The 141,593-nt window shown below is 40.9% G+C and overlaps 3 protein-coding genes across 14 annotated transcripts; 1 reads left to right on the plus strand and 2 right to left on the minus strand.

Annotated features, from left to right (window-relative positions):
• Positions 1 to 11,315: 11,315 nt before the first annotated feature.
• NACA (nascent polypeptide associated complex subunit alpha) lies at positions 11,316 to 24,135 on the minus strand. Of its 7 annotated transcripts, none has more exons than XM_070621671.1 (8): positions 23,584 to 24,135; positions 22,706 to 22,777; positions 13,189 to 13,274; positions 12,934 to 13,011; positions 12,501 to 12,647; positions 11,970 to 12,098; positions 11,633 to 11,755; positions 11,316 to 11,440 (listed from the first exon to the last, which is right to left on the minus strand). In XM_070621671.1, the coding sequence occupies exons 2-8, from the start codon at positions 22,773 to 22,775 to the stop codon at positions 11,426 to 11,428; spliced, it is 648 nt and encodes a 215-aa protein (XP_070477772.1). In that variant the 5' UTR covers positions 22,776 to 22,777; positions 23,584 to 24,135; the 3' UTR covers positions 11,316 to 11,425. The 7 variants fall into 7 exon arrangements, with proteins under 7 accessions (XP_070477772.1, XP_070477773.1, XP_070477768.1 ...); XM_070621672.1 differs by having other exon boundaries at positions 23,411 to 23,662; XM_070621667.1 differs by lacking the exons at positions 22,706 to 22,777; positions 23,584 to 24,135 and adding exons at positions 14,470 to 14,686; positions 18,641 to 21,937.
• Positions 24,136 to 26,956: 2,821 nt separating this feature from the next.
• Positions 26,957 to 45,523, minus strand: PRIM1 (DNA primase subunit 1). The gene is made up of 13 exons (XM_070621718.1): positions 45,361 to 45,523; positions 44,548 to 44,705; positions 40,341 to 40,447; positions 40,196 to 40,269; positions 39,033 to 39,169; positions 38,560 to 38,618; positions 37,758 to 37,867; positions 35,648 to 35,739; positions 35,334 to 35,475; positions 33,685 to 33,754; positions 33,162 to 33,253; positions 28,617 to 28,715; positions 26,957 to 27,073 (listed from the first exon to the last, which is right to left on the minus strand). The coding sequence occupies exons 1-13, from the start codon at positions 45,461 to 45,463 to the stop codon at positions 27,054 to 27,056; spliced, it is 1,263 nt and encodes a 420-aa protein (XP_070477819.1). The 5' UTR covers positions 45,464 to 45,523; the 3' UTR covers positions 26,957 to 27,053.
• LOC103545357 (17-beta-hydroxysteroid dehydrogenase type 6-like) lies at positions 44,978 to 79,290 on the plus strand. 6 transcript variants are annotated; one of them, XM_070621746.1, is made up of 7 exons: positions 45,583 to 45,722; positions 60,925 to 61,083; positions 62,114 to 62,203; positions 70,708 to 71,040; positions 74,374 to 74,632; positions 75,899 to 76,062; positions 78,632 to 79,290. In XM_070621746.1, the coding sequence occupies exons 4-7, from the start codon at positions 70,728 to 70,730 to the stop codon at positions 78,847 to 78,849; spliced, it is 954 nt and encodes a 317-aa protein (XP_070477847.1). In that variant the 5' UTR covers positions 45,583 to 45,722; positions 60,925 to 61,083; positions 62,114 to 62,203; positions 70,708 to 70,727; the 3' UTR covers positions 78,850 to 79,290. The 6 variants fall into 6 exon arrangements, with proteins under 6 accessions (XP_070477842.1, XP_070477844.1, XP_070477845.1 ...); XM_070621743.1 differs by lacking the exon at positions 62,114 to 62,203 and having other exon boundaries at positions 45,545 to 45,722; XM_070621745.1 differs by lacking the exons at positions 45,583 to 45,722; positions 62,114 to 62,203 and adding an exon at positions 60,853 to 60,888 and having other exon boundaries at positions 61,000 to 61,083.
• The last annotated feature ends 62,303 nt before the right edge of the window (positions 79,291 to 141,593 follow it).

Below are 141,593 nucleotides of genomic sequence, written 5' to 3' on the forward strand. Positions count from 1 at the left end.
TTTATTTAATTTTATTTATTTACTTATTTGCCTAATTGTCCTGGCTAGTACCTCCAGTACAGTGTTGAATAAGAGTGACAAGAGCAGATATCCTTGTCTTGTATATGATCTGGTATGTGACAAGTTGCTACTCTCTTGCTATTTTCAAAATTTTCTCTTTGTCTTTTGACAGTTTGATTGTAATGTGCCTCTGTGGATGAACATAAAAAAGGATTATACCCATTACCAAGTGAAATTTATCCCGAGTGCAATTTTGGTTTAACACCCAAAATTCAATGTAATATATTTTTACCATATCAATAGAATAAAAGACAAAAAATCACATGATCATCTCAATAGATGCAGAAAAATCATTTGAGAAAATTCAACACTTTTGTGATAAAAACACCCAAACTAGAAATAGGAGAAAACTTCAATCTGATAAAGGTCATCTAAGAAAAACATGCAGCTAACATCATACTAACGGTAAAAGACTTAATACTTTCCTACTAAGATCAGGCAAGAAAAATAAATAAAAGGCATTTTGTGTTTATGGATTGGATGACTTAATGTTGTTAAGGTGGTAATACTCCCAAAATTAATCTACAGATTCAGTGCAATCTCTATCAAAATCCCAGCTGGCTCTTTTGCAGAAATTGCCGAGCTGATCCTACAATTCATATGAAAATGCTAGGCACCCAGCATAGACAAAATAATCGTGAAAAAGATGAACAAAGTTGAAAGACTCATCCTTCCAGGTTTTAAAACATACTACAAAGTTACAGTAATCAAGACAGTGGTATAGGCATAAGGATAGATGTATAGATCAACGGAATAGAATTGAGAGACCAGAAATAAACTCTTCCATTTATGGTCAATTGATTTTTGACAGGGGTGTCAAGACAATTAAATGGGGGAAAGAATAGTCTTTTCAATGATTGATGCTGGGACAACTGGATATCCACATGCAAAAGAATGAATTTGGACCTCTACCTTATACTATGTACAAAAATTAACTCAAAATGAATCAAAGACTTCTATGTAAGAGCTAAAATTATAAAGCCCTTAGAAGAAAACATAGGGGCCGCCTCCGTGGCCAAGTGGTTAAGTTCGCAGGCTCCACTGCAGCAGCCCAGGGTTTGGATCCTGGGCGCGGACATGGCACCACTCGTCAGGCTACGTTGAGGTGGCGTCCCGCATCCCACAACTAGAAGGATCTGCAACTAAGATATACAGCTGTGTACGGGGCGGGGGCGGTGTGTGGTGGTTTGGGAAGATAAAGCAGAAAAAAAAAAAGAAGAAGAAAACATAGATGTAAATCTTCATGACATTGGATTAGGCAATGATTTCTTAGATTGACACCAAACGCATAAGCAACAACAACAAAAATAGATAAATTGGACTTAAGCAAAATTTAAAAATCTTGTGCTTCAAAGGATACTATCCAAAAAGTGAAATGACAACTCACAGAATGGGAGAAAATATTTGCAAATTATTTTTTCTGAGAAGGGTCTAGCATCCAGAATATATAAAGAAATATTACAAGGCAACATTAAAAACAAATAATCTAATTTAAAAATGGGCACAAGATTTGAAGAAACTTTTATCCAAAGGAAACATACAAATGGCCAATAAGCTCCTGAAAAGATGCTCAACATCAGTTGTCAGGGAAATGCAAATCAAAACTGCAATGAGATACCAATTCATATCCCTTAGGGTATGGTAGGCAAATTTATTGAGACAGAAAGCAGGTTCATGGATGACTACTTCCCTAAATGGGGAAGCTTGGGTGGAGATGGGGAGTAACTACTAATGGGTATGAGGTGTCTTTTTGGGCTGATTAAAGTGTTCTAAAATTGATTGTGGTAGTGGTTGCACAATTCTTACTAAAAATCATTGAGTTGTACACATAAATGGGTAAATTGTATGTGAATCATATCTCAATAAAACTGTTAAAAAGCAAATGGGGTAGTTACATGAATATATACATGTGATAAAATTGCATGGAATGCTACACACACACATCTCACAAGTAAGAACTTGTGAAATCTGAATAATGTCTATTGACTGTACCAATGGCAATGTCCTTGTTTTTATATTATACTGTAGCAAAGTAAGATGTTATCATTGGGAGAAGCTACATAAAGTCTATACATGACCTCTCTGTATTATTTTTGCAAAAATAGTGGCTATATTAGTATTAGACGAAGTAGACTTCAGATGAAACATTACTACCAGGGATAAAGAGAGTCATTTAATAATGCTAAATGGATCAGTTCAGCATGAAGACATAATAATCCTCAATGTTTATACTAATAACAAAGCTTCAAAATACATGAATCAAAAGTTGATAGAGGGGCTGGCCTGGTGGCGCAGTGGTTAAGTGCGCATGTTCCGCTTCTCGGTAGCCCGGTGTTCACCGGTTCGTATCCCGGGTGCGGACATGGCACCGCCTGGCAAGCCATGCTGTGGTAGGCGTCTCACATATAAAGTAGAGGAAGATGGGCACAGATGTTAGCTCAGGGCCAGCCTTCCTCAGCAAAAAGAGGAGGATTGGCAGCAGATGTTAGCTCAGGGCTAATCTTCCTCAAAAAAAAAAAAAAAGTTGCTAGAGTTGCAATGAGAAATAGACAAACCCACAATTAAAACAGAATATTTTAGTCAGCCCTGTTGGCCTAGTGGTTAAAGTTCTGTGCACTCCGCTTCAGCAGCCCAGGTTCGGTTCCTGGGCACAGGACACACCACTCACCTGTCAGTAGCCATGCTGTGGCGGTAGCTCACATAGAAGAACTAGAAGGACTTACAACTAGAATATACAACTTTGTCCTGGGGCTTTGGGGAGAGCAAAAAAAAAAGAGAGGAAGATTGGCAACAGATGTTAGCACAGGGTAAATCTTTCCCAGAAAAAAAAAAAAGGATATTTTTAACACCCCTCTCTCTCAATAATTGATAGAATAAATAGACAAAAAATTAGTAAAATTAGTACAGATAAAGAAGACTTGAACCACATTACCAATCAACTTAACCTAATTCATATTTATAGAATGCTCCACCTGACTACACCAGAATACACTCTTTTAAGGTGCACACAGAATTTTTACTGAGATAGACCACATTCTGGGCCATAACACAACTCTCATTAACTTTACAAAGATTCCCAGTCATACAAACGATGTTCTAGGACAACAAAGGAATTAAGTCAGACACCAACAGCAGAAAGGTGTCTAGAAAATCCCCAAATATTTTAAACAAAATAAAACAATTCTGAATAACCCATGAGTCAAAGAAGAAATCAAATCAAAGCAGACAAATCTGAAAATATTTGAACTGAATGAAAATATCAAAATTTGTGGAATTCAGTCAAGCAGTACTTATCAGGAAATTTATTAATCCTAATAACTACTCAGCATTTGAAAGGAACAAACTATTGATTCACACAGCAACATGCATGAATCTTATTTATTCTGAGTGAAAGGAGCCAGATAAAATAGTATATCTTGTATGATTCCAGATCCAATTTTTTAAAATTCTGGAAAATGCAAACTTATCTCTAGTGACAAAATAGATCAATGGTTGCCTGGTACCGAGGTTTGGGGTGGGGAAAGAGGAAGGGATTACAAAGGTGCATTAGAAAACTTTTTGGGGTGATATGTTTATTATTTTGATTTTGGTGATGATTTATAGGTGTATAAATATGTGAAAACATCAAATTGTACACTTTAAATATGGGCTATTTATTGTATGTCAATTATACCTCAATAAGCTATTTAGAAATTAAATTAAAATATAGAGTCCAGAAATCTGAATAGAGATCTTTAGTCTTTGACTGAATAGTAAGCTGTACGTGTGAGGATAAGTTCCCACTTTGTTTCAGCTTTGTGCGAAACTTAGCTGATTTTGCTTCACTAAGCCTCCAGTGTTGATGCAATGCCAAGAAGGTATCCGTTCTTCAAAATATTTGAGCCTTATTATGGAACATGTATTGGGAATGCAAAGAACAATAAACTCCATTTCCATAAAGAGCTCTCACCCAGGAATACAAAACCCAATCTACGGGTGCCATCCATTTATATACATGTGTATAGCTACCAGGCAAGTAAATACAGAGATTAAAGCACACCAGAAAAGCCAAGTGTAAAAGCAATAAAATCCAAATACTGCACTTAAACATCTCCATACTAATTAAACATTTCTGTGGGCTGAAGGTTGCTCACCATTTTGTCACTCCTATTGTGGATAGACAGATAAGGGCAGAAAGGGCAGGTACGAGGTATGCTGATATAGTACGAAGGAACATAAGCAAAGGATTGCAAAATAAAACAGCTCGCTTTAATCGAATAGTTTTATGTATTTGGGAAGGCGGGAACATAAGGTATAATCGAGAGAAGGTCAATACTTACTCCTTTATCATGTATTGAAATTTGCAACTATTTGTGTATTTACCAGCCCTGTCACAGACTGTAGGATGGTAGTGGAGCCTATTCCAATGCCTGGAATAATAACAGACTGAATAAATACTCCTCGTATGAATGGTTCAGAGATATGTAGAGCCATATGTGGAGGCCAAGCAAAGGAATTTAGATTGTCATATTTTCCTTTCTCATTAAACTGATTTCTGTGGGGGCAGACGCCATGTCTTATTCTCCGTTGGATCCTCAGTGCTTAGCAAATAGTAGGAACTGAGGAATTTATTGAATGAATGAATGCTGATTCTCACTTCTTGTCATATTCTATTCTAATGAGAGTGACATGTAATCCTGAGCAGGCAAGGATCCAGACCTAGTTTCTTCAACCAGAGTTTAATGTTAGGATTTTAATTCTTATTTTGAACATAGGATTTCATAGCTAAAGTTTGAAAGTGGGGTGCATTATTCAATAGGGCTTTAAGTGGGAGAGGATTTTAGAACCAACCCACTTTATGGAGGAAGTGTGAAGTGATTCTGAGTGGATGGTAGAACAGCTGGGAGACTATAGCAGAGCCTACCCAGGAGGTTCTCAATTAAGCCTATCGCATTAGGAATGAAGAGTGGGAGATAAACAAACAATCTTTAGAAAGTAAAACTGGTGGGGGAATGGCTAGGAAGTAGGGAGCCTGGCACAGGATTAGGATAACACTCAGGTTTCTTTTTGTTTGCAGGGGAAGATCCGCCCTAAGCTAACATCTGTTGCCAGTCTTCCTCCTTTTTCTCTTCTTTTCCCCCGCAAAGCCCCAGTACATAGTTGTGTATAGTTGTAAATTCTCTTTGTTCTTCTATGTGAGCTGCCGCCACAGCATGGCTACTGACAGATGAGCTGTGTGGTTGTGTGCCAGGAACCGAACCCAGGCTGCTAAAGCAGAGCATGGCCAAACTTTAACTGCTAGGCCATCAGGGCTGGCTCTGAGGTTTCTTTTTGGTCTTTAAAATTAAAAAAAATATATATACTTAACATAAAATTTACCATCCTAACTACTTTTTTTTTTTGAAGAAGAAGATTAGCCCCAAGCTAACATCTGCCACCAATCCTCCTCTTTTTTTTTTCCTGAGGAAGATTGACCCTGAGCTAACATCTATGCCCATCTTCCTCTATTTTATGTGGGGTGCCTGCCACAGCATAGGTTGATAAGTGGTGTGTAAGTCTGCGCCTGGGATCCGAACTGATGAACCCCAGGCTGCCAAAGCAGAAAGTGTAAACTTAACTGCTGCGCCACTGGGCTGGCCCTCATCTTAACCTTTTATTTTTGAGGAAGATTAGCCCTGAGCTAACTGCTGCCAATCCTCTTTTTTTTTTTTTTTTCCTGAGTAAGACTGGCCCTGAGCTATCATCCATGCCCATCTTCCTCTACTTTATATGTGGACGCCTACCACAGCATGGCTGGCCAAGTGGTGCCATGTCCGCACCCGGGATCCAAACTGGCGAACCCTGGGCCGCCAAAGTGGAACGTGCACACTCAACTGCTGCGCCACTGGGCTGGCCCCTTAACCATTTTTTAAGTGTATAGTTCAGTTATCTATTAGTACGTTCACATTGTTGTGCAACCTTCACTACCATCCATCTCCAGAACTTTTTCATTTTCCCCAACTGAAATTCTGTACCCATTAAACAATAATTCTCCCTCCCTTTCTCCCTCAGCAACCACAATTCTATTTTCTGTCTCTATGAATTTGACTAATCTAGGTACCTCATATAGGTGGAATCATACAATATTTGTCTTTTTGTGACTGGCTTATTTCACTTAATGTCAAGCTTCATTAATGTTATAGCATGTGCCAGAATTTCCTTTAAGGCTGAATAATACTCCATTGTGTGTATATATCGCATTTTGTTTATTCATTCATCTGTGAGGGACAATTAGATTGCTTCCACATTTTGGCTATCGTCAATAATGTTGCATGGGTATGTGTCTCTGAGGCTCTGATTTCGATTGGAGTATATACCTAGATGTGGAATTGCTAGATCACAAGGTAATTCTATTTTTAATTTTTTGAGAACTGCCATACTGTTTTCCATAGTGACACCATTTTACCTTCCCATCAACAGTGCACAGGGGTTCTAATTTCTTCACTTTCTCACCAACACACACACATATATATATTTTACTTTTTATTGAGATTATGATAGTTTACAACCTTGTGAAATTTCAGTTGTACATTATTATGTCAGTCATATTGTAGGTGCACCACTTCACCCTTTGTGCCCACCCCCCTTTCCCCTGGTAACCACTAGTCTATTCTCTTTGTCCACGTGTTTTGTTTTTTGAGGAAGATTAGCCCTGAGCTAACATCTGCTGCCAATCCTCCTCTTTTTGCTGAGGAAGACTGGCCCTGAACTAACATCTGTGCCCATCTTCCTCTACTTTTTATATGTGGGACGCCTACCACAGTGGCTTGCCAAGTGGGGCCATGTCCACACCCGGGATCCAAACTGGCAAGCCCCAGGCTGCCGAAGCAGAACGTGCGCACTTAACCGCTGCGCCACCGGGCTGGCCCTGTCCATGTGTTTAACTTCCACATATGAGTGCAGTCATACAGATTGTCTTTCTCTGTCTTGCTTATTTCACTTAACATAATACCCTCAAGGTCCATCCATGTTGTTGTGAATGGGACGATTTTATCCTTTTTTATGGCTGAGTAGTATTCCATTGTTTTTATATATTTATATATATATATATATATATATATACACACACCACATCTCCTTTATCCAATCATCTGTTGATGGGCACTTAGCTTGCTTCCATGTCTTGGCTATTGTGAATAATGCTGCAATGAACATAGAGGTGCATGGGTCTTTTTGAATTGCTGATTTCAAGTTCTTCAGATAGATACCCAGTAGTGGGATGGCTGGGTCATATGGTATTTCTGTTTTCCACAGTGGCTGCACCAGTTTACATTCCCACCAGCAGTGTATGAGTGTTCCTTTTTCTCCACAACCTCTCCAAGATGCGTTATTTTTTGTTTTGGTTACTTTAGCCATTCTAATGGGTGTAAGGTGCTCTTAGTGTAGTTTTGATTTGCATTTCCCTGATGATCAGCCAACACATTCTTTTTTGATAGTAGCTATTTAATGCATGTGGTATTATCTCATTGTAGTTTTGATTTCTATTTCCCTAATCATTAGTGATGTTGAGCATCTTTTCATGTGCTTGTTGACCATTTGTGTAACTTCTGTAGAGAAAAGTCTATTCAAGTCCTTTGCCCATTTTTTAATCTGCTTTTTTTGGTTCTTGTGGTTATTTATATATTCTGAATATTAACCCCTTATCAGATATCATTTGCAAATATTTTCTCCCAATCTGTGGGTTGCCTTTTTACTGTTGATTTGTGTCCTTTAATGCAGGGAAATTTTAAATTTTGGTGAGATCTAATTTACCTATTTTTTTCTTTTGTTGCCTCTGCTTTTGGTGTCATATAAAAGAAATAGTTGCCAAATCTATTAAGGTTTCCTCCTGTTTTCTTCTGAGGGTTTTACGGTTTTAAGTCTTACCTTTAGGCCTTTAATCCATTTGTAATTAATCTTTGTAGTGTAAGATAAGGGTCCAACTTCATTCTTTTGCATTTGGATATCCAGTTTTACCAAAACCATTAGTTGCAAAGATCAGGCTTCTTTATAGGACTAGATGGATAGCTGTGTCAGCAAGAAATACATTTGAGAAGGGCCGGCCTGGTGGCGTAGTGGTTAAGTTCGCGTGCTCCAATTCAGTGGCCCAGGGTTCGTGGATTTGGATCCTGGGCACAGACCTACACACTGCTCATCAAGCCATGCTGTGGCGGCATCCCACATACAAAATAGAGGAAGCTTGGCACAGATGTTAGCTCAGCAACAATCTTCCCCCAACAAAAGAGGAAGATTGACATCAGATGTTACCTCTGGGCCAATCTTCCTCACCAAAAAAAGAAATACATTTGGGACAATTTTTTTTTTTTTGAGGAAGATCAGCCCTGAGCTAACATCTGCTGCCAATCCTCTTCTTTTTGCTGAGAAAGACTGGCCCTGAGCTAACATCCATGCCCATCTTCCTCTACTTTATATGTGGAATGCCTGCCACAGCATGGCTTGCCAAGTGGTGCCATGTCTGCACCCAGGATCCAAACCGGCGAACCCCAGGCCACCGAAGCGGAACATGCGCACTTAACCACTGCAATACCAGGCTGGTCCCCACTTGGGAAAATTTTGACATACAGTACCTAATGGAACTAATTTTGGGTATCTTGAAACTAAAGATGAACCAGACTTAAGAGAAACCAAGGCAATGATATTAAGGGAACTAATTTGAAGACGGAAAGACAAATGCAGCCATGCATGAAGAGTGTCCACTGGAATTACCAACTGGTTGGCCTTCATGAGAGCCATTTGGTGGAGAGGTAGAGGTGAAAGCCAGACTACAGTGGACTGGAAAGGGAATGAATAGGACTACATCTTTACCACAGATAAATCTTAGAAACAAAAGTTGAAGTGGAAAGCAATTTGCAGAAGACAGGTACGTACTACATAATTTAAAGTTTTCGAACCTGCAGAGCACTAACATCTTTGACTACATAAATATGTATTAAGAGCATCAACTCATGTACAGGAATTACAAAATGCCAGTTCACGACAGTGGTACCTTTGAAGGAGGGAAATAGGACTGAGGAAGGGTATACAGGGGTCCCCAGCTGTATGTCTAATGTTTAATTTCTTAAAAAGAACAGCTGCGGGGTAGGTATACACAGACTTTTATCTGCATATTTGAAGTATTTCCCAATTAAATCCATTTTTATTTTTAATAGATTTTGTTTTTCCTTTTTCTCCCCAAGTCCCCTGGTACATAGTTGTGTATTTTTAGTTGTGAGTCCTTCTAGTGGGATGCCACCTCAGCGTGGCCTGATAAGCGGTGCCATGTCCTCGCCCAGGATCCGAACTGACAAAACCCTGGGCTGCCGAAGTACAGTGTGAATGTAACCACTTGGCCACGGGGCCGGCCCCCAAAAATCCGTTTTTAAGTGAAGGGTAGAAGCCTGGTGAGATAGTATAGCTAACTAACTAAACCAGCCCACGAGGTTTTTTCCTTCTTCAGAAATCAGAACCATCATTTAGTAAACCACCCGTGCCAATTTCAGAGTCTTAGCAAATGCTTCTAATAATCTTCTATGTGTTTTGGGAATATTAATTCTAGTTTTACAGATGAAGTCAGAGGTTCCTAAAGATATCACTGTTAAATGGTCTACTGAGTATTTGAACACAGGCATTTAATCAGTTTGAGAACCAGGAAGGAATAATTCCTCTTCAAAAGGTTTGTTCAAACTGTAAACTTGCTAATTTGAGAAACAAATGTGTAATCATTCTGTGACACAAGTTAGTTGCATATACAATTCAAGTGTGGCGGCAGAAAACCAGTTGAGGGAAAGGAATCTGTGAATGGTAGAAGGAAAGAAGGGGTGGCAACAGCAAGGTCCTCAGGGTGGGGAGAAATAACACTACAGCACTGGTGATACGAACAGCCTTGAACAAGCTACGAGTAACCAAGAATTGCAGTTTGTTAATTCTGTTGAGAGGGAAGCGTGAAGAAATCAGGAGTCAACACCCCCAACTTTCTTTCTGAAATAAGAATTACTGGATTTACTCAGATTTGGTAGTCAAGGGGCCCATCTTTAGCCTCCTGAGACTTCTGGTCATCAAATGATCTAATCGGTTCTACCCCAGTGAAACAGAAGCACATCATTCTCAGCCAGATGTCAATGTGTGTCTCCAGGATAGCTGACCCCAACAAAAAGGCCCTGTAGTTTAGTGACTGAATTTGGGGGAGTCCTTTAACCTCTTTGGTCCTCAGCTTTCACTAATATCTACTAAAATAATGCCTCCTCTCTCAAGGGATCAAGACTGAACTCAGGGCCGGCCAATGGCATAGTGGTTAAGTTCGTGCACTCTGCTTCGGTGGCCTGGGGTCTGCGGTTTGGATTGTGGGCACAGACCTACACACCTCTCATCAAGTCATGCTGTGGTAGCATCCCACATCCCCCCCACCCCCCCAAAAAAGGTGGAAGATCAGCAACAGATTTTAGTTCCAAAAGCCTTCCACGATGTTAATCTATTCTCATTCTAACATTCTTTCTAGGTATACCATCACTTACTCACTTTAGGATTCTTGCCTCTACATTTACTTGTAGCTTTCCTATTTCCAAATTTTAGTCTTGCTTTGCCCCAAAACATTTTCTAAGAACTCAAACTAAGAAATTTTATTCTTCTTAAGACTTCTACAGAGCTCTCAATATCATAAACTGACTACTCACATGTATCAGTTTGCTTGGTACAGTTCTGGTTTCCACTAGCATAATTACGGCTACCCTAACATAATTTACTTTGTAGACGAAAATGTCTGTCTAGTGTATGCCTAACAGCAGAATGCACTGTATACAACAGTCAAAATCCTCTCCTTCATGAGGTACCTTTCCATTTTCTACAAAGTGTAGTTTTTTCACTCACATGCATTATGCACCCTCTCCAACCCTGTACCAACCAAGCTCTTACATGTCAAGAGGTAACTAACGTGAACTGCTTCTCACAGAGGGCCGATGTATTCAGAGAGACTGTAGGTCAGAGAAGGGGTTGATTATTAAAGAAAGAAGAATCAGGATTTGCTAACGGTTAATATCTGGGAAAGAAATTGGAAAGAAGAAACTTTACAGTTAAGTTGTATTCTCTGAAGACAAGAAGGTCCTAACAGCCTAGGACAATACCTTCTGACAAGAGGTGAAAAGGCAGAGATTTTAAGTGGGGAGTCTGTGGCACTAAACCTTTTCAACTGAAGCTGAAGCCCTAAGACTAATTAATAAATGTGTTCTCACTTTCTTGGAGGAAGAGACCAAGAACCCACTGAGTTCATCCAACAAGAAGCCATAACTTTATTAATGATAGAAACAGTACAAATTTCAAACCAAGCCGCGGATACTCTTTTGAAACACCAAAAAAGGTCCTCATTTTCAGATGGTTACATTGTTAATTCCTGAAAGAGAGAAGAGATCATCAGAGATAGCCACAGGTAAACTGAGAGAATTTAGGTCATTAAAACCTGAGGCAACTCAGAATAGGCTTTAGAATAAGGCCTCTTAATTAGCTGATTTTAACCACAGAAAATAAAGTCACCCATAATTAGTCAAGGCAGAGGGAGTCAAGGAATAAAGGAGTGGACGCTTACCATAATAGCATTTACAATATCATTACTGTTGTTCTTCAAGGCTCGGACTGCCTTTGCTCTTGACACATTTGCTTGTGACATGACCAATTCTATGTCCTTAACTTCCACACCCGTTTCATCAACCTAACAGAGAGGGAAAAACACTTAATAAACTAAAGGCAAGAACAACTTCAGCAGTTCTTTGGAGTCAGGAGCCTCTTGAATCTGGTTCTTAATATAACTCAGAACTCCTTAACTGAATGGATTCAAGAGCCTAAAACAATACAGAATCTACGCATTAATACAAACACAATACTATGTGGAGAAGATTAAAAATATAAAAGATTTCCTTGTATACCTCTTCTTCTTCACTCTCCTCTTGTACAGTTGGAGTCTGTGTGTTTTCTTGAATGTTTGAAACAGCCTCACCTTGAACTTTGAATTTCTCAGCAGCTGCTAGCTGTGCTTGCTGAGATAAATCCTCGATCTACAGGGCAGAAAATACAGAGATTCATGCGAGTAGATCAGTATGCAGTAAATGAAAAAATAATTTATATCCTTTCCAAACTCTCACTGTAAACACACTTCAGGTTAACTTACTATCTATCTTTACATTGCTTGCCCTCACTGAAATTATCTATTACTAGAAAGAGAAATAATTTAAGCCTAAAGCAGTGGTTCTCAACTAGGGGGGTGATTCTGCCCCCCAAGGGACATCTGTCAAATGTCTGCAGATTTTCTGGTTATCACAATTGGATGTGATGCTGCTAAACAACTATAATGCATAGGACAGCCTTTCCCCAACAAAGAAATGTCTGAGCCAAAATGTCAATAGTGCTGAGGGTGAGAAAGCCTGGTCTAGAGCAACTCCCAAGAAAACTTCCCTTACCTTGGCTTCCCCAAAAACTATGTAGGTATCTGAAGCTGGACTCTTGTAGACGTCTGGTTTTGTGATGACAAAGAGGATATTCTTAGATTTCCGGATAGTGACTCTAGTAACTCCTGTAACCTGTCTAAGACCCAGTTTTGACATAGCCTAAGGAATAGAAAAGAACATCAGGTTTTCAACTTCATTAAAAGTAGCTTTAGGAAGTAAGGAAGATAACAGCACTGCATCCAAAGCAAAGCCTTTTCCCAGGCTAAGAAAAGTTTATATAAGAATACAGAATTGGCTTCCAGGACTCCTGGGTTTTCTGCCATAGTAACTTCTGCTACTTTAAATAAACACGATTCTACCACTACCAAGAGCTCCATTATGGTCCTCCCTCTCTAAAGTTGCTTCATCAGAAACTTTCATCCTTGTTCATAACTTAAAATTTTACCTTCCGTGCCTTCTTTTCACTCCGGCTCTGTTTTGCTTTACTGACTGGTTCTTCATCGATTTCAGCTGCTGCTGCCAGCTAAGAAGATAAAACAACTGTAAATAAACTGGAACCTGGATACCACAATCCCACACGCAGTTTTCCCTTTATGAAGGTTCATAGCTCCAAATACATAAGTTGGCTTCTCTATCAACCTTGGTTCTACCATGTTTCCTTCACTGTACTAATTCTGCCAGTGAGTAAGAGAATACCCACCTGGGCTTGTTGTGTGGTTGCCTGTGTGGAATCCTGTTCCTCGAGCTCTGGTACTGATTCATCACTGTCAGATTCTGTTCCAGACCCTAAGATGACAAGTAACTTTTACTATTTTACAGTAGAGATTATGAGGAGGCGGCACCTCACCATGGCCTGCCTGGACTAAAGGTCACTGTCTTATGCTAGACCTCGCAAAACTAAATGTAAACCAACTGACTTATGTGATGCCAGCTTGACAGCCCCCAACTTAGTCACAAACTAGTGTGTACACATCTATTAAAGAATCAGCCCCAGAAATGTGAGGTAATTACTAGACACAGCCAAGCAGTATATATACTTTAACTGCTTCCTTTGCCTCAACGTCTTCACTCCTCGGCACAGGCAAACATCAGTGACCTATGTAACTCCAAATTCTACCCAATAGCCTGACCATCTCAGAAAGGTTCTGGCAGACAAGGTGTCTCCAGATACACTTAAGTGAAAAAACAATAAGATCACATTGTGGAGGCATGCCAGGGAGGGCCTTATCCCTCATCCTTTAAACTGGGTTGGGGGAGGCCAGAAGCAGTTGTGTACACACCTTTAGCCTTACTTTCAAACCACTTACCCGAGCAATTCGATCTAATCAACACAGCTCGAAGATTCGCAATGATGCCGACCTACAGTTCTAACAGTCACCTCTACTACATACTGTCCTGTGACCTCTCCCATTTCTTCCCAACATAATTCATATATTTTAAGTTTCCCTCAATTGGAAAGCTAAGCATCAGTAAAGACTACTGAGGCAAAAAAGCATACAACTGCACCATTCTCAGGCTAGGAAAAGTAGGTCTTTTAAGAAAAGGGAGTCCCTGGGCGCTGGTCATTACTAAGCCTAACAAGTGAAAAGAAATTCAAATATTTCCAAATTTCCCAATATTTTAGCAAATTCCAGCCCCAGGGACAAGGTTAGTGATGTGGTAGAGATTAGAGCAAATTAAAGGTCTAGTAGGTCTTGGTTTTCAATGTCAGATCAGTTAGGTAAGAAAGATGGCAGACCCAGGGTTAGTCTAGACCACGTTACACAAGATGATACATAATGGACTATCTGAGGTGATGAAAACCAAGATTCTGTTTCACATTCCCAGAGCTCTTGCATTTAAAATTCTCATTCTATGTTCTATGTCCAAACACAAGCAGATACACTGGAGAAAGCGGCGCATCCTAGGGTTAGTATTGGTGGGTAGCCCCCAGGAGGGGTGTGGGCAACACACCATGCACACAGCAAACCAAGGCAAATACCCTTGTTGTTCTTCAGAACAGGCTGCTTGGCAGAGGGGGCTGGGGCAGGGATCCCAGCAGGTTTGGGGGTGGGCATGTTGACGAGGACCGACTGGAAAGGCACTCCCCCCGAGATTGGTTCCGGGGGAATCAGAGGCGGCAGCTCATCCTCATCAGCAGGGGCTGAGGGCTTACGGGGTGATTCCAGCACCAGCCCAGGTGAGGACGGCAGAAATGGCTGTTTAGGAAGCAGAGGGGGAACTGGGGAGGGTGCAAGAGGCAGAGAGACTGATGGAGTGGGTGCTGGGGAGACAGATGCGGATCCAGCTTTAGGAAGGACCTTCTCAGAGGCTGCTGCTGCTAGAGGGGTGGATGTCTCAGACTCAGGAGGAGGAGCTAAGGGGCCCTTTGGGGAATGGACAGAATCTTTGCCTTTTAAGGGAGAAATAGGGAGGGCTTTTGGAGTCTTTGGAGAAGAGCCTTTCTGAGTGGAGACCGTCAGCAGAGGGGCTGGAGCTACTGTAGAAAGGGGTCCTTTAGTACCATTCTTAGCTGAGGGATCTGGGCACACAGTAGGTGAAGTAGCAGAACTCTTCTTGGCTGGTGGATCTTTCTGAGCGGGAGCTGTGATGACTGGTACACTTTCTGGAGCTGGGGCAACATCTGCTTTGAGAGCTGTGGGGCCTTTCTTCTTCGGGGACCCTTTAGATGCCTGAGGGGCAATGGACTCCAAGGGACATGTGACTGAAACTGGGGAATTGGGAGTCTCTTTGGGAGAAGGAGGAATCACAACAGGGGGAGAGGGGCCCCCTTTGGGGGATAGGGTAGCTGGGGCTCTTTTGGTGGGTGAAGTTGCTGAGGTTCCTTTGTGGGTTGGGGACTCTTTGGGGGAGGGAGGGATCACAGCTGAGGGAGTAGGGGCCCCTTTGGAGGATGGAGTCGCTGAGGCCCCTTTGGGAGGTGGGGTAGCTGAGGGCTCTTGGGGGGCTGGGGTTGCTGGGGCCCTTCTGGGCGCTGGAGTTGCTGTGGCTCCTTTGGGACATGGGGTCTCCGAGGGCTCTTTGGGGGCTGAGGTTGCTGGGGCCCCTTTGGGAGGTGGGGTTGCTGAGGGCTCTTTGGGGGCTTGAGTTGCTGAGGCCCCTTTGTGGGCTGGAGTTGCTGGGGCCCCTTTGGGAGGCGGGGTCGCTGAGGGCTCTTTGGGGGCTGGGGTTGCTGAGGCCCCTTTGGGAGGTGGGGTAGCTGAGGGCTCTTTGGGGGTTGGAGTTGCTGGGGCCCCTTTGGGAGGTGGGATAGCTGAGGGCTCTTTGGGGGTTGGAGTTGCTGGGGCCCCTTTGGGAGGTGGGGTAGCTGAGGGCTCTTTGGGGGTTGGAGTTGCTGAGGCCCCTTTGGGGGCCGGAGTTGCTGGGGCCCCTTTGGAAGGTGGGGTAGCTGAGGGCTCTTTGGGGGCCGGAGTTGCTGAGGCCCCTTTGGGAGGTGGGGTAGCTGAGGGCTCTTTGGGGGCTGGGGTTGCTGAGGCCCCTTTGGGAGGTGGGGTAGCTGAGGGCTCTTTGGGGGTTGGAGTTGCTGAGGCCCCTTTGGGGGCCGGAGTTGCTGGGGCCCCTTTGGAAGGTGGGGTAGCTGAGGGCTCTTTGGGGGCCGGAGTTGCTGAGGCCCCTTTGGGAGGTGGGGTAGCTGAGGGCTCTTTGGGGGTTGGAGTTGCTGAGGCCCCTTTGGGAGGTGGGGTAGCTGAGGGCTCTTTGGGGGTTGGAATTGCTGAGGCCCCTTTGGGAGGTGGGATAGCTGAGGGCTCTTTGGGGGCTGGGGTGGCTGGGGCCCCTTTGGGGACTGGGGTGGCTGGGGCCCCTTTGGGAGGTGGGGTCGCTGACTGCTCTTTGGGGGCTGGGGCCCCTTTGGGAGGTGGGGTAGCTGAGGGCTCTTTGGGGGCTGGGGTTGCTGGGGCCCCTTCGGGAGGCAGGGTAGCTGAGGGCTCTTTGGGGGCGGGGGCCCCTTTGGGAGGTGGAGTCACTGAGGGCTCTTTGGGGGCTGGAGTTGCTGAGGCCCCTTTGGGAGGTGGGGTAGCTGAGGGCCCTTTGGGGGCTGGAGTTGCTGAGGCCCCTTTGGGGGCTGGAGTTGCTGGGGCTCCTTTGGGAGGTGGGGTAGCTGAGGTCCCTTTGGGGGCTGGGGTTGTTAGAGCCCGTTTGGGAGATAGGGTAGCTGAGGGCTCTTTGCCAACTGCAGCTGCTGGGCCCCCTGTGAGGGAGGGAGGAGTCAAGGCCTCTTCAGGGGATGGAGAAGCTGGGGCCCCTTTGGGGGAAGAAGGAGTTGCAGTTGAGGGAGGGAGGGTCTCTTTGGGAGATGAAGTTGCTGGGACCCCTTTGGGGGAGGAAGGAGTTACAGCAGGGCGAGTGGAGGCCCCTCTGGGGGGTGGGGTAGCCCGGGACTTTTTAGGGGATGGGGTTCCTGGGGCTTCTTTGGGGGAGGAAGTAGTCATAGCTGGGGGAGTGGAGGTCTCTTTGAAAGATGGAATTGCTGAGGCCCCTTTGGGAGAGGGAGGAATCAGAGCTGAGGGAGTAGGGGCTCCTTTGGGAGATGGGGTAGCTGGGGTCTCTTCAGGGGGTGGGGTTGCTGGGCCCCCTTTTCCAGACGGAGGAGGCAAAACTGTGGAAGTGGGGGCTCTTTTAGGGGATGGGGTGACTGGGGCCTCTTTAGAGGAGGGAGGAGCCACAGCTGGGGGAGTGGGAGTCTCTTTAGGGGATGGAGTTGCTGGGCCCCCTTTGGGGGAGGTAGGAGCCACAGCTGGGGGGGTGGGGGCCCCCTTGGGAGGTGGGGCAGCTGTAGAGTCTTTCCAGGATGGAGTTGCTGGGACTCCTTTGGGTGAAGAAGGAGTTATAGCTAGGGGAGTGGGGGTCTCTTTAGGGGATGGGGTTGCTATCCCCGCTTTGGGGGAAGGAGGAGTAGGGGAATGCTTCTTGGCTAGTGATCCTTTAGGGACTTGAAAAGAAAGATTGGCCTCTGGAAGAAAGGAATCATCAGTTGGAGAAACAGATGATGAGAGATTTCCAGCGGAAGTATCAGGGATAGCAAGTACACATTTAGAAAGAGAAGGATCAAGAGTTAAGGGAGTAGCAGAAGTAGCTGAACCTTCCTTGGTTGGAGGTCTTGTAGTCTGAGGAGACACACTAGTCCCTAAAGGAGATGGGGAGTCAGCTAAGTAAGGTCCTTTGGGAGATGCAGTAACAGAAGCACCAAGGTCCTCAGTTGGGCACCCTTCAGGAGAGGAAGCCACAGGTGCCAAAGCTGAGGTATGAGAGATACCATGAACTTTCTTTGCACCTTGAGGAGGAGCACCAGCTGGGGGAAGAGAGGGACAAGGGTCAGACTTGGGAATTTCAGGGGCCAGTGACAGAGTGGCTGGAGAAGCAGAATCATTCTGGAGGGATAAAGTCACAGGTGGAGCCACAGGGCAACTTTCAGAGGTTGGAGGAACCAAAGGTAAAGTAGTAAGAGCAGAAGTACCCTTCTTGGCTGGGTGGCTTTTAGGAGCTAAAGAGATACCTCCTTCTAGAAAAGGGCTGGCTGTAGTTGTAGGAGTGGAAGTAACTTTGGCAGTTGTAGGAGCCACCTCAGTGGTGGCAGCACTTCCCAAAGGAAATGTAGCTACAGGTGGGGTAGTGAGAGAACTTTTGAGAGGCAGACCAGTGGGGTCTGTGCTTGCATAAGGATCTGTCTTGATTATAGAAGTTAAGGAGCTAACACCCAGAGGAGAGGGAATAGCACTGGCTGGCTTAACCACAGGGACAGGCTCTACAAGGCTTTTCTTTGCTAAGGTGGCTTCAGGAGAAAGAGCCATCTCCAGAGAAGAAGATGTACTTTGGGGAGAGGGGGAACTTTTAGGTGCTGCCAGGGCCAGTGGTAGTAGAGTAGGGTCTTTCTTGGTAGGGAGTCCTGCCTGGGCTGGTGAAACAGGGGCTCCTACAGGAGAGGCAGGTACAGTCTGGAGATCTTGCTGTGTTGGAGACTTTACTAGTACTGAAGCAGAAAGATTTTTGGGGTCCTCAGAGGCTGGCAAAGGAGAGACTGGTATCCCTAGAGTGGTTGTTACTTGAGGAGTAGGAAGCTCTTCGGGAGCCACAGGCGCCATACCCAAGACAGGAGGGGAAGCTGAATCCTTACTTATAGGACCCGATGAAACTGGAGACACACAAGTAGCTACCTCAAAGGTAGTAGATGTTGCAGAAATTGTAGAGAGGTTAGTCATCACAAGTGGGGTGGTTCCAACAGAAGAAACAGGAGCTTCTTTCAAGCCTGGACTCCCTGGAGAAGCAGCAGGAAACTGGGCCACCAAAGGCTGATGATGAGTGGCATTAGGAGAGCCTTTGAGAGTGAGAGGGGCTGTAGGAGATAATGGAGAAGATGGAGCTAAATGTGAGGAGCCAGAAGGGCTGCAGGAAGCTATGCACGTGATGGTAGAGGGGCCTTTGTCAACAGACAGAGCCAGAGGGGGAGCTGGAGCCCCTGTTGGAAAATCAGCCACAGCAGCAGGAACCACCTCACTTCTGGAAGGAAGGGGAGGAATTACAGACCTCTGAGAAGGGTAAGAGACCCCGATAGAAGAATGATCTCCAGAAATGGTATGCACTATAGGATCTGACAGAACATTAGAGCCTGTTTGACTTGAAGGCTGGGCAGGAGAACCAAGAGAACTCTGATGTAAAGGTGCAAGATTAGAGCCCAAAGAAGTGAGGAAAACTGGGGGAACGTTGGGAGTCACAGGAATAGTCTCAGTTGGAAGAGATAAGGCAGCAGGTGGACTAAGTGGTCCCTTTAGGCTGAGGCTTAGAGAGTTTTGTGGAGAAGTCCGAGCTGAGGAAACAGGGATGCCTTTGACCTGAGAGGAAGTGATGGTTAGGGGAGTGGGAGGTAGTGTTTGAGGACACGAGGCTACTCCAGATTGAACAGAGGCCAATGGAGTTATAAAATGGGAAGGAACAGCACTGACTATACCTGTAGGAATGGGAGTACCTTTTGGACCAGGGACTACTTCAGAGGGAGCTTGAATAGGAGAGGTCTGTGGTTCTGGGGAGGCAATGGGAGCTGGCAGAGATCTCACTGACCCTGACTGAGCCTCAGCAACTGAAGGAGGTGCACTAAGAGGATTAGGTGGATAACTCTTCTGCACTGAGTGGGGAGCCAAGGCCACAAGAGCCAAGGGAGCTGAAGAGGAATGCGCACCTTTCAGAGTTGGAGTAATCATGGGAGAGGCCAGAGCTAAGGCAGCTGGGGAGATGGGAGGCCCCATTAGGTTTGGCAGGAAAGCTGGGGTGTCAGGGAGGGAAGGGGCAGATCCCAAAGGCAGGGCTATCCCAGAGGATGACTGGGGAAAAGGAGCTTCAAAAGGGGTGGAGGCAACAGCAGAGGGAGAAAGGAAGGGGGGAGGCTGGTTAGGGGTTGCCAGAGGGCAGTGTTGGGGGGCCAGGGAGGATGGAGGGGGAAGGGCAGGGTCAGGCTGCCCTAAGGCAGCAGTGACACTCAAAGCTGAAGACAGAGAACGCACAGCTAGAGGAGAAAAGCAAAAGGGGATGGAAAAGGAAGGAAAAAAACAAACGTGAGTTATGCAGCCCAACTTGGTACAACATGCCTCACAGGAAACACTGGAATTTTTAATCTGAGAACGAAAGTCACCACACAGGATTAGACAACAGTGACAGGCAACAGCAACCTTCCCCAAACATCCTTCAGGGGTCAAGTAAGAATACATCCTTCTCCTCATCTCCCACATCTCCCGAGTTCTACCAAAATAAGCCAATGATTTTCGGGTGGAGAAAACAGTGTCAAAGCAGCCTATCAGTCTAAAGGGGGAGCACAGGCCCAGGAGTGGGTTGGGAACAGCATGCTTTCCACCCTTTCCCAGCTGTGCCCTCCCCTCCCTCCTCAAATGAACCTCAAGTCCTTCTCACCGGCCAGAGAATCACCATTAGACAAACAGCTGTTCTATCCTGTTCACCCAAGGAGCATGAACTAATGGAAACAGATACTGCAAACTGGAACAAGGAAGGTAGGGGGTGGTGCTAATGATGGGCAATCAGAGCTGAAGGAGAAAAGAAGAGGTGTCACGTGCTCAGGCTGCCACTAGGGCCAGGAAAAATCCAACTCTTAGAATAAAGTTTTAGGAAGGGGTGTCTGGCACAACTCCATTCTTCCTCAAGTCGAAACTCTTCAGAATTTAATACTAAATAGGAAATACTAAGTCACTTAGCCTCCCTATGCCTCAGTTTACCTATTCACCCCAAACAAAAAACCAACCACAAACGGGCTGGACTCAGTGGTCTCTACAGACCTTCCCAGGCATGTTAGCTCTGCAGCCATCCATCTAAGATGACTGAGACTGCCAGGGAGAGAGCGTAGTCACAGGGCTAGGGACTGTGTCATGAAACTGTAACCCAACTTGTTAAACCAGACTGTGGCTCTATTTTGGAAGCAGGAAATTGGAGTGGAGAGAACACATTGGATCCCCACCCCTTAACCTGGACAAGTATGTCATTCTGCCAAAATAGACCAGTATTTGGCACTAGAGTAAAGCTAAGCAATTACGTTCTGAACAATGGAAAAATATCATGCTTACTACTCAGGAGATAACACAGGATTAGACCAACAAATGCTCAACACCTAGGCATATTAAGAAAACAAAACACAAAACCAAAAAACCATAGCATCCGAAGTTCTTCAGAGTATCCTCCTACAGACGAGACAGGTGGCTCAACCAGTTTTTCCTGGAGAGTTGGCAGCTCAAAGTCTTATGGTTACAGTGCAAATGTGCTTTCAAACATATTAAGCAGAACTTGAAACTTAGAATGTTTTCCTCTGACTGGACCTCAAGATGTGATAAGGCCCCAAACCAGTTCCCTGAGCTACTTTTCTCATTCATTCTAGAAATTATTGAATTATAGGAAAAATTTCCAAGTGTTTATCACTGGTACTCCCTTAATATCATGATGAAACCTACTATGCAATGTCAAACTCTTCAGGAATCAGTTTAAAAGCACCATGTAAAGATTGCTTCCAGAGCAAATGGCATTAACTTGGAAGCTTGAAACGAGATTATTTTAAATTCACCTGAATTTCAGTGTCCACATTTGTAAAGTAAGTTTTTCAATGAGAATGTCTAAGGTTTTGTTTAGCACTGAAACCACAGGATCTTTAGAGGCCAGTCTTATTTTTCCCTTTGCTTGAAGTCGCTGGCAGTTCGAGGTTTTCGCAGAGCTCATTCTCCAGCTCAGAGGCCCCCTGCTTTTTCTTTTCTAGCAGCTGTATTAATCCCTTCAGCTGCCACAATCAGACAGGTGGGGAGGGTGAACCTTAACGCTTTCAACGATAAACAACTCTATTTTAATTCCAGAAGAAGACAAAAATTGCCCTTAAGTGACAAGCGGAGTTTAAAAAAATTACTAAATTTACCATAAGAAAAATACGTGAGGGTGGAGGGTACAGCCTGAAGATGCCCTTCGTTTCCTTCTGCACAACTGACTCAGCAAGAAGACCATCATCCAAAATTTTCTCATTACCCCTCTCAAGTCTCATAGAGGAGTAGTTTAACCAGAATTCCAAACTTGCCTTAGCCTACGTTCTACATCCATTAATTTCAAAGCCGAGGAGCAGTCAATGGAAGGCTTCACTTCAGTCCTGGGTTCCAGACAAGCTGCTGATGCAGGCACTATTCCAGCACACAGAAACATCTCGGCACCAATCCAGAAAACAAGTTAACCAACCTCGCAGGGCCCTGGGGCCCAGCAGGACACATCTGCCACCAGCGCACAGCTCACTCTGACGTGTGATGTGGGCACAACGCCGAGCACTGCCATCTAAAACCTGGATGCAACCTGCTGGCGGGAACTCCACAAAAGCTCAGGTCTCCTTGGCCGCCAGTGTGTCATCCAGTTCCAACAGGTGAGCATCACCGGGCCCCTTCCCCGCTCACATTCCCACATGAGGTGAGTGTTCCACAGCAGAGCCCCTGAGAGGCAGCTGCCATACCCACAAAGCAGGCCGGGGAGCTGTCAATGTCAAACATACTGTTTTTACCCCACTCCGTAATGAAGTCCCTCCAGCGCAGCAGTTAATAGTACGGACGCTCCTCCCTCGTAAAGCCACAGCCCGATCTTCTTTAAGGAGCGTCAACTCCGAAGGACACAAGTCTCTTCCCATTGCCCCTTCACCCACCAAGTGATCTTAGGGTCACCTTACGATCTTAACTAAGGGCCAGGGGGCTAGCGGAGCCTACCTGTCTCAGCCTGGGGCTGTGGCAACTCCTGCTCTGTAGCAGGGACGGTTTCTGTGGCTTCACCGGGCATTTCTGGAAGAAGGGAATAAAAGGAGGCCTGAATCGACTGGGATCCGTTCTGCTGCCCAACCTAGAGCCGGGTATTCTTAAAAACTCTGCGGACGACTGTTAAGAAACAAAGTCATAAAGGTGACCGGGGACAACCCTCCCCAAAGCCGCGGGAAGGGACGAGAGTCTGACACGAGCCCCAGGGCTGTCAAGCGAATGCCCTCCTTCCACCTCCTCTTCCCTCCGCAGAGCGGCCTCCACGGGCCCAGGGGCCGGTCTGCCCACAAGGCCGCGCTCGCCCGGTCCTCAGCGCGAGGGCAGCCTCCGCGCCTGGCTCCCGGCCGCTGCCCGGAACCACCTCCCCTCCCGCACCCACGCTGCCGGGGCTGGGGCCTCCAGGACCCCTGTCTGCCGCGTTTCGGGAACCAGGGGTCACAGGGAGGACCTGAGTCCCAACACTCGCTTGTCGCGATAAGGACGGTGTGGGGGTCCCAAGGCTGGGACCCCTTCACCTCCCGTGGGTTCTCGTCAGGCCGTTCCCGACAGCGGACGCACTCCGCTGCCGCCCCCGACACCGCAGCGGCTCCCATCTCCCCACCCCCGGACCCCCGGGCACGGCCCACGGCCCTCCTGCCTTGCTGTTGTCAGGACACCAACCGCAGATCTCACTTTGCCCGGAGGCCCCAAGGCCACACTTCCCGGGGCCAAGCAGGAAGCCGGTGGCCTCGTAAAGCCTCCAACTCTCCTTAGCTCTCAGTCCCCGGGGCGCCTTAGCTCACAAGAAGGGCGGATGGCTGCGGATAGAGAGAAGCGGCGAGGATAGCACTTACTGTGCGGGGAACGCGGAACCAAGATGGCGGCAGAGAGAGAGAGAGAGCGAGAGCGTGACCCACGCCTGTTGCAGAAGGCAGCCTGGCGGAGGGGGCGGGGCCGCGATGCGGTTCCGGGTCAGGAGCCGCCCGCAGCCACTTCCTTTATAGAGCGGGTCGTCCTGCTGTTCCCGGACGGGGCGGTAACGAGGCCTAAATAAGGGTAGGAATTCAGAACGGGATGCGCCGGCCTGGCCGGAAGTCTGCCGGGAGCCAGGCAGTCCTCAGAAAGCCGCCCCTTGCCGTCCCCCTGGTGGAGGCATCTCTGATACTCGAAGGGAAACTGTGACGAGGGGCAACGTCTGCGCACCGGTCAGCCACGTAGCCACAGCGGTATCATTAAGACTTCCTGATTTCCTTTCTCAGATAATGCAGGAAAGTAAGAGGTACTAATGTCGAATACCGGGGGCCCGCCGCGGTGGCCTAGTGGTGAAGGTCGGCGCCCCCGGTTCCGTTCCGGGCGCCCACCAACACCGCTGTGTTAGCGGCCATGCTGTGCCGGCGACGCACATCCTAAAAAAATACAGGAAGATTGGCAAGGATGTGAGCTCAGGGCGAATCTTCCTTGGCAAAAAAACCGAAATACCACAGGGATGGTATGCCCACCATTGGAAGGTAGCAGTGACCTAGGTTAAACCTCAAATATTTTATTTTTGGAATACACAATTTAGACCAATGCTGAAATTATTATAACGGTATAGATTCCCCTCCCTGGGAAAAAGAATATAGGCACATATACAATTTTTTTGCCTGTAACTTTGGACACTTCTTAGATATTCTGAAACGCATACATTCTAGAGGTCTAGGACCCCACGTTAAGAGCCCGTGCTTTATACAGTAAGATTCTTGAAAAGTGGAATGTAAAATCAGTGTTTTGTTAACTAAAGGCTTTGTGTCTGAACTCCTAAATCCTCTCTCAGCCCTACAAAAAGGACTCAACAAATATATTACCTACACCAGCTAACACCATTTGAGCTAATGGCTTTAAGACAGCTCTGCCTGCCTTTTAAGGGAAGCAGTGAACACTTAGAATGCTCTGGAAGCTACTTTAAAATTTCTGAGATCTTCACCATAGTGAAGAGAGGATTAGGATGAGTGAATTAGGATTAAACGAGATAGCAGGGTTTACCAGGAATGAGAAACTGAAATTCTCTTCAGGTAGGAGAGGCAGTTATCAGGGAGTGATAAAGAAAATGGACTCTGAAGCCACCCTCCTTTGTTTGAACCTCAGCTTGGTTGCCTAATAGTGACCTTAGGCAATTTAATCAACCTACTGGTGCCTGTGTTTCCTCATCTATAAAACGGGGATTATAGCAGCTACTTTATAGAACTGTTAGGAAGATTAAATTAGGTAATTTATGTACATTACTTAAAACGTGCTTATTGTTACTGTTAACATTGTAGAGAGAATTTCTACTTAAGTATGTGAGCGATCTGGAAGATTTGTCAATGCAGTCCATTTACCTTCAGAAGGGCCAGCAATCACCAATCATCTCCTTAGACAAATAAAACTACATTTTGACCATTCCCTTTTCTTTTCCAGGAAGCCCCACCAACTTCTAACTCCCTGTTGCTAATGACTAGTTAAGGATGGATGTATTTTCTTTCTTTGGGTTTCTTTATAAACTGGGCGAGTTTGGAGCTGGAAACCAGTTCTGTGCCCTTTCTTTCTAGAATTCTCATATATGGATGAGCTGGCAAATCAGAGAATAGGGAAGCCGATGGTCTTTGAGCATGTTTCTGCTATCTTCAAGAACCCAACGTTTACTCTTTTACATAAGCACAATATGCTGTGTAATTAATTTTATGGGCTAGTATAGCAGCTTTTATCCAATGGCTTTCATATTAAAGCATTAAAATACTTTAATGCCAGACACAGTTGAAGCTTAAAACATCTCTTGCTGAAAGCATAATAGCAATCTTCCCACTCTCATTTTGAGTTTTTAACATGGACTAAGGAGTCTCTAGTAATGTTGTATTCAGGAGTTTTAATTGACCCACTATTTTCTGAACCTGAAGATTGAATACATAGTAAACAAGCTCAAATAAAGAGGAATTTTGCACAAGTCTTTAATATTTCCTCTTAAAAAATTAGAAGAGAGAAAGAAATGCAAGGCATTTCAGTATGTTGACTGCATGACAGAGTCTGTTTTATATAAACCAAAAGATAAAAAAAGACTGTGGCTATAGAGAAAAGATGTTAAAGGAAATGCAAAGGAAGGAAATTTTCTTTTTAAAGATTGGCATCTGAGCTAACATCTGTTGCCAGTCTTCTTTTTCCTTCTTTTTCTCCCCAAATCCTCCCAGTACATAGTTGTATACTCTAGTTCTGAGTGCCCCTGGCTGTGCTATGTGGGATGCTGCCCCAGCATGGCCTGATGAGCAGTGCCATGTCTGTACCCGGGATCCGAACCGGGAAAACCCCTGGGCCACCGAAGCAGAGTGTGCGAACTTAACCACTCGGCCACAGGGCCGGCCCCAGAAGGAAAATTTTCATAAATCACAGAAGCACCAGTCTGATAGCTTGCTTCTCAGAAGACAGAATGTAAACCAGAATGACTGTTTTGCTTAGATTGCTTGTAAAACCAGGCAAAGAAATCTGACACTTCAGAATCTATCAAACAAAAGCAAATATGGAAAAACCAAAACCTTTAAAATTAAATTTAAGTATGCAGATATGTAGAAAGTCCAAGTGTTCTGACAAGTACAAGAGGTTTTATGTTGGTGAAGCTGGTTATTTTTTTCTAAGCTGCTGCTTTACAGGCTAGACTAATCCAGTTGTTCTCTGAGGGAAAAGGTTAGGAGCTACAATTCTAACAGTTGTAAAAAAATACTCTACTAGGTCCTAATATTGTAATCTAGTAACTCATATCTTTTGAATTGAAGGTTTGGTAGGTTTAGAAGGGCAGTTTACAGTGATTTTTAAAAGATGGGCAGTGAGGTGTGGCCTGACCAATAAAAATACCAGTAAGCAAAATTAGGGAGTGACTGAATACATACTCCAGGTATAATTAAGTGTCTAAGACTTAAGGACAAAGCTCTCTTTCACCTAGAGTATTCGCTCCAGAAATATGGAGGCTGTATCCAGTCTTGGGCATATTATTGCTCACTTACCTCTATATATGGCAACTGGTAGAGTGAGTATTTGTATCAGAAATCTTAGAATTATCTTTGTATAATATTAAATTTTACAAATTTATCTGCAATCCACTTATTCCTACCATTATTGCTCCTTCCAGGAACCTAGACACTCTCCTTGGGTGGTCTCAGGAATCTTTTCAACATAATTATTTCTGAAGAAAAGGCAATTTTGCTTTGAGCATTACGACACATACATGGTTCTGCCTTATTTTATTAAACAGCTCTTGAAGTATTTCATTCTTGGTTGAAGGTAGAAGATATCCACATTGGTTTGAGGGGTGTTGTTATCTTCAGAAGTCTTTTTGTAAATCTAAAATAAAATAGATTTTTATCAAAGGATAGTGAAGGAAAACAAAACAAAGCCTGTTTATTTTCACTTTCTGATTTGCTTAATGCTTCCATTAAATTCACATCATGCATAAAGATTTGCTTTCACATTTGCTGAAGCCCACATTGTAGGCTGAGCTAGCACAGAACAAGAATACAAAGGACTTAATATGGCCAGTTGGAATGGCAGCTTCAACAAGGCTTTCCAAGTTCACAGTCATCGTTGTTCATTCAATAGGCACATATTTGAGTGTCTGCTATGACTAGAGCATTATCTTAGTCACTACTCTTTAACCCACACACATTTTATTCAAAATGAAGTGGAAAGGGAGTTTGCATTTCTTTAACGTTGCCACAGTGTTCTGTGGTATCTATCAATCTCTTCAATAATATCCACTGCTGATTTTTTTCCTTTTGGCTTACACACATGCTCAGGACTCTCCTATTTAAAGAACTCTTCCTTTGACACTGCTTATCCTCTTAGCACCTCCATCTAGTTCCTATATCCAAAAGGATTTTATCAGTTCCCTACTGCATTTGACCCTTGATAATCTTCTGAAACTTTCCTTTCCCCTGGCTTCTGTGACTCTTTTACTTCCATCTTTCATCTCTCCACTTCCAAATCATTACCAAGTCTCAAGGATGGCCCCAGTATTTGCACCTTATGGAGCTCTCCAGTGTTGCTGTCCTAATGGTAATAGCCCATTTGGTCTCTTGGGCTCTATTCTATCCCTAGATGTATTGTTGCTAGATTTATCTTTCTAAATAAAACTACATATCATGGCACTCTCTTCCTCTAAAACCTTTAATAGCTTCCCTGTCCCAAACTCCTAAGACTGTATGGAATTCAAGGCCATCTGTACTCTGGCTTCCCATCTGCTTCTTCAGATTTCTATCCCATCACTTCCTGACACATCTCTTTCCAGATTAGCTGTACTACTCAATGGCCTCCAGAGTGACCCAATGCTTTCCTGCCTCTATGCCTTTGCTCCTGCTGTTCCTTCAAGAATGAACCACCTGTCTTCTTTTTCTACTCCTGTACTCTTATCTCATCAAATCTCTGCTTGTAGAAATTTTACTCATGCCTCAAGGCATGGTATTTTGGCATTGGGGATTAGAATTTGTATAGCAGCTCACTGGAAAGAGTTCAGATACCACCCCTTTCATATGAAATCTTCTCTGGTTCTCTCAATGAGATGAGATCTCTTTCTCAGCATTTTCTTGGCATCTTTGTTTTGTACCAGTTAGTACTTCCAATAGGCAGGGAGGCAAGGTAGGGAATTCATCTTTGTATAATTCATCTTTGTCTCCCTCATAGTACCTCAGAAAATAGAAGGAGTTGAATGAATATGTGTTGAATTGAATTAAGGAAGCTCAATTTTCAAAAACCCTAAGGATAGTAATATAATCACTAACTTTTTTTGGGAGAGCAAAGACCAGAGCTCTAGAACTGCTCACTTGCTGGATGCTTTAAACTACCCATGCTAAGATCCAAACAGCTAAAAGGGAAAGGTGTACAGTCTTACCACTCTTCTTGAGAAGTTCTCCTTTTCGGGATTTATCCAGGTTTTCAAGAAACTGTTCAAAAACTTTTACATAAGGAGCTAGGCTGGTCTTCTTATAATCTAATTTATGAAGACATGCATTATAATTAGTGTTTTGGCAGCAGGAATAACAGGAAAGTATAACTTTAAGTTTCTTGTAAGAATTCTCTAGAACAATGCTGTGAGAAATGTGTAATTTTAAACACTTTAGTAGCCACTTTAAAAAGGTGAAATTAAGGGCCAGCCCTGTGGCCAAGGGGTTAAGTTTGTGTGCTAATCGGGAGCCCAGGGTTTCCCCAGTTCAGATCCTGGGCGTGGACCTAGCACCACTTATCAAGCCATGCTGAGGTGGTGTCCCAAATAGCAGAACTAGTAGGACCTACAACTAGGATATACAACTATGTCCTGGGGGGCTTTGGGGAGAAGAAGGGAGAAAATAAGAAAGATTGGCAACAGATGTTAGCTCAGGGCCAATCAAAAAAAAAAAGTGAAGATAATTTTAATATATTTTATTTAACCCAGGATATCTAAATTATCACTTCAACATGTAATAAAAATGGAAATATTGTACTTTCTCTTTCATACTGTCTTTGAAATCTAGCATTTTGTAGTTAAAGTACACCTCAATTTAGATGTATATCATCAGAAATATCTGATTCATATTTACATATAAATTATAAAATATACAGTTGAAAAAGTAGGCTCATATATCCAAGCTTTCCAAATATACTTAAAAGTTTTCCAATGATTGAATTGAGTGTCAGTTTTTAAATTTAAATTAATTAAGATTAAATTAAAAAAAATCAGTTCCTTTGTTATATTAGCTACATTTCAAGTGCTTAATATCCCCATGCGGCTAGTGTATTAGACAATGCTGCTCTAAAACTGCCAAACCACACGCACATATCTACTCTAGTAGTCAGGACCTCTAATATTAGATTAATATAACCTATTGCTATGTGTTAAGTCTCACCCAACATTCTTTTCTTTAAAAATTGTGGCTTCAATAATAAATAGCTTTGCCAACAGAGCAAAACATTAAAAATGTGAAGTCAGGGCCATGCCTTTTGAGACTATTAGAAATTTATAGTCACAGTGCATGAAGAACAGGTATTCTTTGATTTATAGTCTAAACATGTACATAATAAAATTTTGAATACAGAATCTTAATCATCCATTTAATTACATAATCTATAATTAATAGCCAATAAGGGAAGAAAATCTGAGAACAGGATGAGATTTGGATTTTGGTATTTTGTTATGTCTGCATGGAATTAAGAGTCCTCATAATAGTTCACGGAAGAGTAAAAAAAACACTATACTTTAAAATAAAGTTTTAGTAAATGTTATCTGACTTACTTGGGACTGGAATATCTGAACTGTGGCAGTTATGAAGGTACATTATAACTTTGTCCTACATTTTCATATATGAATTTTCTTATAATAAATAAACTCATACCAAAAAAAGGTTAGTTTGGGATCAACCACGTAGTACTTTGAAGCTTTAATGCAAGATTGTAAGCTCCTTAGATGTAGGTCTGTATGTTTGTTTCACCACTGTGGAATATATAATAGGCACTCAATAATTATTTAAACAGATATTTACTAACTGCCTATTATATGTTAAGTACTATGCTAAATTCTAAAAAAGTCTAAGCCATACTACTTGGTCTCAAGAAGTTTTCAAATGAATTGGAAACACAAATTCTTATGTAGTAATAGAAAATAATATATAATTAAAGGCAAAAACGGCATATGGATAATTAGGAGTCCAAAGAATTGCCCAATCAGTGTTGAGGTGGCTATGAACTGGGTCTTAGAAAAAAGATATAATCAGATAGAGAGGAGAGTGGAGAACATTCCAGGATTTGGGAAGTAGAAGGGAAGGAATAAATGGTACTAATGTGAAAAAGGGCAACGGCTTAAAATCACAGAAACTAAAGAGATAATAAGGAACTTACATCTCACCTATTCCAACCTCCCATTTCCTCTATAGCATCCCTGACTGACTGAAGGCAATATATTAGCCTATTTACGAATACTTGAAATGATAGGCACTGCAGTGTATTTTTGAACAGGAATATTTATTAGGAAATTTCTCCTTATAAGGAACCAAAACTTGCTTCCTTTAAATGTCTGAACAAACGAAAAAGATGTCCACAAAGAGACATTACACTCAAAGAATTGTGTTAAAGTAATATAAGTTTTGCACTTTTTAAAAAAAGAGTTAAATGGTACCAACAGGTTTATAATGAATGGAAAAAAGAGCAGTCCTTGCCCTAATTCTAACCTCTCCATCCTCTTGCATAGCAACCACTTTTTCTTCTCTAGCACCTACTTCTAACTATTGAACACTTCCATTGTTATTTAGAAATCTGAGGCCATTCTTCTTAGGTCTGTGGCTTTTTTAGGGGGAGGGGTAGTAGGAAGGGGTCTGAAAGCTCTTCAGATCTTTTCTTAATTCTTACTGTTCTGAAATTTCAAAATGATGTGCCTTGGTGTAGGTCTGTTTTCATATTATGCTGAGTCCTTTCAATCAAGGACTCATTTCTGAGATGTTTTCCTATATAATTTCTCCTCCTTTTTATTTGTTCTTTTTCTAAAACTCCATAGTCAGATATTTGACCTCCTGAAACAGACCTCTAATTTTCTTTATCTTTTTCCTCCTTAAAACAACCACAACAACAAACTTGTCTTTTTTGTACTACTTTCTGGGAAATCTCAACTTTTCTTTTCTGACCCTTCCATTGAATTTTTTTTTCTCCCGAGGAAGATTCACTTGGAGCTAACATTTGTTGCCAGTCTTCCTCTATTTTGTATGTGGGCCACTGTCACAGCATGGCCACCAATGAGTGGTGTAGGTCCATGCCTGGGAACGGAACTTGGGCCTTTGAGTAAAGTGCACCAAACTTAACCACTAGGCCCCAGGGCTGGTCCCTCCATTGAATTTTTTTGTTCTAATGGTTATGTTTTTGATTTTTAAGACCTCTTGCTTGTTGTCTGAGTGTTTCTTTTTCATAGCATTATGATCTTGCTTCCTGGATGCACTATCTTTTTTTTTTATTTTTTAAGATTTTTTTTTTTTTAAATTTTTTTCCTTTTTCTTCCCAAAGCCCCCCAGTACATAGTTGTATATTCTTCGTTGTGGGTCCTTCTAGTTGTGGCATGTGAGATGCTGCCTCAGCGTGGCTTGATGAGCAGTGCCATGTCCGTGCCCAGGATTCGAACCAACGAAACACTGGGCCGTCTGCAGCACGAACTTAACCACTCAGCCGCAGGGCCAGCCCCTGGATGCACTATCTTTTATTCTCTGACGATATTCGTTTTTTAAAAAAAAGCTTTCCTTTGTTTCTTGCATTGTCTGTTTTCCCTGAGTTCCTTTTTCCAGGTTATTCTGATTTTTCATGTTGGAGACTTATTCAGATATTTTAAACAGAATACGTAATCACTCTACAAACATTAATAGTGGAATGTACTATGTTTAGGTATTATGGTAGAGCTGGAATAGATGAAGTGATATTTGAGCTTGGGTTTTGAAAGAAGGGTAGCAACATTTGACCGAAAAGGTCAATCAGAGATCACAGACCTGCACTGTCTATTCCAGTTGTCACTAGCCACATGTGGCTATTTAAATTAAAATTAAATGAAATTAAAAATCTAGTCTCACATTTGAAGTGATCAAAAGCCACATGTGGCTAGTGACTACATGTTGGGGAGCGCATAACATTTCCATCATCACAGAAAGTATTACTGGACTCTGTTGCTATTGAGCGTCTCCTGGGTATTGGTATAAGATTTGACTTCCATTAGCAGGAAGATTTATAAGTCCCTTAGCTCCTTCAAATTCTTGAATATACAATTCAATTATAGTTTTGACATATATTTACCATAACACTCATCTGGATACATCCAAAACAAAGAACAAGGGGGCTAGCCCCGTGGCCAAGTGGTTAAGTTCTCGTGCTCTGCTGCAGCGGCCCAGGGTTTTGCCAGTTCAGATCCTGGGCATGGACATGGCACTGCTCATCAGGCAACGCTGAGGCAGCATCCCACATGCCACAACTAGAAGGACCCACAACTAAAAAAAAATATACAACTTTGTGTCGGGGGGCTTTGGGGAGAAAAAGGAAAAATAAAATGTTTTAAAAAACAAAAACAAAAAACTCCACAAAGAACAGAAGTACTGCATACATAGTAATTGTTAAATAAATAGCTGTGAATCTAAGACTATGAGATTCAAACAACTATTAACACCAAATGACCACTTAATTGTACAATACAGATCCTGGCATATAGATGTTGCTTAGTAAATATCTGCTGAGTCAAATTAGATTCAACAGCACCATTTGGGCAATTGATGAAGACAGGACAGAAGCAATGCTATAACATTATTTGTTACTGAGCTGGTTTCAGGATAAACATTGATCCCCTCTGGGCTGAATCCAAGGAGAATTAATTACTGGAGTGACAGAAGGATGTCTATATAAAAAGCTTATGTTAAAGTGACACTTCCATATATCAACCTACCTCTGGTTCTATGTTTGATGTCAGATTCAGCTTGGTTCTCCTCTTTTTCCGCTTCACTAGTGAAAATGGCATCCAATTCATGGCAGATAGAGCTACAAATAATAGAATAAGAGAATTTTAAAGCTGGTTCTTGGTCAACATTACCCAGTGTATGACAGCGTGTGAATCCTACAAGATTTTCTGTGATAAAATTATGTGGCCAACTAAATTCGGGATATTCTAAAAACCATAATCTCTTCTGGGAGTTTTCCACACACATTAGCCTATTAAAGGCTGGGAAATCTTGCAGTAAAGAACTTTTAATCTGTTTAAGTCAGCAGTTCCCAAACTTATTTGAACTTAAAATCTTTTCCTTGCATAACAGCAGCTGAAAAACTTGTGTTCTGTGGAACTCACTAGCAAATGTTCTCCTAGGGCATCATCAATAGCCTCAGAAGAGCTGGAAGGGATCTAATCCAATCTACTTCACATTCAGAACAACAGTTGCAAACAAGAAAGGAGTCAACAATGATCTGGAACATACCTTATGGTTGGAACAGCAAATGGATCAAACTGATCCACTTTCTGTAAATCAATAGGCACAGAAATGCGACCTGCAAGAACCAAAAGTTATACACTGATGATTGTGGAATACCAATCATTATAGGCTGTCTCCTATGACTTATTTTTGGCTAAAATTTTAATCTAAGACTTATCTGTTAAAAACAATATTTAGAAATATAAATGAAAAATACTTTTACATTAGCCGTGCCCTTTATTTCTCTGAAAAAATGACCAAAAAATAAGCGTGAAAGACTTGAGCTATTACCTAGTTGCTCTTTACTTTTATTTCTATCTCCGTCTTCCTAATATCCTCCTGTATTTAAGTAGAGAACAACCTCAAATTTAGTGAGTCCTGAAAATGGAATAAAATTCTTGGAAATAATTCCTTTAATTATCTTGGTTTGTCTGCTGAGATCAAAACAGACACCTATATGTTCGGCATCTTTACAAAGCATTTTGGAAATAAAATAGGTAACACCATACTACCCTTTTACAGTTCTCCACACTGGGACACCACATAAAATTCATCACATCTCAAAAATGAGATATTGACTCTAAAGAATGTGAGGTGGGTAACAAGTAAAATAATTAAGGGAATTTGGAGTTGCTGTTTGTAGACAAAGCAAAAAGACTACAGCTACTTAAGGGGAAAACGATATAATCAAATGTTTACAGTCACGAATGAACATTATTATTTACCCAAACCTTGAATATTAGAATAAGGGGATACCCACTGAAGCTTTGGAATTAAGCTTAAAATAAATACTAAGAAATATTAAGCTTATTACTAAAAGAAGCTAAAATCACACAGTTGACAGGTTTGAAAAGGGGCTATATAAATCTATGCCCTACAGAGTCACTGTAGATTATTAAAGGAAACTACACAATTCGGGAGAACTGAATATGTGACAGACACTTTTCTAAGCTCTTTACAATTTAGATCTTCACAATAACTCATTGAGGTAGGTACTGTTATCTCCATTTTACAGATGAGAAAACCAAGGCACAGAGAGTAGTTTGCCTCACATCCCACAGCAAGCGGCAGAGCTGGACTGTGGACACTACCAAGGACAACTATATACTTCTGTGTTATGTCCCTTGGTTGGATGGAGCAAAGTTGATGCCAATATAACCACTTTTATATTTATTTTAAAGTCCGTTTCAGTCCATCAAATCTTACCTAAGAGAAATGTGAAAGAGGAAAACTAAAACTACTGAAAAAGAACTGAGGGAGGCAGCAGAGGATTTTGAGTGTTAAGAGCTGAACTCTGTTCCCAGCTCTGACACAACTGGTTTTAAGACTGTGGAGAAGTCACTTGAATCTCCTGGGCCACTGTCTTCTCTTCTGTACAGTGAGCACTGTCGTGTGATTTCTCAGTTCCTCTCCAACTCTGATTCTCACACTGAACCTCAGAAACCCAACTGAGAATTATTTACATGGTGGAAACTCATCTGGTAGCTACTAATCAACAATTAAAAATAAATAAATTTAGGTATTAGCTGATAGAAAAATTCCTCAACTTTTAATATCTCAGCCATCATATGTATTCACACCCAGCGATATGCTGACTAAAACAAAAAATAACTTGCATTTTTCTTTTAGTTTTCTTTCCATTCTTTACACAGTACCTGTTTTCGGATGAACACTGAAAGGGCTCTTCAGTAAATGATTGATTCCTTTGCTAACGTTGATATCCAGCCGTGGAAAACAGTACTGGAGCATAATCTCCCACTCAAGCCAGGGTCCACATTTCTCATTTTTGATGTTACTCTGAAAGCAGATGCAAGTCCGGCATGAGGGGATCAGTAGGAACTTCTAAAGCTTTCTTTAAAAGTGGTTAAAAAATGATCTTCAACCATCTTTAACTTCCTCAGCCAAACAAGTAGAATTTAATTAAGAATTGCAGCATTGTATGTGTGATACAGATTTCAGTGGAACATACCGGACATTGGCTGGCTGCCTTCTTCAAATACTCCCAACGCTGAAGTGAACTGTGATGCTTTTGGAAGTTCTGTTGAAGGTCATTATGCATTGGTGATGGGTCTTAATTAAGGAACACACTCATTTAGGGCACATCAGTGAACAACTTATTTTCAGTATGTATTACCACAAGGATATCTTAAGTTTATATAGAAAGTAATTATTGTTTTCTAAAATGCAAATATTAAATTTAAACACATTTCCTTAAATTCCCCTGTAAAAGTACAGTAGTGCTATGACAGAAAGAATGCCAAAATAACTATATAGTTTAACGTAAAACCTTTCCCTGGTTGGCACATATTTCAAGTAAATGATCCAGCATTCTTTAAATAGCCATTAAGAGAAGTGAGCTGTGAGGACAAGCAGATGGAGGCCAGAAGAGGTCCTAGTGGAGGAGAGACAGCGGCCATGGCTGAACACTTCAAAGAAGCAAGTACGTGTCTTGTCTGCATGACTTATCTTGAAAAACCCGTGTCCTGAAATATGGCGTGTCTGCTGCCTCCAGTGCATCAATTCACTGCAGAAGGAGCCTGATGGGGAGGGTTTATTGTACCCCTTCTGCTCTGTAGTCTCTCAGAAGGTCGTGAGGCTTGGTAGCCCGCTGCGGGTGCTGGTTTCAAAGATCAAGGAGTTAGAGCCCGAGCTGAGAGCTGTTCTCCAGATGAACCCGAGAATGCACAAGTTCCAAGGAAATACAAGAAAAGGCCCAGAATGTAATTGCCTCTTTAACAACAGTAAATGAGGAAGATAATTTCAAAAGAAGGAAAAAGAAACAAAATTTTAATATTTCAGTGTTATTCTGCACGGATCTGACCTTGGATGTTGACACAGCCAACAACCCCCTCATCATCTGTGAGCACCTGAGGAGTGTCTGCTGTGGGCATTTCAAACAGTATTGTATGAATAAACAGACCTGGGGCCATAAACAGCAAGTGTTGTGGACCTTAAACTCATGAGAATGACCAGCCTACAAATCATCTGCTGATGATCACTGTGAACAAACTTTGGAGTGGTTCTGAAAAAGTGAAAGAGCCTGAAGGAAAATGTCCAATGGGAAACATAGTGATGCACCTTGGAGTGTCCTTTCCACCCACGATTACCACTTTCATTCTAAACTTATTCTCCCACAGGAACATAGAAAACTTTCTCTACCTTCTGCTTAGCTGCTCATGTAGACCTGCTGGATAATTGCCAAGAGTTGTCACTAATCACCAGAAGTGGCTGAGGGGGATTTACATGGGGGATAAGATTTTCACTTAATTAGAGATGCCCCAAACTCTCCATGCAGATAGTGTCACCAATACTGCAAATGACAAGAAAATGGCACCTCTGTGGGGAGATCAGGTCCAGGAAGCCTGTGTCTGTAACTGTGGCACATTCTGATTGACACTTCCCTGCACAGAGCTCTGGAGCAAAGATCAGGCAGTTTTCAATGTATCAGGAAGAGAGAAGATAAGGAGGGAACAAACAAAGAGGTATGAATTCATTTTGAGATGAAGGAAGAGAATAAAGTATGGTGAATGAGGATGACTTAAGTGTCCATGAGGAACTGACAGTCAAGTGGAGCTGGAGTTTGAGAAGGAGCAAGCACCCAAGGTGGGAAGAAGATGGGAATTCCGTGAAGAAAGAACATGTATTTCCGCATAAAGTAGAAATATGTTTCTTGTGCTGCCAGTGGAAATAAAGTCAGCCTGGCTCATCTAGTGAGTAAACTGAGAAGATCCCAGTGAGGTGGGAATGCAACTGGGTGCCCGCCTAAGCATTTTATTGTATTCCTCACCTTCATGCCAGTGGTAAATGATAAAAACAAAACATTAACAGTAAAAATAAATAAATAGCCATTAATTCTAGGAGGATCAACTTCCAAAACGTGGAAGTTTACTTACGAAATGGTCTCCTTTCTCATTGTATTGCAGACTGGAAATACAAAAATGCAGAAATACAGGAGATGTTTTGTATAAAAAAGATTAAACTTATAAGAATAAGTATATGAGAAATGTAGGGAGAACACACTTATAATATCATAGATCAATATAAGTACCTCACATAGAAATGGTCTTGAGAAAGGATATTTTCAGGAACAAGGGCTAAAATCTTATCCCAGCTTTCTTTATTTTCAAGAATATCTTGACCCACCAAGGCATATCCTTCAAAGTATTTTTTTATTATGCTTATAGATTTTCTGTAGAAATAACAGTAACAAAGTCCCAACACTATTAGCAACACATACATCAGGTAGCTTTTGTTGCCATTTGGGAGGCTAGGGCTTATTTTCACTGAATTTCTGGAACGTAACTAGGTAAAATGAGAATAATATCCCTTCACAGTGTTATGAGAGTTAAATGAGACCCTCTAAGGGCAGAGAACCTAGCACAGTACCTGGTTAGAACAGATATTCAAGAAATGCTTACTTCTTAAACTCCACAACTTAAAAGGTTAATATCATAAATATGTAACAAGGGTAGAAAGCAACCAAATGAGGACAGCATCTTAATGCATTAGTAGAATGAGGGATACAGCCTACATTTTTTACTCTGAATTGCTTGCTTTAACATCTCAACAATTACATAATGCTTAGCAGTTTGCAAATAGACTTCATATCTACTGTCTCATGTCATCTTTGCCACATTACTTTCCTCATCGGTAAGTGGAGATACCATCATGTCTCTCATGAAGCTGTTGTGAAGACCCAGGAGAACATGTGTAAAGTACCTGTCATGAACACAGCAGCCTAAAATAGACACTCAATTAACTCTAGCTATCATTACTGTAAACTGCTAGCCCAGCAGAGAAAACTGATGACAAGGTAATTCTAAAAGCACGTAAAGGTAAATCAAACACAACTTAAACAGCATGGAGTCTTTCCCAACAGACCTGACAAAAGGGTGGACATTTTCACTTAGGTGAACTTTCTTTTTAACATCTTGACCACCCTGAAAAATAAACCATGGAAAAAGAACTTCATGTATGTTATGGAACATAAATTGAAATAATTAAAGAATTTCTCTAGTGCATTCTAAAGATACTGATTAAATTCTGTCGAAGTAGAGAAGCTCGGATGCTATTTATATAGTCTCAATACCTGTAACTTTCTGGGTTAACTCTACTTGACATAATTGAACTAGAAAACGAAACTAATCTTCCTTTTGCCACAAAGGGGGATACATTCAAAAATATGAAATATCTTAAAAAATGTAACTACTAGGATTTTAACTGATCTACTGGTAACATCATCTACCCTGGGATGTGGATGCTATAAAAGATAGTTTAACTTTGTTACTAAACACACCAGGCTTGCTAACATCTAGCAAACAAAGAAATGTAAATTATCATTAAGAAGATCTTACCTTTACAAGACTCAAATACTCAACTATCCCAGAACGTACTGCGGAGGACAATTTTCTAACTGATTCATCACAGACCCAACAATGAACACCTCTCCTTCCAGAATATACCCAGAGACGATGCTTAAATCCAAAGTCCTCTGAGGAGGGGAGAAATTTAAATAAGTTTTAAAACAAATCTGTAAAATCCTGATTCTTGCTTACTTCTTCAGCTTCATTTTTTTTTTTTTTTTGGTGAGAAAGATTCACCCCGAGCTAACATCCATTGCCAATTTTCCTCTTTTTGCTGAGGAGGATTCGCCCTGAGCTAACATCTGTGCTCATCTTCCTCTGTTTTGTATATGGGATGCCACCACAGCATGGCTTGATGAGCAGTGCATAGTCTGCGCCCAGGATCCGAACCTGTGAACCCCAGGCTGCCAAAGTGGAGTGTGTGAACTTAATCAACACACCACCAGGCCAGCCCCCAAGTCAGCTTCATTTTTTACCTCTTATTCACATGTAGCACCTTAACTATACTAACTCCTTTCAGGTTCCTGTTTATCCTGATCTCCCTGCCAAGAATTTCTTCATGCCTCAGCATTTCCATTTCTCTCCCTGACTAACTACCATTTATTCTTAAAGAATCAGTCTAGGGATCTTTAAAGAGTTAATAAATTTAAAGTGTTTAGAACAGTGCCTTGCACACAATAAGCCCCCTAGGTAAGAATTAGCTATTATTATGATCATTTCCATCCTTCTCATGATCTTTTCTAGGAAGCCTATTCTGACCTAGGCTCTTCCCATTCCTATGTGCACCCTTGCTGTTCTCTATCCCCATAGCACTCTGTGCATATTACTTAACACAATGTAATCCTCGATTTTCTTGTGTCTCCTACTTGAGGTAAGAATTGTTATCGTCCATATTTCTCTCATCTAGGACAGTACCTAGCACACAGAGTTGCTCAATAGATGACTGCATTGGGAAAAAGCTCACTGGTTTGATCAACAGCTTTATTAGAGTTTCAACTACAACATTATTCCAGTCTTTCATTTTCGTATCATATGTTGCAAGGAACCATGTTGGAAATCTATGAGATTTGATTATAAAATGGCATAGACAGACTAATATTCAGAGGAAAACAGATTCTTGCATTTGACCCCACTCAGACACTGCCGATACTTGCCCTTTAATGCTCGGTCGATGATGCGTATGGCCATGGTCATCAGGGTCCAGCACTTAGAACATATGTCTGCAGAACTGGAGCAGAGTCATCATTACTCACTGTCAGTAATACCACCCACCCTACCAGCAAGGCACACGGCGCTCACCTACAACATCTCCTCACATCGTCGTAGTCTGTCATGTCAATGTCAAACACCAGTTCTTTTTCCTGGGCCTGGAAAGCTCCCAGCTTCACTGTATTGTGTTGATTGGGCTACAAGTACAAAGTATCAATCAGTTTCTATAAGAGCTGCCATCGATGCTCATTTTCTACCCACGTGGAAAAATTGACCATAGAGAAGTGAAGAAACCACATAATTAAAGTTCATTATTTGGATCCTTTACATCCACCAGAATTGATGTAACTTTCATCTACTTGAAACAGGGTTTGATAAATACATATTACCATAAATATTTGGTTTTTTTCCAGTTCTGCTGAGATATAATTGACATATAACATTGTATAATTAAATATTTGTTGATCAATGGAAATCATAATAAAGCTTTTTTAAGTTTCTGATACAGAAAAGTACCTACAAATAACTAATGCCCTATTGCAAGGTGTTTTAAGGACCTTTAATTGTTACGGGACATATAAGTAACGGAAATTTATTTTAAATTTTTCAATAATTCAATAAAAATCTCTGCAATTAATCTGAACTGAGCCCATGTCCTCCTGTGAGGCTATGGACTATACCGTAAAGAAAGCTAACTGAATACAGATGCTTATTTTGCTCCCTCCAAACCTGCACAAAAATGATAGCAAAGGTTTTTTTTTTAAGAAAGGCCTAAGCCTTTTAAAAACGAACAAGAGAGGAGACACTACCACCACAGTTTTTATAAGGAGACCCATAAAAGCTGGATCTTAAGCTCTCAGGAAGGAAAGATAAGAAGCAACCCAATTTATACCTCAGAATCCCCAAAAGGCTCAGGAACAAGTGACAACGGATATCTCTGGAGTGAGTGAGTGTGAAGACCGGTTAAAAATCTATTTATCAAGCAGTTAGTTCGCCACATTCCTCCACTTACTCTGCAGAGCCAGGTGACTGCACTTCCATTTCCCTGGCAAAGACACCTGAATTATTGTCTGGAGAACATAAAACAGAGGGTCTCTGGACTGGGGAGTGGGGGGCAACAGGCACAGTTGAAGAAGGTTATACTGTACTGCTATTCAGGGGATTAATTAGACATTTACACGTGGAAGGGTGAGACCCAGGCCTCTCCCCTCACTTCTGTACCTTTCCACTGCCACCCCAGGCAGGAGACGGCAAGATTCATTTCTGAAGAATCTGACCAGCTGTGTCAGACACTGTTACATGCTCTAGGAACAGATCAGTAATCAAAACAAAGATCTCTATGCTAGTGGAGTGTTCCTTCTAGCAAAGATCTAGAGAAACTGACATCAGAGCTTCCCCTCAATAAAATGGCCCAGCCAGATCACCCTGTAGTAAAGACATCTCAGTCATGTGTGCAGAGCTTCCAATAGCTTCTAGTACTCTATTCTTAAATATAAGCGACAGGCAAGAGATTACCAGACATAATATGAAAGAGAGAGGGGAAACAATGGAAAAAAAAAGCAACTTAGAGAAAGCAGATGGTGCAAGAAAAGAAAACAAACTATCATTGACATCCTCAGATATAAGACATATCAATGAAAAAAGCACAGAGTACTCTAAAAACGTTCTTGGAAATTAAAATATAATAGCTGAAATGAAAACCTCTGAGAAAATTCCCCAGAAAGTACAGCAAAAGGACAAAGGAATAGAAAATAGCAGGGAAAAAAAATAGAATGAGAGGACCAATCCAAGACGCTTAACATCTGATTTTAGGATTTCTAGAGAGACCAGAGAAAATAGGTAGGGAAAAATCATATTAAAAAAAAAAAGAAGAAGAGGGGGCTGGCCCCGTGGCCTAGTGGTTAGTTCTGCATGCTCCACTTTGGCCGCCCAGGTTCACAGTTTGGATCCTGGGCACGGACCTAGTCCACTGATGAGCCATGCTGTGGAGGCATCCCACATACAGAATAGAGGAAGAGTGGCACAGATGTTAGTTTAGGACTAATCTTCCTCAGGCAAAAAAAGAGGAAGATGGGTAACAGATGTTAGCTCAGGGTGAATCTTCTTCACCAAAACCAAAACAGAAACAAAAACAAATTCCCAGAATTGAAGGATACAAGTTCATGATCATAAGGACCCATATCTAGCACAACATAGAAAAACAATATGCACCAAGGCACATCATTGTGAAATTTTAAAACATTAGGGACAGAAGGGATAGACAGAAAATCCTAAGAGCTTCCAGTTCCGACACAGCAGAACAAGAATCAGAATGCCATTAGCCTTCTTAACAGCCACACCAGAAACCAGAAGATAATGTAGCAATGTCTTCAAAATTCCGAGAGATTGATTTACAAACTGAACCACCTGTTAAGCATCAAGGTAGCATGAAGACATTTTCCAGACACAGGTGTCAAGCATTGTCTTCCCTTCACCTTTTCTCAGGAAGCTCCTGGAGGATCGGCTCCACCAACACAAGGAATAAACCAAAAAGAGAACATAGGATCTGGGCAACAAGGGATCCAACAAGGAGAAAGGTGAAAGGAAACCACAGTGATTACAAGACCATATTCATCCGTCAGGTCTAGAGAGCAATCAGTCCAGGTTGGAGGTGAGGAGGCTGCAGGAGAAATTTCTTCAGGATGAAACTGGCAAACTGCCTGATGGGTCTGAATACATTGGGAGGTTTAGACAATTTACAGAGTGTGGAGTTGAATTAGTGACCTACTTCTAATTTTTAGTCTAACAAACATATTAGGAGCATGTGGAATGGGAAGCTTGGATGTGTGGGGAGGGTTGGGGTGAGGTAAGGAAAGCTAACTCCTCATCTGCCTGAGTGGAAAGTCAATAGATAATGCTTAAAATGGAAAAATGGAAGAAATATAATCATGTCATTTAGAGACAAGGAGGCAAATGCTTCAAGAATCAGCTAAAAGAAAGTGGTTGCCTCTGGGGAGCAGAAAATAGGAGGAGTAGGAGGAGACCTTATTTTTTAAGGAAGACCTTAAAAAACAAGCTGTACAGATGCCTGTCTTGACCCTATAAAAAAATGAGACTTCTTCCCCTTCAGTGTTAGGGAGGACTACAGTGCCCCTTCTATAGAGACCCCACTTAATCTCCACGTCTAAAGAAGAGGAAACTTCTCCAAAGGACTTTTCCTGCCTGCCTTTTCTTACCTCCTCCCCCTTCCCCTGGGGTTTAGTCAGGAAACCTGGGTTCAGGTCCCAGCTGTATCATTTAGAAGTTATGTGGCCTTCGGCAAATTACTTAAGTCCTCCCTGCCTGTTTTCTCCTTTGTAAGAAGAATAACCAGGATTGATATGAAAACAAGATACACGACATATAAAAAAGCACCATACAAAAGCTATTAGCCCACGGGTCTACTTCCCCCCATGTGTGTATTTGTAAGGAGAGGACGAAGGGCTACTTTGGCATGTTCATTCCTTCAACAAGTATTCATGGTGTACTCTCTCTTCTAGGCGCTTAGAACATATGGGTGGCAGGGGGATGAGGGGAGCAGGTTGCTGTGGGCTTCAGTGAGTGAGGACTTGAAGGAGGCGAGGGAGGGAACCAAGAAGATATCTGGGGGACTGGGTACTCGGCAGTGGAAAGTGCTTGAGCAAGGGCCAGTGTGGCGGAGGTGGAACGAGTGAGGGAGAGAGGGGCCGTTACTCTGAGTGAAAAGGGGAGCCCCTGGAGAATGGTTTTGAGCAGAGGAATCAGAGCATCTGACTTGTTTTAAAAGGATCACTCTGGCTGCTGTGCTGAGAGTAGACTCTGGAGTCTACAGGAGCAAACTCTTAGGAAGTTTCCACAGTAATTCAGACGAGGGATGATGACGGTGGTAGCAGTGGTAGGATTTTAGATACTACTATGGTAGCGCTAAAGCGATGTCCTAATGGAACGGATTCAGGAGTGTGAGAGAAAGAGGAATCGAGCGGAACTCCAACGCTGGGAGAGAATGTAATTCTCTCTTAATTTCCTCCCTTAAATCATGCTGACTTCCTCATTTAATCTTTTGCCAGAAACTCAGCTTTTTTTTGTCCTACTGAGAATACAAGCACTTCCAAATGATTTCCAGTCAGTAATGTAGAGTATCACAGAACAAAAAACATAACAATGTACTTGCAAAAACAATTAAATAAAGTGTGGCTCTTCAACTAGAATAAACCCTAAAAAGTTTTCTCTCAAAACCTTAAGGGGACCAATGCATTTTCGGTTAAAAAACAAAACGAGATATATAAAACCGATTTCTCACTCTGTGGGAATACACCGCGCCTATGTCAATCTTGTAAGGATTCATTTTCTGCATCTCCTTTTCCAGATCACTCTGGTTGTTGAAGGATTGGTAGCGAATGTAAATATCATCTTTCAATGTGAAGGAAAATTCACGGTGTTGAAAGTAATTCTTTACCACTGCAAAATAAATGTATATTTTAAAATTAATTTGGCACTTTACTCAGCTCAGAGCACTGTAACATTAACCAATGAGACGATATTTTTAATGAGCCGCCTGTGGCCAGCACTGTGCTACACGCAAATAAACCCCCCCCAAAACCAAAGACAAGACCTAGTCCCTGACTGCAAGGGGCTTTTCATCCCGCATGTGATAGGGAACAGTAAAAACGAGGAAAAAGATGCAGAAATATTTCAAATACGTCACGCCAGCTCTCCCTCCCCGGCGGACACTCATGAAGCGGGCCGCGCAGAGCTCAGGACCTCTCCTCCTCCGGGAGCCGCCCCTCCGCCCCCGACGCAGATCGCGCTCCCGCCCCACCAACCCGCCCGGCGCCGGCCCCGCGGCAGGTAAACGCGGCGCCGACCGTGAGTCCGGCCGCGCAGTGCCCGGAGCCGCGGCTCCGCTGTTCTCGGCGTGGCCGCGAGCTGGGTGGGCATCATCTCCCCTCTCGGCCCATTTACCCTCCGAGGGGCTGGGGAGGGCTCGACATGACGCCTGAAGGCACCCGGCACAGAGCCTGGCGGCCGTGCTCCACGCTGTCGTTCCCAGGTACCCGTCCGGATCCTCCTCCCCTCCCCTCCGGACCCACTCCCGGCTCCCCGCCTCCATCACCTCCGCCATAGTTGAGCCAGCGATAGTACTGGGCGTAGGGAAAGAGCCTCCGGTAATAAAGCTTAAGCAGCTCGGGCAGCTCGGCGGGGTCAAACGGCTCCATCAACTCAAGCCAAGCAGGACGGCCGCAAGAATTGGCGGGAACCACACAGCCCGAGCCTCCGCCACTGAGCAGGCGCGTCGTGGCCGCGTCCCGCGTCTGCAGGGGCCGCTGGGAATTGTAGTTTCCACTCGGAGGTTGGCCAGGGCGCGGGAGGCGCTCCCCCGGGTCTCCGCCCACCGGCTCTGGGGTACTAGGTCTACAGCTCAGGTGGGCAGGAGGAGGCTGCGCCCATTCCAAGAAGAAGGTATTCTGCGGAAAGGTGAGCCCTTAAGCATATTGACTGAGGTTATCAAGGGGAAGCAAACGATGTTCTCTGCTAACTCTGTGACTGTTTTAGAAATAACACACAAAAAATGTAAACCACTATCTTTTAAAGAGGGTTTGGAAATTAGTCTTTCATGAATTACTAGGTCCAATCTGTGCAAATAAACGAAGACCGACCAAATGAGAAAAGCAAAGGCTATTTATTCGGAGCTTGCTGCATTGTAAGGGAGTCAGCCACTGTCACCTGCGTTTTGGCAGAGACTCAAAAGCAAGCCGAGGAGTGCGAAGGCTTTCTGGGGGGGGGGGGGGGGGCGGAGAGGGGGTGGCGAGGGGGAGAGAAGGTTTCAGGAATTCCCGGATTCAAGGCTATTTACATGGGGAAGCTGCAGGTGGGCTAACTAGGAGCCGGGCATCCTATGTAGTTGGTTAGGGGTGCATATTTGGCTTTGTCTGGTTGGTTCTAAGTTGGGAGTGGGGAGAAAAATTAGGGAAGCTGTTGGGTATTAATCCAGTTCTGGGCATTTTGGACCTATTGTTACAGGGGTTATTGTTTGTCTTCCTGGACTATCACCAGAGACAGCAGTCTGACCTCTACAATTCTGACTTATAGCAGGCTGGCTTCCTGGGCTGTTTGTTATAGTTAAGGGGGTTGGTTTTGAAACTGAGATTGAAGAAGTTAACATCTTCTTAGAGCAAAAACTTTGAGAGAAGCTTTGCTAATTGCAGCTGTTCATACTCAGCATAGTCAACCGTTGTTTAAAACTAGCCATGTCTTTCTGTCCTTCAGTATATAAGTGAGCTGTTTTTCCCAGGAAGTCAAAGTCCAGACATCAAGATTCAGCCTCACAAGGCCAAACACAGGCTGAAGATGAAAACTAACCAGAAAAGTCCAGACAGTCAAGGGGAAAGAAATTCAGTCTTCAAGACCGAATGCAGGCTATTGGGAAGGCGCCAACCAGCAAGGCCACATGCTCCCCCTCCACCACCTAAACCCCGGATAAATCCCCCTCCCTTTTCCCTTCAAGGAGGTGGATCTGAGTTCTAACTCCCATGTCCTTGTGTGGCTGCCTTTCTATAGTAAACCTCTTTCCTCGCCACAAGCCTGGTGTTCCACTTATTGGCCCTCCTGTGTGGCGGGTAAACGAACCTGTGTTTGTGTTCAGTAACAGTTTCCTGGGTAGGCTTCTGCAGATTGTGGGCCAGAGCTCTATTTTTATATTTGATCTGGCGATGGTTTGTTTGTATATTCAGTCTCTCAAATAGAACACCCAGGAATACTAAAATCTGAATTGGAGGGAGCTTGCAGAGTTGTGGAGAGCTTTGCAAATATGAAAGGAGCCTGTGTGCTATTGATATGTAATCTGCCATTCATCTCACTGCAGATGTGGACTGGGGTGGGCCGTCTGGTTATCACATCAGTATCATACGTGTCACTTGAAAACCATCATTTTCATGAATTTTATTTTTACAATAATAGTAGGAGAGCAAGGAGGGAATTGAGTCTCTAGTAAGTTATTTTTAGCCTAATCTTGAATATGATCATGGTCCCTCAGCTCCTGTGGACAAATCAAGCAAAAATGGGCCTTGGGCAGATCATACTTATTTGAATATTCCTAGAAATCTGGCTTCCTGCACGAATCTTAGTTGATTTTCCCAATCCCTATGCATCCTGTTTTGGGTAGGGTGGATTTCATGCCTGGGAAGGTCTTCACTCTAATAATAGTGACAGGAGTGCCCTGGAGAGTGCTGTTTTCTGGAAGCACATCCCCCTGAACTTTTTCATGGAGGTTTCTCAGCTTCTGCATTGGTGTCTTTAGGAAATGACTTCTTTGGGCAATTCAGGAGTACCCTGTTTAAGTTTCAGGGCCACTAAGGAGGGCAACACCTTATGTTGCTAAGACATAAGGGGAGAAAGCAAAGGAAATTATATTTACTGAGTTCCTATTGTATGGTTGATTTATTTAACGTTAATTTCTTATCAGGAAAAAGGGAATAATAATAGCTAACATTTGTATAGCACTTGCTGTGCTGTCAATTACCATTTTAGGAATTTCAGAATTACTTCTCATAAGCAGTCTTCGTGGTAGGTACTAATATTTTCCCTATTTTACAGATCGGGAAATATGCAGGGAATTTAAGTAACTGGTCCAATAACACACAGCTAGTACGTGGGAGAGGCAGACAGCCTGGCTCCAGTCTGTGCGTTTAACCCCGATGCTACATGCTATGTCTCTACAAGGGGTTCTGGTGAGGCTTAGACGAGATAGAGTAAGAGGTGCCTGGCGCAGTTCATGGCACTCCTGAGAAAGCTGTTCTGTAGAAGTGCTCTAGGTAGAGGCTTTTATCCCAAGTGCCGCTGGGAGGCAGTATTGCCTTTCAGTTGGTTTCCTCTCATGATTTTGTCCACATAGGTGCAAAACCCCTTTGTCCATCTTTACACTATCTGCCAGCCTCCTTACGTTTACTATTTACATGTACTGTCATTCTCTTTGGGTAATCTATCAGCCAGCCTAGGTCTCTCTCCCCAAGTTCTTTGCAGGCTTAGACACCTACCTCATGGACTTCCCTTCCACTTCATCTCCTGTTGTCATTCTGGATGTTTTTAGCGTGTAAGAAGATGATATATTCAGTAAAGATACGGTTCATTCAGTCATTCTTTAACTTATTCATTTATTCCACAAATAGTTAGTGACCATTTGTGTTGGGCATTTAGCTAGGCTCTGGGCTTAAAAAATTCATGACGTGGTTTCTGCTGCAGATAAAATTATAGTCTAGTAGGGGCAATAGGCACAAATCAAAAAGTGTAATGAGGGGGCCGGCCCGGTGGCACAGTGGTTAAATTCACACGTTCTGCTTCGGCGTCCCGGGGTTTGCAGGTTCAGATCCCAAGTGCAGACAGGGCACTGCTTGGCAAGCCATGCTGTGGCAGGCATCCCACATATAAAGTAGAGGAAGATGGGCATGGATGTTAGCTCAGGGCCAGTCTTCCCCAGCAAAAAGAGGAGGATTGGCAGCAGATGTTAGCTCAGGGCTAATCCTCCTCCTCCTCAAAAAAAGTGTAATGAAATGTTATAGATGCGTTTATAACCTAACTGTCTATTGGTGTCAGCATTTTTCTTAAGACTTGGATAAGATTGGTACAGGGAGACAGGCACAAGTGTAAATGGCATGACACTTTTAGGACACTGCCAATAGTGCCGTACTGACAGAGCTTGATACCGCCTCAACACAACATTGACATAAGGAAAGCCACATTGAAGAAAAGAAATCATATTGTAACTTTGAGTGACCTCTGATTAACTAACCCAGCCAAGCTCTGTAGATTTTATGGACCCTCCCAGCTGCTATAAGTTGATAACTTTGTTCTTTTGAGTTCCTTAGGAACGTGCTGACCCCTGGGCAGAGAGAGTGTACTCATAGACATCATCAATGACAACTAAAAGATCAGGGTATAGGGCATTGCTCCAGTCTCTGATGCATATCTGGTAAAACAAAATCTGTCAGGAACTAAGACCAGATGTCTGCTCCCACCTGGAGACCAGATGCCTCCCTGACTTGGACACCTGCCCCCTATATAAGAGGCCTGTAGTCTTTGTTCTGAAAGATGGTTCCTTCTGACATTAGTTCACCTCTTCCCCCTTGCTAGCAAGCTGTAATAAAGTCCTTTCTCTCCTACCACCTTGCCTATTGCCGTGTCTTGCAGCAGGCAGATGACCCCTGTAGTGCAGTAACAGATTTGGCACTCCAGATAGGACATTAAATCCTGCTTGCTCTTGGTCAGTAGATCTCAGACAGGGAACCTGTCGGGTAAGTCCTTAGTGGCTACCTAAGCTCTCTTTGTCTCGGGGAACTGCCTTTCCTGCTTTCCCATACTGATAGGGTGGCCTCCTAATGCTGACTGTGGTAGGAAGAGAAACAGCTATGTCTGGCAAGAACACGGGCTCAATCTGGAATAGGGTAAGTCACCTTGTGGATGCCCGTGAACTCCCTTTCCCTCCATCTTGGGTCCTTCCGTTTATCACAGGGCCATCTGGGGTCCAATAGGACCATCTGGATGTGCACTTCAAGTAGGAACAGTTGTAGGACTTGTTAACCTAAATCTGAGAACTAGTTCAATAGTGTCTGGTTTTTCTGTGTCTGTGTCTGTGCCTGCACCTGTATCTGTAAATAGCTTAAAATTGGCTGTTTGGGGACTGAGTTTCTTGGTGATGGGAACAAACTCTCTTTGGAAAATTATCTCATTTCCTGCAGCCACCTTGGGAAAAGCCTCCTAAAATGGGGTTAGCCATAAATATCTGGTAAGATAGCCCGGGATACAGTGGCCACTTTGGGCTCCATTTGAGTTTTGGAACCGAGAAACAAAGAAATCTTTAAAGGACCAAGTGCTCCACCCCTGGGTGCTTTCCTCTGGTTTTTGGGGCACCTGGAGTCATTCCAGTTGACCCCTGGGTTGGTCCTCTGACTGACAATCTGGGACCCTGTTTTGTCTCCTGTCAAGAACTTGTTGAGCATTTTAGGCTCCTAGTGAGTCAGTTACAGGGACAGGAGACCTGTAATTTCTTCTGAAAACTGTCCTGCTGGGGTTGTGTGCCCTGGCATGAGAACTGTTGTTTCTGTGACCCTTATCTTGATAACCCTTGGGAAGAGGCCATGAGGGTGATAGCCTGATCACCTCTTTCCCTTCTTTGTCTATCTTGTTCCTCATCTCCTCTGTTGTCACCAAGTTGAGGTTAAGTTTGGGCTGGACCTGAGCAGAACCTGGAACTTCTGTAAAATTGGAAACCTTTTGCCAGAGACTTAACTCTTAACTCTGGCATTGGAAGCCCTGGCCCCTGGCCTGCTCCAGGCCTTTGCCTGTTACTTCCCTGGCTTGCCTTGTGCTGGCTCAGGGACTAAGTGCCCTGGCTGAGTGGGACTTGACTAAATCTTATAACTATATTGACGCCCAGAGTCGGGCTCTGCACCCTTCTCTGGGCATGCTGATAGTTGGACACTGGTTTTACTGCCATGGGGAACACCCCAAGCATCCCCAGAGACTGGCCACTCAGGTGCATTTTAACTTATTAAAAACACTTTCAATTAGGGACTGGCCTGGTAGCATAGTGGTTAAGTTCACGTGCTCTGCTTTGGCCGCCCGGGGTTTGCGGGTTCAGATCCTGGGTGTGGACCTACACTCCACTCATCAAGCCATGCTGTGGCAGAGTCCTACATACAAAATAGAGGAAATTTGGCACAGATGTTAGCTCAGGGACAATCTTCCTCAAGCAGAAAGAGCAAGATTGGCAACAGATGTTAGCTCAGGGACAGTCTTCCCCACCAAAAAAAAAAAAAAAAAAAAAAGACAAAACACACACACACCCAGAAAACCCCACTTTCAGTTGGATGACTTATGCCCTAGAAACTCCATCTTAGAGAAAACTTGAGTGGTTTCTCTGTGCCGTTGTGATGTTGTCGGACAGGTAGATCAACCTATAATGTCATTTGAGTATACAAGGCAGTTTCTGATAAATCCATAGCAATAGTCCTTACAAAAACCCAAATCCTTGCAAGACTGGAAATTCAGCTCTAGAGGCAGTTCAGGTTCCACCCATTTCCCTTATCTCAAACAGCTTATAAAACCTCTGGAGAATATCTAGTGCATCACTAATTCCTAGGAGTGAGGGAAAAAAAAGAAAAATGGCCTTAAAAGCACACTTACCAAAATGTGGCATCATGAGTGTCTTCACAAACATTAGTAAAAAAGTCTTAAAACAAAACTTAGATTCCTAACTAGGGAGCTTTGTTTTGCTGTACCTGATTCATGGCAGTAATTTTTAAACAATAGGTGCGGAGACTCTGTGTATGTGTACATGTGTGTTATATATGTGTGATATTTTACCTCCGGATGGTATAATTTCTAAAGAGTTCTATTTAACTGGCTTAGAGAAAGGGCTGACATCAATTATTTCTAAATGCAACTATCCCAAATGTCTTCAAGTTAATATGACATAAATTAATCTTTCATAACTGAAAGCTTGTTAAAGATTGCTGGTTTAATTAAAATGGACTTGTCTTCAGAGTTTTCAGCACTGAATATGACGCACCTATGCAGCCTGGGTTTACTAGTCAAATAAGCCTGTGTTATCCCTGTTATAACCTTGTCGGCAAAATAATAGCTTAGAATAACTGCTTTCATCTGATGTCTCAAAGTCTTTATAGGCAGTCTAAGTAATTATTGGAAACAGGAAACCTAAGTAAATGTAAAAAGGGTAAAAGTTTTTGCGGAAACTTTTTAATAATGATTATGTATTATGATATACGTACTTAAAAGAAGTTAAGATGATGGCTAACTGCCTTAGTGTGACAAAGTTTTTGTGAGTAATCTAAATATGATTGTTACAAACAGATGGTCTAGATATAAGTGAGATAGGAATTTTCAGATAAGCTTTTTTGTTTGGTGAGGAAGATTAGCCCTGAGCTAACATCGGTGCCAATCTTCCTCCACTTTATATGTGGGTCACCACCACAGCATGGCTGACAAGTGGTGTAGGTCTGTGCCCAAGATCCAAACCCGTGAACCCAGGCCACTGATCAGAATGTGTGAACTTAACCACTAAGCCACAGGGTTGGCCACTATAGATAAACTTTTAGCAATGATCACGTTTCATGACATGAGTACTTAAAATAGCTTCCAAAAGCTGTTTGGTAACTTGAAACATTGAAGTTTTGCTAAGTTAAGCTGAACGATAAGAATTCATTGAGTGTCTAGATCGTTTGCAAATAAGATAAAATATTAGACATTAATTATTAGATCTGGTTTATCTACTTTTGGCTTCTTATTATAGAGAAACTAAAATATGTTGGGCATGTTAGTAAACATGTCTTGTATTTTATTAAAGATTGTACTATGAAGTAGCATGAAGTGAGCATGTTTCTGGAAGATATGGAAAGAGTTTATAAAATTGCCAAATGACAGAATGCTAATGTAAAAGACAGTTAATAATTGCTTACTTTTAGTTTTCACTAAGGTCTGTAAGGGTTAAAAATTTTGCTTAGTATATGTAATTAAAGCCACCAAGAATTAATGAGGAAAACATCTTTGTATTCAAGGAAAATAAGATATATGTTTTCAGTAAAGAAGCTATAGAAAATGTAAATATTTTTGTTTGTTTTGTTGAGAAAGAAATTTGTTTTAAATTACTAGAAGAGAAGAAAGAAGGCATAGGACAAATTATAAATGTACAAAGAAAGTACAAAGAAAGTTATAGAAGGTTTGTGGAAGAGGAACCCTAGGAAAGAATTTTGCATATGGTCAAGTTGACCAAGGTTAAAATAAATTTGATTGAATGAATATGTTTTAATATCAGAAGTAAAGTGGTACAAAAATTAGAATTAAATTTTGTCTTTCTTAAAAGGATCATTTTTGGAGGCCAGCCCTGTGGCACAGTGGTTAAGTTCTCATGTTCTGCTTTGGCGGCCCAGGGTTCACCAGTTCAGATCCCAGGTGTGGACATGGCACTACTACGCAATCCATGCTGTGGTAGCCATCCCACATATAAAGTAGAGGAAGATGGGCATGGATGTTAGCTCAGGGCCAGTCTCCTCAGCAAAAAGAGGAGGATTGGCAGCAGTTAGCTCAGGGCTAATCTTCCTCAAAAAAAAAAAAAAAAGGATCATTTTCCTGGACTTTTAGTATGCTCTTGATAAAGAGGTTATGAAAGGTTTTTCTTGACTTTTGAGTAAGTCTACCTAAAAAGACAGAAAATCCATGATATGTTAAAATAATTTCCTATGTTCAAAAAACCTGAGATCTCTCTAAGATTTTTTTAAAACTGTTTTAACTCTGTTGGCCCTTGACTGTTTCTGTTGTCCCTTTGATTGAATGGATAACTAAGCATTGTTTCATAGTGAGCATTGTTGCATATTTGACCAAGGGTTTTAAAACCTTTTGGTACTTTTGACAAGCCCCCCCAAATCCATATCCTAAGTGAAGTCTTTCTTTTGACCTGAAGGGAAAAATTTTTCTTTGAGAAGTTTCAGAGGACCCCTGGGACTGCTCAAAGAAAATCGTTCTCTCCTTTCTGTAAAGAAAAAGACAATAAATGAGTTAGGCTTATTTGGTATGTTCAATTACAGGGAAGCACTGTCAAATAAGTCGTGATAAATCTTAGGTGGTATTATGTGGGTAAATGTTATTGATTTGGATATTTAAAAAATTATATAACATTCCTTAAATTCTGATCTTTTCTGGTTGTCAGCCACACTTCTAGTTATTATCTTGAAGTGTTGTATGTCATAGAAATAACCAAGTTTGTTTGTCAATTGCCCTTTTGAGTCTTTTGTCATTTGTAGATAGTTGCTCTTTTACTCTGGTGCCCTTGCAAATATGTTTCATCTTTAGAGAGATTCATGGAAAGGACTGTCACACTTACTCTAGAATATAGGTTTCTGATAAACTTTCAGATCATAAAATTGAACTGAGTAAGAAATTACAGAACTCTAACAGAGAAACTGATGACATCATGAACCTATTAACAGAAGATTAAGATCAAGAATCAATTACACAGGACTGAATGAACAGATGAAAATGATTATAATTTATATGACTTTTTGTTTGAGATATTGCTGACTTTTTGATATTTTGTTTTTTTCCATATTTAAGGAAATCTTTTTTTCTTTTCTCTCCAGCTAACTATGACTTGTACCAATTGGGTAGAATTATACCTTTGTAAGTAAAATGGAAACATTTATCTTTTTTCTCCCTACCTGATCTCTCCAGGACTTGGAAACTCTTAGTGAATGAGTATTGTTTTCAGGGCAATACAGTTATTTGCATAAATTTAATAAGAATCTGTTCTCCTTATAACAGGACACAATTGGGAACATTGGTTATATTACCAAGGCTCTGACTGGAATGTCATATTTGAGAGAAACATGCAGACTCATATATGACAAGAGAGCTTTTGAGGAACAAAGATTGGACTCTATGAAATAAAGCCCCTTGGAAATATCAGCCTGGTACCTTGTTTACAGGGTTCCCAACCACCTTACCAAGTGAGTAAAAAAGGTCAGTTCTCTGGCAGGAGCCTGGAATCTCAGAATATTTGGGGGACCTTGAGAAGAGAGCAATCCACCCAAATCTATTGGCATTGCAGGCGAAATCTGATGACAAGTCCTTGGCTTGGCTCTCCTGGCCTTGAGAGGCCTTCAAAGTCCAGTCTGAGATTCCCTATGAAAAGCTCTACCAAAGCAGATTTAAAGGAGCCTGTATGATCCATTGGTATTCTTGTTGTACTTATGTAAAAATTGGGCCAAGTTTATTGAAACTAGACGTATTTTGCAAACCAGTGAGTCTTAATTGCCTATCTTTGATAAAAATGAGGGTGATTTTAGAAAAATTATGTTTCAATAAAAACCTTAGTACACATTCATGAATATTAGGGTCTAATTCTGATAATTATCCTTGAGGTTTTTGTTTTCTATCTGTATACTGGACCAGATCCTGAAATATCTGACTACAAATCTCCAAACTAATGTTTTCACTTTTTTCCACCATTTACATTTGGAATCATCGAGAACTGAACCTTCACTTTTCCTGAAGCCCTACAGACTGAATCTGGACAACTTGACATACACTTATGAGAAATTTATGTGTATTGCTGTGTAAGCCACTCAGAAAGATATGTACACATCTGATGACATCATAAGAGATATTTCAAACTGCAAAAGATGCTTTGATCTGACATTTGGAAATCTTTTTAACTGGCTGCCCCCTGGGCTCAGACACTGGTTTATAGTTTGCTCCTACCATTAACCTTGTTTTTCTTTTTGTTTCTCTAGAAATGCTTCTTATTAAATACCTGGTTACTTGCTTACACAATATAGGCCTAACTTTGGGAGCCCACCTTCACCACTGTCTTACTAAGGACTGGTTCAATGATATGGAACAACTTATCATCAGCGGGATATCCCTCAAGATTGAGGAATGAGCGTCAAAAGGGGGTAATTGATATTGGCTCAACACAAGGTTGACACAAGGGAAGCCATATTGTAGAAAAGAAACCCTATTGTAACTTTGAATGACCTCTGATTAGCTAACCCAGACATGCTCTGTAGATTTTATGGACCCTCCCAGCTTCCATAAGTTGATAACTTTGCTCTTTTGAGTTCCATAGGAATTTGATGAACCCCAAGCATAGTCTATGCTGATAGCCATCATCAATGACAACTGAAAGATCAGGGTATAGGGTGTTGCTCCAGTCTCTGATGCACATCCAGTAAAACCAAAAACTGTCAGGAACTAAGACCAGATGTCTGCTCCCACCCAGAGACAAGATGCCTCCCCCACCCAGAGACTAGCCCCCTAAATAACTAGCCTGTAGTCTTTGTTCTGAAAGATGGTTCTTTTGGACATTGGTTGACCATGCTTGCCTTTGCTCGCAAGCTGTAATAAAGTCCCTTTTCTCCTACCACTTTGTCTCTTGACTATTGGCATGTCCTGCAGCAGGCAGACAACACTCCTTGGGCAGTAACAAGCTCAGACTTCAAGGGAAGGCATAATGAGAGATGGCCAGAGCATTGCATGCCAAGCTAAGGAGTGCAGAAATAAAAATTATTCATCTTCCATTTTTATTCAGCTTTGGTTAAAATTAAAGAAAAATATTGATCATATTGGGAGTAAATAGCCTTGGGAGTAAATAGTCTTATTGAAACAAGTAAGTTGCAAATTTGAAGTTCTCCTGTGCTAGTTATTTTCCTCCTCAGTAAGATAAGTGTGAGAAGATTAGAAAATATGTTCTGCTGACACAAGAGCAATAATTAAAGGGAGACTATCTAGGTAGGGACAAGGTCATATTTAAGTTTAATTTAAATTGTGTAATTCTGTCTCTTATGATCAAAAACCACTGTAAAATAAATAAAGAGTGCTCTCATATTTGTTTAATGCCAAACTTTTTTTTTTTTTTTTTTAAAGATTTTATTTTTTCCTTTTTCTCCCCAAAGCCCCCCGGCACATAGTTGTGTACTCTTCGTTGTGGGTCCCTCCAGTTGTGGCATGTGGGACGCTGCCCCAGCGTGGTCCGACGAGCAGTGCCATGTCCGCGCCCAGGATTCGAACCAACGAAACACTGGGCCGCCTGCAGCGGAGCGCGCGAACTTAACCACTCGGCCACGGGGCCAGCCCCATTTTTTTTTTTTTTTAAAGATTTTATTCCAAACTTTTAATTTAATCTCACAGGACTGTTTCTTTTAACTACAAAGCAAATGATGACCACAAAGCAGATAAAACATGTGTTCTCTGACATTGCATTTATTCCTTAATTTATATAATGGGCTTAAATATAGGAAATTGAATTTTTCCACTTAAGCTGTAAATTAACCCACCAGATTTTTGATAAGTAACCTGCCAATATAGATATTGTACATGCTCTCTTGTCATAAAACTACATACTCTTTGGATCTAGCTTTCTCCTTGCAGACTGCTTGAAATAAAAGATGGCCGAGTCACATCCAATCACAACATTAAACCTTGTTCCTCCACAGGAATTGGGATTTGTCCGAAGAAATTGGCGAGTCTGGGAAAGCTTTTAAGCAGGGAGAAACATAATCAAAGTTTTTATTTTAGAAATAAACCCTAGAGCCCTGTGGAGGGCAAATAGGAGGGGAGAGAGCAACCAGAGGCAGAGCAATCGCAGGAAACTGTTGCTGGAATCCAGGTGACAAATACTGCTGGCCTCAACTGAGACAGTAAAGTGAAGATGGAGGGGATTGGGTGGCCGTAACAGACTGAGGGAGGTGGAATCAATGTCGATTGGATGTGACAGATGAGGAAGTGGTCTAGGATGATTTCCCAGGGTTTGGGCTCGGGCAACAGTATGGAAGCAGGTTATCTGGCACCTAGTGGGCATCATTGAATTTGTTGGGTATCTGTTGAATACATGTAGAGATAGGAAATAGCATGAAAATAAGGAGAAAGGTTAGATTTCAGTGAATCATCCTTATTTCAGTTTTGAAAAGTTGAGCTTGAGTTACTGCTGTGATACCCCCTAAGCACCCTATGCTTTTCTTTCATAGCCCTCATCACAGTGTGTAATTATATCTTTATTTCTGAGAATATTTATCTAACAGCTATTTTTCCTACTGAGACTGTAAGTTCTGAGATTTCAAATATCATGTCTACTTTACTCACCTCTACTATCCCCAGTAACTAGTATAGGACCTAGCACATAGCAGGGACTCTGTGGAATGAATGGATGAACTCAGGGGGAAGATGTCCAGCTGGCAGTTTGATATGAGAAGCTAGATCTCAGGAGAGGTCTGGACCGAAGGCAGAGGTTTGCAAGTTGTTAGCACTCGGATCAGGGTTGAAGCTGATGATGACTGAGGTCGCCAAACCAGAAGGATGCGTACAGTGAGAAGAGAAGGGCCAGGATAGAACTCTTAAGCATTTCGACTTCAAAAATTGCGTAGAGGAGGCCTGCCAGGTGGTCCAGTGATTAAGTTCGCATCTTCTGCTTCTTGGCGGCCCAGGGGTTCATGGGTTTGTATCCCGGGTGTGGACATGGCACCGCTTGGCAAAAAGCCATGCTGTGGTAGGCATCCCACATATAAAATAGAGGAAGATGGGCATGGAGATTAACTCAGGGCCTGTCCTCCTCAGCAAAAAGAGGAAGATTGGCAGTAGTTAGCTCAGGGTTAATCTTCCTCAACAACAACAAAAATTCGGTAGAGGAAGTGAAGCCAGCAAAAGAAAACGAGAGCAAATAGGAATAGAAGCAGAGGGAGTGCTGGGAGAGAGCGATTTCATAGTCATAGGAGCCAAGAGAGAGAGTTGTGAAAGGATGCGGAAGCGTTCTGATACCAATTCCAACGTGTGTGTGCATGTGGGTGTTTCCCACACATCCAAACCAATACTTCGGACACCAGCTGGATGTCCTACGGTTCAAGTCAGTTCTAACACTATCTACCTGGAGGTAGCATCCGATTCCACAGGTTAAGGGTTAGTCCCACAGGACGGCACCCCACTTCAGATGCCAATGGCAAGCTCAGGTTGTTACCTGTGCTTCTGACCGACTGGCTGTAAATCAGAGGTTCCCATGACCCCCTCCTTGGCTTTGATTAATTTTCTAGACTGGCTTACAGAACTCAGGAAACCCATTTACTCACTAGATTACCTACTTATTAAAAAGGGTATTAAAGGATATGAATCGCCAGTCAGATGAAAAGGTCAGTAGGGCAAGGTATGTGGGCAGGGTGCGGAGCTTCCATGATCCCGCCAAACTCTTCTCAAATCTCCACATGATCACCAACCCGGAAGCTCTCTGAATCTTCTCCTTTCGGGTTTTTATGGAGGCTTCACTACATAGGCACGATTGATTGAATCATTGACCAGTGGTGACTGAACTCAATATCCAGCCCCTCCCTCCTCGTCAGAGGTCTGAGGTAGGACTGGAACTGCCGACCCTCTATTCATGATTAGTCCCCTGACAACCAGCCCTCATCCTTCAGTGCTTTCCCGAAGTCAGCTCATTAACATAACTCAGTTGTGGTGGAAAGGGGCATGTTATGAATAACAAGATGTCCATTTCACCTTTATGGCTCTGCAGTGATTTCAGGAAGTGAGTACGAAAGGCCAAATATTCTATCAAAAAATGCTGCCATTGACCTTATTGCTCAGGACATTCTAAGGGGTTTGAGAGCTGTGAGCCAGGAACTTGGATGAAGACCAAATATATATGAAAGAAATATTTTGGTCATCTGACTGACCAATATATATTTCGTATAAATCATAATATTGCATGCTGTTATATGCTACAATATGGATGAATGTTGAAAACATTATGGTGAATGGAAGAAGCAAGTCACAAAAAGCCACATATGGTGTGATTCCATTTACACGAAATGTCCAGAATAGGCAAATCCACGGACATGGAAAGGAGATTAGTGGTTGCCAGGGGCTAGGGGGAGGGAAGAATGGTAAGTGGCTGCTAAGGATTACAGGGTTTCTTTTTGGGGTGATGAAAGTGATCCAAAACTAGATACTCTGTGAGTATACTAACTGAACCCACTGAAACTGTATACTTAGAAAGGGTGTATTGATGGTATTTGAATTATATCTCAAAGCTGCTATTAAAACACACACACACACTATATATATACATTTATATGTATATACATACTTAACCCTTGCTGCAGGGCCCAAGACACGAAGCAGCTGCGGCTCACTTGGAAAGGTGTCTGACGGCATTTAGGCTGAGAGCCCCAGTTTGCAGCAGCTGATTGCAGGTTGGCAGTCCATGAGTGGGCTCAGCTAAAATTAGCTTGCCTTCCCCACTCCCCAACTACAGTAGAGGCTTTGCATCCTGGTATTCCAACTGAAATCAGAGAATGGGGGCTGAAGGGCACAGGAAAATCTCTGGCTGGTCAGGGCAGCTCTTTTCCTTCTGCTTTTTATTTTGGCTATAACAGATCTGATTTTCTAGCCGAGCAAGGATGATGCCAGTGAGACCTGCTGGCTTGGCAGGAGGGAGTGGAGCAGCCTGGACTCCTACCGCTAGAGGGAGGTGTTGGGAAAGCAGAGCAGAAAGGTGGGGTGGGGGTCGGGGGTGGGGATGGACGGGGGGGGGGGGCGGGGGGGGGCGCCCTGTGCGAAAGGAAGGGATTCTGTCCAGTGGGGGCACTTGAAGTCCTCTTAAGTGTCCAGGACTGGATTCTTCCTGAGCAGATGAGTGTGTGTGTGTGTGTGTGTGTGTGTGTGTGTGTGTGCTGGGTCGGGGAGAGGATAAGCTCTGTTTGGAGAGAGGTCTTGATTATGGTTTTTTATCTTCTTAAAGAAGACTTTGACTCCTGAAAGAAATTTCATCACCTTTGTTTTCTCTGCTTTTTGATCATCACTCCTTTGGGGTTTGGGAAAGTATTGTTCAGAAGTTGGGAGTGATTTTATACTTACAAACAGGACATTTGGGTATACGGTGTAAACTGTGATTCTTTGCACTGGGGAAATTAGCTGTTTCAGGGTTAATGCTGGTGGTTGTGGGGTAATTTTGTGAAATTTTGGGTGAGCAAAATGTGCTTGCTTTAATTAGGCCTGAGAATTGTGTTGCTGAAGCGCTGTAGTCTAGTTTGGGTCCTGTCCTGACCCCACCCTCATCTCCCATTGGAGCCAGCTGTTTGCATTGGGTGTGGTGAGATTCTTTTTCTTTTCTTTTCTTTTTTTTTAGCCCATGTGGCCAGTAAGCAAGGGCTTAATAGTCCCATTATTCCTTCCCACTTGTTACATTTTTTATCCTGTGGAGAAAAGGGAAGAAGCAAAATTCTGAAGGCAGTTAAACAAGAAGTGTTTGAAATTTGACGTATATTCTCAAACAAGAATTCCTCAGGTAACATTTTTCATTTCTCTTTGTGGAATCTTATATACTGATATGAAATGAAGTGTAATACACACACACACATATATATTTGTATATGTATATATATAAGTGCCAGTACAAGGTGTCAGCTGCTGGAGTATTTGCTAATTTTTTCCCACTTGGAGGAGGGATTGATTCAGTTTTTGGAATGAGACTGAGATTGAAGACTCTGTTAAGTTTTATTTATTTATTTATTTTTTAATTATTGAGAATGGTTTATAACATTGTGAAATTTCAGGTGTACATTATTATTTATTAGTTTCTGTGTAGACTGCATTGTGCTCACCACCGATAGTCTAAATTTTATCCATCATTATATGTATCTGCCCCTTTACCCCTTTTGCCCACCCTCCACCCTCCTCCCCTCTGGTAACCACTAATCTGTTCTCTTTGTCCATGTGTTGGTTTATCTTCCACATATGAGTGATATCATGCAGTGTTTGTCTTTCTCTGTCTGGCTTATTTCGCTTAACATAATACCTTCAAGGTCCATCCTGTTAAGTTTTATTCTTGGACAAATGTAGCATCTTCAAAAAGAGTTTGAGGTACCCTGAAGTAAGAGACACGTATACAATGCGGTTATTAAAATGCAAATAGAAGTACAAAAACAAATAGAAAATCAAAATGATAGAAGAGAGAAGAAGAAAAAAATGCTGTCTCCAAGGGCTAATAGCATTAATATGATTCCATGTTAAATTTGATTATATGCAGAACTAGATAATTTCAAAATAATCAATAGTATACTGTTTACTTAGAAAAGACAAAGTCATTCCTAGTACTAAATGCATGATAGGATTTATCCTGTGTGGTCTTGCACAATGTACAGATGCTCAGTGTTCTTGACAACAATTTTGTAGCAAATACAGAAGCGATTTTCCTCATACTGTTCCTTTTTTTTTGGTCAAGGAGGTACTTTTATTTTTCTAATTTGAGTCAAAAACACACAGATCATAAGTGGACAGTTCAGTGAAGTTTTACAAAATTAACCCTTCTGTTACAGCCGCACAGGTGAAGACACAGAACGTTACGAGCACCGCAGACAAGCCCCTAGCACCTCCCTCAATCGTTGACCCCTTTCCCCTCCCCAAAGGTAACCACAAATCTGATTTGTAACAACGTAGATTAGTTTTGCCTATCTAGAGCTTTGTGTAGATGGAGTCCTATAGTGTGTGTTCTTTTGTGTCACAATACCATGTTTGTGCGATTCATTCATGTAGTAATTGTGTGTAGCTGGTTGTTCATTTTTGTCACTGTGTGGCATCCCATTGTATGAACATATCTCAACTTACTTATCCATTCTATTGTTGGGGCACATTTGGGTTGTTTCCAGCTTTTGGCTATGACAAATAATGCTTCTACGAACACATCTTATGGTCCACATATTTTGTTGTTGTTGTTGCTATATACCTGAAAGTGGAATCTATGAGAATGGGGAAGGTGGATCTTTATTTTTGGTAGATAAGGAAAAACCATTTTTCAAATTGATTGAATCAATTTACTCTTTCGATAGCAATGCTTGATTATTCCATATCCTTGCCAACACTTGTCATTGTCAGCCTTTTTCAGTTAAAACATCATGGTGGGTGTGTAGTGGAATCTAACTGTGATAAATAATTATTGGCTTGAGTAACACGTAATCTGTCTGCCCAATGTGAGAACAAAGAACGTCATGGTGGATCAGCCCTTCAATCCATGTGCTGTTAATAGACTCAATCTTAGGATCAGTGACTAGACTGATTGGAGCTTATAGACAAACCCAGGTCTGAAGATTTAAAGGAAGGGAATAAAGGCTCCTCCTTACTTTGCCATGCACTGTATTGCAGAGAAAGGTCCTCTGCTTGAGACTGAAGAAAGTCAGGGTGAACTAGCATGACCCAGTGTTGTGATAAAGAGCTGATAGAAATGGTTAAGGATGTTGCAGTACATGGAGTTACACATAATGTGAAAAAGCGGTGGCTGAATGCATCAGATAGTGCGAATTCCCATGGTGAAATTTCCTTCTGTTAAAGCCTGGAGGAAGAGGCAGGGCTCAGGTAGAAAGGCACAGAATGGCAATAATAAAAGAATAACAACCAAAATAATACTAAAAATATCTAACAATTGTATAGTGCTTTACACGTGTTAACTCACTTAACTCTGTCAACAATTCACTGAGGTGTCCGTTTCCCATTTTGAAGATGGGCACACAGGTACAGAGAGGTTAATTTGCTTACCCAAGGCCATACAACAAGTTAATGGACAAGCCTGAATTTTGAACCCAAGTAATCTGGCCTCAGAATCCATGCTCATGAGTCTATGCTGTCTGTAAAATCAGGATTGCGGGCAGGGGAACTCATGCAGAGAGGTTCTTGGAAAGGAAGAAAAGGAAAAGCAGGCAGGGAATTAGCCAGGTAGTCTCACTGGTATCATAACAGGCTCCAAAAAAATTGTTCTGACAAATGGAATACATTCTGCACTGTTGCTGAAGAGGCAAATCATGGAAGCCTGATACATCTCCAGGTCTGGATGTGAGAGTCTCCAGCACACACCAAGCACCATGGCTGGTAGGGAAGCCCAGTTTACCAGAGAGCCTAACACTGAGGATTGCCAGTCTCTCTAGGACTTTCTCTTGGTTTTCCCTTTCCTTTTCACACCTGTGTTAGGATTTAATGGCTGCTCTCCTGAGGGACAGATGACACAGTATTATAGTTAGTTTCTATTTGGTTTCCAGGTTTTAGAGAAATTAATCAGGAGTCATGGTTGATATCTACATTCTAATATCCATGCCACTGCTAGGGACTCTGTGTTTTCCCCAGATTCCAAAGCATCCGGCCAGGTCAATAAATGGGGCCCCAAACCCTTCAGCTTCCTTCTTGGGGCTCTGTCACTGATTAAGACCTAAGCTGGTGAGGATGGGGTCTGGAGATTGGTAATGGAGAGGGAAGAACAAAGGAGGGACACCCGATGGGTGCTTAGGCAGAGATTAACCCATCTCTACCTCCTCCTGGAGCCTGTAGGGGAGAAAGAAGTTTTTCCTCTACCTTTCTAGGCTCTTCTGGCTGGTCTAAGAATTAAATTGACATACGACAGACTAACAGGAGAAAGTCAAATAAAGTTTAATAACCTGTGTACATGGGAGAAACACAGGAAAAGTGAGTAACTCGCCAAAATGGCCCAAGCCACCACCTTAAATACAACCTTCAGCTAAAGACAAAAGAGGATGTTAGGGGCAGTGGTTTTGGACTTCAAAGGGGAGGAAGGCAATTCACATGGAGATAGGGAAGCAAATGTTTGGTAAATCAATGTTTGCCATGCTTGGCAAAAACAATGGCACACAGAGAGGACTTTGATAAATGTGCCTTGTGAGGTTCCTCCTGTCTACCACAACTAGTTCATATTACAGTATGGTTATCTATGGTGTTAGCTCATTGCTAGGACAGGCCTTCTATCTTAAATTCTTTTAGGCAGTTAGGGGGAAGGTCAAAGTTTCTGCCTGAGTCTTTCAGTCTTAAAAATGATCAAGCTAAAGAGACGCATTTTTGGGCAGTAAATTCTCCTCTATAAGCCACTGGACACCTTCCACTTCCACACACCTTTTTATATCTTTCTTTCCTCTTCCCCCAGCCTCTCCTTTCCCCCTCCATACTTACATTGCCCCATCCACAAAAATAAATAACCTTCCCTTGTAGAAGAACTCACCTCACTAAGTGGGGAGAACAGGAAGGGAATCTCAGGCTGGGGGATGGCCAGATGACCTCTATAGTTCATGTTGATGGTCCCAGGACCGAGTCTCCAAGACAGAATGGGCCAATGACCACAGCGGTGGTAAAGAAAAGGCTCAGGGGAAACACCTACAGAGTTGGGTTTAGACTTGAGCACCTCCCCAGCCCAAGGAGGTGGCTCAGTGAAGACACCTGCCAAGCAGAGCTCCGCCCTCAGCATTGCCCACCTCCCTGAGGCTTCTCCCAGCTTTGCTTGTGCTTCTCCCAACCTCTTTCAGGTTGCTCTAGTTGTTCTGCATGGGGATTGATGGTGCGAGTGCATTTATTCCCCCTGGTTTTTCGATAACAGCCATTCTAACAGGTGTGATGTGATATCAGTCTGTTTTTGATCTGCATTTCCCTGATGATTAGTGATGTTGAGCATTTTTTCATGTGTCTTTTGGCCATTTGTACGTCTTCTTTGGGAAAATGTCTATTCAGGTCCTCTGCCCATCTTTTAATCGGATGGTTTGTTGTTTTGCTATTGAGCTGTTCCTAACATATTTTGGATATTAACTCCTTATCAAATATATGGTTTGTGAATATTTTCTCACATTCTGTAGGTTATCTTTTCATTTTGTGGATTGTTTCTTTTGTTGTGCAGAAGCTTTTTAGTTTGATGTAGTCCCACTTATTTTTGCTTTTGTTGCTGGTGCTTTTGGTGTTGCATCCAAAACATTGTTGCCAATGTCAAGGAGATTTTCCCTACGTTTTCTTATAGGAGTTTTACAGTTTCAGGTCTAACATTTAAGTCTTTAATCTATTCTGAGTTAATTTTTGTGAGTGGTGAACATAGGATCCAGTTTCCTTCTTTTGCATGTGAATAATACAACACCACGTGTAGGAGAGACTAAGCTTTCCCTGTTGGATATTCTGGGCTCTTTTATCGATTGTTAGTTGACTGTATCTGTGTGGGTTTATTTCTGAACTCTTGATTCTATTCCTTTGGTATATGTTTCAGTTTTTATGACAGTACCATATTGCTCTGACTAATATAGCTTTACAGTATAGTCTGAAATCAGTGATGTTTGACCTTGGACAATATGCCTAGTTTTTGCCTTAACCTGTGCCACAGATTCCTCATTTGAAAAATGGGCATAATGATTGCACATAACTCATGAGGTGGTTGTGTGAAGATGTGAGGTGTGTGTGTTGCTTGGAACGTTGCCTGGTACAAGGTAAGTTCTGTGTTACTGTTCACTATTATTATTACGTGCCAAGCTGAGGAGTTGGCTTTATCCTTTGGATGACAGGAAGCCATGGAGAGATTCCAACAAGGGCGTGGCATGATCTGAAAGCAATCTCCTCCTTCACCCAAGACCAGGTTGGAATCTGAGAATCAGATAAAATTGCTAGAAAAAGAAAGTGCTAAATTATCGCCAAGAGGTCTGAGAAGGAGGAGAGTTAAAAGGCCTTGGGAATTGGCTGCTAGGTTGCTGGTCAGCTTTGAGAGAGTTTCCAGAGAGTGATGGGATGGAAGGTGGAGTACATGGGGTTCGGAAAGCGTGGATGGTGAGACAATAGAGGCCTGTGCTTCTGCTCTTTGAATATTTTGGCTGTATGGGGTAAGAGAGAGGATGGTCATTTAACGGGTGGCAGGGTAGCATGGTCTTCAGGAGGAGGAACGACAAAAGAAGCAGCACAGAGGAAAGTATAGAGACACGTAGAGCAGAGGTACCCTTAAAGGACCTGGAACCCCCTGAAATGAGAGGCAAAATGTTGGGTCTGAAGTAGTGTCCAGGCCATTGGTTTGGATGTGAGGAGGATGGAGGTTGAGCTGATCTGGATTTTGGCGGGGAGGCAAGACGTGAGCTCAGCTATGGAAGGAGAGCCAGATGAACATTAGGTTGGGAAGCTGAGAAGGTTAGAAAAGATTTGGAACAGATGTTGTTGGGGAAACATAAGGGAGGGTCAAATAGGGACAAACAGAAGGTGTCCTTGCATCGGTGAAAGTCCAGCTGAGATGGGGTATCATTGATTTGTTGTAGAAATAACTAGTTTGTTTCCTGGCCTTTCTCCTGCGACACTTGGCAGCTGGCAATTAGAGAATGTGGATGGTAAAGGTTTTGGGGTACCAGTAAAGCACCCTTAAAATGACCGGCCATGGGACCCAGGTTGGATAAGGAGATAAATGAGCCATGAGAGGACTGCAATAATAGAGAGAGCCTGAGGAGAGGGGAGGGGCACAGTGGGAGGAAAGAGACAGGGAGAGGCGAGGAAGGAGGGGAAGGGCCCTGAAGATACGAGGGGGCTGTGGTTGGGGAGGGCAGTTTCAGCTTTCAAGATCTTTGTGGGAGAGCAGCTTCAACAATGATGAAGACCACGATGGGAGTCAGGCCTGAAGTAAATAGTAGAAGACCTTAACTTACGCATTGCGATGAGGAAGGTGTTTTCTAGGTTCATCTTCAAAACTCCTTAAAGAAAATTAACCAGGCACTGCCATGTGGATGAGAAGGAAAGAGACTGACAGTGTAGTGTAAGAAAGCCAAATCCTCATTTACCATAGCAGGCAGTCAATCGAGAATGTCTACAATTGATAAATCAAGACATAGCAGTGTGAGTATATAAAGTTCCTGGGTCAAAGGCAGAAACCAAAGTGATTGCACAGCTTTTGCAGATGAATGGTTGTAAAACTGAGCCGGCCACTTTGGGTTTGATATTTGAAATAGTCAAGGCATCTTGAGGTATTAGATTCATGTTCAGGTCTGGCCCATGTTTGGGGTTCTGCCTGGCCTGGCACATCTCTTCTGCACAGGTTGTTTTCTTGCTGCTGCATATGCGATGGGTGGATAGTAATACCCACAGAGGCTGTGGGGTCCGAGCTTCTCCCTAATGGGGGAAATGGATTTTCATCTTTTTTTTTTTTTTTAAGGAAGAGTAGCCCTGAGCTAACTACCGCCAGTCCTCCTCTTTTTGCTGAGGAGGACTGGCCCTGAGCTAACATCCATGCCCATCTTCTCTACTTTATACGTGGGATGCCTACTACAGCATGGCGTCCCAAGCAGTGCCATGTCCCCACTGAGGATGTGAACCAGCGAACCCTGGGTCGCTGAGAAGCGGAATGTGCACACTTAACCGCTGTGCCACCCGACCGGCCCCTGGATTTTCATCTTCGACTGGCATCAGGAAATTACCCTTTTAGTCACTATACAGGCAGGATGAAGGCCTGACTGTTACTCCAGTGCACCAGAGAATGCCTTTTGGGCAGAACAGAGGCAGCTGGCTAGAGGACACAGGGCTCTCAGATTGGAGAGAGGCAGAAAGCTTGGGGGTTGGGAGAGAGAATGGGGAGGTGGAGGGAGAGGGGGAAAATGAGAAAAAGAGAGGAGGAGGGAGGGAGCTTTAAATGTTTCTATCCACTATTTTCTAGCCCTTACTGGCTTTTCCTCTGGTTTTACTCCCCTACACCCTTGGTGGTTCTGGACCCACAGATTGGTGGTGGGTCTCCTCACTAACAGGCAATTCTCCCTGACACCACCTGGGTGTCCTGTAATTCAACTCAATTCTGACACTTCCTCCCAGGAGACGGCATCGGATTAACAGGTTAAGGGTTCAGCCCTACAAGACTACCCCATTCCTCCCTGAGTTCAGATGCCAGTTGCAAACCCACGTTATTATCTGTGCTTCTGACTGACTGGCTATAGATTGGAGTTTCCAATGACCCCTTCCTTGGGTTCGATTAATTTGCTAGAGCAGCTCACAGAACTTAGAGAAACATTTTACTTACTAGATGACTGGTTTATTGTAAAAGGATAAAACTCAGGAACAGTCAGATGGAAGAGATGCACAGGGCAAGGTATGGGGAAAGGGTGCGGAGGTTCTGTGCCCTCTCTGAGCGTGCCCCTCTCCCTGAATCTCTCTGTGTTCACCAACCCGGAAGCTCTCTGAACCCTGTCCTTTTAGGTTTTATGGAGGCTTCATTACATAGGCATGATTGATATAAGTCAGTGGCCATTTGTGATTGACCTCAATCTGCAGCCCCTGTCCCCTCCCCAGAGGTCTGGGAGTGGGACTGAAAGTTCCAACCAGTTCTGCCCAGTGTGGGACTCCACTGGGCAGTCTTTGCTCGAGGACACTCCGTCGGCCTGGCTGAGACTTTCTCAGGCTGTACTGCAGTCTAAGGATCTTTCTCTCAAATCCCCCTTCCTCCTCGTTCTTCTTTCAGAGGTGTCAGGGCTGCATTACCACCTGTTTCTGTACGCTCCCGCTTCGTGCTCTATAGCGTTTCCCCCAGTGAGTCTCTTGCATGTCTGATTCTGTCTTAGCGTCTGAGGTGACACACAGGGACATGACGGGACCTCCCTTATAGGGCTGTGTTGTGAGAATTCAATAAGTAAATATAGGCAAAATGCTTAGAACAGGGCCTGATAAGCAGCAAGTGCTATGCAAGTGTTAGCTGTTATTATTCTTACTTTATTATCCTTTAGATCTCAGCTTACATTTTACTCTCTCTAGGAAACTTCTCAGATCTCCTAAACTGACTTGGAAGCCTCTCCTGAGTGCTCCAACAGCATCCTCCTCTCATTTCCATTATATTGCATCGTTTTCTTGTCAGTCTTCACACTTAGACTGTGAGTTCAGTGAATAACGGAACCTTGTTTTGGTCACTGTTGTTTATCAGTGCCTAACATTGTCTGACTCACAGTCATCTACTCATAGTAGATGATGAGCTGATGTTTGTTGAATGGAAATGGTGATTCAGTGGAGTGGTAACAGATGAGCGTTATTTGGCAAATGAATGAGAACAGGCAAAGAAGGAATTGTAGAGAATTGTGTACCGAGGCATGAAAAGCCTATGCTGTGCGGGGCACGGAAAGGTGCTTGTTATGTCTGAAGAGTGGGTGCAAAAGAGAGAGTGGTAAAAGAGAAGGCTAAGGAAGAAGTCAAGGGCCAGAGCCCCAGAAGGCCTTAACGCCAAGCTAATGCGGGTATCGGAGTGTCGGCTCTATGATGTCCTAGTGGGCCTGCACCCATCTTTGACCTCTACTCGTGCCTTCATGAATCACGTGTTACTTCACCCAGCACCTGTAGATTGCCAGAAAGTGGTGGATGTTCCCCCAGAACTACGTATAGAAATGTAGGCATCTCTAAACACTCATTTCATCGATGCGTCTGATTCGTCTCTATTTACAAACTGCTTTGGCTACAATATCTCACCCAAACTGTTGGGTCTCCTAGCTGATCTCTGCCTTCATCACAGCCCTGTTTAATCTATCCTCCACTCCCACTGTGAGACAGATCTTTCTAAAGCTAAATCTGGCCATCTTACTCTTCAATTTACTACCTTCTATATCGCACACTCTGGTTGCCCACAGGATAACGTCCAGATCCTTAGTGTGGCCCACAAGACCCTTCATGGTCTGGCCCTTCACTACCTCATGTCTCATCTCTTCCTCTGTGTGCTCTGTACTGCAGCATGCTGAACCGCTTGTGGGTATCAGGAATTTTATACTGCTCACCCCTCCATTCACGTAGCCATGGGTGCTTCCTGGAATGTCCTTTCATCCTTGTCCACTTTTTGAACACTTACCTATCCTGTAGGAAGTAGTTCCAAAATCACTGCCTATGTGAAGCCGTTTCTAACTTTGCAGGCAGTGGGTCATCCTCCTTTGCAGCCTCATTAGACTGTGTGTCTACTTCTGTTCTGGCGCCCACCACACTGCATTGCATTTGTTTGGTTACCTCCCTGACTCCCCTCTCCACACTGTGAGAGTCCTTGAGGGGAGGACGATGTGTTAGTTACTACTGAGTCTCCAGCACCTAATGCGATGCCTGGCATGTAGTAAATACTCAATAGATACTGCTTAAGGCAAAAAGGAAGAAATAAAATGAAAGCTGTTCTCTTTCTTTGAAGGGGAAGGTGGTACCCTCACAATGTGGCTGTACCTGGCTGCCCTCGTGGGCCTGTACTACCTCCTGCGCTGGTACCGGGAGAGGCAGGTGGTGAGCAACCTCCGAGACAAGTACGTCTTCATCACGGGCTGTGACTCGGGCTTTGGGAACCAGCTGGCCAGGCAGCTGGACCTGCGAGGCTTGAGGGTGCTGGCCGCGTGTCTGACGGAGAAGGGGGCGGAGCAGCTGAGAGACCGGACGTCAGACAGGCTGGAGACGGTGATCCTGGATGTCACCAAGACGGACAGCATTGCTGCAGCCACCCAGTGGGTGAAGGAGCGTGTGGGGGACAGAGGTATGTTGAAATATTTTCTCCTTTCCTTTACTTAGGCGAGAAGATGTTAAAGTTTATATATAAATATAAGTATATAAATAAATATATATAGCTGAAAAGCAAGACTTAAAAGGCTAGCCTTGTCATTTGAAAGGCAGTCATGATCTTCTTCAATGTATCATTTCCCTAAGGATGTTTACACTGAAAAATGAGCCCACATATTGGAGGCTATCTCACCTTGCAAATGGAGTACCTACAACCAGAACTCTTTATGTTTGAAGAATTTTGAAGGTGTTCTTTAGAAACTGCTGCTTCTTCCCTTGGCTACCATTTAAGATATAGGCATTCCTTGAAGTCAGCCTTTGGTCTGCTTCATTTTTAAAAAATCTTTTCATTTTATTTCAAAATTTTCTGATTAATAGAGGATTTCTTAGAGCAGTTACAGATTTACAGAAAAATTGAGCAGAAAGTACAGAGTTCCCATATCCAACCCCCCTTACAGTTTCTCCTATTATTAATATCTTGTGTTGGTGTGGTTCATTTGTTACAATCAATGAACGAACATTGATATGTCATTACTCACTAAGTCTATAGTTTACGTTAGGGTCCACTTTGTGTTGCATGTTCTATGGGTTTTGCCAAATGTGAAATATCCTGTATCCACCATTATAGTATGATGTAGAATAATTTTACTGCCCTAGAAATCCTTGTGCTCCACTATTCATCATCTCCTCTGTCTCCCCACCCCGAAGCCTGGCAGCCACTGATCTTTTTACTGTCTGCATAGCTTTCTCTTTTGCCGAATGTCATATAGTCGTTGGAATCATATTGTATATTGCCTTTTAGACTGGCTCATTTCATTTAGCAATAGGCATTTAAGATTCCACCGTGTCTTTCTGATAGCTGATTTCTTTTTATTGCTGAATAATGTTCCATTGTATGTATGTTTATCTGTTTATCTATTGAAGGACATCTTGGTTGTTTTCAATTTTTGGCAATTATGGATAAATCTTCTTCTCAGAGTTCCATTTTCTCTGGATATTATTCAAGTCCTCTTTGATCCTCTTCTCCCTTCCTCTTATTTTATGACTTAATAGATCCTGTTAATTGGACCTCCCAAATATCTCTTCACCCCAGGAGTTGCAAACTCGCAATAAAATTGTTTTGTTTGACTTGCAGAATGTTTAGTTTTTTAAAAATTTATTTTAAATTTGAAAATTGATTTAAAAGTTACTTTAAAATATCACTTCCTATCTCAGGATATACCCCAGCCGGAGTCAGGAATTGCGTGTAGTTGTGACCTCTGTGCTGTGCATAGCAGTTTATTTGTGTTGTACTGTTGTTGTTAGTCTTGTTGTTATTATTTTCCATCTGTGAGGGTGTGAGCTCCTTGATGATGTGGGCATTTCCTACTCACTGTTGCATTTCCACTGTCTGACATATTACCCGGTACAGGTTAAGGGCTCAACCAATGCTGAATGGATCCCTCTCCTCATAGTTTTATTCATTACCTTTGTGCCCTTGATTTCTAAATTCTCTCTTGCTCCTCACACCTCAATTTCCAACTGCTTGCTGGATTCCTCATCTGGAAATCCTGCTGGTGCCTCAAACTCCCCAGATCTAAAGGAGGACTCTAGGTTCCTACCTCCTCGTCACCAAATCTGCTTTTCTTTTGGTCCTTCTCTCACTGTGGTCTCTTACTATCCCTTTAGTTACGAAGACTCGCTGCCTCAGAGCCTTTTCCATCCTTGTGCTTTCAACCTTTCCATATCCCCATATTTTATAGACTCTGGTAAATAGCATATCGCTAGATATAAAAAATAACCCATTTCTTTAACCAGAACATTCATTCATCTACACTTATTTAATTATTGATATGTTTAGATGTATTTCTACTCTCTTATTTTGTGCTTTTTATTTTTCCCATTTTTTCTGCTCCTTTTTCCTCTTTTGAATTGATTGAATTTTTTATTCCATCTTCTTCATTACTAAATTGAAAGTAATACACTTTATTTCTATTTCTCTAGTAGTTACTCTAGAAATGTTAACTGCATACTTGATCTATCCAGTGTGAAATTATTATCTTTGCCTTCTCCTGATTAATCCTAGACCCTCAGAACGCTCCAATCACCCTCCTGACATACATGCTATTGCTGTTGCGTATTTTGGGTCTATTTTTTGGCCCCATAATATGTGATATTTGTTTAGATTTTCCCCCTATTTACCATTCTTTTTGCTTATCTTTCCTTCTTGAATCTCCCATCTAAAATTACTTTCCTCTTGACTGAATATATTTTTTAGAATTTAGAATGTGTTGGGGGCAAATTCTCTCTCTCTTTTTACATTTCTTAAAATGTCTTTATTTTTCCCTCATTTGTGAAAGATATTTTTGCCACATAAGCATTTGTAAGTTTTCAGTTATTTTCTCTCAGCACAGTGAAGATGTTGTTCCACTGTCTTCTGGCTCCTGTGGCTTCTGTTGATTAGTGAGTTGTCCGCCTAATTCTTTTACCTTTGACAATAATCTGTCTGTTCTTTCTGACTATTTAAGGATATTCTCTTTCTTTGAAATTACTAAGGATTTATTTCAGTGTGTCTAGATGTGGATTTCTTTATTTATACTGCTTGGTATATTTTTGGCTTCTTGAATCTATGATTAGGGTCCTTCATCAATTCTGGGAAATTCTCAGCTATTGGCCTGACATCAAGATTCCCCACAGAGGATCTACAGTTGCTTCTCTCAGGTGCCAGGGGCACTGAGAAGCCGTGGTCACCTTCAACTTAATTCTTGGCTTGAAGAGTTTTGGAGCACCCAGAGAGTGTGAACCTGGGCTGCGAACCCTCCGGACGGATGACTTGTGGGTCTGATTCCTCGGGGATGATTCTGCCGCCTTCATCCAACATCAGAGTTCAAGACGGACAGTTTTACTTTCAGTCCTTTGGAAGGACTTTCTATTTCACCCTTAAACTGACAGCATAGCCATTTAGGATCCCAGTTTAATGAGGAAACTGTCTTTTATTAGATTCCTCACCTTGGGTGGGGCCTGGACTTCACATCTTCTTATTGTGTACATTTTTGAAGGTACAAGAATTGAAGTTCAAGTTCACGCTGGTTGGCAATGTCCCTCGAATCCAAAGCCTGGTGCTGTTCTATTTACCCTCTCTGGTTTCCTGCCTTCTCTTAGTTTTCAGCCTGACCTTTCTTTACTTTCTTGTTAACTGACAGATGAATTTAAAAAGATTGAAAATTATATTTTGTCTAGCATTTGTAGTTGTTTTCAGCAGGAAGATTGATCTAGGGAAACAGTCTGTCATTTTTGTCGCAAACTGAACTGCTTTGACTTTTTGTTTTAGGGCTCTGGGGCCTGGTCAACAACGCAGGCGTTGTTCACTCACCTGCCTACAGTGAGTGGCTGAACATGGAGGTCTATGTCAACGTCCTCAAAGTCAACCTCCTTGGTGTCATTGAGGTGACCTTGAGCATGCTTCCCTTGGTCAGGAAAGCCCAGGGGAGGATTGTCAACGTCTCCAGCATTCTGGGAAGAATTGCTTTCTTCGGAGGTGTCTACTGCAGCTCCAAGTATGGAGTAGAAGCCTTTTCGGATGTTCTGAGGTAATCCTCTTAAGTCAAACAAAAGCATCTATTGAGCACGTAAGTGTCTTAGGCCTTGTGCTTTTCTCCTTGACGTCAGCTTGGGCTTCGTCTTCTCAGCAAGGCTGCTTGAACGTCTAGATTAGGGAGCACCCCATCACTGTCCCCAGAGCCCTAGAGTACACGTCTCACGTGGTGCACGAGGCCGTCTGACTTCGCTTGCTGAAGGCAGCGCTTAGCACAGTGCCTGGCACTCACTCACCTCCTGATAAGCGGTTTTGGAAATGCTTATTGAATGCACCTGGATATTCTGGAATGACCAATTTCTTCTAATTTTAATTCCCACATCATATTCCATTAATGGTCTCTTGTAGTCTTTGAACACAGTGTAATTTTTCACAGGCCTATGCTTTTGTGTGTGCAGTTCCCACTGCCTGAAAGTCCACTCTTTCTGTTTCTTCGTTCAGAAATTTCCTCTTTATTCTTCAAGTCTCAACTGCATTATTTTCTTCTAACTGAAGCCTTCCCTGACTCTCTAGAAAATCTGTCTGCATCCTCTGCTCTACTCCTCTAGCCCCTTGAACACCTCTCCTTTATAAATCTTATGAGTTGTATTGCAATTTGCTTACTTGTCCGACTCACCCACTGTGAGCTTTTTGAGGCGAAGTCTGAGTCTTGATTTTCTTAGATTGTGCATGTAAAACACTTAGCACAGTACCTGCCACAAAAATGCTAATTTTCTTTATTATTTCTTGTATTTCATACAGTAGGTACTTAATAACTCTGTTAAAAGAGTGGATTAGAGGGCCAGCCCTGTGGCCTATTGGTTAAGTTTGGCACACTCCATTTTGGCGGCCCAGGTTCAGTTTCTGGGTGTGGACCTACACACTCGTTGGCGGCTATGCTGTGACAGTGACCCACATACAACAAACAGAGGAAGACTGGCACAGATGTTAGCTCAGGTGAATCTTCCTAGAGTAAAAAAGAGGTAGATTGGCCACAGGTGATGGCTTAGGGTGAATCTTCCTCACCAAAACAAACAAACAAAAAAGATTAAAAAAAGAATGGATGTAGAATTGAATCGTTATGGTAGTTTGTGTAATCATGTCCCAGTTGTTGGATCTAGGGATGTTTAAAATTTTATTTTTTTCTCTCCATTTCTTTATCCTTTAAAAAATTCAGTGAAAGTATTTTTATAACCTTTTTTGTTTTGTTTCTTTCCTTCCTGAGAGCATTGACATTGTGGTGTCTTTCAATTAAAGGAGTTAACTTGAGCATTTATTTTAGGCGTGAGCTTCAACATTTTGGAGTGAAAATCAGCATGGTTGAACCTGGCTTCTTCAGTACTGGAATGACAAACGTGCAGGAGTCCTTGGAGAAACTGAAGCAAACCTGGGAAGAAGTCCCCACGCATATTAAGGAGAGCTATGGACAGAAGCTTTTTGATGCCTGTAAGCTTTTCTTTTGTTAGAATGATGAGTAACCTTGCGTGAGAAGGAGAAAAGAGGGTTGGTGGACAATGACTGACAGGTCCCCTGAGAACAAAGCTCCTTAAGCAAAGCCTTCCCAGGACAGGAGGGCTTTGGGAAGGTCCCAGTGCCCTCATGGTTGGCGTGGTGATGGCTGTTGGGGCTGAGGAAGAGGCAATTTCCACAGCCTAGGGCCAGAGCCCGCCCAGCTCTGTCACCTGTGGGCCTAGTGAAGTATCCCATGGTTAGAGGCGAGGAGCCTCTGGGTCTTAGAGGGGGGTGCCCCTCCGTAGTTTGGCAGGGCTTGTGTGGGAGGCCTGCTCAACTAAAGTGCAGTCTTCAAGACTGTCTACCCTTTTGGTACAAAGGGCCTGGGCACAAATTGCACATCTTATGTGAGAGGAGGGAGGGTGTAGGTGGGGAGAGGTAAGTGGGTGAGGACCAGATTGGCCATTCCCAGAGAGCGGCCCTCACGTGCAGGCCACAGGAGCCTTGTGGTGTGAGATGGCTCGGTTCCAGGCACGAGTGTCGTTCTGACCTGGAGGAGGAGGCAGTTAGGGGTGCAGGCAAGGCAGTCTTCTTAGTAGAAGTAAGTCGTGCGGGCTGGTGTGGGGCTGCACCTTCCTGGGGGAAGGGATGCTTTTTCTTCACACAAAGAAGCCAGCCGGCCAAGGCCAAAGGGAGCGGCTCTCTGTTCCATTTCACACAAAGGCCCTGTGGCGGGTAGCAGCAGCCCTGTCACTGGCTGTGTGTGACACTGCAGTCCAGAGAAAAGGAGAAGGGGAAGGTGCACACAGAAGACCTGCAGCCCTGTCTTCTGGGTGCATCAGGCCTGAGAGGGTCGCCACCAACAGAGGGGAGGGAAATCGATCAAGGAAAGGCTGACAAGAAACTGCCTGAGCCTCTCAGAACTACAGCAAGCCGGGGAACCACAGCTCTCGACGTGCCACAGGGCCGGCCGTGGTTCTCAGCTCCTCCTCACCCAGAGTTATCAACTGTCTACTAGGGAGTGTTTCTCCCCTTGTGGGCGCATATATTTTGACAATAGAAATCAATAGGAAAATGGAATTTACTAAAAAAGTGACTATACATAAAAGGAGAGATATATGTATTTCATGATTTAAAAAGCATTGAAATTGTTCATATATTTGTCCATGGATCAGAATAATCTAGATCAGTGCTGTCCAATAGAAATATGAGAGCCACACATGTAATCTTAAATTTTCTAGTAGCCACTTTGAAAAAGGGAACAGAGTGGCTGGCCCCGTGGCCGAGTGGTTAAGTTCACACGCTCTGCTTTGGTGGCCCGGGGTGTCGCTGGTTCGGATCCTTGGCGCGGACATGGCCCCACTCATCAGGCCATGTTGAGGCGGCGTCCCACATGCCACAACTAGAAGGACCCACAACTAAGATATACAACTATGTACCGGGGTACTTTGGGGAGATAAAGCAGAAAAGTGGAAAAAAAATCAGATTGGCAACAGTTGTTAGCTCAGGTGCCAAGGAAAAAAAAAGGGAAAAGAAAGGTGAAATTAATTTTAATGATATATTTTATTTAATCCAATATATCCAAAATACTATCATTTTGACATTTATTATCAATTTAAAAGTTATTAAAAAGATATTTTGTTATTTTTCCTATTAATCTTTGAAAATTGGTGTGTATTTTACACTTATAGCACATCTTGACTTGGAGACCAAATTTTCCTAGGAAATACTTCATCTGTATTTAGATCAGTAAAAGTTATAGATGCCAGCAGCATTATTCATAATAGCCCAAAAGTGGGAACAACACTAATGTCCATCAGCTGATGAATGGGCAAACAAAATGGGATACAGCCATACAGTGGAATATTATTCGACAATAAAAAGGAATGATGTACTGATACATGCTACAACATGGATGAAACTTCAGAACAGTTTGCTCAGTGAAAGAAGCCAGTCACAAAAGACCACGATGTATTATTCCATCTATAGGAAATGTCCAGAAAAGGCAATCCATAGAGATAGTAGGAAGAGTAGTGGTTGCCTCGGGGTGCCTTGGAGTGGATGGGTGGGCAGGAAATGGAATGACTGCTAGTGGGTGTGGGATTTCTTTTCGGAATAATGATAATATTCTAAACTTAGATTGTGGCAAATGGTTGCACAACTCTGAATATGCTAAAAATCATTGATTTGTTCACTTCAAATGGCTGAATTTTATGGCATATGATTAGATCTTACTAGAGATGTTGAAAAATTTCCAGTTGAAAAAGTGGATTCACATACCTATTTTATCCCAACATACTTAAACATTTTCCAATAATAGAAGTGAATTTTAAAATGAAAAACAATAAAAAATTTGAAAATTCAGTTTTCAGTCACACTAGCTATATGTTAAGTGCTCAATGGCTAAATGTGACTAGCGGCTGTCATACTGGGAAGCACAGGTCTGATTGGCTAATCCTTGCAGAAATTAAATGTAGTTAGATTTCCGTGATCGTGTGCAACAGGATCTTAAAATAACAATATAAAGAATAAGATTGCTGACCGTTTCTCTTTTTGTATACAGATTACAATCAAATCAAACAAGGGCTGTTGGGTGCCAGCACGAACCTGAACCTGGTCACTGACTGCATGGAGCACGCTCTGACGTCTGTGCACCCCCGCACTCGGTACTCAAGCGGCTGGGATGCTCAGTTTTTCTTCATCCCTCTATCTTACTTACCTACATCTCTGGCAGACTACATCCTGACTAGGTCTTGGCCCAAACCAGCTCAGGCGGTCTGAAGAAAACTGGTCTGCTGGCTCCTGAAACAAAGAAGACAAACGTCTGATATTGATTGTTAGCATCTCAATAATCCTTATTTAGAACTGCACATTTTGTAATAACAAGCTTTCTTGCCTAAACTTATTTATCTGGTGTCATCAGGGAGCCAAGATGGTTATATTCCAGATAGCCAAAGCTTATTCCTTTAGAGATGACTCTTTCCTATTTTAATCATCTTTTGATGATGGTATTTCCAAAATGCATCATTCTTCCTTGCCTTATTAAACAGAACAGACTGAAAACAATTTAACTTGTTTTGATGTTATTTCTTTATGTAAATGAATAGCTCTTCTGTGCTGTGATAAATTATTGCTCAGGGCCTGTTGAGAAATATCCTCACTTGAAATGGATCTGTACTGTGATACTTTTAATAAATATTTTCTTTTGTTTTCTCCTCTCTATTTGGTGGCTATGTTTGAAAATGTTTCTTCTTTATTTAAAAAGAAATGATCTTTAAATCAAAATAATATGCACATACATAGTTAAAAAATCAGTGAATAGAGGAAGATTAGCCCTGAGCTAACATCTGTGCCAATCTTCCTCTATTTTTTGGTATGTGGGATGCCCCACAGCATGGCTGATGAGTGGAGTAGGTCTGCCCCCAGGATCCAAACCTGCAACCCTGGGCTGCTGAAGCAGAGCACGCAGAACTTTAATCATTCGGCCATGGGGCCAGCCCACTTGTTTACTCTTTACTCAAGTATTTTTCCTTAACTTAGGAACTTAGAAATCAAGTTTTTGTTTTGTTTTTCTTAGAGTTAATTATTGCCTTGCTTTGTTACTTGCATTGTTTTTTATTTACTTAAATTTCTTTCACCTCTCTCAGGTGTCAGAACGTGATGAGTAGTATTTTCTAGATAGTTAAATAGATTTTAGAATTACCCATTCTATTTCAATGAATCTGACACAGGGTCATGCTTTGATTTAGTTATCATGTCTGTGTACTCTCATTCAATCTGTAAGAGTTTCTTCACTGAAAAAAAATCTTTTATGATTCTAGTATTTTTGGAGTGTATAGGCCAGTTATTTTGTAAAGTGTCCCCCAATTTGGATTGTATAATCTGTCCCCATGATCAGATTCGGGTTATGTATTTTGGCAGAAATGCCACAGAAGTGATACTGTGTCCGTCTCAGTGCATCACATCAGTAGGCATAGAGTCAATTTATCTCATTATTGGTGATGTTAAATTTGAACCTTTGGTTAAAGCAGAGTCAGCCAAGTGTCTCCACTATAAAGTTAATGTTTTTGCGCCTGGGATCCGAACCAGCGAACCTGGGCCACCAAAGCAGAGCCTGCAAACTTGACTGCTACGCCACTGTGCTGGCCCCCAAACCTGGATTATTTTGAAGAAAACCTCAGACATCATATAGGAACTGTAATTTTCAAACTGTTACCATTTGCAATAGACACAACTAAATATCAGTTACCTAGGAATAAATCTAGCAAAAGAGGTACAGTACCTTCACAAAGAAAATTATAAAATTTTATTGCGAGACGTTAAAAAAGGCCTAAGTGTAAAAACATATACTATTCATGAATAGGGAGTCTCAATATCAGAAAAAGACATATCGATATTCCCCCAAATAACTTTTAAATTCAATGTAATTCCAACCCAATCAAAATCTCAGCAGCATTTTATTCAAATTTAGAAGTTTTCAAATTTAATTGGAAGAGCAAAGGGGCACGCAGAGCCAAAAGAATTCTGAAGAACAAGGGGAGGGAAACGTGGCTCCCTAAGTGGAAACACTTGCTATAAAACTGTGCTGATGTAAACCAATAGATGCAAACCAAAGATAGACAAACAGATGTGAAGAAAGAGTGGAGAGCTGAGATGTGGAAACTTCATACGTAGAGGTATCATAACAAGGTAGAGGGGAAATGATCCAATAACAGTGATAGGACAACCTTTTTATTTCTTTTGGTGAGAAAGGTTGGCCCTGAGCTAACATCTGTTGGCAATCTTCCTCTTTTTGCCTGAGGAAGATTGTCCCTAAGCTAGCATCTGTTCCAATCTTCCTTCATTTTGTGTGTGGGCCCTGCCACAGCATGGCTTAATGAGTAGTGTGTAGGTCTGTGCCTGGGATCCAAACCCGTGAACCCTGGGATGCTGAAGCAGAATGGGTGAACTTAATCACTATGCCACTGGGCTTGGCCCCTGTTTTTTCTTGTGGACATTAATAAAACTAGATACCTACCCCATCCCACACACAAAAATGAATTCCAGAGGAACAAATACTTAAATGTGAAAAGCAAAACTTTAAAACTGTTGAGGGTATTATAGTGAGTGAAATAAGCCAGACAGAGAAAGACGAACTCTGTATGACTCCACTCATAGGTGGATGTTAACATGTAGACAAAGAGAACTGATCGGTGGTTACCAGGGTAAAGAGGGGTTGGGGAGGGCACAAAGGGTGAAGTGGTGCACCTACAACATGACTGACAATAATGTACAACTGAAATTTCACAAGGTGGTCAACTATCATAATCTTAAAAAAAAGACCTCTAAAAATAAAACATTGAGAACATATTTATGTCTTTAGGATAGGGAAGACTCTTTAAAGAAGATACACACAAAAACACGATCATAAAGGGAGAGTATTAAGTCTGACTACAATAAAATTGAGGACTTCTCTGTATCAAACACACCTTACGTAGGTCAAAAGACAAGCCACCAACAGGGAGATATATTTGTGTCACAGACAACCACAGTTTTCTTTTTAAATTTTTAAATTTTCTAATTGTTTTATTGAGAAATAATTGGCACACATCACTGTATAAGTTTAAGTCGTACAACATGATGGTGTGACTTGCGTATATTATGAAATGATTACCACAATAGGTTTAGTTAATGTCTAGCATCTCATGTAGACATAATAAAAAGAAAAGAAAAAAAATTCTTTGGGGCCAGCCCAGTAGCCTAGTGGTTAAGTTCAGTGCGCTCCCTTCAGTGGCCTGGGTTCACTTCCTGGACATGGACCTACACCACTCCTTGGTGGCCACATTGTGGTGGTGACTCACATACAAAATAGAGGAAGATTGGCACAGATGTTAGCTCAGGGCAATCTTCTTCATGAAAAAAAATCTGATGATGATAACTCTTAGGGCCTACTTTCTTAACAACTTTCCCAAATATCCTACAGCTGTGTTACTATAGTCCTTATTGTGTATGTTACATCCCTAGTACTTATTGATATTATAACTGGAGGTTTGTACCTTTTGACTATCTTCCTCTAACTCCTCCTCCCCTAACCCGCACCTCCTCCATCTGGCAACTACAAATCTGATCTCTTTTCCTATGAGTTTGCTGGTTATTTTTTTTAGATTCCACATAAGTGAAATCATATGGTATTTGTCTTTCTGCGTCTGACTGACTTCCCTTAGCATAACGCCCTTCAGGTCCAACCATGTTGTCACAAATGACAGGATTTCCTTGTTTTTTATGGCTGAATAATATTCCTTTGTACATCTATACCGTAACTTCTGTATCCATTCATCCATTGGTGGACACTTAGGTTGTTTTTTCCATGTCTTGGTAATTCAACATAATGCTGCTATGAACATGGGGGTCCAGATATCTTCTCGAGTTAGTGTTTTTGTTTCCTTTGGATATATTCCCAGAAGTAGAATTGCTGGATCATGTGGTAGTTCTCTTTTTAATATTTTGTGGAACCTCCATAATGGCTGTACCAATTTAAAATCCCACCAATGGTGCATAAGGGTTCTCTTCTCTCCACATCCTTGCCAGCAGTTGTTATCTGTTGTCTTTTTGATGATGGCCATTCTAACAGGTGTGGGGTGATATCTCATTATGGTTTTAATTTGCATTTCTATAATGACTAGTGATATTGAGCATCTTTTCACGTACCTGTTGGCCATTCATATATTTTCTTTGGAAAAATGTGTATTCAGGTCCCTTGCCCATTTTTTAATTAGATTAGTTTTTTGCTATTGAGTTACATGAATTATTTATATATTTTGGATATTAACCCCTTATCAGATATATAATTTGAAAATATTTTTTCCCATTCTGTATGTTGTCTTTTCACTTTGTTGGTTGTTTCTTTTGCTGTGCAGAAGCTTTTTCGTTTGATGTAGTCCCACTTGTTTATTTTTCATTTTGTTACTTGTGCTTTGGAAGTGATTTCCAAAAAGTCATTACCAAGACCCATGTCAAGGAGCTGTTTTCCTATTTCTTCTAGGAGTTTCATGGCTTCAGGTCTTACATTTAAGTCTTTAATCCATCTTGACTTAATTTTTGTAGGTGATATTAAGGTAAGGGTTAAGTTTCATTCTTTTACGTACGAATATCCAGTTTTCTCAGCACCCTTTATTGAAGAGAATGTCTTTTCTCCATTGAGTATTTTTGGCTGCTTGTAAACATTAGTTGATGATATATGTTTGGGTTTATTTCTGGGCTCTCGATTCTGTTCCATTGGTCTATTTGTCTGTTTTTATGCCAGTACCATACTGTTTTAATTACTATCATTTATATATGTATTTATATATGTATTTATAGTACATATATATATTTATAGTACAGCTTGAAATCAGGAAGTGGGGTGCCTCCTGCTTTGTTCTTCTTTCTCAGTATTTCTTTGGCTATTTGGGGTATTTTTGGTCCCATATAAATCACAAAGTTTTATTATTAAGAAATAGAAAGAACTCAAAATTTATAAGGAAAAGAAACAATGATAGAAAAAGGGACAGAGGAAAAGAAAATCTGAATGGCCAACAAACACACAAAATACGCTCCTTTTCACCAGAAATCAGAGGAATGCAAAGTAAAACCACAGTGTGATAGAATTTCACATCCATAATTTGTCCAAAATTAAAAAGTCAGCCAATACCAAGACTGAAGCTGTAGATCAATGGGAGATCCTACACTTCTGGTGCAAGAGTAAATTTGTACATCTGCTTTGGTGAGCAATGTGGGAAATATCTGATAAAGTTGAAATGCATTTGCCTTATGACCAAACAATTCCACTCCCAGATACAGATCATGAATATAGTACATGTACACAAGAAGACCTTTTAAAGACTCTTCATTGCTCTATTGTTTGAATCATGATAAAGTGGAAACAACTCATCTGTCCATTCACAGAAGAATAGGTAAATTGTAGTATGTTCGCACAATGGTAGCGTGATCACTCTATCTATCTATCTATCTATCTATCTATCTAATCTATCTATCATCTATCTGTCTATCCATCAATCCATCCATCCGTCTATCTGATTGTTAATATGAATGAAGTTAAACTACATGTATCAACGTGGTTTGATTTTAAGAACATAATGAGTGCAAAAAATAAGTTGCAGAAGATATGAATAGTGGTAGAATATCTTTTGTTTGAAGTGTTAAAACTTGCAGAAAGTGCTATATATTGTTTATGGATATATATGTATATAGTGAAAGTACTGAAGTGTTTATGAGAACGATAAACACCAAATTCCTGATGGTAATTACCTTTGGGGTCTGAGGAAGGGTATATTGGAGATGTCAACTGAAGCAATGTTGCATTTCTTAAGCTGTATGTAGATACATAGGTGTAGGTGTTAATTAATATTCTCTATACTATTTTGTAGGACTCAAATATTTAATAACAAAGATAAAATTGAAAACAGTCATAGTCTGTGCAATCTCAAACTGTAGGAACTATCTCTTCAAGCAACTATTACGTAAGATGTACAACTATTACAAAAAGCATTTATTGAATATAAAAAGTAAACCACGATTTTTTTTCAATAGGAAGTAGTAATTAGAATCTGCTTTTCTATATTCTCATTTTAGTGGATATTTTTGGAAATTTTATTGTGGCCAAACACTGTTTTAAAAAATTTGATCAAGGGGGCCGGCTCCATGGCCAAGTGGTTAAGTTTGCGGGCTCCTTTGCAGCGGCCCAGGGTTCGGATCCTGGGCGCGGACATGGCACCTCTCATCAGGCCACGTTGAGCTGGCGTCCCAGATCTCTCAACTAGAAGGACCTGCAATTAAGATATACAACTATGTACCGGGGCGGGGGGGGGGGGGGGGAGGGTGGGGTTTGGGAAATAAAGCAGAAAAAAAAAAAAAAAAGATTGGCAACAGTTGTTAGCCCAGGTGCCAATCTTTAAAAAAAAATTTGCTCAAGTAGATCATTAACAGGAAAACTGATGTAAAGTGTAGAATGGTTGGCGGGCAAGAGCATTACAAAATATCTTAGTCCTTTGGAAGGAAATCCATAAAAAATGTGCCAATAAAATTTTAATCTCTAGGACCTTGCACCTAGTAGTCATTAAATAAATATTTGCTGAATGAAGCGAATGTAGGAAATATAAAATTATGTCAAGTGTAAAGGCTGTTTTTCTGTTGCTTTGGGAGGGAGGTTTTCTTGAAAAGTTAGCAATTGTAACAAGAATCAGAACTTAAACTGCCAATGAACTCAAAAACAATGAGAGCTCTCTATGCACAAGTAGGATTTTCCCCACAGACCACACTATTTTGTAATGCTGGAGGCCTCTAGACATTCATTTCGATCTGCTGGACAGGATAAACAAAACATTGGTCTTCCTGTTAACGAATTACTTCAGCAAAATCTCTAATCATCAACTTTTTCTCTACATGGAAAGTTGTGTCTAAGATACATTACTGAGTCAAAAACAGAGTAGCATATATAGTATGAAACTTCTGTAAAAATAAATCTATATATGTAGATATACATACATGCGTGTATGAGGTGTGTGTGCGCATGTGCGTGTGTGTGAAATAATTCCAGTTGTCAGTATTTGTCTCAGAGGTGGGACAGGGGGTTGGACCTACACTTTCTGCATTGTTCATTTTTGTAACATTTGACTTTAACTTATATTGTGTTTATGATGGGGGGGGTATTTATATTATTGGCAAGCCAAAAACTAGTCTGCTAATCAGTGTGGTTGGGGTTCTTGTCTTAGGGAGTAGGGAGTACTTGGGGGGCTTTCTCTTTGGGGTAGATGATAGGGTGGGAGTTGGGGAGAGCACTACCCAAAGCCTCTGTAATAATTTAAAGGCTAAGTTGATGCTCTTAACACCTGTCTAGCTTTTTATTGCAAGAGGAGCAAGTAGGCAGCTCTTGACATTGTCATACTTTCACCTCCAGCTGTAGGGAGCCAAGCCCTGGAATGGTTTTCAGGGTTTTTCTTGACCAGGACCCTGCACTGTAGGGCCAGTAGCAACTACAACCCTCTAAATTGGGGTAGCAAGTCTACAAGGAAGCCTGAAGTCCTGCCTTAGGGCACTTTCATCCACTGCCTTTTGGGGCCAGTTTGATAACCCATCTTTAGAAGTTGTAATGTTATGAATATACTTACCTCCAACAATTCAATTAAGACATCATTCTATGGAAATAAAGTGTGGGCCAAGCAAAGACTTAACTGTAAGGAACATTCATGGCTGCACTTAAAAAAATATAATAAAGAACAAATGAGAAATAATTTGAATTTCCAAACATAGAAGAAATAGTATAAGAAAACCTAAGCAGCCACGTCATAGAAGAACATTTAATATATATATTCACAACATATTCAGTAATATTTAAATATTTCACTGATTTAGGAATAATAAATTTATATTTAAATAGTATAAATATAAACATTAACACAAATAAAATTATCAAAACTTTAGTTTAATAGAACAATCTAATAAATATATTCACAGTACACCTCAAAAGTGAAAGGCTACAAGATAGTCTGAATAGCATGATCTAATTTTGATTTTAAAAAAGGACACAAGTGCACACATACACTCACACACATACAGAAAAGTCTGGAAAGATACACATTAAATTGTTAACAAGGGTTATCTTTAGTGGGATTATGGGCAGTTCTTTCTTTATCGTTTGCGTGTCTGCCTCCCTTCCTTCATTCCTTCCTTCCTTGTTTTTCTGTCTGCATATTGGATTTTCTAAATTTTCTACAATGAGGATTGTAATAAGCAAAAAAGAACCAATAATAATAGTTTTGAAAAGTCTCAGTCGGGTTGCACAACAATGTGAATGTGCTTAATGACTCTTTACTGTACACTTTAAAATGATTAAAATGGTAAATTTTATGTTAGGTATGTTTCCTCACAATAAAATGTAACGTCTCAGTCTGGGTATCACTTCTGAGAAGCCCTTCCTGGCTCTTCTCTTCCCCTAAGTCTGATGACTTGCTTTTCCTCGGGTCGGAGCACAGAGCATCGGATGTCTGGCTGTCCCAGCACTTATCACACTGGAATGAATGTGCTGAGTGACTTAGCTATCGCTCCAGTAGCCTGCAAAATTTTGAAGACTTCAGTTTCCCCTGGAGCCAGCCAGCACTTGGCACATAGAGATTTGTTGAGTGAATGAATAAAAAGTAAAAGAACACTGCTGGTTCAGTTATCAACACTGTGACTATTCCTGAGCTGCTTACCGTTTTCTATGCACAGACTTCTCTCCCATGGTGGATTATAACATCTGGAGAGCAGGATGTCCCCCAGGGTACCTGACCCTGGGTCTAACCAGACACAAACACAATAAATATTTATGGATTGAGTGGATATAAACAATTTTCCAGCACCAACATGTCACATTAAAAAGAGCAAATCTGAAGCCTGGCTCCATGGCCTGGTGGTTAAGTTTGGCATGCTCTGCTTTGGTGGCCCACGTTCTCAGGTTTGGATCTTGGGTGTGGATCTACTCCACTCAGGAGCCATGTTATGGTGGCGTCCCACATACAAAGTCGAGGAAGATTGGCACAGATGTTAGCTTCGGGCTAATCTTCCTTAGGGGGAAAAAAGAGCAAATCTTAACATGGCAAAACATATTAAATCATTGACTTTCAAGGTAAAATTGTTTATTTCTTTAAATTTAAAGATAGTTTATTTTAAACTTTTTTGGGGAAAGATGGGCGCAAGTGCAGAGAAGTCGACACACACATCTCAAATACAAAATTCAATGGGATGTTTTGAAGATGGGAAAATAAAGATATGTTAATTGGAAACGGAAGCACATGTAAAATGATATATGGTCCCAAATATAGGGGGCCCAAATAATTTATTGTTGAAACCGGGACACTTTTAGGATTGAAAGGCAGTGCTGAAGTACTTAAAATTATGTGATTTTTGAAATACTTATTAATAGGCAAATTAGTTTTTAATTTATTAGAATGCATATAATTTAGTTCTACTGAAATCTATTTTCAAAAATAAAATTCTTTCTAAAAATAATATCATAGCTCTGTGAGTATTAAAACATAAAATTCTCTTTATATTGATTTTTAAACATTAGCCGAAACCGAATTCTTTCTTTTTCTTTCTTTTTTTCTTTGTGAGGAAGATTGGCCCTGAGCTAACATCTGTTGCCAATCTTCCTGTTTCTGCTTCAGGAAGATTGTTGCTGAGCTAACATTGGTGGCAATCTTCCTCTATTTTATCTGGGATGCTTCCACAGCATGGCTGGACGAGTAGTGCTAGATTTGTGCCCGGCATCCAAAGCTGTGAAACCCTGGGCTGCCAAAGCAGAGTGCATGAACTTCACTATATTCATAGTGCACTATGCCATTGGGCTGGCACGTGGAATTCTTATTTGTGATACTTATTCATGCATGTCCTTGAGTCAGTATATCAGCTGTATCTATCTCTACTGAGTCATTGGAATTTTTTTAGAGTGTATTTTTTCAATATGATCTTATTTTAACTTTCCATAAAATTGCATATAATTGATTAATAACTTAGAAATTGTCAACAAATGTCAATTGACTGTTTCCTGTAGTCCTTAGCTTTTGTTTTTGCTGAGAAAGATTCACCCTGAGCTAACATCTATAGCCAATCTTTCTGTTTTTGCTGAGGAAGATTCACCCTGAGCTAACACCTGTAGCCAATTTTCCTGTTTTTGCTAGAGGAAGATTCACACTGAGGTAACATCCATGCCAATCTTTCTCTAATTTGCATGTGGGTCGCTACCACAGCATGGCCAGCAATGAGCAGTGTAGGTCTGTGCTGGACAAACAAAGCAGACTGGGCCGAACTCAACCACCAGGCCATGGGGCTGGCCCCCACAACATTTTTAATTGAGAAAATACTTTCTCTACAAGTGCTGAGTATCTCGTAACTTCAGAGGAAAGTCTATTAAAGGGAATCTATTTTCAATTGTTTTTTGTGCTGAAAAGCTATGTATTTCAGCCCAAACATTTTCACAAAAACTTCTTTTGGCTATGTTAAAAAAATATTTTTGACAAAAAAACTGGCCACCATGGTTTCACCAAATCTACATGCTGCAGAATCATAGACCTTCTAAATTTTATTCCATTCCAGTGCAGAATATAAGTTTATCTGTTATTAATAGGAGTTGCAAATATAAGTTTATCTATTAAAAATCGGAGTTCAATAAAAGGTTCTTCCCATAAATTCATATAGCCCAAAATGTAATTATGGAATATAGAATTTCAAAATTAAACCTTATACATTATTTGAGTTCTCACTGGTAATTTGTTCTGTTCCTCTCTTGCCTTCGTAGGGATGAATTTAAATGTCTTGCTGTTTACAGTGTTTGTTTTCAATAATAGCAGTTTGCTGAAAGCTTCAAAAATGGTGTTCCATTTGTTGAATATTGAATAAAGATTTCCAGCTGATTGTTTTTTTGAGGAAGATTAGCTCTGAGCTAACATCTGCTGCCAATCTTCCTCTTTCTTTCTTTCTTTTTTTTGCTGAGGAAGACTGGCCCTGAGCTAATATCTGTGCCCATCTTCCTCTACTTTATATGTGGGATGCCTGCCACAGCATGGCTTGACAAGCCGTGCCATGTCTGCACCTGGGATCTGAACCTGTAACCCCAGGCCCCTGAAGCAGAACGTGCGAACTTAACTGCTTTGCCACCGGGCTGGTCTGAATTTCCAGCTGATTGTGAACAAAATGCAATAAAATTTAGAAGACATTTACAAAAAGCTAAGAATCTAGGGCACAGGTTGTACGAGGTAATTCTTCAAAGGCTCACACATTTCTAAAATCTAATTAATGACAGGCAGGAAAGACAAGAACTGTGTCCTGTTGTGTTGAAGTAGTTTTTAAACCACTATATTGACATGTAATTCACATACCATCAAATTCACTCATTAATAGCACACAGTTTAGTGGTATATTCACGGAGCTGTGCAACCATCACGACTGTCTAATTTCAGAACATTCTCATCACCCTAAAAAGACACCTTGTACCCATTCAAAGTTTTTATTTATTTTCTTTACTTTTTAACATTATTTTTAGTATGAAATACAGTGTACACACAAAGAAGTGCTTAAACATATATGTAGAATTTAATAAATAATTATGAAGTGAATATCCTTGTAACGCGCACTTTGGTCAACATATGGAACGCTGCCACCCCAATGTACACCTTCCTCATCTGATGGTCTAGAGTCTAACCACTATCCAGACTTTTGTTAAAATCATTTCTTTGATTTTTCTGTTTAGTGTAACTACCTATGATTTTCTTTCTGTTTTTTTAAAATGGAGCTATAATTGACATCTAACATTATGTTAGTTTCAGGTGTACAAGATGATGATTCGATATTTGTATATATTGTGAAATGATCACTACAATAAGTCTCGTTAACATTTGTCACCATACACAGTTAGAAAATTTCTTTTTCTTGTGATGAGAACTTTTAAGATCTACTCTCCCAGCAACTTCCAAATATACAATACAGTATTAGTAACTATAGTCACCATGCTGTATATGACATCCCCAGGACGTACGTATTTACTTTATAACTGGAAGTTTGTACCTTTTGACGACCTTCATCCATTTTCCACCCCTCTCCCCTGCCTCTAGAAGCCACCAATCTGTTCTCTGTATCCACGAGCTTGTTCTTTTTATAAAAGATTCTCTATATAAATGAGATCATACGGAACTGCCTATAATTGTATTCCTAAAATATATGGTCTTTTTTACCTATTTTGATTCTTATATATCTTGCTTCTTTTGATCAGCATTATGCTGACAAGACTGGCCTGTAGCGTTGTCCACGGAAGTCGTTTGTCAATTTTCATTACTGTCTCTTCAAACCCATGAAGAATTTTCTAGTAACCATTTAGTTACTGATTCGTGGCATATTATCTTTTGGTTAGAGAATTTTATCAGCAGAGGACTTTGATATTTGTTGAGACTTGCTTCGTGGCCAATATGTGGTAAATTTTTATACAAAATATTTATTTTTTAACATCAGTTTTTCCACAACAATTTTGTAGCTCAATTACTCTGAATATAAATTAAAATATTTGTAAATTTTGACAGCTACAACTTCTAATTTGATTGGTAGAGGGTCACAGATAACAGCTGGTTTGGAAGCAATCGTTAATGATATGGGCACCACCACCAAGGCCAAGTATATTTCTCCCCCACAGATTTTTAATTTAGTGAAAACATTGTTCTCTTCATGACAGTGAGCCCTACCAACTTGTGTGTTTGTAATTATTACTGCCAAACTATATAACTTTGTCTTCAATGTTGAACTTTTAAACTGAATTTACAGTTACATTTACAATGTCACATATTTTTCATCTTTGACAGAATTAACTTCCAAAGTTTTCCTTTTGTTTTAATAATTGGATAAAAAAAGAATTATTGGAATTAATTCATTTTCTACTTGAATTACATGATAATACTGACACATAATGGCATTAGTTAGCTGTTTGTGAAGTTCTGCAAATGGAGTCAACACATCAATAGCTCTGGCTTCATTTGTCATACGCGCAGAAGAAAATGTGGAGACAAAACTGTCATTTGGTCAAAGTGAAAACTGATTATTCACAGAGTGATATGTAAATGTATCACGTGCAATTGCAGGTGTTAAGTCGTTGTCTTTGGGTACAGCCCTCCTAAAATAATGACTAACTTCTGAAGTAGATACAGATGCTTCTTCAGCCTTCTTGGGGTTGGTTGGTGGTATTATATGGCCCCCATGTGTCAACAAATATTTGCAAGTTACATTAACCTTATAAAGAAACAGAAATTCGTTACTTAATTTTAAACTACATGTATTAATAATATTTAAATATATAAATAAACACTTTTAAGCTCATTGCTGCCAAATGTTTATTGCAAAATAAAAAAAGCATGATCAAACAATAAAATAAATAAATAGTTGTAAATTTGCACCACACAAAATCACCGTGAGCAAGAGCAATCAGACTCCACCAGGACCACTTAGTCGTTTCCTGTACATATTTCATGTACATGTAACCCATCATCTCTCACCGCCCCCACAGACTTTCAGCTCAGGACGTGGTGCATCTCACAGGCCAGAGGATAGACCACACAGTACAACTGGCTGGTTTGTTGCCCAAGTGACCAGTAGGGGCAGCAGTATGGAATACTTTCCCCCTGATCATCTGAGACCAGGAGTTAGTTGTCCTTATCTGCTCCTGTCCAAGCACACTTTGCATTATATCATTGAACACCCTGCAAAGAGTTGGGACAAAGCCAGATGAATTAATGCTGTTTTGCTGGTAGATTTAACTCTCTGGCAAAGGGAGAATCTCTTCAGTGCTACTAGACCAGCATGGCAGAAGGTGTGAGTAGAGAGTACAAGTCTTCCAGACCCACCCTTGTTTATTTTAATAATTATTAATGAAACTCCATGAAAAAAGGAAAAATCCAGGACAAATGTTAAACCAGATGCAACACGGGGACAGCAGGCGTAAGCTAGGATTGCCCCAGGCAAATCAGGATGTATAGTCATCTTACAATTGTATTAGTTAGGGTTGTCTAGATGTAAGCAACAGAAACCAAGTCTGGTTAATTAAAACCGAAAGACAACTTATGGAATAATTTTTGGGGTGGGATATAGGATTGATGGCTAAAGAGCCAGGCTTGGAGAAAGATTCTCAGTAGCAAGAACTCCTTGTCAGGTTCATCACGGCCCCACCCTGAAATAAATGTGTCCCAACCATCCTTTGCATTTCTACTGTTCTGTACTGCTCAAAGTGGAGAGAGAGGGAGAGAGAGAGAGAGAGAGAGAGAGACAGAGCAGTTGGTCTAGCTGTGGTCCTGTGCCCACTGTGCTAGAGGAGGGCGAGGTGCTGGGATGTACACACCCACCGAGCCTGCAGACTATGAGAGAGGTCATTCCCCAAAAGGAAATCAAGGTGCTATATTAAAGGAGGAAGAAATAGAAGCTGGGCAGTCAAAAGCCAAATGCCCACCATCCCCACTATGTTACTTCACCTGCCTTCTGCTCTTCTTCTCCATCAATCTGGGTGTCTTTAGTGCTCACAAAGATGATTTACTATCCTGGTTTCACATTTTCTTGATTTCCCTGACTTTAGTGGCTTTTTCTGTTTCAGGCAGCCACAGGTCATAACCTCAGTCTGGACTTTTAACACTCAGAGCAGTTCCTTCTCTGAAGTCTTAAGCTCCAGTATCTGCTTTCTCATCACACAGTCCACTCTTTCCAGATCTCTCACTTCTGTTCTCCCAAATTCCTGTTCTTTGGTCTCATGCAGATTGTAGGTCCCTTGACTCTTTCCTTCATTTCCTCCAGCCTATCAACCTGCTCCTACCTTCTCTTTCTTCCCAGGAGAGAACAGGCACAGGACCCATTGTTTCAGTCAATCTCTTGCTACTATAATATTGAGCTTGCAATCAATACTGAGCTTATTAGCAGCACCTTCTATGTTCCCAGCTAGCTATCTCCCATTTCCCTGGGAGTTAATTTAAACGTTCACCAATGTTGTCAATGCTCCGACCCCACAGCCTACTTGTCATATGAGAGAAAACTGAGGGCACCAAATGAGAAGTCCCTCCTTGTCTTGTGCTCCCCACTGACCCACACAAGTTCCTCCCCTGTAGTTTTATGGACTAAATGTCCCTCCTCTTACGTAAGGCCAATTCCTTCTCCTGGGTTCTCCAAGCCCTTCCTGCATCTTAGTCTAACAATTATTCCTTCCCTACCTGTGTCCTGTCCACTGGCTCTTCCTCCAAGCCTAGATACACACCTCCATCTGCCATCTGGAAAAGACTTCCTTTGTACCCTAGTATCTCTTTCTAGATACTGCCCTGTCTTGCTCTTCACTTTGAATCCAAATTCTTCAAAGAGTAGTTTACACTCTCCTTTCTTCACCCTCATGGTCCCCTCAATCTAGCACAACTTGGCTCTTTTCTTTGCCAGAACCACATCAGCTCTAGTTAACCTCCAAATTAAAAATTAATGGATGCTGATCAGCTTTGACCTCCACCGATCTTGCTATTGTATTTGCCTCTTGACGAATCCCTCTTTCTTGAGACGTCTCCTTAACATCACAGTTTCCTGTCTCCTTTGAGGAAGGCTCCTTCTTCTGTGTCTCTCCAGCCTCCCCCCACCTCACGTGAGCCCCGTTCTCTACAAAGAATCAAATGTGTAAACTTCTTTATTGGGTTAGAAACTGAACTTCTATGTCTATGCAATTTAGTTTTATGAGGAAGAGTGATGCATTTTGTTAGAGCAGAAGTGCTTCAGTTCTGCTGGTCTGAGGACACACTTTACTTCTCGCGTATTGTATTCACTTCTCATTAGCCACAGGAGCCAAAACGAGAATTTAGCATGTACAACAAAGTTTTCCTAAAGTTTAATAGCCTTACTTTTAAGAGCTGTTTCTAGATGGCTTGTATCATGCTGAGAGCCCAAGTTATAAAAGTTTAAAAGGCACAGGGAGCTGGGGTGCAAGAAGTACAGGATGTGATGATTTTGAAAGCACGAGTTGCAGAAGTAAAGATGGGTGCATCCTCGTCCATCATTATTCAGCGTCTGGGTGTACACTCATAATAGTGCTTTGTTTATCTCTTTCAGTGGGTTTCAAGGGGACTACAGGGAATGTCAAAAGAGATTGTTCCTTGAACATAATAGTTGCTTAATAAATATTCATTGAGTAAGAAAGCAAAGACAGGCACCTCAGAACTTTGCAGATATGAAGAGTCGGTCACGGAGATGTGCTGTAGGTTTTTGGCGTGGGTAGAAGTGGTAACAAGATGGTGGTTTATGTGGAACACGCAGGGGACAGCAGCAACTGGATGGAAGATAGTGCCATGAAAAACTTCTGCTGTGATTATGTAACAAAGGTGCCCTGAGTTGGGGTCTCTTTAGTCTAGACCCAGGAAATCTCATGTCCCCTAAACTTTTCTTACATTCTTTTCACTTTTATTTTTCAAACTGGGATCCATTGAACACAACTGAGCTTCTCTGAGCCAGGCACTGGGGCCACAGAGGCAAGGAGGCAGTGACGAAGATTATTTTAGGCTGGTTACTTTTAAAAACTGCAGATGAGAAGGAGGTTCTGAGGAGTGGAATTTGCCTGCCCTCTGATGAGAGACATTTGCATTTGTGAAGGAACTCTCCATCTGTGGGGGTGTCTCCCTCTCTGCACCAGGAGGAAGGGGGGATGACCTTATCTCTGGAAACTCTTAATGGGGATGGCAAGGACTTAAGTCTTGTTTATTGTGCTTGTCTGGTAACCTCATGTAGCTGACCCCACCCCCAACATCCTCCTTTGTCTTTAGCTAAAAATAATATTTAAGGTGGTGGCTTCTGCCATTTACTTAATCCAGTTTGATTCTTATTTAAAAGTTACAGGACCACCCAATAACCAGACGCCACCTGCACTGATACCATTTTAACAACCTTTTTTTACATATTCTTTCCTTTCTCTTGTAAAGAGATAACTCACATACCTATGCCTTAAATTTAGCCCTACTCTCAACCCATGTTTGCAGCAGGAGCAGCAGCAGCAGCAGCAGCTCTGACTGCCCACGGGTCCTGTCCCCATGCTATTCCACACTATTCTCTAAATAAAAGAGCACTACTGCCACACCTTGAGAGTCCAAGAAATCTTTCTTTTGACTCTTCGGCTCACCCACCCTGCATCAGCAGGATCCCTGCTTTTGGAGAGTGTGCGTTGTTTAGACCACAGCAAGCAACTACCACCCTATGTGGTGTGACAGTGGCTGGTACTGGGACAGTGGAGCTCAGAGAAGGGAGCCAGTACTTGGAGGGGTGGGAGGAAAGGAAAGAACTTGGGGGAAGGTTTCTCAGGGAATGTAATGGATGAACTAAGCCATGAAAGTGAAGGGGAATTTGCTGCCAGGGAATTGTGTGCATACATGCGTGAGTTTTAAACGGAAAGGTGTTATGAACAGTAACTAATGAGGCATGAATTGAGTGGTGAAGCAAATATGAAGTGGCTGAAGGTGATTTTCAAGGATTTGAAATCAGGCACAAGTTATGCTGAGTCACTCACTCTTCCCTGGGGCTGGAGGCTCTTCAGGCCGGTCTTTATCTGGGGTGATTGAGAGAAAATCAGTGAGAACCAAGTCTCCACATGGAAAGGAGACTAAGGAAGAGAAGTTTCTGCTCTTATCTGAAAGAATAGAAAACGATGAAAAATAGATGATGGAGAGAAGCGAGGAGGTCAAAGTCCACGTCATCCTCTTTCAAGTTAGCCAGTACTTGGTTAACTGTCCCATGTGCCACCTCCTCCCGCCTTTGGGGGTCCCACCCAGACTGCTCCTACCCTCTTCTAAGTTCTTGCAGTCCTTATTCCTGGCTTCACTCCCGAGACACTTTGCACTGTACACCTTCTCGCGTGCACTTGCTGTGTTGCCCGCAAGGGCTAGGCTCTGTGCATTTCTCCGTGTCTCTCCCAGAGCTCCCAAAGGCACTGGGAAGGCAGCCTGGGCACTGATGGTCACTGGCCCCTGAATGGGCCTTCTACCTCAGCTTACTCTACCCTATCCTTCTTTCCAGAATACTTTTTCATGACAGCCTCAATTCTCTTGCTCAAAAACTTCAGACATCCATCATCCATGATAGGCTGAAAAGTAGCCATTAAAAATCAAGTTGTAGAAAGATGATGTGTAATGAATGGGGAAACGTTCATGACATATGGTTAGGAAAAATGTAGATTATGTTCAGTATGATCTGCTTTTTGTTAAAACACACAGGCCAAATGGGCCAGCCCTGCTGGCCTAGTGTTTAGGTTTGGCGGCCCAAGTTTGGTTCCCCAGGTGTGGACCTACACCGCTTGTCTCTTAGTGTTCATGCTGTGGCAGCGGTTCACATTAAAGGAAAAAAAGAGGAAGGTTGGCAACAGATGTTAGCTCAGCCTGAGCCTTCCTCAGCAGAAACAAAAAGAAAAAAGAAATAAACTAACAGGCCAAATGACTGAAAACTTATAAATCAAGATCCTAACAATGATGATACTTCAAATGATGTTTATTTTTGTTTTCTGTATTTTCCACTTACCTAAAATAAATGTACCTTAACTTTTGTATAAAAAAAAATCCCACAATAAATTTTTTAAAAGGCGAAAACGTCCATCACCAGAAGAATGGAGAAATAAATTGTGGTATAGTCATATAATGGAAAACTATTTATCAGTGAAAATGGATGAAGTACGCTATCTAACATTGACAGGGATTGATGTGAGAAATCAGTTAAGTGACAAAAGCAAGTTTAGAAGACTGTAGGATGAAAAGATTTTTATAAAGTTCGAAAGCAAGAAAAACTAAACAATAAATTCTTTAGGGATATATAAATATACACATATATAGTAAATCTATAAAGCAGAGTTGGGAAAAAGACAGAGTTCAGGAGGGTAGTCACCCCTGGGGGAGGTGAGAGCTTGTGATGGGAAGGACTCACCAGGAACATCAACACACGTCAATAGTCTAGAGCTCAGGTTGGTGGAGGGCTCATGGCTGTTCAGTGATTTTGCTTCAAAACTTCCCCATACACACTACACATCTTCTCTTGTGTATGCAGATAATTATAGCTAAAAAGTGGGAGAACACATTGCTGGAGGGATTTTGACTGGCTGCTTCTGCCTGTCTGAGCCTTTCCTCCGCTACCACGTGGCACCAACTACGGTCGGGAGAGGTGAGGGTTAAGAGGGCCGAAGCCAAGCTACAGAGCACGGGACAGGATCCAGGTGAGGTGCGGAGAGTCAAGCTGCCAAGCCAAAGTCAGGAACAGGGCCTGAGAGCCTTAAGGAAATCTCAGGGGTTCTGGAACCTTTGGGAACCGAGGAGCTGAGTCCTGGCCATGAAGGGAGGCACTGCAGCTTTTTGGGGACAGGCTGTAGCAGGTGTTTTTCCCTTCTCTAAGCCTGCTCACTGGAGATCCTGACACCTTTACCCAGCAGCTTCCCTCACATGGCTCCCACTCCTCAGTACTACCCTTTTTCCACAGAGATTTGTCTCCTCACTTCCCCTGTAAATTCCAGCTCCACCTTAAGCCCGACCTTTGCACGTGCTATTCTGTCTGGAACATCTTTCCTTCCCTTTTCTCTCATGGGTCCCTCTGACTCTTCTGACCTAGACTCCTTCCTTCTTACTTTGCTCCCTGTGGTACTCAGAGTCTACGCCACACACTATGGCATTGTTCAAGGCTTGAAGCTCCCTTAAAGATGAATGAAAACGCAAGCACCTAGTGTTTAACATCTAGAACATACTCAAAAAGAGTTACTTTTATTAATTAACCCAGATATAGATCGTCTCCTCTGCTCTAGCTCTGGTAGCCATGTCTGTTTTGGGCCCACATAAACCAAAAACTAGAACTCAGAATCTCTCCAGTTTTCCCCCAAAGAATTCACTTACAAAAGAGTAATGGTGGGCAGCATAGCTTTTACTGAGGATTTTGTCGGGGAGAAGCCAGAAGGTGTTTACATGCCTCAAAGCAAGCAATTTAAAATCCATAGTTGACCAGTTTGAGCCCCCAAACCTCCTCTCTGCTACCTTTATCACAGGACCTTCTCTCCTGATGCCCTTCCACCTGCACCCAGCCTCTTGACTTCTTCCTGTTGCTCTGGGATTTTCCCTGGGAACATCACGCAGGTTGATTTAACTCAGTCCCACTTCCTGTCCTAGGTGTGCAAAGCCATGTCCTTCCTGGTGCTCAGCAAACAAAGGATCCTTCACTTGTCCAGATATGGTCTCCTCATGGGGTCCATATGTCCTGTTTGTCCAGTTTACTCCTATTGCTTTAGGCTAATTATTCATAACCCCCTTCACACTCTCAAAAATGACTTCATTTGGAGGATAAATTACATATTTCAAGCTGTGGGTAACTTTTCTCCCTTAAGTAACTAGTTGTTTAGGGTCCACTTGGTTTCTCGAATGAGACTGACAGCTGTTTCAGGTAAGGGACCCAATCTTCTATATGTTCGTATCATTTGTCTTGGTAGCTGCTCAGTAGGTACCTCTAAAATCGGAACATGAATCTAAGTGTCTGAGCAGGCCTGTGCCGGCGTGTGTGTGGGCAGAAAGGGACCTTCCCTAAAGAGATGTTCATGCTGGAGAACGCTGGTGGGAGATGAGGTTGAATGGAAAAGGTGGAGCCTATAAAGGGCAGGAACTGCATGAAGATCACATGAGGTTTTGTGTGTGTGTGGGTGTGTTTGCACACGCATGTGCACGTATGTAGAGAAATCCTAGTACAGTGTCATACAGGAAGTAGTCAATGAATGTTAGTTTCATCCTCTGATATTTCTTTCTCACTAGACTGTTTTTTTCACCTTTATGAAGGTATAATTGACATATGAAGGTATAAGATATTTAAAGTGTACACTTGTGGTGACTTGATATATCTCACTCACTAGCTTTTTAAGGTGACCTTACATTTGCCTAATCTTGGGAAATTTCCAAATGCTCATAGAAACATTGTCTAATTTTAAGTCTCAACATCCCTGTGAGATGTGTATCATTATTATCCATATTCTACAAAGGCGACAGTAGAGACTAAGGTAAAATAACTTTGTTTCCAAATCATCAATAGCTAGATTCCTCAAAAAAGAACTAAAAATTTTGTGAACAGCATTCATGGAAATGGAAATAAAAGAAAGAGAAGAAGCCAACTGACAAGAAATCGGTCACCCTACAGATCCAACTGATTGGTTTTTCCATATTTTCTTCTAGTTCTTTTCACTATGCAGGCATAATTTTAACATTTTCATTATAGTGTCAAAACAATGCTCTTTTTTCCCTTAATATTATGTCACTGTACATAATCTCTATGCATTTTAGTGATTAGTATTATAATTCATAATTCATGCAACTTCTAGAAATTGGACATTTAGGTGGTTTAAAAAAATATGTGCGGTTGTAACGAATGCTGCAGTGAGCATCGCTGGGACTCTAGGTCTGCCGTCTTTTGTATTATTTTTTGGGGAGGAGGTCAGGGAGCATATGCATTTTCATGCCTCCACAACAGGCACTTTGAAGACAGAAAAATTCCTTTAAATTATAGCAAAGATGCCTAAGCTTTCTGTAGATCCATTTCTTCTCTGTCCCACAGTACATAATTCTGTGCTCTCTCATCTAATGGCGTCTCGATGTTTTGTCTACCAACAGGTGTGGACATTCATATGACATAACTATTAAGTATTTGCTTGTCTTATTTGCTGCAGCTTCTATGTCCCAGAAAGGAGATACACTTGTGAGCAAGATAGTTATAGTCTTTAATGTGAAATTAGTGGGGCTAAGAAAGGGTAAGACTGGAGAAAGGAGACTCAGAGGGTTCCGGGACCTAAAGAGGAGGTGATGACATTGATGGCCTGGGGTAGGAAGACTACAGTAGGAAAAATAATAATATCTTGCAATTGTATAGTGTTTTTGAGTTTATAGAAAACATTAAGAAAACCCATTACCTCATTTTGAAATGGAGAGAAAGGATGGATCCTAGAGGCTCCGCAAAGAAAGAGTGAGTGGGACTTGGTAACTGATTACACAAAGTGGTGAGGAAGGATTCCAGTGATCTAAGGTGGATCAAGTGCAATTATCTTAAGCAATCAGATGTTCACTATAAACTTTTATTTCTTCTCCCCAAAGGCACCCCACCCCCAGTACGTAGTTGTATATTCTAGTTGTAGGTCCTTCAGTTCTGCTATGTGGGACACCGCCTCAGCATGGCTTGATGAGCGGTGCTAGGTCTGAGCCCTGGATCTGAACTGGTGAAACCCTGGGCTGCCAAAGTGGAGGGTGGGAACTTAACCACTTGGCCATGGCAATGGCCCTTACTGTATACCTTGTTGATGGAAAGTTGTTTCTTTTTACCAATGTCATGATCTTCACCCTAGATATAAATTCTGCACTTTTGTAAATTGATTAGTGTATATACATGACAACCAGTTTCTTTGCTTCTATATCTTAAGAGATAAAATAGTGTGGGGCTAGGCTGGAATGTCAACTATCTGACAAAATTCAATAAATCCAGCCAGGAAAACATCTAGCACAATTTATATAACACTCACATAACATTGAAGCCTTTTCACAAACATGATGTATTGACAAATGTATTGAAATAAGTGGTCTTGTCACCGTTAGTCATGGGTCACATTGCTCTGAGCAGAGATGCCACAAGCCATCATTTGAATTAGAGACTTATTTAACATCAAGATATTTATCTTGAGTGGGCTGGTTAATGTTTAGAATTAATGTTTTCACAAAATGTCAGATTAATGTATTTAAGGAACAAAAAAGGGATGTATTTGAGGAAGACATATTCCAAAGCACCAATATGATTAAGAATAACATAACCACAGGCCGTAAACTAAATCCATCCACTAATTTTTCTGACCTCGTCCTGGCCGAGGCCGAGTTCCCTTTAGGGAGACTCTCATGCTTGGGCTCTTTCTCCCTCTCCCCTCTTGGTGAGGCCAAACTCCCATCTTGGATGTTCAGGCGTTTCTGCCTAGGGCTTCTCAAGAGCAAGTCCATTCTCTCTTTAATCCACGTGGCTTTGGATCCATGTGGTAGATGATCTATTTTGTCTGCTAATCTCACATTCTATTTGAGGCTTTGGGACCTAAACTGAAAGGGTCTGAGAAAGAAAATGTCCCCTGGGGAGGTGACTGTCCTGTAGGACAGAACTATTTGCAAACACTCTACCGACTTGCCTGCTCCAAAGTGCAGGCTGCTCTTCCAGGTTAGCCTTGGGTGTGCTTCCATCTGCCTTCCTTTTGGAGCTCAGAGGTCTTGCAGGGCCAACCAGTTCTGCCACCCCTGACCTTCAGTGGAGCCTTGTCTCAGCTCACACCAATTTCCAGAAACTGAACGGCATAAGTTTTCATTAAATACAAAAAAGGATGAGTCAAAGAAGCTTGGGCTGGTTAAACGTTAGGATGACTGGGTAGTCGATAAATTCAAGATAGAAGGATGACTACTTGGGGTGCACTTTTAAGAGAATTGTGATGATGTTTGTTTGACAAAATCAAAACTTGATGGAAACTCAGGGAACATTCTAACGTAGATAATAAAAGCAAAGCCATAATCTTTTTCTTGTTTAAATGAGATGGAAGAGGCTAAGGTGGATGAAAGTGAACCAGGGGAACATGGAGATCTCTATTTGGAACATGGGAAAATGTTCTTGGCAATTAGAAACAACAACATTGATCATCACTATTTTAACTACATCTTGTAGTAAGTTGACTACTTTTTAGGAAAATAGAATTTTGCCTAGACTATTGGATAATGCTTGGAAAAATACATGTCCCCACATAAAGACTTTGGATGATCAGCTTACATTCATGCTTTTGATCAAATGCTATTTGGCTAATATACTGCAGGCGTGGTTAATGGTATTTGCCTTTTGCTATAGTGTCAGTTACAAGGTTGGTTTATAATTAAGCAAATGAGTCAAAACCTTCCCTGAAAATCTGAGGGAGAAATATTGAAGAAGTTCACGCCATCTCGGGATAATCGGCTGCACAATTAACTCTTCTTTTGCAGACGAAGGCATGTGTTTCTGATGATCATAGCAGCTGCCAACATGACCCCACCATCAGAGGATACATTAAACCCTTGAACCCCATTGTTTTGGCAGCAAAATATATAATCACAAAGTCGGGAGGGCACAAAAGATTTAAATTTTTATGTAGTTAGATGTGTCTATTTTTTTCGTTGCCCATGTTTTTCATGTTGTATCTAAGAAATCATTGCCAAATCTAATGTCATGAAAGTTTTCTCTTGTATTTTCTTCTAAGAGTTTTATGGTTTTAGGTTTTTAGGTCTTTGATTCATCTTGAGTTAATTTTTGTATATGGTATAAGGTAAAGGTCTAACTTTATTCTTTCACACATGCATATTCAATTTTCCAAAGACCATTTGTTGAAAAGACTGTCCTTTCTCCATTGGTCCTCGGGAATGGTCTCGGCACCTTCATCAAAAATCATTTGGCCATACATGTGAGGGTTTGTTTCTGGGCTCTCTATTCTATTCCATTCATCTATATGCCTGTCTTTCTGCCAGTACCACATTATTTTGATTACCATAGTTTTGTAGTGTAGGGGGGGAAGAAATTTCCTCTCCTTTCTAGGTTCTTCTGCCTAGTCTAAGAATTACATTGACATGAGACAGAATAACTGGACAAATTCCAATAAAGTTTAATAACATGTATACATGGGAGATACCCAGGAAAACTGAGTAACTCACCAAAATGGCTGAAGTCACCAACTTAAATGGGATCTTCAGCTAAAGACAAAAAAGGATGTTGGGGATTGCGGTTTGGGACTTCAAAGGGGAGGAAGGCAATTTACACTGAGATAGGGAAGCAAATGTTTGGTAAACACATGTTTCCCATGCCTTGCAGAGACAAAAAGACATGGGGAGGACTTTGATCAAAAGGGCCTTGCTAGGTTCCTCCCAGTCTATCACACCTAGTTCATATTACACTATAGTTATCTATGGTGATAGCTACTTCATGGAATAGGCCTTCTATCTTAAATTATTTCAGGCAGTTAGGGGAAGGTCAAAGTTTCTTCCTGAGACTTTTGTTCTTAAAAATAATCAAGCCAGGGGGCTGGCCCTGTGGCCGAGTGGTTAAGTCCTCGCGCTCTGCTGCGGCGGCCCAGGGTTTCGCTGGTTCGAGTCCTGGATGTGGACATGGCACCACTCATCGGGGCATGCTGAGGAGGCATCCCACATGCCACAACTAGAAGGATCCACAACTAAAGATACACAACTATGTACCGGGGGGCTTTCGGAGAAAAAGGAAAAATAAAATCTTTAAAAAAAAAAAAAAACCAAGGCAGAGAGACACATTTTGGGGTAGCAAATTCTGCTTCCCTACAGTAGTAAGTTTTGAAATCAGGAAATGTGAGATCTCTAACTTTGTTCTTCTTTGTTAAGATTGTTTTGGCTATTCAGGGTACCTTGAAATTCCAAATGAATTTTAGGATGGATTTTTTATTTCTTTAATAAGCATCATTGAGATTTTAACAGGGATTGCATTGCCTCTGTAGATTGTTTTTGGGTACCAATAACATCTTGCAATAATAAGTCTTTGAATCCATGAAGCCAGGATGTCTTTCCATTTATTTGTATCTTCTTTAATTTCTTTCAGTAAAGTTTTGTAGCTTTTAGTGTACAAGTGTTTTGCCCCTTTGGTTAAGTTTATTCCTAAGTATTTTATTCTTTTTGATGCTATTGTAAATAGAATTCTTTTCTTAATTTCCTGTTGGGATTATTTATTGTTAGTGTATAGAAACACAACTGATATTTCTGTGTTGATTTTGTATCCTACAACTTTGATGAATTTGTTTATTAGTTTTAACACTTTTTTTACGTGGACTCTTCAGGGTGTTCTATGTATAAAATCATGTCCTCTGTGAACAGGGATAATCTTACATCTTCCTTTCCAATTTGGATGCCTTTAATTTTTTGTTTTTGATTAATTGCTCTGGCTAGAATTTCAAAGACAATGTTTATTTTTTATTTAATTTAATTTTTTTGAGCAAGATTAGCCCTGAGCTAACATATGCTGCCACTCCTCCTCTTTTTGTTGAGGAAGATTGGCCCTGAGCTAACATCCATGCACATCCTCCTCTATTTTATATGTGGGACGTGTACCACAGCATGGCTTGCCAAGCGATGCCATGTCCACACCCAGGATCCGAACTGGTGAACCCCAGGCCGCCAAAGTGGAACATGCCCACTTAACAACAGTGCTACTGGGCCGGCCCCTCGAATACAATGTTTAATAGAAACAGTGAAAGCGGGCATCTGTGTCATGTTCTTGATTTTAGAGAAAAATCTTTCAGTCTTTCACTATTGAGTATGATGTTCAGTGTGGGTTTTTCATATATGGCCCTTATTATGTTGAGGTATTTTCCTTCTATTCCTACTTTGTTGAGTGGAGAATAATTTTTTTTTTGTTTTTTTTTCGTGAGCAAGATTGGCCCTGAGCTAACATCTGTTGTCAATCTTCCTCTTTTTCCTTGAGGAAGATTGTCTGTGAGCTAACATCTGTGCCAGTCTTCCTCTGTTTTGTATGTGGGAAGCTGCCACAGCACGGCTTAATGTTCTGTGTGTAGGTCCGTGCTCAGGAACCAAACCTGCGAACACCGGGCCATGAAGCGGAGCATGCAAACCCAAACACTATGCAACCAGGCTGGCCCTAAGAGAATAGTTTTGCTTTTAAGCTCACTTTTTCCCTGAGCATTTACTGTGCCAGGCACTATACTTTACATGGATCACTTAATTTGATGCTTCCAAGGGTCTTTGGGGTAGGAACTATTATTGTCCCTATTTTACTAATAAAGAAACTGAGGCTCAGGGAAGTGTTATAATTTGTCCGAAGTCACATAGCTACTAAGTGAAAAGGTTGATTAGAATTTGAATCTGGAGACTGTGCTCCCGACTGTGCTCTGTTTATGATGGTGCTTAAAGTTGCCCTCTCTGACATGCTTCCAACACAAGTCTGGGAGCTTGTGAATCCTAATGTGTGGGCTTGGAGGCTGGTAGCGCTTAGGGGAAGAAGACCACTACACTGCAGGAAGGCCTGGATATCATAGGGAGAGTGGCACTTTACGTGGCTGGAACCCACTCTTCCCACGACAGCTCTGAGCTCCCTACTTACCAGCACCTAATCCAAGAGTAGAGAAAGAAGTTCACTTTAAAGCCAACAACACGGATGCATATGATTTAGCTTCCTCACTAGCTTCTTGGAAAGGATAAGTTTTTTGCGAGAGCCAACAAGAAGACTCGTTTAAAACATAACTATTTGTGGAACATCTTTACTTTTTAACTCAAGAAAAGGAACGAATTAACAGCTCTTCCATAGGGATTAGATTTGAGAAATGAACTTGCTAAAACCTTGGTAAGCTGTTACGTAAAGAAAATGCTAGGAGAGATGTATTAGCCCGTGAATATGAAAACAAGTAAGAAAAAACCACAAATGAAACAATAAATGTATCCTGTGGAGCAACGGAGGAAAGGAGGTTCATCTGTGTTCCAGGTCTGATGGCCAGGTGGCGGCTGCTGGAGGAACGTGATGGGAGGGAGCAGCAGGAAGGGTTATGAGCACAGCCTCCACAGCTACTGCCTGGATTCCTTTCCTGCCTTTGCCACAGACTTACTGGGTGATCTGGTACAAGTAATCCAACATTTCTGACCTCAGTTTTCTCATCTACAAGAGGAATAATCGTAGCACCTACATCACTGGGTTGTCTTGAAATGTACTGAGTTATTCTTATAAAGTGGCGGGAACGATGCCTGACAGGTAGCTCAAGTGTATTGAGTCTTGAGACTCAGGAGAAAGAGGGCCTGTCAAAGCAAGAGGGAGGAGCAGCAAGTGAACCCGGAAACTGTGCTGAACAAGGATTGTTTGAACAAATGTGCTTGCCATCCTGCTCTTGGGGAATTGAGGAGGGAACCTGCAGTCTTCAAAAAGGTTGTCTCCTAGCTTTCCTTCACCTTTGGGATGCTTGGGTCCAGCAGCCCAGGAGCATGTCCTGTATTGTCAGGGTTCAGGAGACCTGTTTTGGAGCTGCCTGGTCCTATGATAGCCACACAAACTTCAAAGGACAGAGCTCTCTTATGAAACACAAGCCAAGAGAGTAGGAACCCAGGGAAATCTAGGAATGCCTGTGAGCAATCCTGCCCTGCCCTCCCACAGATGCCCAAGGCAAAGTGCTTTGGTGAGAATATGAAAGAGTAAACCCCATGCAGCTGGGGAAGAGGTCCAGGGTACAACTCAAAGGCACAAGATAAAAATGAGTTTCCTTACCAGTTCTGAAGATGGTTAGTGCTGCCACTTTCCAGCTCGGTCTCACATTTCTCTCAGGGACCCATCCTCTGCGACAGCCATGCTGAGTGCCACCTGGATCCCTGGACTCACGAGCTCTTTTAAACCCTTTTTCCACGTCTTTGCACAGGCTGTTCCCTCTGTCCAGAACACCTTTCTCTCCTTACCTACTTCTTAGTTTACAGCTCTGCTTCTCTGTGAGTCTTTCCTTGACCTGTTGCCCCAAGGGAGATTATCAGTCTTCCTCAATGATTCTCTAAGGACCTGCTATATACACATATTGCTGAATTTCTTCAATAAGCATTTGTTGTACACCCCAATGACAAGCCTTGGGCCAGTTTATAGGAAAAGTCATAGAATAACCCTGAGAGAGATGGTTTAGGTGACCATTAAGTCAGAGGTCACACGGTATGGTTGCCCTCTGAGCCACAGCTTTTGTTTTCTGAGCTCAGGGCCCAGTTGTATTCAGATAGTGAGGGCTTGCTGCATTGTAATTAACCATTGACCTGCCTGCCTCCTCTGCAGGACATGAACTCCTCAAGCATATTGATGTGATTCACTTTCCAAATATTCAGCTAAACACAGTATGCACATGATGGAGCAGCATTGAGCCCTACTGGGAGATGGGGGAGAAGGCAAGAGCCCCTCAGCCGAAACTAAGGAGAGAGCAGGGAGGAGGGAGGAAAACTGGGCAAAGTGTGGTGTCCTGGATCCAGGGAAACAAAGTATATTAAGGAGGGAGTGATCAGCTATGTCAAATGCTATGTCAAGTAAGGTGAGGACTGAGAATGAACTTACTCGATTTATGGATGTTTATTGGTGGCCTTGACAGGAGCACTTACAGGGGAGTGGTGGGGCAAAGCCTGACTGGAATGGGTTTGAAAAAGAATGGGAAGAGAGTAACCAGAGACAGCAAGTATACACCACTTTTTGGAGGAGTGATCAATACAGAGGAGTAAAGAAATGGGGTGGTACCTGCAGGGGGAGTTAGAGTCAAGAGAAGTGTTCTTTTCTTTCTTGCTTGCTTTTTTTTTTTTTTGGTAATTGGGAGAAACAACTGTTTGTGTGCTGGCTTGAGTCAGAGAGAAGGAACTGAGAGTGGTAGAGGGGGCACCTGCTACACAGGTAGAAGGATTGGCTCTTGACACACAGAGAGTCCATCGTTGGGGACAGGTGAGAAGTCTGAATATGTGCTTGAAGACGCTGATGGGTAGGTAATGTGGTGCCAGGAGTGGTAGAAGTTCTTTTCAGAATGTTTCAATTTTCTTAAGTCAAGTAGGAAGCAAGATCATTAACTCAAAGTGGGGTGGGGGAGATATTAGTGGTTTGAGAAGAGAGGAGAAGATGTGAAATAGCTGCCCAAGAGCGTGGGAGAGAATGGACTAGGGAAGTAGGGCGTGATTGCTGGGCAGCAGTCAGGGCCCAGCAGAAGTTTGCCAATTTCAACACACATCAGCTTGGTTGTTCTTCAGCCACGTTCTGCCACGTGGAGCAGACGCAGAGCTGGACTCACCCAGAGCTGTGGTTTGGCTGAGTGAGGACACTTTTCCTGGACGGAGGCAAGTGTGTTGATTAGAAACAAGGAAGTGATGAAGATGACTGCCCATGGAATTTGAACTGGATAAAGATTAGAGTGAATACGTTAAGGTGAGGGACAGTGAAGAGGCAGTAGAACCAATTTTAGTGTAGATCCTGGTGGGATGTTAGGATGCTTACTGCAGGGAGTGAGCTGGCAAGACAGGAAGAGACGGTCAAGGTCTAGGATTCATGGACTGGAGATCGCAGAGGCTTCTATAGCCGATGAGGAAATGGTTCTGCCAAGTGAGGCAGATCTTGTGGGATCTTGCTGAGGTCTGCAAACTGTGGGAATTGATTGCTAGCATGACCCTGTTCCTCATGCGTGCCCCCCCACCCCGCCAAAGCTTTATCAATTCAGAGTAAATTTGCTCTGGACCAAAAGAGAAAAACTGTTAGTTGAAATTTAAACAACTGTAATGCTGGTAGATTATTTTCTTTAAAAATAGACATTGGGGGCAATGCTCCTGTGGCTGTACGTGTCTTAGATCTTAACTCTTCCCTCTCTAAGACATGATGGTCATATGTGCTACCTACATACATGGATGTACAATTCTTAGCTGTGTAACCTTAACCCCTATCCTTTTTTTAAATTAAAAAAACTTGGATTATAAGCAAATGAGACTGATGCTGTTAGCAAGATAAGTCAGCTTCCTCCTGTGGCTTTGTCATTAAATCCTTTGTGAACTCTGATAGTCTCATTATTTATTAACCAACGTCTTGGCACTCCAACAACCGGATGCAGCACATCCTGTGCTTTCAGAGGCCCCTCTTTGAATGTCACTGGTGTAGGCAGAGGGCATAGGTCACTTGTCCAGGGAACAGGGTCAGGGATATTATTAAGTGATAGCTGGGCAGTGACTCTGGGAACCCTTTTTGGGGTAAATGGGTTGTGATTTACAGAGATGTGGAAGGTAAAGAGGAGGAAGAAGAAATAATCACGCAAACCTTTCCAGCCTTTCTAGATCCCCTTCCACATGCGGCAGATCTCCCCTTATTGCCTATAAATAAAGTCTTTAATTTTCTTCATTTCATTTATCACAATTGAAGTTGTACACTTGTTTATGTGATTATTTCTTTTATAAAATAAAAAAATTTTGAAATAATTTCAAGCCCACAGAAAAAACTGCAAGGACAGTACAAAGAACTCTTGTATCCCCTTCATCTAGATTCACCATTCCTTAGTATTTTACCATATTTACTTTATCATTCTCTGTCTTCCTCTCTCTGCCCATTTGAAGGTAAGTTGAGGGTAATGATGCTCCATTACCCTTAAATTCTTTAGTCTACATTTCCTGAGACAAGAAATCCTCCTATGTACCTACAGTAAAAATATTTAAATCAGGAAATTAATATCAATACCATCATCTAGTTTCCCATTCAAATGTTGTCCATTGTTCTAACAAAGTCCTATTATACGTGTGTGTAAATATATAAATATAAACATATCCATATCTATCTCCAGGATCCAAACCAGGATCACATGTTGCATTTTGTTGTCATTTCTCTTTGGTGTCTTTCAATCTGTACTAGGTTCTCAGTCTTTTATCTTTCATGGTTTTGACAGTTATGAAGAGCATAAGCCTTTTATTTTATAGAATGTCACTCAATTTGTATTTGTCTCATGTTTCCTTGATTAGGCTCAGCTTAGGCATTTTTGGCAGAAATGCCACAGAAGTAAGGCTGTCTTCTAAGTGTGTCATATCAGGAGGCACACAATAACAATTTATCCTATGATTGGTGATATTAACTTTGATCACTTGCTATTTTGCCTTTCAGTTTTCTCAACTGTAAAAGTTTACTATTTTTCCCTTTGTAATTAATAAGTATTTTGTGGGAGATACTTTGAGATTATGTAAATACCTTAATTCTCATCAAATTTTCACCCACTGGTTTTAGCATCCATTCACAATTCTGTTATCATGCAAAGGGCATGATCTGCTCTCCTCAAGACAAAAGCCAATGTGTCAAGAGGCAAGATGGTGACAGAGAAAGGACTTTTATTAACCAATGAGCTAGCTGATGAGAAGGTGGTGGACTAGCATCCTAAAGAACCATCTTAAAGGGGTACAGAAACTTGAAGCAGTTATATAGGGCTAGTGGGCTACAGAGGAGGGGGTCAGGGATGTTGACCCCAGGCGTTGCAGAATGGGAGTCGCCACACCAGACCTTTCAAGCTGTCATCAACGATGGATACCAGTATAGAATCTCTGTCTGGGGGATGCTGGATTCCTAAGGAACTCAAAAGAACAAAGTTGTTGTCTTATTGCAGCTGGGAGGTACATACGCAAGCAGGGGCTGTAAAATCTACAGAGCATATATATTTCCTGGAGGGTGCATATCCAGCTGGGTTAATTAATCAGAGTTAACTCAAAGTTACAATATGGCTTCTTTTCTATAATATGGCTTCCCTTATGTCAACCTTGTGTTGAGACAGTATCAATTCTTGCTTAAATTAATTATTTCTATGATGGTAAGTAACAAAATAGCGATTTTCTAATTCCATCATTTCTTTTACATTTATCAGCTGGAACTCTACTGTAAGGAAGAGCTTTCTCTTCTTATTTATTTATTTATATCAGTATGGACTCCTGGATTCCTATTTTATTCAATGGGTGATAATTTATTATCATCATTGTTTATCTTGGTGCGCATATAGTCTAGATTTGGCTAGTGGGAGCCCCGTCAAATGTCACCTGTGTTTTTTCATATATCTTCATCATTCTTTGAATATTTCCTTACTTTCTGGCAAAACAAGACATTTATGCTTATCATGTACTTTTTCTGCCACAGTCCTGGATTTTGCCATTTTTCCAAGGAGCGTGGGCTTCTTTTGGTAGCTTTTATACCAATACTTCCAATTCCAGTCCAACACTACAGGGTTCATTGTAGCCTTCCCCCTTTCCTTAGTTATAAATTCCTTTTTCAACAGTGAGAACCATAGCTCCCATCATCTTCAACACATGTATTTATATAAATACATATCTTTCTCCTGCATCTAACCAATCTCCTGACACGCCAGCCACTTCCTTAGTGACTCTCTCATCCCACTGATTCTGACCACACTGGATGCTTCCTTGTTTGCCAGGTGCCATGACCTCAGCCCTAATCCACTGACGGCCACCTTCTTGATCCTGATTGTGCCCGTTGCTGCCACCTCCCCAGCTCTGATCACACACCGCTCCAGTGGAAGAGGAAGGGCTGATTACTTTAATGTTTTCCTCTATAAGTGACTGGGAGCTTCTTAGAGCAGGGATCATATCTATTTTCTTATATTCTCTCCACCTATTCTCTATACCTACTATAAAGTCTGGCATATATTGGCTCAATAAATAATTGCTGCATAAATCAATGAATGAAGATGATGTTTGAATGGGCTTTTGTTAATTCCTTATTGCTAGTAGAGACAAAAGACCTTGAGGCAGAGGAGGAGCACATTATATCATATTGCTGGGGTTAGGGTAATGCTGGGAAGGGAAGAAAGTGAAGTGGCAGGTTGATAGATTGGGAGATAATGAAGGGCTCAAAAAACTTATCTTCAGGGGCTGGCTGGGTGGCGTAGCGGTTAAGTTTGAGCACTCTGCTTCAGCAGTCTGGGGTTCGCTGGTTCGGATCCCAGCGCAGACCTAGCAATGCTCGTCAAGCTATGCTGTGGTGGCAGATCACATAAAATAGAGGAAGACTGGCAACAGATATTAGCTCAGGGCCAATCTTCCTCACAAAAACAAAACAAAAACTTATCTTTAATTTAGAAAATTCATAAAAGCTCACATATATCACTAAGAAAATAACTGAAACTTCAAGAGTCATGAACAAGAAATAACAAACGAAGGAATGTCCTGCCTCACCAGTGAGCAAAGAAATGTGAATCTAAATACTGAAATATCATTTTTCATCTTTCATAGTAACAAACAAACTTTTTAGAAATGCAAATACTAAATGCTGGTAAGTTTGGGAAAAATGAGTATGTTCCAACACTGCTGAGAGTAAAGAAAACTATGATAGTGATAGAAAATAACTTCCAAATTTATCAAGGGCCTTCAAAAATTTATATCCTTTGAATTAGCCATTCTACTTCTTGGCATTTATACTAAGGAAAAAAAATGTCGAGAAACTCTTTTGCACAAAGACATTTGTGGCAGCAAAATTTATAATATTGAAAAGTTAGAAATTAACTAAATATTTCATAATATCAGGATCTTTAAACAAACTGCTACTGAAAGATGTACTATTACATAACCATCATAATGATGTTGTGAAGAAATTTAATAGCATAAGCGAAATGCTTGAGTAAAGTTAAAACAGCAGGATACAAAGCTGCATTTCACTATAATCTCAACCATGTATATATAAACATTATTTAAAAACTAGAAGGAAACAAATCAACAATTTAATCACAGTTATTTCTTATTGGTATGGTTATAGATTACCTTTTCCATGCTTTCTTTCATTTTCAAGTTCTACATATATAATTTTTGTAATTCATAGAATAAAATCCACACATTTTATTTTATTTTTTTAAAGATTCTGTTTTTCCTTTTTCTCCGCAAGTCCCCTGGTACATAGTTGTGTATTTTTAGTTGTGAGTCCTTCTAGTTGTGGCATGTGGGATGCCGCCTCAGTGTGGCTTGATGAGCAGTCCACGCCCACACCCAGCATTTGAACCGGTGAAACCCCGGGCTGTCAGAGCAAGGCAGGCGAACTTAACCACTTGGCCATGGGGCTAGCCCCACACATTTTATTTTTATTGTGGCAAAATATACATAAAGTTTATCATTTTCACCATGTTCAAGTACACAATTCAGTGGCATTAAGTACATTCACATTGTTATGCAACCATCACCACCATACCTCTCCAGAACCTTTTCATCTTCCCCAACTGAAACTGTTCTCATTAAACATGAACTGCCCATTCCCCCTCCTCTAGCCCCTGGTAACCACTATTCTATTTCCTGTCTCTGTAAAATTTGACTTTTCTAGGTACCTCATATAAGTGGAATCATACAATATTTGTCCTTTTGTGTTTGGCTTATTTCACTTACTACAATGTCTTCAAAGTTTATCCATGTTGTAGCATGTATCAGAATTTCACCCCTTTTAACAGCTGAATGATACTCCATTGTATGTATATGCCATATTTGTTTATCTATTCATCCACTGATGGACATTTGGCTTGTTTCCTCTTTTTGGCTATTGTCAATAACGCTACTATGAACACAGGTGCACAAATAACTCTTTGAATTCCGGACGTAATTTTTTCAGGTATATACCTAGAAGTGGAATTGCTAGATCATACGGTAATTCTGTTTAATTTTTTGAGCCATACTGTTTTCCACTGCAGCTGCCCATTTTGCCACACATTAAAAAGAAAAAAAAAACTCAGAGAAATTTTATTTTTCTCAAGTACCTAAATCTATCCAAGTTAACATATGAATTTAATGTAAAACAATTGGATTCTTGATAAATTGATAATGAAGTACACCTGGAAGAAAAATGCTCGGAAATATCATAAAAATATTTGAAAAAGAATAAGGAGGGGAAATTTGCCTTAACAAGCCTCAAAACTCATTTTGCTACAGTGATAAAACCGTGTGGTTCTAACACAGAGATTTACAGCTGGTTTTGTAGAATACAGAATCCCCAAACAGAACCACGAATATATGAAAATATAAGGATGATGCTTCACATCACTGAGGAACGACTGGATTTTCACTAACTGGTATTGGGACAATTGGCCATCTGTGTCAATTATCAATTGATTGCTTCTCAGCTCCTAATTCATCCTTCAGCATCTGCTCTGTGTTCAAGCAGTTTTCCCTTATGATGTTAAGCTAAGTATTGGCAGTAGAGGGTGCTGGAGGGACACTATAGGAGGAGGGAGCTTCCTCTTCCTGATTTGTGTGTGTGTGTCTGTCCTGTGTGTGTGTGTGTGTGTGTGTCTGTGTATCTTCCATGACCCTTAGTGACCTCACAGCCCTAGTTGAGGCCTGGTGACCGCCTCACCTCAGCCCTCCCAATGCAGACAGCTCTTGTCCCAGGTCTTGAGCCTGCAGCTATAGCACTCTGACTCCCTCCGTCCACTTGAATCAGTCACTGCTTGCCTGCCCTCTGAGGTTTGTTCCCGGTGGCCCTCCTGGAAGTGGATGCCACGTGCTCCTGATTGCCTGGCAACTGTGAACAAATTCCGGCCCTGGCAACCCAGAGAACTTCTCTGCCATCTACTGGACTGCAACCACACCTTCTCCAGCCACACCTGAGTCCCAGCCTTGAGGATGGAGCCCTCCTTCCAAGTGTATCCTTCCTGGGGCACTCTCGCTCAGCTCAGGATATGCTTTAGAGTTCTTTTAACGCACTTATAGTTAGTCTCCTATGACAGCTTAGTGATTCTTTCTATTAGACTCTATTAAACACTAGAGTGTGGCAATTGGATCCAGACTGATATATCACATAATTGGAAAGAAATAAAAGATCCTTATATTAAACCATATACAAGTTCCAGATGAACTAAGTATAAATATTAAACATCAAAAAAATCTTTAAATTGTTAGGGGAAAATATAGAAAGATATTTTTTTGATTGGGAAAGCCTTTTTTAAGCATTATAGAAATCCAGTGTTATAAAGGAAATTAAGAGATTTGACAACATAAAAGTGAAAAAAACCCTAAATTGTAAAATGTACCTTGAGTTAAAAAATGAGGAGATATTTACAACAGATGATAAAGACTTGATATCCATTATTTAGAAAGAGCTCTTACAAATAAGTAATCAATACTCAGAAAAAATGGGCAAAGGATTTAGATAATGTTAATAAATGCATATAATTGGGTTCCTAGACTTACAAAATAACCAAAGCAAAATAAAACAATGAGATATATTATTTTGGACCTCTGATTGGCAAAATTTTAAAATATTAATAACGTCAAGTAAAGGAGGAAATGGCATTATTGTACATTGTTGGTGGCACAACTTGGCAGTAGCTAGCACTAGCAGTTCCAGATCTTGAAATTTATGCTACAGAAATATTGGTAGAAATGTATAAATATCTATGTCCAAAGAATCCATTGTAGTATTATTTGTAATAAACACAAAACGGTCTAAATATACCCTAAAAGTGACTGGTTACATGATATATGTTTCTTTCAATACTCTGTGATACTATGACACTATTCAAAAGAATTCCTCTATTATTACTGTGACAGGAAGATATACGCCATGTATTCTTCTGTAAAATAACTTTTATTGAATTATGACATACATACAGATAAGTGCAAACACCACATGTGTACAACTTCATAAATTATTACAAACGCTACCTATAACCCAGATAAAGAGAAAGAACGTCAATAGCATCCTAGAAGCTTCTCACACTTCCCCATCCAGTCATTTCTCCAACCTCTTCCCTGTAAGTAATCACTATTTTGAGATTTTTTTTTTTAAGATTGGCCCTGAGCTAATAACTGTTGCCAATCTTTCTTTTTCTTCTTGTCCCCAAAGCCCCTCAGTTCATAGTTGTATATTCTAGTTGTAGGTCCATCTAGTTGTGTTATGTGGGACATTGCCTCAGCAGGGCTTGATGAGTAGTGCCATGTCTGTGCACAGGATCTGAATAGGTGAAACCAGGGGCTGCCGAAGGGAGCCCACGAACTTAACCACTTGGCCACGGGGCTGGCCCCATCTAATATGACTTCTAATATCATAGATTAGTTTGCCTATTTTTGAATTTTGCATAACTGGAATCATATAGTATAAAATCCTTTATGTCTGACTACTTTCATGTAAGACTATGTTTATGAGATTCATCCATATTGTTCCTTATAGCAGAATTTCATTTGTTTTCATTACTATATTGAATTGCATTCTATGAATAAACCACAAAATATCCAGCACTCAATAAGGTAAAATTTGCAACATTTTGCAACCTATAAAAAATTACGAGGCATGCAAATAAGTGGGAAAATAGGACCCAAAATGTACAGAAAAATTATTCAATACCGACCCAGATAAATGACACAGATGATAGAATTAGTAAACAAGCATGTTCAAATGGTTATTATTACCATATTCAATTTGCTCAAGAAGCATCAGCATGTTTACAAGAGACAGAGAAGATATAAAATAGGCCAGAAATTGAACTTCCAGAGATAAAACTATACATCTGAGATGGTAAATCACTGATTGTGATTAACAGCAGATTAATCATTGGAGAAGAAAGATTAATGAACTTGAAACAAAGAAATGAAATTCAGAGAGAAAAAGAAGGCAAAAATAAACAGAGCATCACTGAGTTGTGGGACAACATCAAGTAGCCTAATAATACAAGTTTTTGGAAAGAGGAGTGGGACAAAAATTACTTGAAACAAAGCCTACTTGAACAAATCAGGGCTGAAATTTTAAATAAAAATTTAATAAATAAATTTAATACAAACTGTGAACTAGAGATCCAAGAACCTCAATAAACCCCAAGCAGAAGAAACATGAAGAAAATTAGACTAACAATCGCCAGAATCAAACACCTTAAACTGTGATTAAAAAAAAAAAATCTTAAAAGCAATCAAAGAAATAAGACACTTAATAAACAGAGGAACAAAGATAAGGCTGACAGCAGAGTTCTCATGGAAATAATACAAGTCAGAAGATAATGCAGTAATATCTTTAAAGTACTAGAAGGAAAGAGCTGTCTAACTAGAAACCTATACCAAGCAAATATCTTTCAAAGACAAGGGCAAAATGAAGACTTTCTGACATACAAAAGCTGAAGGAATAATCAGCAGCAGACCCGCACTGCAGGGAACACTAAAGGAAGTCCTCTGGGCAGAAGAAAAATGCTATCAGGTGGATATCTGGATCTAAGCAAAGCAATGAAGATTACTGGAAATGATAATTTTTGTTTAAATAAAAAAGACTTTTATTTTTTATTTTTAAAATTATTGAAAAGATATCTGATTGTTTAAGGTAAATATAATAATATTGCAGGGTTTATTTTACATTTATTTGTAGAATCTATGACAATAACAGCACAAAATGGGGAAACAGAAGCATCCTGTACTGAGATTTTAAGCTGTAAGTGAAGGGATCTAGCATTCCTTGAAGGTAGACTGTGACGAGTGAAAGATGTGTGATATGAGTTCTAAAGCAACCACTGAAATGACAAAACAAAGAGGTACAGCTAATAGGACATTAAGGGAGACAAAATTAAATCAGAGGTAAAGGGAAAGAGGAAAACAAGGAAAAGATGGGACAAATAGAAACAAATAGCAAGATGACAGATTTGAATTCAATCATATCAATAACCACATTAAACGTAAATACCTCAATGAAAAGTCAGGGTCTGTCAGACTGGATTAAAAAAACACAACTCAACTATATGCTGACTATAAGAAAGACACTTTGAATATGAAGACATAAGTAGATTGATAGTATAAGCATGGAAAATGATATACCGTGTTTACACTAATCAAAGGAAAGCTGGAGTGACTATGCTAATATCAGAAGAAAGTATATTTCAGGGCAAAGAAAATTATCCTGAATAAAGAAGTTTATTGCATCGTGATAAAGGAGTCAATTTATTAAGAGAAAATAAAAATCCTGATTGTTTATATACCTAATAATTAAGCTTCAAGTACATGAAGAACTGATAGAACTTACAGGCTGGCCCTGTGGCCTAATGGTTAAGGTTGGCATGCTTTGCTTTGGCAGCCCAGGGTCGGTTCCTGGATGCGGGCCTACACCACCTGTTGGTGGCCATGCACATACAAAATGGAGGAAGACTGGCACGGATGTTAGCTCAGGCTGAATCATCTTCAGCAAAGAAAACAAAAGAAAAAAACCCTGATAGGACTGAAGGGAAAAAGAAAAATCCACAATTATAACTGGGAGATTTCAACACCTCTCTTGATAATTGAGAGAGAGAAAATCAATAAGCACATGGAAAACTTAAATAACACTATTAACCAACTTTACCTAATTGATAACCAACAGCAGCACAATATATTTTTTTCAAGTGCACATGGAATATTTACTAAGATAGACCATAGTACGGGCCATAAAACATGCCAAAGTAAATTTAAATAGGATAGTTCCCCCCCTTATCTATGAGGAATATGTTCCAAGGCCCCCAGTGGATGCCTGAAACTGTGGATAGTACTGAATTCTATATATACCATATTTTATCCTATACATACATACCTATAACAAAGTTTAATTTATAAATTAGGCACACCAAAAGACTAATGGTGCTTTGGGTCCATTATTAAGTAAAATAAAGGTTACCTGAATACAAGCGTTGTGATATGGCGATCTGATAACCCAGATGGCTACTAAGTGACTAACGGGTGGGTAGTGTATATAGGGTGGATACAACGGACAGAGAGATGATTCACATCCCAGGTGGGATGCAGAGGGACTGCGAGAGATTTTATCACACATCTCAGAATGGCATGCAATTTAAAACTTATGAATTGTATATTTTTGGAATTTTCTATTTAATATTTTTGGACCCTAGGTAACTGAAACTGTGGAAAGCAAAACCGTCAATAAGGGGGGACTACTGTAACTTAAAACATACAAAGTATGTTCTCTGACCACAATGGCATTCAATTAGAAATTAACAATAGAGAGGTATCTGAAAAATATCCAAGTAATTGGAAAATTCCCAATATTTGGGGACAAAACACCACACTGCTAAATACACATGGATCAGACAAGAAATAAAAAAGAAAACTAGAAAATATTTAAATCAAGTGAAAATAAAAATATGCCATATTCAAGTTTGTGGGGTAGAGCTAAAGCAGTGCTTAGAAAGAAATTTTTAACAGGAAATGCCTACATTAGAAAAGAAGAAAGGTCTCAAATCAATGATCTAAGCTTCCACCTTAAGAAACTAGAAAAAGAAGAGTAAATTAAAACCAAAACAAGCAGAAAGAAGAAAATAATAGAGATAAGAGCAGCAATCAATAAAATTGAAAAATGAACAGAAACTACAGAGAAAAATCAATAAATGCAAAGCTAGTGCTCAGAAAGATCAATAAAATTGATAAACCTCTAGCCAGAGTGACCAAGAAAAAAGAGAAAAAGAAATTACCAATATCTTGAACAAGCAATGAACAAGTGGACATCACTACAAATCTAAGAGACATTATAAGCACAAAATGTTATGAACAACTTCATGCTCACTCATTAATTTGGCAACTAGATAAAATTGACAAATTCTTTGAAAGACACAAATTGCCAAAACTCGCTCAAGAAGAAATAGATAACCAGAATAGTACTATTTCTATTAAAGAAATTGAATTCACAGTTAAAATTCTTCTGTTAAGGGTTGAATTGCATCTTCCTAAAAAGATACGTTGGAATCTTAACCCCCCTGTCTCAGAATGTGACCTTATTTGGAGCTGGCTCTTTACAGAGATAATCCAGTTGAAATGAGGTCATTAGGATGGACTAATAAGGTGTCCTTATAAAAAGGGAAAAAACTGGACACAGAGACACTCACACAGGAGAACACCATATGAATGTGAGACCAGGGTGATGTGTCTACCACCCAAAGAATGACAAAGATTGCCAGCAAACCATCAGAAGCTGGGAGAGAGGCATGGAACAGATGCATCCTCGCAGACTTGAGGAGGAAACTATCCTGCTGACACCTGATCTCAGGTTTCTAACCTCCAGATCTGTGAGACAATAAATTTCTGTTGTTTAAGCTACCTAGTCCGTGGTACTTTGTTAACAGCAGTCCTACCAAACTAAAGACCTTCTGACAAAGAAAATATCTGGCTAGATGGCTTCGTTCGCTATGTTTACCAACATTTATGGAAGAAATGATATTAATTCTACATAAATTCCTCAGGAAAATAGTAGCAGAGGAAGCACTTCCCATCTTATTGTGTGAAGTCATCATTACCCTGATAACCAAACCAGACAAAGACACTATAAAAAAAGAGTACTGGCCGATATGCCTCACGAACGTAGACAAAAATGTTAACAAATCAAATCCAGTAATATATAAAAGGATACTATGTCATCATGACCAAGTGGAATTTACCCCAGGAATGCAAGACTTGTTCAACATTCAAAAATCAATCGATGTAAATTACCGTGTCAACAGAGTGAATAAAAACCGTATCTCTCAATAAGTACAGAAAAAACATTTGACAAAATTCAACACAGATTCACAATTAAACTTTCAGCAAACTGAAAGTAAAAGGGAATTTCCTCAATATGATAAAAGGTGTTTAAAAAAACCTGCCACTAACATGAGAGGCTTTCAGGCTCAGAATTGCTCTTTGAAGTAGACCTGATGCAAAGGAAAGCCTTGGCACAGAGACAGTTGAGGTGGTAAGAAATTGATAAAGAAGTATTCAAGTATTCTTCATTTAGGGAACCTGAACTCTCTTAATAATCCAGTCCACGACCACTGGATCCCTGTGTTTGGGATTTCACACTGGTGACCTCCACCACACCAAAGTAGATGGTCTGTGATTTCAGACAGAAACCCTAGTCCCCGCTCTAACTCTTGCCCCGCCCAGCCTTTTCCCCTAAAGAGTGATGTTCTGTTTTGTCTTCAGAGTTCCCCTTGTGGGCGTTTCTCTGTGTCAAGGTAACTGAGTAGGAAAATGGGAGAGAAACAGGAAAAAATGGGAGAAAAAACAGGTATTCTGGGGACTGGGTCTAGGGATCTCTTACCTGATTGATGCCTCTATTTTCCCCAAATTTGGTAAAACTGATTCCTCTGTGGGTAGTAGAGTAAGAGAAGGGAGAGCCCCAACCCACACAGGGAGTAGAAGATAGAATCCATACCTCAGGGAGTTGAACTTGAGCCCGGCCGTGACACAGTAAGTCTCCTCAGAAAAATGAGGTAACAGTGGTTATCCATCTCAGGCAACTAAGAATGTGTGTTCCACACTAGAGTTCCAGGCCTGCAACACAGTTCTTAGGTGGTGAAAGAGGGGACGAAAAAGGTGAAGCAACAGCCTTTCCCCCCACCATTCGGCCTAGCAAATCTCCCACTCTCCTCTTGTCTTCCTTTTTGCCTCTCCACTCTTTCATCATGTCACAGGAAAATCCTAGCGCGATTTTCTACTTATCCCACCTTTAACCAAGAAATTAGGTGGGTTGTCCTTTACCTTCCGGACCACTCAGCTTGGACTCTACTAAATCCACAGCCTTTGAATGTTTGAAACAACTTTGAGGAATTCTTGTTAATTCTCAGAGATTTATACTCTCAGGGTCTCCTCTGTCTTCAACTGGACCTTCCCTGCATAATGCTTTGTATTAACCCAGACATAAAAGTCAGCCGAAAGGACCCATTTTCACTAAAAGAAGTAATGAGCAATGTAGCCTTTACTAAAGATAGTCAGTCTTTGGGGTCTCATGGTCTCTCAAATCTGCTTGCTCTTCTACACTGATCTCTTTTTATGAGGACTGACTTCCTTATTTCTATACATATGGTGGAAAATGTCCATTTCATCCCTACCTGGTCTCCTAGTCCAGAAACTCAGCAGAGAATTAACTAGAGGCTCTGAATCCTAATTCCAAGTCCCAGGTGACGATCTTATAGGCCTAATCAAGGTCAAGTCTACCCTGGTCCAATTAGCTATGGTCAAAGGTTTGGGACCACATGGTCCACTATCCCCTCAGCAGGCACTATGTGAGCAGATTCACAATAGGGTGGGGAGAAATCTTTCAAGAAGGGGTTACATGACATAAATCTCTAGAACTTGGCATATATTTTCCTAGAATAATATAAAGCATGCATATTCTGAACCAATATCCAATGTTCTAAAAATATATTTTTTTCTGAGTGTAAAAGCTTACACTCTATATTCCTTATAGAAATTATGGAAACTAAAGATAAGCATAAAGAACAAAATAAAAATCAAAGGAAATGCCACACACTGGTGATAACAATTGGTAATATTGGTTGCATATTCTTCTAGTTTTTCTATCCCTTTGTATATGTATTTTTTATAATAAAAAAACAAAAAACGTAAGTGTACTGTTCACATTAACTTTATAACTAGACTTTTTCATTCAGTAATTAATATAATCACTTTGTTTCTCATATATTTCTTAATTTTTGATGATTGCATATTATTCCATTATATGTATGAGCCATAATTTTAATAGAATATCGTGCTTTAATACTTATATTTGACTAATAAATATAATTCTTTTTATCATAATATTGCTTCTACTTTTATAATTTTTTTATTAAGATTATGATAGTTTACAACCTGGTGAAATTTCAGCTGTACATTATTGTTAGTCATGTTGTGGGTACACCACTTCACCCAGGGGTGAAGGGGGTGCCCTCCCCCCAGTCCCCCCTTTCTCCTGGTAACCACCGATCAGTTCTCCTTGTCTATATGTTAACTTCCGCCTATGAGTGGAGTCATATAGAGTTCGTCTTTCTCTGTCTGGCTTATTTCGCCTAACATAGTACCCTCAAGGTCCATCCATGTTGATGCGAATGGGACGATTTTGTCCTTTTTTATGGCTGAGTAGTATCCCATTGTGTATATATACCATATCTTCTTTATCCAATCATCAGTTGTTGGGCACTTAGGTTGGTTCCACGTCTTGGCTATTGTAAATAATGCTGCGATGAACATAGGGGTGCATGGGACTCTTGGAATTGCTGATTTCAGGTTCTTAGGATAGATACCCAGTAGTGGGATGGCTGGGTCATAAGGTATTTCTATTTTTAACTTTTTGAGAAACCTCCATACTGTTTTCCATAGTGGCTGCACCAGTTTGCACTCCCACCATCAGTGGGCTGTTTTTTTGTTTCAATCCTGTTTTCCCTTGCCTTGAAGAAGCTCTTTAGTCTGATGAAGTCCCATTTGTTTATTCTTTCTATTGTTTCCCTCGTCTGAGGAGTTATGGTGTCCGAAAAGATTCTTTTGAAACTGACGTTAAAGAGTGTACTGCCTATATTCTCTTCTAGAAGACTTATTGTTTCAGGCCTAATCTTTAGATCTTTGATCCATTTTGAGTTTATTTTTGTGAATGGTGAAAAAGAATGGTCAATTTTCAATAACAATTTTTAATAACACGAATTTTCAATGTTTTTTACATTGGTTTAGCAACAATTTCTCTTCTTTTTATGAGTTGTACTTGGGCCTGGGATAATTTAATGTGACATCTATTATCTACATTATTAATCCTTTGTCTATTATATACATTGCAAATATTTTCTCCCAATTTTCCCTTTTTTCTTTTTTAATTATTTATTTATTTAACTGCAGTAACACTGGATTATAACATTATATAACTTTCAGGGGTACATCGGACTATATATTGAATTCTGTGTAGATTACATCATGTTCAGCACTCAAAGACTAATTACAATCCATCACCACACATTTGTGCCTAATCACCCCCTTCGCCCTTCTCCCTCCCCCCTTCCCCTGTGGTAACCACCAATGCAATCTCGGTTGTTGTGTATTTGTTTGTTGTTGTTTTTATCTTCTACCTCTGAGTGAGGTCATATGGTATCTGACTTTCTCCGTCTGACTTATTTCACTTAGCATAATACCCTCAAGGTCCATCCATGTTGTCACAAATGGCCGGATTTAATAATTTCTTATGATTGAGTAGTATTCCATTGTGTATATATACCACATCTTCTTTATCCAACCTAGGTTGCTTCCAAGTCTTGGCTATTGTGAATAATGCTGCAATGAACATAGGGGTGCATGTATCTTTATGCATTTGTGTTTTCATGTTCTTTGGATAAATACCCAGCAGTGGAAGAGCTGGATCATATGGTAGATCTATTCTTAATTTTCTGAGGATACTCCATACTGCTTTCCATAGTGGCTGCAGCAGTTTGCTCTCCCACCAGCAGTGTATGAGGGTTCCCTTCTCTCCACATTCTCTCCAACACTTGTTGTTTCCTTTCTTGTTAATTATACCCATTCTGACCAGAGTGAGGTGATATCTCATTGTAGTTTTGATTTGCATTTCCCTGATAGTTAATGATGTTGCACATCGTTTCATGTGCCTGTTGGCCACCCATATATCTTCTCTGGAGAAATCTCAGTTCAAATCGTTTGTCAATTTTTTAATTCGGTTTTTTTTTGTTGTTGTTGTTGAGACATATGAGTTCTTTGTATATTTTGGATATTAACCCCTTATCCAATATATGGTTTACAAATGCCTTCTCCCAGTTGTTAGGTTGTCTTTCCGTTTCGTTGATTACCTTTGCTGTGCAAGAGCTTTTTAGTTTGATGTAGTCCCATTTGTTTATTCTTTCTTTTGTTTCCTGTGCCCAGTCAGACATGGTACTTGAAAATATGCTGCTAAGACTGATGTCGAAGAGGATACTGTCTCTGTTTTCTTCTAGAAGTTTCATGGTTTCAGGTCTTACACTCAAGTCTTTAATCCATTTTGAGTTGATTTTTGTGCATGGTATAAGATAATGGTCTACTTTCATTCTTTTGTATGTGGTTGCCCAGTTTTACCAACACCATTTATTGAAGAGACTCTCCTTTCTCCATTGTATGTTCTTGGCTCCCTTGTCGAAAATGAGCTTTCCATATATGTGTGGTTTTATTTCTCGGCTCTCGATTCTGGTCCATTGATCTGTGTGTCTGTTTTTGTGCCAGTACCATGCTGTTTTGGTTACTATAGCTTTGCAGTATATTTCAAAATCAGGGAGTGTGATATCTCCAGCTTTGTTTTTTTCCCTCAGGATTCCTTTGGCTATTTGGGGTCTTTTGTTGTTCCATACAAATTTTAGGATTCTTTGTTCTATTTCTGTGAAAAATGTTATTGGAAGTTTTATAGGGATTGCACTGAATCTGTAGATTGCTTTAGGATGTATGCACATTTTAGCTATGTTAATTCTTTCAATCCGAGAGCATGGAGTAACTTTCCATTTCCTTGTGTCTTCTTCAATTTCTTTCAACAATGTTTTCTAGGTTTTGGTGTACAGACCTTTCACCTCTTTCGTTAAGTTTATTCCTAGGTATTTTATTCTCTTTGTTGCAATTGTAAATGGGATTGTATTCTTAATTTCTCTTTATGCTACTTTGTTGTTAGTGTATAGAAACACAACTGATTGTTGTATGTTGATTTTGTATCCTGCGACTTGCTGTATTTATTATTTCTAAAAGTTTTTTTAGTGGATTCTTTAGGGCTTTCTATATATAAAATCATGTTGTCTCCAAATAGTGACAGTTTCACTTCCTTTCCAATTTGGATCCCTTTTATTTCTTTTTCTTGGCTGAATGCTCTGGCTAGGACTTCCAATACTACGTTAAATAAGAGTGGCAAAAGTGGGCATCCTTGTCTGGTTCCCATTCTTAAAGGGAAATCATTCAGTTTTTCTCCATTGAGTATGATATTAGCTGTGGGATTGTCATATATGGCCCTTATTATGTTGAGGTGTTTTCCTTCTATATCCATTTTATTTAGAGTTTTTATCATACATGGATGCTGTATCTTGTGAAATGCTTTCTCTGCATCTATTGAGATGATCATGTGATTTTTACTTTTGATTTTGTTAATGTGGTGTATCACATTGATTGATTTGTGGACGTTGAACCATCCCTGAATTCCTGGAATAAAACCCAGTTGATCATGATGACCATCTTTTTAATGTATTGTTGTATTTGAGTTGCTAGTATTTTGTTGGGGATTTTTGCATCCATGTTCATCAGTGATATCGGCCTGTAACTTTACTTTTTTGTGTTGTCCTTGTCTGGTTTGGGTATCAGGATAATGCTGGCTTCATAGAATCAGTTAGAAAGCTTCCACTCCTCTTCAATTCTTTGAAACAGTTTTTAGAAGGATAGATATTAAGTCTTCTTTGAATTTTGGTAGAATTCACCAGGGAAGCTGTCTGGTCCGGGACTTTTATTTTTTTGGGAGGTTTTTAATTACTGTTTCAATCTGCTTACTGGCGATTGGCTGATTCAAATTCTCTACTTCTTCTTTATCCAGTTTTGGAAGGTTGTGTGATTCTAAGAATTTACCCATTTCTTCTAGATTATCCAATTTGTTGGCATATAGCTCTTCATAGTATTCTCTTATAATCTTTTGTATTTCTGAGATGTCTGTTGTAATTTCTCCTTTTTCATTTCTGATTTTATTTATTTGAGGCTTTGCTGTTTTTTTCTTGATGAGTCTAATTAAAGGTTTGTCAATTTTATCTCTTCAAAGAACCAGCTCTTGGTTTCATTAATTTTTGTATAGTTTTTTTAGTCTCTATTTCATTTATTTCTGCTCTGATTTTGGTTATTTCCTTCTTCCCGTTTATTTTGGGCTTTCTTTGTTCTTCTTTTTCCAGTTCCTTTAGGTGCACTGTTAGATTGTTTATTTGGGATTTTTCTGTTTTGTTGACGTAGGCCTGAATTGCTATAAACTGCCCTCTCAGAATCTCTTTTGCTGTCCCACAAATTTTGGCATGTCATATTTTCATTCTCATTTATCTCCAGGTATGTTGTCATTTCTCCTTTGATTTCTTCATTGACCCAATTGTTGTTCAGTAGCATTTTGTTTAATCTCCACATTCGTGTTGTTTTCCTGATTTTCTTCCTGTAGTTGACTTCCAGTTTCATACCTTCGTGGTCAGAAAAGATGCTTGGTATTATTTCTATCTTCTTGAATGTATTGAGACTTATTTTGTGGCCTAATATGTGATCAATCCTGTGGAACGTCCCATGTGTATTTGAAAAGAATGTGTATTCTGCTGTTTTTGGATGGAACATTCTATATATATATATATTATAAATCCATCTGGTGTAATGTGTCATTTAAGGCCAATGTTTCCTTATGGATCTTCTGTTTGGATGATCCATCCATTGGTGTAAGTGGAGTGCTGCAGACCCCTGCACTATCAGGCCAGGGGAAGAACTTCAATGGCGTTTGCCAAGATCTGTGCCAGCACACCTGCACTAGGTCACAACAATGGCTGTCACCAATGTCTCAGTCTCTGGAGAGGTCTCACCTCTCACAGAGATGCACCTGCAGCCTACCAGGTGAGTCTCTTTTCACCAAAGGACTATGCAGCTTTCTCTTTGGTGATTTTAGGTTGCTCTCTGAGACAGGTGAATCTGTAAGTGGGCCCTTTAAGAGCTGGGTTTTTTTGGCCTTTGTCCCATAGCTTTTCTGGTGGTATTCCCCTGTTGCAGTTATTAGCCGGCGAAGCCAGAAAGTAAGACATTTGTCTCAGTTCTGCTGAGTCTGAAGAATGCTTAAAGCAGTAATGTGCCCCTGCTAAGGTGCCCTTTCTCCAGGGAAGGCTGTATACCTTAGGATGGCTCCCACCTGGATGGCTATGAAGCTCTGCCGCTCACAAAGGTGGCTTTACTTTTCTCCAGAAGGAATTTCTGCCTCTCCTCCCTCAGTCAGGACTTCCTCTTCTTGTGGGGATTCTTCTTATCCAGTTTTCATTTTTCTCCTCAGGGTAATTTTTCCAAGAATAGTTGAAAGCTGGTTGTGTTTGTGGGATGAGGTGAGTTCAGAGTCTGCCTATGCTGCCATTTTGATGAGATCTCTGATATAAAATTCACACTTGTAAAGTATAAAATTCTATGACTTTTCGTATACTCAAAAAGTTATGCAACCATCACCACTAATTCCATGATATTTTTATCACCACGAAAAGAAAGCCTTTACCTATTAGCAGTCACATCCCATTCCCCTCCCTCCAATCCCTGGCCACCATTAATCCATTTTCTGTCTCTATGGTTTAGCCTGTTCTGGACATTTCATGTAAATAGAATCATACAATATCTGGCCTTTTCTGTCTGACTTTTTTCACTGAGAATTATCCTGTTAAAGTTCATCCATGTTGTAGCACGTATCAGTACCTCATTCCTTTTATGGTTGTCTTATATTCCATTGTATAGCTATAGCGCATTTTATCTACTCATCAGTTGATGATCATTTAGACTGCTTCCACTTTTTGCCTATTCTGGATAATGCTGTTTTGAACATTCATAAATCATTCTTTGTGTGGACATACATTTTCGTTTCTCTTGGATAGATATCTAGGAGTGGAATTACTAGGTCATATGCTAACTCTGTGTTTAACCTCTTGAGGAACTGCCGAACTGTTTCCAACGTGGCTGCACCATTTCACATCCCCACCGGCAATGTATGAGGGTCCCAGTTTCCTCACATTCTCAGCAACACTTGTTACTGTCTGTTTTATTATTATAGCCATCCTAGTGGGTGTCAGGCTGTATCTCATTGTTGATTTGAGTTGCATTTCCTTAATGGCTAATGATGTTGAGCATTTTTTTCATGTGCTTATTAGCTATTTGTATATTTTCTTTGGAGAATTGTCTTTCCAAGTCCTTTGCTCATTTTTAAATTGGGTTGTCTTTTTATTATTACATATGTCATTTTCGTATTATTTTTGATATTGAGTGTATACGCTGGATACTGGATGCCTACAAGAGATATGATTTGCAATATTTTACCCCATCCTGTGGATTGTCTTCTCGCTTTCTTGCTAGTGTCCTTTGAAGCACAAGAATTTTTAATTTGAATGAAGTCCAATTTATCTATTTTTTTCTCTGGTGGCTTGTGCTTTCAGTGTCGTATCTAAGAAACCATTGCCTAATCCAACATTATTGAGATTTACACCTATGTTTTCTTCAAGAGTTTTATGGTTTTAGCTCTTGCATTTAGGTTGTTGATTTGAGTTAATTTTTATATGTGATGTGAGGGGGTGTCCAACTTCATTTTTTTTCTTGATTGAGGACGACAGTTGTTGAGCTAACATCTGTGCAAATCTTCCTTTATTTTCTATGTGGGACACCAACATGGCATGGCTTAATGAGTGGTGTGTAAGTCCATGTCCAGGATCCGGACCTGCGAACCCTGGGCTGCTGAAGCAGAGCATGCAAACTTAACCACTACATGACCAGGCTAGATTCCAAACTTCATTCTTTTAACATGTGGATATATAGTGGTCCCAGCACCATTTGGTAAAACAAATATTCTTTCCCCATTGAATTGTCTTGGCATGCTTTTGCATCACCTTTTAATTTTTCTTAAAGCATTTTTTGGTAATAAAGAGGTTTTAATTTTTATTTGACTCTATAAATAATTACCTTTATCTCATTTAGGTTTGATGTAATGTTTCAAAAGCATTTCTCTACTTCAAGGATAATAAAAATATTCTCCTATATATGTTCTTTTAATATTCTGAGTTTAAAACAATTATATCAATAAATTACTTCTTTATGATGTGAGATACGAATCTAATTTGTTTTACTCCCAACTGGATAGTGCTAAAAGATAAACTGCAGCATATTAAATATTTTAAGAGTCTACTTGATCAAAGTCTATTCAATCAGGCAGTGTCAAACTGGAAATGGTAAGGAGCACTCCACTGACAGGAGCTCCAGGAGAGACCTTTACAGCGAAGATGCAGAAGCAAAGCAAGGAAATTAATGATTGGCTATAGCTTAAATTCTAGTTGATGTAATTGTTTCTCCTTAGGTTTTGATTTTGCAACCTTGAGGCATTTACAGGCTTAGATTTTGATTTTTTTTTTTTTTACAAAGACCACCGCAGCATTAGAGCCATGTCAATCTAATTGCCTCTTTGTTGAATTAATTTAACAATTGTCAATTATATCAGCACCATTCATTGAAAACCAGATTCATTCTGGGATTCTGTATTTTATTCTCCAGAGCAATTTGGAAATTTCTGTGCCAACACAAAAGAGTTTTAGGCTAATAGTTTTCATATTTGATAAGGCAAGCTCATCTTCTTATTCTTTTTCATAATGTGTCTTCCAGATGAATTTACAAAAAACACTATTGTGTAAAAGTCTCTCCATTTGTTTTATTTCCTTAGTACAAATTCCAGGGAGTAAAATGACTAATTCAAGGGGTAAACATGTTAAGGCTTCTAGAAATTATTGCCAAAATATCTTCTTAAAGACTTATATTAATTTATATCCCTGCAGTCTTCCTCTCATCCATCAGCATGAAGTATTTTGATTTTTAAAAAGTAGGATTATTTTTCCTAACTTGGTAGGTGAAAAATGTTAAATCAGTACTCAAATTCTCATTTCTTTGGCCACTGGTGAGGTTGAACATCCTCCCTATATGTTAGGTTATTTGCAGATCCTGTTCGTGATTTTTGTCTAATATTTTAAGGAAGGAGTTATTCATAGTGTTTTAATTGAAGTGTTAAAGTGTATGAGTCAATTATACCTCAGTTTAAAAAATAAGGGGCCTGCCCAGTGATGGAGTGATTAAATTTGCATGCTCAGCTTTGGTGGCCTAGGGTCGTTGGTTCGGATGCTGGGTGCGAACCTACACACCGCTCATCAAGCCATGCTGTAGTGGCCTCCCACACAGAACTAGAAGGACTTACAACTACAATATACAACCCTGTACTGGGGCTCTGGGGAGCAAAAAAGAAAAAAAAAGGGAACATTGGCAACAGATGTTAGCTCAGGGCCAATCTTCCTCACCAAAAAGCATACTTTGAAAGCAAAAATTAAAAAACAGTAAAATCAGAAAAAAAAGGGTATTAGCTTTTTTATATATTTTTAAGATTAAAGATAACCTTGGTTAGCCTTTCATTTTAACCCAGCCCTTCCCTGCTTTGTGAAACTCCAGACCCAAATGCTTGCCCCAAGCTGGTAGTCTCCCATCCTGGTGCCACCAGCTGGGCAAAACCTCAATTCTGGGTCAACCCATTGGCTATCTTCTCTGCTCTAATACCCACTGCGGAGTTCTGCTAGAGTAAAATTGCTTTATGTGCAGATCGCTGCCACCAAGAGTCTACTGTTCCCAATCTCTGTCCAATACTATTGATGTCCCAATTCAGCTTCCCCCCATATTCCTAACCACTGCACCCTGCTGACTCCCCTCCCATATTCCCAAACAGCCATTTGAGAAGTTTTCTACTCCCTTCCTTTCAACCCTGATCACTCACTCTCTTTCTCTTTCAGGAAAACATCTTGCCTTCTAATTCATTGAGAAATCAGAGGCATCAGTCTGGACCTCTCTGGTTCCCTCCCTGGGTCCCACCAACTCATCAACACCCTCCTCATGCTTATTGGCTTCCCCAAAGAAAAAGGGACATAAGATCTCTTCTGCTATCACTGACTATGGAGCCCACCTCCGTCTCTTCAGTGATCCTGCCTGGACAATCCTCTCCCCTGCTGTGGGCATTTCTGCTAGCTCTGAGCCACTATTTCAAAGCCTTGCTGTCTCTCCTCTTTTCTGTCTTTTCCCATTCTTTATTTTTAAAATTTATTTATTTACTTTTATTGAGGTAACGTTGGTTTATTACATTATATAGATTTCAGGTGTACTGTTGTGTTGTACATTTTGATTTCTGTGTAGACTACATGTTCACCACCCAAACACTAATTACCATCCATCACCATACACACGTGCCCAGTCACCCCTTTTATCCTCCTCCCTCTCCCCTTCCTATCTGGTAACCACCAATCTAATCTCTGTATCTATATGTTTGTTTATTGTAGTTGTTGTATTTATCTTGTACATTTATGAGTAAGATCATACGGTATTTGACTTTCTCAGTCTGATTTATTTCACTGAGCATAATACCCTCAAGGTCCATCCAAGTGGTCAGAACTGGCAAGATTTCATCCTTTTTTCTTTAATAGCTGAATAGTATTCCGTTCTGTATATATACCACATCTTCTTTATCCATTTGTCCCTTGATGGGCACTAGGTTATTTGAAAGTCTTGGCTATTGTGAATAAGGCTGTGATGAACATACTGGTGCATGTATCTTTATGCATTCGCGTTTTAATGTTTTTTGGATAAATACCAAGCAGTGGAATAGTGAGATCATATGGTAGTTCTATTCTTAATTCTTTGAGAAAGTCTATACTGTTTTCCATAGTGGCTGCACCAGTTTGCATTCCCTTAGCAGTGGAGGAGAGTTCCCTTTTCTCCACATCTTCTCCAACACTCGTTATTTCTTGTCTTGCTAATTAAAACTATTCTTAGGGTGCGAGGTAATATCTCATTGTGGTTTTGATTTGCATTTCCCAAACAATTAGAAATTTTGAACATCTTTTCATGTGTCTGTTTGCAATCTGTATGTGTTCTTTGGAAAAATGTTCAGATCTTCTGCCATTTTTTAATTGGGTTGTTTGTTTTTTAGTTGTTGAGATGTATGAGTTCTTTGTATACTTTGGATATTAACCCCTTATGCAATATATAGTTTGCAAATATCTTCTCCCAATGGTTAGGTTGTCTTTTCATTTTGTTGATGGTTTCCTTTGCTGTGCAGAAGTTTTTTAGTTTGATGTAGTCCCATTAGTTTACTTTTTCTTTTTGTTTCCTTTGCCTGGTCAGAGAGAGTATTTGAAAATATGCTGCTAAGACTGATGTTGAAAAGTGTACTGCCTATGTTTTCTTCTAGAAGTTTTATAGTCAAGGCTTTAATTCATTTTGAGTTAATTTTTGTGTATGGTGTAAGATAATGGTCTACTTTCAATCTTTTGCAAGTAGCTATCCAGTTTTCCCAACACCACTTGTTGAAGAGACTTTCCTTTCGTCATTGTATATTCTTGGCTCCCTTGTCAAAAACTAGCTGTCCATATATGAGTGGTTTTATTTCTGGATTCTCAATTCTCTTCCATTGATCTGTGTGTCTATTTTTGTGCTACTATCATGCTGTTTTGGTTACCACAGCTTTGTAGTATATTTTGAAATCAGGGAGTGTGATTCCTCCAGCTTTGTTTTTTTCTCAGGATTCTTTTGGCTATTCCGGATCTTTTGGTGTTCCATATAAATTTTAGAATTCTTTCTTCTGTGAAAAATGTCTTTGGAACTTTGATAAGGATTGCATTGAATCTGTAGATTGCTTTAGAAACTATTTTAACTATGTTAATTCTTCCAATCCAAAAGAACAGAGTATCTTTCCACTTCTTTGTGTTTTCTTCAATTTCTTTCAACAGTGTTTTATAGCTTACAGTGTACAGGTCTTTCACTTCTTTGGTTAAATTTATTCCTAGGTATTTTATTCTTTTTTTTTGCAGTTGTAAATAGGATTCCATTCTTTTTTTCCCTTAGGAAGACTTTCACTGAGCAAAAATATATCGCCAATATTTCTCCTTTTGTTTGAGGAAGTCTTACCCTGAGGTAACATTTGTGCCAATCTTCCCCTATTGTATATGTGGGTTGCCACCACAGCATGGCCGCTGACAAGTGGTGTAGGTCCACGCCCATGAACTGAACTTGGGCTGCAAAAGCAGAGCAGGCCAAACTTAACCACTAGGCCATGCAGCCAGCCCCAAAGGACTGTATTGTTAATGTCTGTTTCTGCTGCTTCATTGTTAAAGAAATACAAATGATTTTTGTATGTTGATTTTTGTACCCTGCAACTGAACTGTAGTTGTTCATTTTTTATATTAGTTTTCTGATGGATTCTTTAGGGTTTTCTATATGTAAGATCATTTCGTCTGCAAACAGTGAGAGTTTTCACTTCTTCACTCCCTATTGGGATTCCTTTTATTTCTTCCTGTTGCCTAATTGCTCTGGCAAAAGTCTCCAGTACTATGTTGAATAACAGTGGTGAGAGTGGGCATTCTTGTCTTGTTCCTGTTCTCAGGGGGATGGCACTCAGTTTTTGCCCATTGAGTATGATGTTGGCTGTGGCTTTGTCATATATGTCCTTTATTATGTTGAGGTAATTTCCTTGTATACCCATTTTGTTAAGAGCAAATGAGTATTGGATCTTGTCAAATGCTTTCTCTGCATCTATTGAGATGATCATGTGGTTTTTATTCCTCAATTTGTTGATGTGGTGTATCACGTTGATTGAATTGTAGATGTTGAACCATCCCTGTGTCCCTGGTATGAATGCCACTTAATGATGATGTATGATCCTTTTGATGTATTGCTGGATTCAGGTTGCCAAAATTTTGTTGAGGATTTTTTGAAGAAGAAGAAGATTAGCCCTGAGCCAACTACTGCCAGTCCTCCTCTTTTTTGCTGAGGAAGCCTGGCCCTGAGCTAACATCTGTGCTCATCTTCCTCTACTTTATGTGTGGAACGCCTACCACAGCATGGCGTGCCAAGTGGTGCCATGTCCACACCCAGTATTCGAACTGGTGAACCCCAGGCCGCTGAGAAGCGGAATGTGTGCACTTAACTGCTGTGCCACTGGGCCGGCCCCTGTTGAGGAATTTTACATCCATGTTCATCAGCAATATTGCCCTGTAGTTTTCCCTTTTTGTGTTCTCCTTGTCAGGCTTTGGTATTAGAGTGATGTTGGCCTTGTAGAATGTGTTAGGAGGTGTCCCACCTTCCCTAATTTTTTGGAAGAGCTTAAGAAGGATAGGTATTAAATCCTCTCTGAAGGTTTAGTAGAATTCTCCAGGGAAGCTGTCTGGTCCTGGGCTTTTAATCTTTGGGATGCTTTTGATTACTGTTTCAATCTATTTCCTTGTGATTGGTCTATTCAGATTATCTGTTTCTTCTTCATTCAGCTTTGGGAGGTTGTAAGAGTCTAAGAATTTATCCATTTCCTGTAGATTATCTGTTTTGTTGGCATATAGTTAGTCATAGTATTCTCTTATAATCCATTTTGTTTCTGTGGTGTCCATTGTAATTTCTCCTCTTTCATTTGTAATTTTGCTTACCTGAGCTTTCTCTCTTTTTCTCTTTGTAAGTCTGGCTAGGGGTTTGTCAATTTTATTTATCTTCTCAAAGAACCAGTTCTTTGTTTCACTGATCCTTTCTATTGCCTTTTTGGTTTCAATAGCATTTATTCCTGCTCTGATTTTTATTTCTCTCTTTCTGCTGATTTTAGGTTTTGTTTGTTCTTTTTCTAATTCAGTTAGGTGTAATTTGAGATTGCTTATTTGTTTTTTTTCTTACTTGGTAAGCTGGGCGTGTATTGCGATGAATTTCCCTCTTAATACGCTATTGCTGCATCCCACATGAATTGGTATGGTATGTTATCATTTTCATTTGTCTCCAGATATTTTTTGACTTCTCCTTTAATTTCTTCAATGATCCATTGCTTGTTCAATAGCATGTTGTTTAGTCTCCACATCTTTGTCTCTTTCTCAGCTTTATTCTTGTAATAAATTTCCGGCTTTATAGCATTGTGATTGGAAAAGATGCTTGTTATTATTTCAATTTTCTTAAATTTATTGAGGCTTGCCTGGTTTCTAAACATATGGTCTATCCCTGAGAATGTTCCATGAACCCTTGAGAAGAATGTGTATTCTGTTCTTTTTGGATGGAGTATTCTATATATATCTATTAAGTCCAACCAGTTTAGCTTTTCATTTAATCCCACTGTTTCCATGTTGATTTTCTGTCTGGATGATTTATCCATTGATGTGAGTGGAGTGTTGAGGTCCCCTATTATTAATGTGTTATTATTAATGTCTTGTTTCAGGTTTGTTAGTAGTTGCTTTATGAACTTTGGTGCTCCTGTGTTTGGTGCACAGATATTTATAAGTGTTATTTCTTCTTGATGGACTGTCATTTTGATCATTACATACTGCCTGTGTTTGTCATTGGAACTGAGCTCTCTTTGCTGGAGGCAGCACATTCTTGGGTCTTGTTCTTTAACCCATCTCATCACTTTGTGTCTTTTTATTGGAGAATTCAGTCCGTTTACATTTAGGGTGATTATCGACATATGGCGGCTTAAGGCTGTCATTTTACCACTCGTTTTCTGGTTCTCCTGCATTTCCTTTCTTTCTCATTCTGTGTGTTTTTGTCTACCCATTGAATTATGTAGTTTTTGAAAAATCATGTGATACTTTACTTCCTCTTTATTATTTGTGTCTCTGTTCTGCTTTTTTGTTTAGTGGTTACCATGAGGTTTGTATTCAGAATGTCATGTATACAATAGGCCATTTTCTGATGGCCTCTTATTTCCTTAGTCTAAACCAATTCAGCCCCTTTATTCCTACCCTCCTGAGTTGTTTTTCTCATATCTTATTCCATCTTATGTTGTGACCCTGTTGTTAAAATTACAAGATTATCTTTGTTTTTGGTGTTTTCCATCCCTTTATCTTTAAAGCTATAGTTGAGTATTTGCTATCCTATTCTGATTCTATTTATCTCCTTACTCCGTGCTTTGTAACCTGTTTTTCCCTTTTCTTTTTTCAGGGATGAGGGCCTTCTTGAGGATTTCTTGTAGTGGGAGTCTCATGGCTACAAACTCCCTTAGCTTTTGTTTGTCTGGGAAAGTTTATATTTCTCCATCATATTTGCAGGATGTTTTTGCTGGATAGAGTACTCTTGGCTGAAACTTTTTGTCTTTCAAAGATTTGAGTATTTTATTCCATTCTCTTCTAGCTCATAAAGTTTTTGCAGAGAAATCTGCTGAAAGCCTGATAAGGGCTCCTTTGTAGGTTATTTTCTTCAGCCTTGCTACCCTTAGTATTCTTTTTTTTTTTTCTGCTTTATCTCCCCAAACACCCCCTGTACACAGCTGTATATCTCAGTTGCAGGTCCTTCTAGTTGTGGGATGTGGGAAGCCGCCTCAACGTGGCCTGACAAGTGGTGCCATGTCCGCGCCCAGGATCTGAACCCTGGGCCGCCGCAGCGGAGAGCGCGAACTTAACCACTCGGCCACGGAGCCAGCCCCTACCCTTAGTATTCTTTGTGATTCAATTTTGCCAGTTTTGCTACTATATGCCTTGCAGTAGGTGTTTGTACATTGACACATCTAGGAGATCTGGAAGCCTCTTACACACGGATTTCCATCTCTTTCCCTAGGTTTGGGAAGTTCTCTGCTATTACTTCTTTGAACACACTTTCTGCTCCATTCTCCTCTTCACCTTCTGTAATACCTATAATTCTTATGCTGTATTTCCTCCTTGAATTGGCTATTTCTTGTAGACTTTCTTCCTTTCTTAGTCTTAGTTCTCTCTCCTCCTCTGGAGCATTTCAACATGCCTATCTTCGATTATGCTGATATGGTCCTTTATGATGTCCACTCGAGTGTTCAGGGAATCTGTATTTTTTTTTCTCTCTTCCATTGTGTCTTTCATCTCTAACATTTCTGATTGATTCTTCTTTATAGTTCCAATCTCTTTTGTGAAGTAGCTCTTGAACTCATTGAATTGTTTCTCTACATCCTCTTTTACCTCATTGAGTCTTTTGATGATAGGTATTTTGAATTCATTATCATTTAGCTTACATATTTCTGTGTCCTCAGGACTGAATTCTGGGTACTTCTTTTCTCTCTGGTCTGGAGATTTGATGAACCGCCTGATGTTGGAAGAACAGGGTTTCCCATGTGATATTACTCGGTTGCAGTTACAGCCTATTACCACTGGATGGGGGTCGAGAGCTGCATATTCTGAGAGCTGGTGGGCACCGGACGGGGGAGGGGCACTTTCTCCTGCATGCTCTTTGGGCTTTCTTCCTCTGCTCTGGCTAACTGCTCTCCTGGGATGCTGTCTCGATGAGGTCACCCCCTGTGAAAGCTCTCGCTCTGGTAGAGGTCTCCCCCGTAGGCTGCATGGGCCCTCGAAGGTCCTTGATGTTCCCATGAATGAACGTCCGATCCCCCATTCTTTCCCTCTTGGAGGCCTTCCATGGTCGTGGATCACCGTCATTAGGGGAGGGAGTGAAATTTTCTCTTACCCTATTCCATGTCTTCTGATGGGGGCTCCAGTCTCTCTACCCTTCATTGTATGGCTGTGTGTGTCCCACTGAGGTTCTTATATTGTGTTAGGATGTCCTCTATTGGAGTATGAAAGTTCCTTTTCATTGTATGTTGGAGAGGAGAGAATCCCTGGTAAATTCACTCTGCCATGATGGTGACATCACTCCTGTATCAGGTTTTAAATGTACTGTTGTATTTGATTTGCTAGTATTTAGTTGAGGGTTTTTGTGTCAATGCTTATCAGTGATTTGGTCTGTAATTTCCTTCTTTTGTGTTGTTCTTGTCTGATTTCAGTATCAGGGTAATGTTGGCCTCATAAAATGAGTTACGAAGCTTCCACTCCTCTTCAAGGAGGAGTTTGAGGATAAGTAACAAGTCTTATTTGAATGTTTGGTAGAGTTCACCAGGGAAGCCATCTGGTCCTGGACTTTTATTTTCTGGGAGGTTTTTGATTACTGCTTCAATCTCCTTACTGGTGATTGGTCTATTTGAATTCTCTACTTCTTCTTGATTCAGTTTTGCAAGCTTGCATGATTCTAAGGATTTATCCATTTCTTCTAGATTATCCAATTTGTTGGCATATAGCTTTTCATAGTATTCTCTTATAAGCTTCTGTACTTCTGAATTGTCTGTTGTAATTTCTTGTCTTTTGTTTCCGATTTACCTGAGGCATCTCTTTTGTTCTCTTGGTGAATCTAGCTAAAGGTTTGTCAATTTTGTTTATCTTTTCAAAAAGCCACTTCTTGGTTTCATTTATTTTTTTCTATTGTTTTTAGTCTGTATTTCATTTATTGCCACTCTGATTTTTATTAGTTCCTTCCTTCTAATGATTTCAGACTGTGTTTGTTCTTCTTTTTCCAGTTCCTTTAGGTGCACTGTTAGATTGTTTGTTGGAGATTTTTCTGTTTGTTGAGATACGCTTGTATTGCTATAAACTTCCCTCTTAGAACCACTTTTGCTGTAACCCATAAATTTTGGCATGTCATATTTTCATTTTCATTTGTCTCCAGGCATTTTTTGATTTCTCCTCTGATTTCTTCATTGACCCAACAATTGTTCAGTAGCATTTTGTTTAATCTCCACATATCTGTGTCTTTTCCAGTTTTCTTTCTGGAGTTGATTTCTAGTTTCATGCTGTTGTAGTCAGAAAAGACGCTTGGTATTATTTCAGTCTTCTTAAATTTTTTGACACTTCTTTGTGGCCTAGTATGTGAGCTGTTCTGGAGAATGTTCCATGTACATTTGTAAAGAATGTGTATTCTGCAGTCCTTGGATGGAATGTCCTATATATCTCAGTGATATGGTCTAATGAGTCATTGAAGGCCAATGTTTCCTTATGGATCTTCTGTTTCAACAATCTACCCAATGATGTAGGTGGAGTTTTAAAGTCCCCTACTATGTGTTACAGTCTATTTCTTTTATGTCTGTAAATAACTGCTTCATATATTTAGGTGGTGCTACATTGGGTGCATAAATACGTACAAGTGTTATATCCTCTTGTTGGACTGTTCCCTTTATAATTATGTAGTGACTTTGTCTCTTGCTACAGTTTTTGTTTTAAGGTCTATTTTGTCTGACATAATTATTGCTACCTCAACTTTCTTTTCCATTGTCATTTGCATGCCTTATATTTTTCCATCCCTTCACTTTCAGTTTGTGAGTATCTTTAGTAGGTCTGAAGTGTATCTCTTGTATGCATGATATAAATGGGTTTCATTTTTTATCCAATCAGCCACACTACATCTTTTGATTGGAGCAGTTATTCCATTGACACTTAAAGTAGTTACTGATAAGCATGTACTTAGAGCCATTATCCAGATGATGACAAAGGTAGAATTACAAACCAGGTCACATTGCTCAAGAGCTATCTCTGTTCTGAAAGGTGCTTCATTTTACACACTCTCTATCACCCATGGCCCAGCGATCAGGCCTGCTGCATAAGGGACAATTCCTGTCTTTCCCAGCTTTCAGAGAAAAGAATGCTTTATTTCACGGTATTTTCTCCTGCTTACGTTCCATATTCATGTACTAATATATTTTGCCCAATGTTTTCTCTTCCTAAAAGATTGCCAAAGTATGAGCAAGTATACAACTTGAGGAGAGAAGAATCTGACCCATGCCATCAATTGCATGGAGCACATCTGACTGCTGTCCATCTCCACACATGGTGATCTGCTGGCAGGGACACCAGCTTTTTCTCTCATCTTCTCTCTTACGTGCCAATATCCCTGCAGATTTTACGCTTAGCAAGTTTATGAGCAAGGTCAGACCTACTGGTGCTGTGTAGTATACAAATCTCACCTAACCCCTGAATTCTGAATCAGAGTTTAACAAGTGAGTTTTGATTAGGTTCTTTTGGGGGGAGGTTAAAGTGGTTATTTATGTTAATACATTTGGAGAGATGTTGCCATCTTTTATTCTTGTTACTAATTAACATCCTTTCATTTCAGCTTGAAGAATTCCTGTTAGCATTTATCGTAAGGCATGTTTAGTGGTGATGAATTCCCTCAGCACTGCCTTCAGTTCTGAAGAACAACTTTCCTAGGTAAAGTTTTCTTGTTTGGCAGGTCTCATTTGTAGCACTTTGAATATATCTTCCCATTCTCTCCTAGCCCACAAGGTCTCTGCTGAGAAATCTGTTGCTAGTCTTGTGGGGGTTCCCTTGTATAAGAGAATTTTTTTTTTCTTTTGTTGCTTTTAAAATTCTTTCTTTGTCTTTGATTTCAGACAGTTATATTATGATGCATCTTGGAGAAGATTGTTTGGATTGATATTTTGGAGTGACCTATTAGCTTCAAGAACTTGGAAGTCCAAATCTCTCTCTAGGTTTAGGAACCTTTCAGCCATTATTTTTTTTTGAATAAGCTTTCTACACTTTTCTCCCTCTCTTCTCCTTCTGGGACTCCAATGATACATATATTGTTTCTTTTAATGGTGTCCCCTAAGTTTTGTAGGCTTTATTACTTTCCAGTCTTTTTCTTTTCTCTCCTGATTGGATAATTTCAATTGTTCCCTCTTTGAGCTCACCTTTTCATTCTTCTGATAGATCAAGTCTTTTGTTGGAGATTTCTATTGAGTTCTTTAGTTCAATCATTGTATGCTTCAGCTCCAAAATTCCTATTTGGTTCTGCTTTTTATGTTTTCTATCTCTTCACTAAACTTCTCATTTTGTTCTTGTATTGTTTTCCTAATATCATTAAATTATTTATCTGTGTTCTCCTATAGCAATTTGAGCATCTTTAGAGCATTACTTTGAATTCTTTGTCAGGTGATTACTGGATCTCCATTTCCTTGGGGCCAGTTACTGGAGGTTTACCGTATTCCCTTGGTGGAGTCATGTTTCCCTGATTGTGTGTGATTCCTGTAGCCTTCTGTAGGTGTCCGTGCATCTGAAGAAAGTCACCTCTTCCAGACTTTAGGGGCTGACTTCAGTAAGGGAAGACTTTCACCTGTGGGTAGGGGCTCTCTAGAGTATGCTGGGACTCTGGGTCTGGTAGTTCAGGGCACCAAGT

This window comes from Equus przewalskii, chromosome 5 (assembly GCF_037783145.1).
Source record: "Equus przewalskii isolate Varuska chromosome 5, EquPr2, whole genome shotgun sequence".
Lineage (NCBI taxonomy): Eukaryota > Metazoa > Chordata > Mammalia > Perissodactyla > Equidae > Equus > Equus przewalskii.

Bases quoted from the DNA above. Each gene is read 5' to 3' on its own strand.
- PRIM1 (XM_070621718.1), bottom strand. From the start codon at position 45,463: ATGGAGCCGTTTGACCCCGCCGAGCTGCCCGAGCTGCTTAAGCTTTAT. The intron at 40,448-44,547 runs GTGAGAAATCGG...TTGTACTTGTAG, and splicing joins GCGCGGTGTATTCCCACAGA to CCCAATCAACACAATACAGT. The intron at 37,868-38,559 runs GTCTGTTGGGAA...TTATTTCTACAG, and splicing joins AATGTCCACCCTTTTGTCAG to AAAATCTATAAGCATAATAA.
- NACA (XM_008541356.2), bottom strand. From the start codon at position 20,206: ATGTGGGAGATGAGGAGAAGGATGTATTCTTACTTGACCCCTGAAGGA. The intron at 13,012-13,188 runs GTGGGTATTCTC...TTATCTTCTTAG, and splicing joins CAACCACACAACAAGCCCAG to CTGGCAGCAGCAGCTGAAAT. The intron at 12,099-12,500 runs GTAAGGGAAGTT...TCTGCCCTGTAG, and splicing joins TAGTTTTTGGGGAAGCCAAG to ATCGAGGATTTATCTCAGCA.
- LOC103545357 (XM_070621741.1), top strand. From the start codon at position 45,237: ATGACGCCTGAAGGCACCCGGCACAGAGCCTGGCGGCCGTGCTCCACG. The intron at 45,298-70,707 runs GTACCCGTCCGG...CTTTCTTTGAAG, and splicing joins CTCCACGCTGTCGTTCCCAG to GGGAAGGTGGTACCCTCACA. The intron at 76,063-78,631 runs GTAAGCTTTTCT...TTTTGTATACAG, and splicing joins ACAGAAGCTTTTTGATGCCT to ATTACAATCAAATCAAACAA.